Consider the following 123,157-nt stretch of genomic DNA (forward strand, 5'->3'; position numbering starts at 1 on the left):
AGAAGAACTTTGTTTGACCCTAATTTAAGAAAAAATATTCCTGTATAAATAGCTTCGTTGGTCAATAGTTTCGTAATTCATTTTAGTTATGTTCAAAATGCGTTGCACAGTGCCTTCAGGCACGGGCAAACCCTAGTATATTACATTATACAATGGTTTTGCAAAATGTTCCTCTCACAACTGTCCTCTGTGGCAGGTTGAAGGGTAGTGATTGAATTGTGTTATAATCTTTCATTCAATCCTAGGTCCCGGATTCTCCCCTAAAGAGTTTTGGTAATGGGAGTCATTTGTGGCACTCTTTTTGGGCTAGATTGAGTGTTGCTAATTTCCAATGGTGAAGATTGATTCTCTCAGATGAAATTAATGATGGATTGAATAATATCAGTTTTGGTTTCCCAATTTGAGATTATCTCTCCCTCTCTCTTTTAGCATTTTCAAATTCAAATGAGGTTCCACCACTATTATTGATTGGGTTAGCCCACAAAGGACTATCTCTCTCTCTCTGGATGGAAGGAAGGAAGGAAGGAAATGAAGTGCAGAAACTCCTCCATCTCCGACGGCTATTCAGTGAGATGCTTCCTCTTCATTTTTTTTTTCATATGCAGTAGATGTTTACATCGGTGGGGTTTGATTTCGAGGGTTTGTATAATGTTATTTTTGATTATCTAAATTTTAATTTTCGTTTAAGCTTTTTTCATTAACCTTCTATAAGATGATAACTCTATGGCTTATGAACGGACTAGCGAATGCCCGTGCCTGAAGGCACGGCGCAACACATTTTGAAGACAACTAAAGCTACAGGTCGAACAATGAGCAAATGGTGGACAAAAAATGGGTAGGAACAAAGTAAAATATATGCTGTATATGTGTATGTCAAATTGGGGTGCAAAAAATATTCAAGGAAGTTAAAAATATCCCAAATCCATAAATCACCCAACACGCGTAATAAAACCGAATATATATTTGTAAAACTCAACCTAACAAATAAAAATTCCTCATCAAATTCCCAATCTATTAACAAAGCTCTTATCAGACGATCTCATTGTTCATTTGCCAGTCCTCGATATTCCTACATAAATAAGATAAAAAATTGTTAAATTCATCACAGAATATGGACTGGTTTATGTATAATCTAAGTATGACAATGAAGAAAAAAGGACAACTTATGCCCCCTACAATCTTTGTAATCGTTTATTACCTTTGGAAAGGTGCCAACACTCTTATGACCAATCAACTTTCAAAACGAAAGTCACCACAAAGGCACCATGGTCAAGACTCCCAGTTGTTGGAGCTGGAATAATTAACACATATGAGCTCCCATAATATTTAGAAATATAGTCTTTGAGCATTTGCACCCCCATTATCCTGGCAAAACAATAATCAAATAAAGGTACTGCAATATTATTTTAATTTTATACAGTGTAAGAATAAGCAATAAAGGTAGTGCATGTTCGGGCCTGAAGGCACGGTTCGAACGATCAACACACATAAATAAGTTTTGGACTCGCGATTTTATTTTTTCCTCAAATTTAGATCGTTGCACAAATCATGGAGTGAAAACTTTCAATGAATCATCACAATTTCCGTAATGTAGTTTCTCAATACAGTATTGAAAATTCAAATGAGATTTGGAGGGTTTTGATATTGCCCGTGCCTGAAGGTACGACGAAACATGTGTTGAAACAAAAAGTGAATTGCCTTTTTTACCAATGAACACAAAATCTCCCATAAGACATGTTTCGTCGCGCTTTCAGGTTGTGTCTCAAATAAACTTCAAACAGGGTCCATTTATTTGAATTATGTACATAAAGGACTACTCTTGCCTTTCCACAAAAAAAAAAAGGACTACTCTTCTCTACTAATAACCACGTTCTTCATTTAACCTGACTTCTCATCAAAAAACACAACTTGAATCGCAGCCAAATAAGCAGCAATGCTATAGCTGGAGTAGAGTGAATCTAATATTCAAAGTTGACAAATATCCAGACATGTAAATGTAGAAAACAACAAATAATGCTACCTGAAGTTTATGTTTGAATGGTTCTTCGAAACTGGCCATTATAGGGGAACAAAAATATCACTGTCGGCTAAAAAGTCCTCCGTTAAAAAAACCCCCTTTATATTACCAAGTCTTACTGCCTGCCAATCACCACCACGAACACCAACATGTCTTTTTACCAAGTCTCAAATACTGCAAGAATTGGAAAGAAAAAAGAAGTTTGGTATCAATCGACACTTATCAATGTCAAAATATAGGATTAAGTAGCTTAAAAACTTAATCTAAGTGAAGCCATCTAAAAAAGGAAACTGACAACACACATTAGTACATTCTCGATACCGAGATTATCTCTATAATTATGTTAGAATCCATTATCTTCTTCGGTTTACCCTTCCAAAAAAATAGAGAAAGGACGATTATATTCAAAAAATGACAGTGGGATATTGTCTTGTTTCTTAGGCCAAGCTTTCCTTAAACAAATAAACCTCCATGATAAAAGAACGCCACCTTTTTTCTCATTGCCATTAACTACTGGAAAAGAAATAGTGCTTTATGTAATTCTCCAGGGTTTTCCCATAGCAAAGTGAATGAACATACTTACAACAAAGAAATAAAGCTCTCATTCTGCATTCAACTATCTGATCCAACGTTTGGGCAATACGTCTTTTAGAAAGCATGTTGAGAAACCACTTTACTGAGGCTAGTGATTCATTGCAAGTTTTTCCATTTCCTCTTTCGTTATAAAGTTTTACTATTTCAACAATTTTGTTCCTAGGATCATGATAGACACCTTGAACATGGTAATAGCACCGTAAAAGCTAATACACATAAGTTGTTCTTCGAACTACTCAGTTGTCTTTTGGCAAGAATTAATGATTTGTATGCTAATTAGTGATCGCCTAAGCTGGTTTACTTAATGACAAATAAAAAAGAGGCTTACTTTCACAAAACAAAGGCTTCGACCTACCTCGTGAACATGGATAGCATGGTGAACATCAATTGAGAAAGAATTATAAAAAAAAAATGGTTAGAAGATATAGATAGTCGAACACATGAATTAATAGCACGCGCGTGAGAGTCGAGCCCCAAAACAAAGGCTTCCTGAGTTCCATGGCGGTCTCGTGACTACAGTTGCACCATAACTGAGAGTTGCCAAAGTGCACTATGTCTTGTCATAAAGGAAACCAAACCCATCCAGTAGTGCATTCTTAATTGGTCTACTAAGAAACATATATACATTTGCAGATTTGAACGATCATTCATTGCACAGGTTATCATGCTACCAGTTGAAACAAATGCAAGAAATACATAAATTGCATTACGGGTAATAATTAGGTTTGCAAGAAACTCCACAATTATATGGAGACCTACCTCGGGAACATGTATGGCATGGTGGTCTCGCCCATCGGCTCTAATATTCCCGTCTCGGAGAGGTTGAATCTTTACGTACAAAGTCAACAATTGAGAAAGAATTACATTAAAAAAAACATGGGTAGAAAATGTAGATAATCAAACATGATTTTGATTAATAAGAGTCTTACACTTGTATTTATCGGCGAGTGTTGTTCCGATCACCTTTCAGTGGTTTGCTTAAAAATACGTTCTAACCCGTAACAATTCGTTTCCAAATGGGTAGCTGCATGTGTTTCCGTTTCCAAATTGACTTTTGCAATTCGTTTCCAAATAGCATTACAGGGCACGAAAACAATGTTGGGTCGTTGGGGATTGGCCAACCTGCGTGATGGGAGGAGGCGGAGGAAGGCCGTATTCGGAGAGAGAGGGTCTGAAAATCAAATCGTATTATCGTATTCGCGGAGAGAGAGAGAGAGAGAGAGAGAGAGGGAGAGGGGTCTGGAAATGGAAATCGGATTCCCAAAATAGAAGGGGAATGTGTGATTAGAAAATGGTCAAAAAAAAGTTATGAATTTACGGACATGCCATTTTGTAGAATGGAGGGTAGAGATTTATGCAGGAAGAAGAGATAAATCTGGAGCGTTGGTTGTCTTTTGGATTCAAACACAGCTCTGTTTTATTATATAGATTACCGGACCATAACTTCATATTAGCCCATTGTTGAACCCCTCACCCACCGCCGGAGCTCGATCTCTCGCGTTTCAGTGACATCAAAACTGCAAACGACAATGATTTGGCACTAAGCAAGTAATATATTTGTAAGCAGGTCAAATTCCTCCTCCATGATTTTTATCTCTCTCTTTTGCTTCATGGAAAAACCTCCTATACACACCCTTTTTGGTGTGTAATTTTAACAAAGTGGTCTAGCAAACTAAAGACTGATGAATATACTTGAGCTATTCTTTTTGCGTAGTTGAAATGTTGCGAATGGGCCCTTGATCTTCAAGAGGTTAAAGGGACAAAATTGGATAATTTGTTGACTATCGATTTTGAGCCGTGCCTTCAGGCACGGACATGCACTAGTATAACTCCATTGATATTGCCTTCTGTTTCCAGGTGAACGAATAGAGCAGGTGATTGTTAAAGTTTACATTAAAAATTTGACGAGTTTCAAAATATGATTGAAATTAGCTTATTAAAATATAAATCGATCTCATATAAGGTTTAGTGAAGCGGAAAACGAGTCAATCTTGACTTGCTTGGATTTTTAAACGTACCGAGTAATAATTTATTCGAGCTAGTTACTTTTGAAAGCGTACCACACCTTTATAAAATGTTCAATTTTTTTTTATTTGCGTAAAAACCTGATTTAATTTGAATGAGTTTTTAACAAATGAACAAAAACTAAAACTTGAGTAGCTTTGTTCGTAACTAACCTAATTCCAAATATCCTTTCAATTTTAAAGTAACCAAAATGCGATAACCATGCTTAAGGGTGTTTTTCATCCAAAACTACGTCATTCATTTCATTGCCGCCCAAATCTCTTATCTCTTAGATAAAAAAGAGCAATGTTGTATATGTGTGAGTGGATAAATTAATTTAGGCATAACATTTTGTGTATCATATGATGTGTTACAATTATATTTGAATAACTTGTTCTACTCCATAACAGATGAGACCAATTCCACTAATACTTTGGTGAAGTTCCGCTAAGGGTTTTTTGAGATTTTTAAGTTTTTTTTATTTTATTCTTATTCAATTTTGACTGCTTTTTAGTCTTTATCTTGAATATTTAAAAAAAATTAGGTAAAAGTCATACTCCTTTATTGATTTGATTTGTATTGATGAGACGAATTAATAATGCCCAAAAACTAAGTGTAAAACTAACAAACATGAAAAATTGAAATAAGGACAAACTAAGAAAAATTTAAAAAAAATCTAGCAAAACTTAACCGTTGTGACATGTCATATGGTATTTAAAATGTGGAACCAATGTAATTGTAAAGGAATTTGCTATAGAGCCAACCACAGCTGATCATTTCTCAGCTGCTACTAACTCCACGTCAGTCGTATTACATCAGTTACCTGATGGTTAGTTAGAGTTAAGTAATGGTTAGTGAAGGTTGTTAGAGCAAGTTTACCGGCGCTGCTAAACAAGAGAAAAAACTACTTTAGCTAATCAAGGAGAGAAATTTGCCCCTGCAGCAGAAGAGGTAAACTACAGACTAGAATTCCTCACGCTACAGTCGTTAACTACTTTTACCTCACAACTATTCACACTCAATCAATACTTTATCAATTTTTTTTCTTCTCCCGCTCAACCGTTTGGCTACAGCTTGTTGGTAGAAAATGATAAAAATAAAAGGATAAAGGAAAAGATTGAAAAAAATGTATATTTTAATTGATGTTAAGTAAAATAGATAGTGTTGGTGTAGTTGTAAAAGACAAAGTTGATAGCTAAACTAGATTTGTGAACTATTTACAATGTAATTTACCCAAATACTGTTGTACTTGCTCTTAGAGTGGGTGGAGAGTTGATGGTGTTTAAAGAGGACTTTTTGAGTAGTAAACAGTAAAGCAAGAATGAAATGAGATTTGAACACTCTCTCTCTCTCTCTCCATTTCTTGATGTATTCTTGAATCAATTTTACACAAATCACAAAATTCTTCATGTTATCAGAGCAGAGCAGTAAGACGAAAGTCTGATCATCGATCCTTGGTTTTCTCTATTTTGATCTTCAATCAAAATGTCTACACCAACAACTTCAAGCTCAACTGACAATGGCGTCGTCATGCCAGCAGCGTTAGCGTTTTTGGTCTCGAACTTTCACTCGCTTGTGACGATTAAGTTGAATGCTGAGAAATGATCAGCTGTGGTTGGCTCTATAGCAAACTCCTGTACAGTAATCGTCAAAGTATGTGTAATCGTGTTGTACTTTCTTTTGTCACTTCGTAATACGTTTATAGAGCGCATCACGTGTACAAATCCAGTACCACAGAACTTTTTGGACGTTTATAAATTAGCATTGAAAGAAAGAAAATGAAAAAAAAAGAAAAAAAAAATCAAACCAGAAAGAAAAGAAAAAAAGAAAGAAAGAAAGAAGAAAATGGAAAGAAAGAAAAGAAGGGGGGGGGGGGGGTAATTTCGGGTAAGGGAGGCGGGGCGGGGGGGTGTTTTCTTTCTTTCTTTTCAGTTTCTTTCTTTTCCCCCGCCACACCCACCCGCCCCACCTCCCTTTTCCGAAATTACCCTCCCTCTCTCTCTCTCTCTTCCTTTTCTTTCTTTCTTTCCAGTTTCTTCTTTCTTTTTTTTTTTTCCTTTTCTTTCCAGTTTGATTTTTTTTTTCATTTTATTTCTTTCTAGTTTGAATTTTTTTTCTCTTTAATAATAGATTCAAGTCTAATTCTAGGCTTTATAAAGTAATTGAGAAAAAAAAGTGTTTCAATTGATCATATTTATACGACTGTTTTATTTTTATTTTTTTGTCCTTTATAGATTAAAAAATATAGTTACTAAAATAAGTATTTCAATTTTCAATCCGTTTGAACCGGTGCAAAATTGTTATTTTTCTGATCATTTCATCCTAAATGGTCGTAATAAATTTTTGGCTCCAAGGCCTTTTAATGAACACTCTAATCCTAAGAGAGTCCTGAAACTAAATAATGAGTCTTAGGGTACTCGTTGAAAGACCATAAAGCAAAAAATTCATTAAGATTACAATTAGTGTTCGGGAACTAATTACGAAATGTATTTTGCAAACGACATACTAATCCAAAATACAAATGTTATATTTAGGATTACTTTTTTTTAACTATAGTATAATTTAATAAATTTGTTAACCATTATTTAGCATAAATCCTCTTAACTGATTCAGTAATATGTTTCTTCAAATCACGTCTCTATTCCATAGGATTGCAAATGGCTGGTTTCTATTTTTTTATAAGTAAAACGGAAACGTTTTAGGGGCTTCGTAGGGGCTACTGTGTCAATGAGGATAGCAGAGCCCCCGGGTCCCCCTACTTTTTAATTTATTTTTTTATTTACTTATACCTTATTTATTTAATTTCTATAAATACACCATTTGTATATTTAAAAATATAATTGAAGAATTAAGTACTTTAATTTTCAATTCAGTTAAATCAGAGCAAAGATCGGTTTTTTTTTATTATTTTATTTTAAATGGTCATAACGAATTTTTTTGTTTAAAGCCTTTCAGCAAATACCCTGAAACTCATTATTTAGTTTCAAAACTCTCTTAGGGTGTCCATTGAAAAGCTTTAGAGCAAAAAATTTATTAGGACCATTTAGGATGAAATGATCAGAAAAATAACGACTTTGCACCGGTTCAAACGGATTGAAAATTGAAATACTTATTTTAGTAACTATATTTTTTAATCTATAAAGGACAAAAAAATAAAAATAAAATAATCGGATAAACATGATCAATTGAAACACTTTTTTTTTCAGTTACTTTACAAAGCTTAGAATTAGACTTAAATCTATTATTAAAGAAAAAAAATTCAAACTAAAAAGAAAAAAAATGAAAAAAAAATTCAAACCGAAAAGAAAAGGAAAAAAAAAGAAAAAAAGAAGAAACTGGAAGGAAGGAAGGAAAGAAAGAAAGAAAGATAAGGAAGAAAGAGAAAGAGAAAGAGGGGGGTAATTTCAGGAAAGAAAGGTGGGGCCGGGGGTGTGTTAGGGGGATTAGCAATTTACTTAGCCAATCCGCACAACTTTTAATGACAGCCAAAAGCAAGTCAAGCAACCCATCCTCTCTCCATCTTCAAGAACACCACAACATTTCGGACGAGAAATGAAGGCGGCGGCGGCGGCCGAACTGATGTTTATCCCTTCCCCGGGGAAGGGCCACCTGGTGTCAACGGTGGAGATGGCCAAGCAACTCATCGGCCGAGACCACCGTCTGTCAATCACAGTCCTCATAATGAAATTCCCATTTGATAAATCCAAGGTCAGCTCCTCCACCCAATCGCCACTCCCACTACTCACGGCGGCCGAGGATCGGTTAAAGTTCGTACACCTCCCCCAAGAAGAGGCCGCGTCGGCGGAGCTCCGGCCCAAGAACCCCATCGACGTCATGCTGGAGTTCGTCAACATGAACAAGCAGCACGTGAGAGATCACGTAACAAAGATTATCTCGACCGACTCGAGTCGACTCGCCGGGTTCGTCGTCGACATGTTCTGCACCCAGATGATGGACGTGGCGGCCGAGTTCGGGCTTCCCACCTACGTTTTCTACACCTCCAGCTGTGCCTTTCTCGGCTTCATGTTGCACCTCGATACCCTATGCCGCGACCAGGATATTACTGAGTTGAAGGACTCGGACGCTGAGTTGGAAGTGCCGGCTTTTGTGAACCCAATCCCAGCAAAGGTGTTGCCTTCTGTGGTGCTGGACAAGGAAGGGGGGTCCACATTTTTCGTGGGCGTTGCCAGGAGGCTGAGAGAAACAAAGGGCATTATGGTCAATACGTTTGAAGAGCTGGAATCCTATGCGGTCAAGCGTCTCGCGGGTGATGATAAGGTCCCGCCGATCTATCCGGTGGGACCCGTTCTTCACATGGACGAAAAGGAGGGGGATGAGGAGGTGATCCAGATCATGAGGTGGCTGGATAATCAGCCCCCATCATCAGTGGTGTTCTTGTGCTTCGGGAGCATGGGAACCTTCGACGGCGACCAGGTGAGTCAAAGCAAAACTTTAACATTTTATAATAGACGCTTGTAGGGTCCATCACGAAAACAAAATGCATAACCCTCACACGAATGTATGATTTTAAAATCATTCGGGCATCACGTGGAGGTATTACTAAATAGTTGCTCTTTTGTAAAAGCAAGGGTTTAAAATAGACACTCTAGCTAGGGAAACAACAAAAGAGCTCCATCTCTTCAAAATAGAAAACAAAATAATTCCAATTGCGGATCAAAAAATAATAATAATAATTCCAATCAAGTGTTTATATATCAAATACAGTACTGTGATAATTTGTTGGAAATTTTCAAAACTTGATGGCGATATGTCGTATTTTCAAGCTAGACTATTGGAACCCACAAATTTCTATGAAATGTCTATCTTAAATTTCCACCCTACGCTTCACTTTTCCAACTACAAATATGGGACAAAAAGAATTTCGGTTTAATAATTAACCCGAAGAGAAACACTTTTTCTGCCATTACAGGTGAGGGAGATAGCACAGGCCCTAGAGCAAAGCGGGCACCGATTCTTGTGGTCTGTCCGACAACCTCCGCCAAAGGGAAAAATAGAGATGCCGAGCGAGTACCAAGACTTGAACCAAGTGCTACCAGAAGGATTCCTGAAACGTACAACAGAGATTGGAAAAGTGATCGGTTGGGCCCCACAGGTGGCGGTGCTGTCCCACAAGGCGGTAGGAGGGTTCGTGTCACATTGCGGGTGGAACTCTACATTGGAGAGCTTGTGGTGTGGGGTGCCGGTAGCCACTTGGCCGATGTATGCCGAACAACAAATGAATGCATTTGAGTTGGTAAGGGAATTGGGTTTGGCCGTTGAGATAAAGTTGGACTACCGGAGGGATATGCTGTATGATAATATTAAGGCTAAGTTAGTGACGGCAGATGAGATAGAGAATGGGATAAGGAAACTGATGGAGAACGGAGATAAAAGTAGTACCAAAGGAATCAAGCAAAAGGTGAAGGAAATGAGCGAAAAGAGCAAGATTGTCATAAAGGAAGGAAGATCGTCGTATAATTCTATTGGACGCTTTATCGAGGACGTCATTATTAACATGCCCTCCCCATAGTTGATATAACACGCACCCATATCAGCTAAGGACAGAGTTAAGGCGTGTAATTGAGATGGTTTGTACTTTGTATGTCAGAAGTAGATTTTTGTTTTATGGTTGCCATATACGAAAAGTGCTGTAGTTGGAAATTTAAGAGAGGGAGAGAGAGTGTAATTTGGTTGAGAGGGTGAAGTAAATTCAGAATCAATGAGTAGTTGGCCTTTATGAAGGCTGTTTCCTGGGCATATCATTTATGCATGCATGGCCTTGCATTTTGTTCACCGTAAGACAGAAACGAAATAGGACTAGAGCTAACATTTGAGAGTCTTCAGATGAACAATTTTGCTGCAGAATTTCTTGCCTTTTTCGTGCCATTTAACTCGTGGTCTATAGCCAAATTGTTAGATGAATGGTGATATTTTGTCTTAACGGCTCATAATTTTCGAATGTTGTTCATGTCCTTGGGACCTAGATATTTTTGCAGTCACAATTTCGATTGAGGTAATTAACCCGGTGATATACGATATGCTTCCCGTTTCTGGAATCATTTCTTTACTTGTGCTTCGTACTCCTTTTGAAGACCTCGTGATATTTGTTCAATTCTACCAAATTTTGTTGAACGTGGAATATATGTTAGGAGATTGATTTCCACACTCCCATAATTGATGCAAATACTCCTCTCTTTTTGTCTTTTAAAATGTGAATTTATGAAACAATCCCCGTATGCATGCACTTTTTATAAATTTCAGAGATTGTTTCGTAAATTTACACACTAAAAGACAAAAAAGAAAAAAGAAAAGGAGTGTTTGTATCAAATTGAGGAGTGTAGATATCAATCTCCTAACATATGGTATCCAAAATAATATTATTGGCTAAAGTCATGACATGGAAGTGTTTAATACGAAGAGGTGTGGTCTTTTTTTTTCTCAGCAAATTTTTTTTATTAATCTTTATAAAAGATTACGAAGATTTAATAGATCAAATGCACACCGGCACGAAGTCACCCAAGCTTGAAAGGAAGGCAAGACTCCAACCGAAACACCAAAACCCCAAATAGACAGCACAAACAAAACGCCTAACAAGACCCAAAAAGATCACAAAACCCAAAGCACGTACCAAACTAACCCAAAAACCAAAAAGCCAACCCCAGCAGCAACACCAAAAACCAAAACACCAAAAAGTAAAACTGAACAAATCGGAAAACCAAACACCAAACCACAAAAAACGGACAATGGATCCCTCCGAGATTCCATATACTACAAGAAATTTGGGATCTCCCAACGGTTTTTTTAGAAACGGTTGAAAAAACCGTTGGTATAGATGGTGTTTAGCAACGGTTTGCAAAACGTTAATAGAAACAGGACTATAGCAACGGTTTTCATGCAACCGTTACTAGATTACAAGACTATAACAACGGTTTTCCATAACTGTTACTAAAAACCGGACTATAGCAACGGTTTTCCATAACCGTTACTAAAAACCGGACTATAAAGACGAAAAAAATGGCTTATTTTTTGTCTTTATTCCAAAAAAATTAAGTTTTGATCGAAATTTTTTACTTTTTAGATTCCTCTCGTCATGATGAAGCAATAATCCCAAAAAAATTGACGAGAAACTAACAAATGCAAAAAAAAAAATTGAATAAGGACAAAAAATAAGCCACTTTGGCTTATTTGTCCGAACAAGCCTAGCTATCTTTACTATGTAAAAAATAGACGGTTCCAATCGGAAAAAAAAAGTAGGTGTTTCTATAGTATAAACGGAATTTAAAAACTTGGATTAAGAATAAATCGATAAAACTCTAATGACATAAGGTAGCCCAACCAGTTTGTATAGTATAAATATTAAAAGGCCCTCAATATTACACAAGTGTTGGGCTAGCCTGGCTGGTTTGCACACGCGCGCGCATACGCGAGGTCCTGGGTTCGAATCCCAGGAGGAGCAAAATTATTGTGTTGCCTTCCATGCGCCACGTAGGCGCCACGAGGCGACAGGTGGGGGCCACGTTCATATTTTACCCCAGATTTAAAAAAACAAAAAAACTTGCCTTTAGCAAAAAGAACCGTTACTAAAAAAAATCTGTACCAACGCTCGTCAAAACCGTTGCTATACCTCTACACCAACGGATATCTCGCAACGGTTGGTGAATCGTTGATATTGCTTTTAGCAACGTTTTTTGTGTTTTTTAGTAACGTTTTTGACCGTTGTTAGATCCCGATTTTCTTGTAGTTTATATAAAGTACAAAGAATTGAAGAAAAATTATAAAAAATTTCATTAATATGTCACATCTATTCTCCAATTTTCATTAATATGTCACATCTATTCTCCAATTTGAAGTTATAAATAAAGGTTGGTTGGAGTTGCTTTTAGCCAAGTTAAATCCCTGATATTTCCTCAAAATTAAAATGACATCCACAGAGAGTGAATGGTGTGAATGGTCACTGCGTAGTGATGACTTTTGAACGAGACATCACAGCATATGATAGAGAGAGTGTGGAAATTTAGGACTCAAAAAATAGATACGAATATCCTCATAAAAAAAAAATCTAGAATAATTTTATTGAAAAACTGTCATAATTTATTATATATAAGATTAATATTACAAAATCGAGTGGGGACATGCCCCGACTGAACCCAGTGTATGTCCCTGGTATCTATATATACTAGTAGGGGTGTAAATTAGGCCCGACCCGGCACTTAACTAAGTGAGCTTTAGGCCACCGGGTCAAATTTGCACCCCTATATACAGGTATTTGTGATTCACGACAAGAAACTTTCCTTGTCGTTTGTAAATGGCCTTGCTAGAAAAGATTAAAGGAAGAGAGTGTGGAGAAACCTCATCAAATAAGCTTTTAGAGATTGACCTTGACGTTCCTAATATTGGAGTATATATATAATTGCATTTGAGTTAGTAACGATCAGATTAATAACACATGCTATGATATTTTATATTAGAAGCATATTTAATCTGACTGGTAAAAATTTAAATTTAACACCGAATATTAATTTTATTTACCTTGAATATAGCCTTTTGTTTCCAAACGAACGAACAGAGTAAGTTGTTGTTCAAGCTTCCATTAAAAAACTTGACGAGATTCATCATATGTTTGAACTTAACTTGTTAATAAACAAATTGATCTCAAATAGTAAGTTTTAGTTAGCCGAAAACGAGCCAATGTTGTGTAGCTTGGATTTTTATAGATCATAAGTAAAACGAGCCAATGTCGAGTCACTTAGTTAGAAAGCTTTAGTGCGCTTTTATAAAATGTTCAAATTTTTTTGTTCATGTAGCAACCCGGTCTTTAACGACCTTTTAACAAAAGTACAAAAACTCGAACTTGAATAGCTTTGTTCATCTAGCCGACCAAATTCCAAATATCTTCCGAGTTTTAAAATAACCAAAACGCGGTAATTAAACAAGCTTAAGGGCTGACTGAGGTGATAAAAAAAAACAAAGAAGACATCGTGTTGAACGTAAGACAATATTACTGCCAAACAAAAGGTCGGAGACTGGAGAAAAGTATAGCGAACCCAAAAAGAAAAATTAAGGGTCCAGATTCACTCAAAATATGATCTGAACCGTAGATTTTCTTTTTCGGAGTACTTTTTGGGTAAATTTTTTGGGCACTTAGCGTTAATGAGTAAAATATAACCAATGCTAGGTACCCAACAAATTACCCAGAAAATACCCCGAAAAGAAAAATCAATGGTCCAAATTCACTCAAAAAATGATCTGTACCCTAGATTTTCCTTTTCGAAGTGCTTTCTGGGAAAAATTTTTAGGTACTTAGTATTTTAATTAATAAAAAAATATAGATCATTTCATTGATCTTGTTACACGGGAAAAAATAATAGTATTCCAATAGACTATTTGTACATGTCGTTTGGGAGTAACTACTATTGTTCTCGCTACGCCTAAATACGTTGAAGCAGAAGTTAAGATCTCACTATATGTTACAGGCATGAAAGAATTATACTTAACCCCCATCAAGCAACTATGAGAAAATGAACCCTAATTAAGCATTGAACGAGAAATTTCACAATTTTTGTAACAGCAAAGAAAGTAATACTATTTCATTAACAATAGCAAAATATTACTACAAAAGAAAGAAAATAGATAAAACATCCCAAAAAAATAAAACTCAAACTGTATTTGACAAGGTACCGAACTATAGAAATTTGCTCCCTCAACATTTCTACACCCCGAATCTATCACTATACCCCAAAGAGAAATATCCAATTTTCCATCAAAATATTTACCCGTTCAACCAAACACTAGGTCTCAGAAATTTGCTAAGAGTAAACGATAATAGATAAAATAAAAATAAAAATGTATCGAAGTAGTTTACAGAATTACTATTCGCATATAATCCTCCGCTTTCCTGGAGGGGATTGGAAAGATCGAAGAACATTCTTTTATGGTGCCAGCAAAGCAATGACATCACTCCGAAGAAAATTATACTACTACTCCGTCTTATTGCTTTCGTGGTCAAGTCCATTACCATTAGCAAGACCAACGTTTCTGATCGATCTACCGACTTTTTAATTGGACGTTTATAAATTAGCCGGCCACTCCAAAACTTGATCTGAACATGGTAGGAAATACTAGCACCTAGAACAACCTATTGGTAGGAAATGGAGGCGGCGGCGGCGGAACTGGTGTTTATCCCTTCCCCCGGGATGGGCCACCTGGTGGCAACGGTGGAGATGGCAAAGCAACTCATCGGCCGAGACCAACGGCTGTCAATCACAGTCCTCATAATGAAAATTCCATTTGATAAGTCCCAGGTCAGCTCCTCCACCCAATCGCTACTACTCACGGCGGCAGGGGATCGGTTAAAGTTCTTCTACCTCCCTCAAGACGAGGCCGCGCTGGCGGAGCTCCGGTCCGAGAAACCCGGCTCCTTCATGTCGGAGTTTGTCAACATGAACAAGCAGCACGTGAGAGATCACGTAACAAAGATGATCTCGACCGGGTCGAGCCGGGTCGTTGGGTTCGTCGTCGACATGTTCTGCACCCCGATGATGGACACGGCAGCCGAGTTCGGGATCCCCACGTACGTGTTCTTCACTTCCAGCTGTGCTTTTCTCGGCCTCATGTTCCACCTCGATACCCTAAGCCGCGGCCAGGATGTTACTGAGTTGAAGGACTCGGACCCTGAGTTGGAAGTGCCGGTTTTTGTGAACCCAGTCCCAGTTAAGGTGTTGCCTTCTGTGGTGCTGGACAAGGAAGGGGGGTCCACGTATTTCTTGAGTCTTGCCAAGAAGTTGAAAGAAACAAAGGGCATTATGGTCAATACGTTTGAAGAGCTGGAATCCTATGCGGTCAAGCACCTCGCCGAGGATGATAAGGTCCCGCCGATCTACCCGGTGGGACCCGTACTTCACCTCCTGAAGGACGAAAAGGAAGAGGAAGAGGAGGTGATCCAGATCGTGAGGTGGTTGGATGATCAGCCCCCATCGTCGGTGGTGTTCCTGTGCTTCGGGAGCATGGGAGGCTTCGAAGGTGTCCAAGTGAGTAGAGTCCAAGTTTTTTATTGGCAAAAGTGTGTAGTATTAGAATAATTAAATTAGTAGTATATTGGAAGATGGGTTAAACTCTTGACCTCTTTTTTCTACACACCTAAGTGCACCCTTTGATGTTATTGAACAGGGTCACCCCTAAGTTGAGGCGCACATGGCGGCCTACGACCTTAGGCCCCCAAATTTAGTTGAATGAGAGTATTTTAGCTCAAAATTACGGCCCCATATACGTTGACCAAGTGTATAATGTAATTTTACAAACAAGCTACTTCCCACGGACAAAACAAAAAAGACAACCTAGCTAGTTAGCTAGCCCATTGAAAATGCTTAATCTTACTATTCAATAAGTACATAGTTCAAATTTTAGAGACCCTCTTTCCTTCAATTGGTACATAGTTCAGAGGGAAAATGCCGGCCCAGGAAATGTTTTGATAATTAATACCCGTCAAGTTGAAAATGTTCTTGATAGGTATTAACTATCAAAACACGTCTTTGGCCGTCATTTTCCTTAGTTCCAAATCTTAGGGACCCTCTTTCCTTTTCTATGAGAATATTTTTTCCCTCACAAACTCACAGTCGTACTTTTAGAAAAAAAAAGTGTTCACAGTGGCGTAACCAAATTTAACAATTTCTTAGTAATTCATCAAATTTTGGTCATTAGATAATCAAAACTAACAACCATATGCCAATAACCAAAACCTTCTTGCCTTCTTTTGTTAACACCACTCCTCTACAAGTGTATTTTTGGCAAAATCAGTTACTGTTTTTTTAAAACTATCTTTTTTCATTCAAAAAAGCTACTGATTTTACCACTCCCTTTTTTGTTAACACCACTCCCCTACAAGTGTATTTTGCATGTGTATTTTTAGTGCAAAAATACACTTGTAGGAGAGTGACGTTAACAAAAAAATGAGTGACAAAATCATTTCCCTTCAAAAATTGTTATTTAAAAAAAACTGTCTTTTTTTCAAAAACTGTTTTTTAAAACTTTTCGGAAAAGTGTTTTTTCAAAATAAAAGTTTTTAAAAAAATATTTTTTATTTCTAATAACCTATTTTTATTAGTTTGAAAACTATTTTTAAAAAAATATTTTATATGGTGACAATTTTTAGATTTTTACAGGTTGAAAAGTAATGTGACAAGTTTTGATTATTCAATATTGATTATGTCATTGTGAACATCTACATTGCTAATCTTAGCAACCCTTTAAATGGATAATCAAAAAGTGATGTGGCAACTTTTGATTATCCAATTTTGATTGGTCCACTGTGGATGCTCTAATACCATCAAATAAAATACTAGAATTGGAGCATCACATCCTAAATATAACATAAACTCTAATTTCACTCTAATCCTCGTTCTGCTTTGCACTCTTAGTTCTCACCCTCGCTTATTTTAATAGTTTGGGATATTTATGAGAGATGCTTTCAGATTTTTGCTCTTGTACGCGCATTTTCTTTTGACATATAAATACAAAGAATGGGTTCAAAATAGACGCTTCATAGAAACTCCAATCAAGTTTATATTTGTTTCCAAAACAAATATCTCATTTTAAGTGATTATCTATGACATTTGTATGACATATTCAGTTGAACGCTTCGACAATTTTTTATAAATTTTTAAACCTAATGGCGATAACAATGAGGGATTAGCTCAAGGAGTACTAAAAAATGTGCTAACGGCAGTGGGACTCCTTCAGGTAATGAGAAGCTTAAAAAATGAAGCCCATTTCTTTGAAATCCCACTAGAGTAATGCCCAATAGAAAGAGAAAATGAGAGACCAAAGGAAAATGACTTTAGCACTCTAAAAATTGATGGAGGCACTCCAAAATCAAAGTAACTTCAAAGCTACTTTCCTTTATTTTTTGGAGTGCCTCTATCAATTTTTAGAGTGCCAAAATCAGTTTTCGAAAACAAATACCCTTTTCTTTTATTTTTTGCTCAGCAAAGCGAAGCTTTTTGTAAAACTTGAAAGGGATACATTGAGGGAAAAACGCAGATGAGCCTTATGTCCAGGATTGGACTCATTCGAGACCTCCATTCCACAATCTTTTTATATTTCCACCTAGACTTCACTTTTCCTACTACAAATCTTGGGTGAATTTCCGTATTAATAATTAACCTCACGAAAAAACTTTGGTTCTGCCATTACAGGTGAGGGAGATAGCACAGGCCCTGGAGCAAAGCGGGAACCGGTTCTTGTGGTCTGTCCGACAGCCTCCACCAAAGGGCGAAATGGAACGAAAGATGCCGAGTGAGTACAATGACTTGAACCAAGCGCTACCGGAAGGGTTCTTGGAACGTACAGCAGAGACTGGAAAAGTGATCGGGTGGGCCCCACAGGTGGCGGTGTTGTCCCATAAGGCGGTGGGAGGGTTCGTGTCACACTGCGGGTGGAACTCGACATTGGAAAGCTTGTGGTGCGGAGTGCCGGTGGCCACATGGCCGTTGTACGCCGAACAACAAATAAATGCATTTCAGTTGGTGAGGGAACTAGAGTTGGCTGTCGAGATAAAGTTGGACTACAAGAACGATTTGAGGTTTGCTAGTATTAATGTTAAGTTAGTGACAGCGGATGAGATTGAGAATGCGATATCGAAATTGATGGAGAAAGAGGATCAAAGTAGCGAAGGAATCAAGCAGAAGGCAAAGGAAATGGGTGAAAAGTGCAAGATTGCTGTTAAGGAAGAAGGGTCATCGTATAATTCAGTTGGACGCTTTATTGAGGATGTCATGAATAACATACACTCCCCATAGTTAAGTGGTGAAATGTTTGTACTGGGATTCATACTATAGAAGAGATCGACAAGGGACTTGCTTTTGATCTCATTTAAATTTCTTTCTTTTTTTCTCAATTTAGTTCACACGTACTGATTCTCATTTCGGGCCCAACTTTTTTCCCATGTTGTTCTGTACAGTGGTATCCTCTATTTTATTAATCACAACTAATAGGCCGTGTTGGATTTGCTTCTTCCATATTTGTACACCACCTTCGGCTTAGCTCCCTCTCACAAGATGCAATAATTGAGAATCTTTCTCATTATTGAATTAAAGAAAATTGAGAGTTTTTCTCATTATTGTTTGTCGACTGTGTGGGTCTTCGGATCCCACTCAGTTTTTGGGGTTTCTCTTTTTGTTACATTTGATTATCTGGTATTATTCTCTGTTTTCTGCTGGTTGTTGGTTTTTGGTGGTTGTCTCCATGGAATATTTTCGAGTGTCAAAGGAATTTCTGAGTAGGTGATACTAATTCAAAGGGGGGTTGGATTCCTGTGATGCGTCACAAACGTAAATGGGATCCTAAAGCTGGAAATGTGAATCCCACCAGTGGTGATAAAGGGGATGTCCAACGGGTTACTTTGTTTATTGATAACTTACCGGAAGATACAAGCCATGCGTGGCTGAAAAAGTTCTTTACAAAATTCGGGATTGTTAGGGATGTTTTCATTCTATTGAAGAGAAGTGAGGCGTGCGGCAGGGAGGAGATTTGGTTTCGTTAGATATGATTTGGGCAGTTTCTGCTGATGTTGCTATATCAAAAGCTAACGCGCTTTGGATGGAAGACGGGAAACTCTTTGTTAAAATTGCAAGCTTCGATCAGAATGACAAGGAAAGGAGTGTGAGATTGAACATAGGGCCTTCCAAGGTTGTGACTGTACAGGATAGCTACAGCTACGATGGTGACAAGGAGGATGTGATCAAAAGGATTGCTCAGATGGAGGAAATAGACGAGAAGCGTTATTGTTGGCTTTGGAGTAATTTTTTTTTGCTTTGAGGGGTTAGTTCAGGGAGATGTCTCTTGGTGTGTTGTTTGGAACCTTAGGTGTCTCTTGGGTGTTGGGAGTGGCATTGTTTTGTCATTGTTGGCCTCTTGCCAATCTTAGATTGTTATCCTCTCCCTCTGGGTCCTTGCGGCATATAATTGTTGGAGTTTGTTGTTGCCTCGTCGTGGGTTTAATCTTCTCCGGCTTGATGCCTTACGCTTTGAGACCTTTTAATCTTTGTAATTTGTTTTCAAAGGTTAATAAATTTTTTTGCCTTTAAAAAAAAAAAAAAGATGGTATGAGTGAAAAGTCTTGCGATTTCCTTAAATGCTTCCACTCCTGCACAATCACGAATTCGCTTGCTTAATATCACTCATGCATAGAACTGGACACTATCAAGGTTGTTTAAAACTTGTATATTTTGTTGAACTAGCATCAAGATCCAGTAACTCTTTTAAGACACCTCGCCCTTGCAGGAGACAAACAAAATACGATTTCCTCAATATGTGTGTTATCCATTTTATTTCCATGCCAAAACTTTCTGAAAGCAGACACTTTGTGCATATATTGCTAAAACTTAGGTCTATCTTCTAGTTACCAAAAAAAAAAAGAGTTAGGTCTGCCTCCTGTCCCCCCTGCCCATTTAACCATCAATTTGTTGGGTGGAGGAGTATTGATCACACACTTATAATGTATGAAACTCACAAGAGAATTGCACAAATACACTCATAATATATTGAATTCACTCAATCTGAAAATAACATACAAGGAGGAGGAATTTCTCTCTCTCTGTAACTCTCTTATTCTCTTACTCCACTCATATCTTTTACATAATCAGAATACATTCTTTTATAGGCAAATCAAGCAGACAAGTAGATAATTTTGCAATAAATGCAAAGATCACAAATTGAACTACGGAAGCTTAAATTCAATACCCACGTTTTTGTTATTGTTCTTTTTGCAGGCTTATCTGACTTTCATTCTTCACCAACTTACCCTTCCACTTGCAAGCATTCATAGCCTCCAAAACAATAGTTCCACACGTTCCAAATCAAACTTACTGGTTTTTCAACATCCCCCCTTAAGCTTGATTCTTAGAGATTCTTCATTCCAAGTATTGCCTTCATTTTTACGAAAGCTTCATGTTTGAGGGGCTTCGTAAAGATATTAGCTGCTTGATCATATGTCCTGCAAGAAACTAACTCCACTTCCTTTGCTTTTACATGCTCTCTGATGAAGTGGTAGCGGGTATCGATGTGCATGCTTCTTTCGTGATGAGTCGGGTTCTTTGCAAGCGCAACTGCAGAGCGGTTGTCGACATAGATTTCTATGGACAATTTTTGCAGAAAGCCCAAATGCTTCAGCACATTCCTTAACCATATAGCATGACAAATAGCTGAGTTGGCGGCAACATACTCAGCTTCACAAGATGACAACGTCACGATCGCTTGCTTCTTGGATGTCCAAGTGAAGGCAGTATCTCCAATGAAGAAAATGAACCCTGTTGTGCTCTTCCTTTCATCCAAGTCTCTTCCCTAATTGCTATCTAAATAGCCGGAAAGATTCAGGTCACCGCCTGACTGATAGAACAGTTCATCACTATGAGTCCCTTTGATGTAGCGGAGAATCCGCTTTGCTGCGAACAAGTGTGACTGATCTGGCGTCTCCATGTATCGACTGACTAGCCCAACACCATAGAGTATGTCTGGCCTAGTACAGGTCAGATATCGCAGACTTCCAACCAAGCTTTTGAAATAGGTTAGATCAACATTGCCAGTATCACTTTTCTTCAGTTCCAGTCCACTATCGACTGGAGTCATCACTGGATTGCATGTCTCCACCTCATACTTCTTCAGTATCTCCGTGGCATACCTGCTTTGGGAGATAAAAATTCCTTCTTCACTTTGCGTCACTTCAATGCCTAAGAAGTGAGCCATAAGTCCGATGTCCGTCATTTCGAACTCTTGAAATATCGTCTTCTTGAATGCTTCGAACATGGCTGGATTGTTGCCTGTAAAAATCGAGTCATCAACATAGAGGCATACATACAGCTGGCTTCCATCAATCTCCTTCTTCGTATAGAGTGCATGTTCGTAGGGGCACTTCTCGAATCCATTCTCCTGAAAGTACTTGTCAATTCTGGTATTCCATGCACGAGGCGCTTGCTTCAGCCCGTATAGCGCCTTCGTCAATTTGTACACTTTGTCTTCATGACCTTTCTTCACATATCCAGGTGGCTGCTCAATATAGATTTCTTCTTCAAGAAATCCATTCAGGAATGCTGTCTTGACATCCAACTGATAGATCTTCCATCTCTTCTGAACAGCTAATGCGATCATTAGCCTAATCGTATCCATTCTGGCAACAGGGGCAAACACTTCACCATAGTCTATGCCTTCTCTCTGTTTGTAGCCTTTCGCTACAAGTCTTGCCTTGTATCTCTGAACCTCTCCTTGAGCATTCTTCTTAGCTTTGTAGATCCACTTTACTCCAATTGCCTTGTGACCTTTTGGGAGGCTGGTTAGCTCCCAAGTCTTGTTCTTCTCTATGGACTGAATCTCTTCATCCATAGCCTTCCTCCATTTTCCTTCTTGGGTAGCTTTCTCGAAACTAACTGGATCATAACTAATTTGCAAACAGAACATGGTAAAATCTGCATCCATCTGATCTGTATTCTGATACAGATCATTCAAGTTTCGAATTCCTCTAGGCCTCATGTCTGAAATTTCTCGTTCAATTGGTGAGGATGGTTCACCTTGTTGTGGTGAAGAGAAACCACGGGAAGATGCTGGCTGATCTTCTAGTCTCCCAGGTACATCTCTGGTTTGCACCTGTTCTTCATCTTCAAGTGTTAGCTCCATATTCCTGGTAGCTTCTATTTGACCCCAGCTCCAGGATTCATTTTCCTCGAAAATCACATATTTGCTGAAAATCACCTTCTAAGTGATGGGATTATACAACCTGTATCCCATCGTTCTGTCACCATATCCAACAAAGATACACTTAACTCCTTTGTCTTCATGTTTGGTTCTGTTTGCCTCCAGAACTTTAGCATAGGCAATACAACCAAACACTCTGAGATGACCCACACCTGGCTTGTGAGTGGACCATGCTTCTTGTGGTGTCTTCGACTGTACATTCTTAGTAGGACACCTGTTCAGTAGATAGACTGCACACTGAACTGCTTCGGCCCAAAATCTCTTAGGCATGTCTTTATCTTTCAACATGCTTCTGGCCATGTTGAGAATGGTGCGATTCTTCCTCTCAGCTACACCATTTAGCTGAGGAGTATAGGCAGGTGTGCACTGGTGTCTGATTCCTTGTTGCCTAAGGAATCCCTCAAATTGATCTCCAGTGTACTCTCCTCCTTGGTCTGATTGCAACGTCTTGATGTGGTAGCCGCTTCCTTTCTCAACAAGAGCTTTGAACTCTTTGAACTTTTCAAATACTTCTGACTTCAATTTCAAAAAGTATACCCACGTCTTTCTGCTATAGTCGTCGATGAACGTGAGGAAGTATCTATTCTAACCGTTTGAGATTGGCTTCAATGGACCACAGACATCTGTGTGTACTAGCTCGAACGGCATAGATGCTTTCCCATCAACTTGCTTTCCAAAGTTATTGCGGTGTTGTTTGCCAAGAATGCAGCTTTCGCATATCTCATTTGGACGTTGAATATGAGGTAAGCCCTTGACCATCTTCTTATTTGCCAACAGCTTCAAGCTTTCAAAGTTAAGGTGTCCATATCTGAGATGCCATATCCAATCTTTGTCATTGATAATGGCATTGAGGCACTTTGGCGTGTCATGAAGAACAATTAGCGGAAACATCCTATTCTTCACCATCATTACTCGAGTAATTAGCTTCGCTCAAGCATCTGCAATCGTCAGTTGCATATCCTTTAGGCTAATTTGATAGCCTTTTTCCAGCAGCTGGCCAAGACTAAGAATATTAGTCTTCATATCTGGAACATAGTAGACATTGGAGATGAATGCATGATCTCCATTCTTCCTTTTGATTATAATATCACCTCTCCCTCGAACTGGTACTTTAGAGAGATCACCAAAAGAAATATCTCCCTGAACCTTTTCATCAAGTTCAGTAAAAAGCTGCCTTGAGCCGGTCATATGATTATGGGCTCCAGAATCAAGAAACCATGTACCTTGATCCTGCTCGGTAGGACTGTGCGCCATGAGACTCATTGAATCTCCTCATGTTGGCTCCTTGTCTGCAAAATTGGCTGTTTCGCCAACTTGATCTGATGTTGGTCTTCCCCGGCACTCGTTGCTATAGTGACCATACTTTTCGCAATTGTAACACTTAACGTTACTTTTGTCAACGTTCAAACGGTTGTTGTAACCACCTCTTCTGCCTTGTCCTCTTCCTCTTGGATTATGACTTTGCTGTCCTCGTCTACCTCCTCTTGGAGCATAGTTTTGTTGTCCTCGATCACCTCCTCTTGGAGCATGATTTTGATTCCTTCCTCTGGAGAATCCTCTGCCACCTCTGCCTCTGGAATTTGAATTTCCAGAGCCTTTTCCATGGGACCCATAGCCTCATCCCCTCTGAGATGTCCCCCCTTGCTCGTACCTTCCTTCATTGAGGGATAACTTCATTTGTAGAGCTTGTTCCGAGGCTCTATCATCGTCTCTGTGCAACTTCTGTTCGTGGGCTTGCAGCGAACCCACGAGCTCTTCAATAGACATGGTTGAAATGTCTTTAAGTTCTTCTAACGTAACAACGATGAAGTCGAATCTGCGATCCAAAGATCGCAAGATCTTTTCTATAACTCTCGTGTCGGTGAGAGCTTCACCATTTCTCCTCATTTGATTTGAAACCACCATAATTCGAGCATAATACTCAGAAATAGATTCTGAGGATTTCATTCGTAAAGACTCGAATTCACCTCGTAGAGTTTGAAGGTGAATCCTCTTTACTTTGTCAGCACCTCTGTAGGTCTTCTGCAGCATCTCCCAAATTTCTTTGGAAGTTTTGGCGGAAGCGATGATCTCGAACGTGGCTTCGTCAAGTCCTTGATAGATGATGGACTTGGCTTTGTAATCCTTCTTTCGCTCGGTACGGAGCGTCGTCTTTTGTTCTTCCTTTAAAGCTGTTTCAGCTTCTTTTGAGGTGGGTTCATCATAACCTTCTTCTACCACCTCCATAACATCATGAGCACCAAGCAGTGCCCTCATTTGGATAGATCAATTATCATAATTGTCCTTGGTGAGCTTTGGAATGACGACTTGGGATGTTCCGTTAATCATCGAACCTGAAAAACAAAAGAAATACGTCTGGCGAGGATTGAACTACAATCTTTCAAACTCCAGGGACCTAAAGTTTAATTAGGCCTGTTGAATCTGTGTTCCAGATGCACTGGATTACTCCTCCTTCTTCAACGTTACCAGAATTTAATGCTTGGTAACTACCAGACTTCAATGCTCTGCTTGAAATATCTTCTTTCACTTTGATAATAACGAAATCAGGAGGTGGGTCTGAATTAATTCACACCGAAAAAAAACTTTTGCTTGCTGAACTGTGAACTGTGATCTCCGGGTTGCATCACCGTCGGTCGGAATAAATTGATTCCAGTGGCGTTGGTATCGTCTTGGCGAGGAGATCTTGATTCGATGCTCAAAATTTGGTTTTGACCGAATCGATTTCTGGGCTGCAAAAAACAGTCTGTCTGTTTTTCTTTTTGCCAGAAAGCTGTCGCCAGAAATGCAGGGCGGCGTTTGGGTGATCGGGCTTTGTACTCAAAAAATTTAATTTTGAGGGAGCTAATTTCTAGTTGAAAATAGCATAACGTTGAAGGTATGTTTTTTTTCGTGAGAGATTTTTTCGGATGAGCCTAAGGCTCTGATACCAATTTGTTGGGTGGAGGAGTATTGATCACACACTTATAATGTATGAAACTCACAAGAGAATTGCACAAATACACTCACAATATATTGAATTCACTCAATCTGAAAATAACATATAAGGAGGAGGAATTTCTCTCTCTCTGTAACTCTCTTATTCTCTTACTCCACACATATCTTTTACATAATCAGAATACATTCTTTTATAGGCAAATCAAGCAGACAAGTAGATAATTTTGCAATAAATGCAAAGATCACAAATTGAAATACGGAAGCTTAAATTCAATACCCACGTTTTTGTTATTGTTCTTCTTGCAAGCTTATCTGACTTTCATTCTTCACCAACTTACCCTTCCACTTGCAGGCATTCATAGCCTCTAAAACAATAGTTCCACACGTTCCAAATCAAGCTTACTGGTTTTTCAACACAATTGGGGACTACGAGTGTTCTCCCTTTTATATACAAAGTAAAATTTCACAAATGTTCAATCGAATTTCTATTCAACCCTATTGAAGTAATATGAACCTGCAAACAAAAGCAAGGAATGGTAGAGCAGTATCATGTAAGTAGCTTTTTCATGAGTTGAGTCAGTTTTTAAGGAGTTCAGTTGCATTGAAGATGAACTTTGTTTCCCACAAAATTAATTGTTGATTTTTAATTTTTAACCCTTGTTGACATCCCATTTTTATATGGGCGCAACCAGTTCTTTATAAGGCCCGTGGTCCATGACCTTAATGTGCAACCCGCATCGCACTTCGCACTTCATCACAGAATATTACTGATGCATGAGTTTTGTTTCTTTTAAGTGTATCAGCGCACGAACATTGAGTCACGCAATCGCAAACAGAACATGGACTTATGAATATTTTACTTAATTAAATGGTGAGAACTGCAGATTGCTAAACAAGTAAAAATTATAAAAAGAGATGCCATTATTGTTTCCCATCAGTAGGTCCGCGAAAAAAATTTCGAGATATATTTCTTTAGATTTAAAGTTTTTTTTTTTGGGTAAATTAACCACTTTATAGAACAAACAAACAGAATATGCAGAGTATTCGAATACAAACTCTGAAATGGCTACCAACAAGGAGCCTTAACAAAAAAAGAAAATAGAGCCAAAGCCTAAACACCGGCTAAAAGAAGACAACAGAATTCGACAAAAAAACAACTAGCTAGGAACTAAAAATCCTAGAATTTAAACCCCAGATATCAGCCAACAAACGGTTCCCATCAGTCCGCTTGAGGCCTCTCTAAGAGCATAGGCATGCCCGAACTTCATTAATAATGTGAGAGCCCAAAAGAGGAGCAAGAAGAGCTTTACCTTGGAATATTTTGGCATTCCTTTCACGCCAAATCCAGTAGATAGAAGCTGCCAACGAGAGTTTGTAGATTCTGCTAGGGATAGAGGCACCAATCATCCGAGAACATACCCAGTCAATTTCCTCAGCCAGCCCCAAAACAGGTCTTGCAATTTGATTCTTGGTTAGTACCATTTTCCAAACCTCCTTAGAGAATGGACACTCAAAAAATAGGTGTTCATGGGACTCAATGGCACCAAGGCAGAGGACACAGTTAGCATCAATCCCCATCCCCCAGCTAAGCAATCTGTCCTTTGTAGAAAGACGACCCATAAAAACAATCCACTCTATAAAGGCCCAACGACGAACATGGTGGGGAAACCAAACACTTTTCGCCCATGGAACCTTAGGAAGAGCAGCCCTCAAAGCCAGCCAAGCAGAATTGGCAGAAAACTTGCCATCCTTAGATGAGGTCCACCTAACCGAATCAGGAATATCAATGTTTGGAATCAAAGTAGGGGGGGTACATGCAACAATTTCCCTTGTGGCCATGCTCCGAGGTCTAGGCCATTTCCAAGTACCTTGATGTATAATGGTAGAAACTTTGGTAAGCAAAGATCTTCCTCTATCAACTGTTACAGCATCACCAAATTTCTGGTATAAAGGGCCTAAAGTATGCCAGTTATCAATCCAAAGAAAAGTAGAGGATCCATCACCAATCACGTATTTAATCCAAGGTTGAGCTAGATCTCTAAGATTAAAAATCTTCCTAATGGTCCAAGAAGCCTCATTAGGAATTTTAACTCTCCACAAGCTTTGATCTTTAATAATGTAGGTGTGAATCCATTTTATCCATAACGTATCAGACTTTAAACACAAGGCCCATAAGTGTCTTAACATGGAAGCCCTATTCCAGTCTTTCAGAAGTCTAAAACCTAAACCTCCCTCCTCCTTGGGGGCGCACACAAACTGCCATGCCACCTTGGCACCAAACGTTTTGAGTTCAAGACCAGACCAAAGAAAGGATCTCAACATTCTCTCAATGTCACTCAGCACTTTTTGAGGAAGGATAAAAATTGAAGACCAATAGACTTGGATGCTGAAAAGAACATACTGTACCAATTGGGCCCTACCTCCATAAGACAAGGTTTTATTCGACCAAGATTGGATTCTGCTAAGGATCTTCTCTTTCAACTGAGCACAATCAGCAGCTTTGAGACTAGTAGAAATAAGAGGGATCCCCAAGTACTTCACAGGTAAAGTTCCCACAGGGATAGCTAATATAGTACTAAGATAAGCTTTGGTTACCTCATCGACTCCTGAGAAAAAAATGGTGCTTTTCTGCAAGTTAGGGCCAAGACCAGAGAATAAATGGAAATCGGTCAACATATCTGCCACCAATTGAAATGTTTTAGCTTGTGCCCCACAAAGAACAAAGAGATCATCAGCAAAAATCAGGTGGTTGATGTTTAAAGCTCTGCATCTTGGATGAAACACAAAATCAAGGCAATGACCAATCTTATACTGAAAGAGGGCAGTGAATCCTTCCATAACGAGCAGGAAAAGATAGGGAGACAGTGGATCACCTTGCCATAATCCTCTCTTTCCAGGAAAAAACCCCTCCAGTTCCTCATTTATCACAACTGAAAACATGGGAGAGGTAATGCAAACTTGTACCCAACTTATGAACTGGCTAGGAAACTCCATAGTCCTCATGATATTCAGTAGAAAATCCCAATCTACTGAGTCATAGGCCTTCATTAAGTCCATTTTAATAGCACATCTAGGGCTGCCACCTTCTCTATGATAATTCTTGACAATCTCCTGCATAAGTAAAATATTGTCCACGATTGATCTTCCTTTTACAAAAGCAGATTGATTGAGGCTAATAATAGCATGGAGTAGAGGCTGCATCCTGTTAGTAAGGATTTTAGTCACACATTTATAGACCACATTGCAACAAGCAATGGGCCTATAATCTTTGATAGAACTAGGGGATTGAATCTTAGGAACTAGAGTCAGAGCAGTACAATTCCATTGTCTTGGCATTATCCCACTTTGAAAAAACAATTGGATGGCTCGAATCACATCTTCACCCACGATGTCCCAATTCTTGTGAAAGAAATCAGAGTTGAAACCATCTGGACCAGGGGCTTTATCCCCTTTGATGGACCAAATAGCGTCTTTGATTTCCATGCGAGAAACAGGCTTGGAGAGACTCTCTTTTAACCCCCTGGGAAGTCTCTGAGTGACAGCAAGACTGACCACATGGGAGGCGTCAACCTTCTGAGCAAAAGGTGTTCCTAGTAAACCCATGTAATAACCAAGAATCTCCCCCTTGATAGCTTCAGGATCTGTCAATCTTGTACCCGAACAATCAGTCAAACTTAAAATTTTGCTTCTTGAACATTGAGACTTTAGTTTTTGGTGAAAAAACCTGGTGTTTTGGTCCCCTAAGGCAAGCCATTGAACCCTTGATTTCTGTTTTTTGAATGATTCCTCAACTAAACTTAGCTCTACAAACTTAGTATGCAGCACTGTTTCCTCTTCCATAAGGGTAGCATTATGAGGGTTTTGAAGACATTGCTCTTGAACCAAAGCTAACTCTTGTCTAGCTTGATGAACTCTGTCCCCAATTTGTGAGTAAAACTTTTTATTAAAAGCCCTCAGAACTGGTTTTAATCTCGCCAGTTTTCCATACAAACGAGAATGACATGAACCATTTAGAGGCGCGCCCCAAGACTTTTGGACCTCAGCCTTAAATTGATCATGTCTCATCCAAAAACTGAAAAATTTGAAAGGAATCTTCCTGGGGATCTCTGGCAAGACATCCACCAAAATGAAGCAGTGGTCAGAAATACCTGGAGGTAAAAAGGTTGTTTCTGATTCTGGGAATTTGTCCAGCCAGATAGGATTAATAAGGACCCTATCCAACTTACTCTTTATATCTCCAAGGCCCCCCCTCTTATTAGACCAAGTAAACCACATACCTTTAAAAGCCATATCATCCATTTCAATGCTATCAAGACAATCATTAAACTCATTAGCAGCACTTCTATCAAAGCCCACTAATCTTTCAGACAGCCTACGAACAACATTGAAGTCACCTAATTGAATCCAAGGTACATCTCCAATAGCAGAATAAAGAAACCTCATCTCCGTCCAAAGCTCTCTCCGAGTAACCAAAGCGTTGTGGCCATATACAACAGAAACATAGAAACAACGATGATCACCAGTAAGTACCTTAGCCACCAAAAGTTGGGAAGAAGAATGTACCACATCCACGGTGAGGAGTTGAGAATCCCACCCCAAAACAATTCTTGCTACCAAACCGTGAGAAGCATTATGAACAGACAACCAGTGAGCAGGAAAACAACGCTTAACTGTGCTATCAACATTTTCTAGCCTAACTTTGGCCTCAATAACACCCACCATACCCAATTTATGAAGTTTAATCATGGAGTAAACTTCTTTCTGCTTAAGGGGATTATTTAAGCCCCTAACATTCCAGGCCCCCAAGCTTATTTTGTCTTTGAAAGTTACTTCTTGGTACCACCCCCAACCCCCTTCTTAGTATTAGGGGGACCTCCTATCCCTTTACTCTTACCACGGCCTCTCTTAGTAGTAGGAAAAATGCCAATATCTGGTTGATCAGTATGAACAGATTCAAGGGAAATAATCTCCTCTTCTGTTAAGACAGCTCCAGTCTCATCAATTTCCACCTCTCCAGCTTTATCCTCAAGCAAAGCAAGAGCTGAAAAGGAATTGTCACTACGCACAGTAGGACTTTGGCCCAGGACCTTACTAGCAATCTTGACAGGAGTAGAGTAGTGCACAGCCTCTATACCAGCCTGACACACCTCACCTTGCTTCCTTTTAGACTTCTCAGTAGTAACCATAGTCTCAAGCACTTCAGAAGGCCCTTGAGGACCTAGAGTCTCTTCCGTAGGTAAAGAACACACTTCGGGAGCAGCCACAGGTTCTTTCCTCACCCATTCAGTTTTGGGCTTTGACATCTTAGCTTTAACACCGCACTGTTCTTCAGAATGACCAAAAACATGGCACTCCAAACACTTAACTGGTGTCTAGGGATATTTAACTCCTATAGTAGCAGCAAGACCATTGGAGCACTCCACGTCAATAGTGTCAGGTAGGATAGAGCCAACCTCAACCTCCACACATAGTCTAGCATAGCTTAGCCTCTTATAACTCTCTGTTAGTTTATCAGCATATAAAGGTACCCCAATAGCACTAGCTATAAAGCTCAAGCCATCCTCATGCCATAGCTGCAAAGGAACATTATAGAGTTGAGCCCAGATAGGGACTTTGGTAAACTGCTCTTTCCTAAGCTCCAACTGAGGGGACCATTGCTTGAGAATGAGAAGTTTTTCCCCAAAATGCCAAGGCCCAGCTGCAACAACCTTCTCATGACCATCCGCTTGGGAGAACTTAAAGAAGAAAAAACCCTGGTCGTTAGACATAACCTTCTGAATACCAAATCTCTTCCAAATCTGAAAAGCGATACTCTCAACAGCACTAAAAGGCAGTTTCTTATCCAAAAAATACCTAACCACGCAGTCTTTCCACCGAGAAACCCCTGCGTCAACAACCTCAGGAGGAGGACACACTACTACTCTAGCCTCCTTAATCTGTGGGGGGTGGTAGGATAGCTTCATACGAGGACCATCTGGTTTCGGCACAACAATCTCGGTCCAACAAGGTGTAGGGTTAGAGATACCCTCCAAAACACCAGTTGAAGTCACAGCATCCATTTGTTGTTTTGGTTCTACTTCCTTACGCAGGAGTTGGACCTCAGGCTGAACCAGCGATGTGGCAACATGTTCACTTACCACGGAAGCACCCTCCACACAATCGAGAATATTGCCACTAACAGCCGAACTAGAGCCCTTATTATGTAAAACATTAATAGCAGATCGCACTCCTTTCATAGAACTAGGGTTACGATCGAAAAGAGAAGAACGAAGAACAGGAAAATTCGTTGAGAGATTCATTAGGAAAAGTAAAGAATCGTACCAGAGCAAAGGAAAGAAAAGAGGAATCAGACAAAGAACCTAGCAGAGATGGAGCCCCGCTCAAGTCTCACCAGAATCGCCCAAATCGCCCATCTGTTTGGTTACAACAAATAGAGGCTCTCGTCGTTTCAGTAAAAGTGAGCTATGTTGCTCCCTTTGCCTTAGCAAGTAAATATGCACACGCACACAAATACACATTAAACAACTGATTCACAATAGAAAGTAGGGGAAACCCCAAATTAGTTGGAGCTAGAAAAACCACTTGACCGTCAGATTGGTGAAAACCGAGATAACATGTAATAAAGTTTTTTCTTGATTTGATTCCATTTTCTCCACTTTGACAAATTTTAAATTTCCCTAAAAAGTACTAGTAACTAGAATCACTGAAAACTGTAAAGACAAGCATCTTGGGGGAAGATGGAATATGCAACAATATTATGGCATTGCAGAAGAACTAGAAGGAAAATAAAATGTGACCTTACTTGGGGCCCGTTTCGGTTTCTAAAAAAAGGAAGGTAATTTCAAGCTCAAAAATCATGTGTTTAAGCAAATAATTTTTCTAACAATATATATCTTGTTTGATAGATCTCATTGAGATATTTTTAAACAGTGTAAAAAAATTAAAAAATTATTTTTCATTTTCATTTTCATTATATTTGAGTTTGAAATTACATTCTTTTTGAAAAAAAAAGTTTAAAAAGAAAGCAGAACGGCACCTTACACTAGTTCAAACTATAGGGCTTTGACAGCTTTTCTTACACTGATTCACATTTTGAGGGATCAAATTAACACCAAAAGACTGGCTCTTTTTTTTTTTTCTTTTTTACAAACGTCTTCATAACTGCAGTACTACTCCAGCTTCACAAATTCTTACACGTAAAGAAACTGTACATTCCACTCTTGCCTAATCCTCAACCAGTAAACAGAAATTTTTGTCACAGACCAAGAGCTGAGGCAAGCTCTTACATCCCTCAAAATGTTATGCAGCACCGGTACCATCGGACTCCCTTGTTTTGATCACATCACTTAACAGCTCGTCTCCAGCTAGTTGCCTCAATCTATAGATCATTTGGGCTCATGAGATTTTTTTTTATCTGTGTGCACAGCACAAGCAAATTCTTATGATCTCTCTTTTCGGTTACATATGTAACATAAATGAAAAACAAAAGAAAGCCGACTTAGACAGGCAAAGTTGCTCATCCTACAATTTCCATATAGGGTGAACAAGTAATAAACAAAATAAGAGAAAGAAAAGAAAAGATGAACTTACACGGAACTCGCTTTGATATTTATGGAGAATCGCCATCTTTGAAGATGGTAAGACATTCACCAGCTTGGAAATTAGAACAGAAAATCCTACACATTGTGTAGTGGGCTTGTATACAGGAGTTCGATCCCTTCCGAAACCTTGTCAAATAACATAAAAATCCAAATGAATGAAGCTTGAAAACACACAATGGGAAATCCCAAACGAATTTACTTATTTTTTATCAACAAAACAAATCTACGTAACAATGATATATATAATGAAAAGGAAACACTAATTGGCCCTTTACCTCGAACATTGAGCGCCTTGAAACTGACTACGAAACTGGAAAAAATTTGGTTTCAAAAGATCATCGACTCCGGAATCAAATTCTTCTGAACTTGGTTTGAATTGTTTCGAACCAGGCCGAACTACTTCCGCCCCAGTATCACATTACACAGCAATAGATGCCGGAGCCCATAGTCATCGTCAATTGATGTCAATAACCTGCACAATATTCAGAAAGAAAACAATCAAGCCGTGGAAAAGAAAATAATCAAGCCGTGGGGAATAAATTATGCCCAAGTGGGAAAAAAAAAGAGAAAATTGATAATTACATTTGATTTACATTTCACTCCCGGTGTTAGACATTTCACAAAAAAGTTGAATTTTTGTGACCAAAGCAGCAAAGCTAACAAAAAGGCGATTACATACACACACAAAAATTGAACTACTTTTTTCCGACTGTCAGTTAGTATTTTTGCTGATCTCTATATATTCTGACAAGAAAAATGTTCAATTAAAAAAAATCAAACAAGCCCTGGGAGGGGGGGAAAAGAAAAATTAAAGAAGAGTTAAAAGTTGATTTTGTCCAAATACAATAACTAGAGTTGTCAACTGAAAATGAAAAACAGTGGTTGTTCATGCTTACCCATCCATTACGAACTCCAGGGGATACAAATGTACCCCAAAACCATCTTCGCCGTTGTCTGATTGTCTACATCCTTTGAATCCATGGGATATGATTCGACAGATTTTGTCCCTTAATCCCCCATGCTAGGCATGCTTTACGTTACCATTCCCTCCACATTTCTTCACCATCTTAGCCGAGGAAATGCAGAAAGCTTCCAACCACCCGTTGAGACTAGACCATGGGATTTTATGGACAGCGGCGAAATTTGTGTCATTTATCATACCCTTAACAACGCAACCAATGATGATTTGGTAACATTTGCTTCCTTCATGTATTCGAGTCAATCCATTTCTTTTGAAAATTCCAAATTCCTCGAAAACTGAAGAAGAAAATGAATCATCTTCAGAATTTAGAACTAGAATTTCATTTTGGTCGATGCTGATGGATACTTGCTCCTCTAGATCACCAAAATGCTCCATCTATTCATCAGCCAAACAATTCAACTGAGTTAGAATCATGCAAAACCATTTGAAGATGAAAAGGTTGAAATGAGAAGTATATATACAAAAGACAGAAAAGCAAAAAAGATGAAACAGAGAGAAAGGACTTACCTCTGAAATTCTTTGTTTCTTCCCGGCAAATTTTGTCCCCACCACCACCGTGCTTTTTCCCCGCCGCATGCCGCCGTGTATTTCCATGTTTTTCAACAAGAAAAGGTCATTGAATAGGAAATTGAACTTTGTTTCTCATCTATTTGGGGTACGCTACTTGAATCTATTTTCAAACTCTTTGTCCTAATTATTTTATGCAGCTTTCTAGTTTTTACGGTGACAACACAAGTAATAGCTCTGCGGTATCACAAACAAATATGCAAGAAAAAGAAGAGAAAACAATTGATGATAATGCTTTGATCGTCTTTTACGACCTAACATTCTCTCTTCACTCGACGTGAAAATTCCAAGAATGCGAAAGAAAACGGGCTATTTATACTCTTGCGGCAAGAGGATCCAAACTAGTATTTTGGTAATTTTTAGTGCAATGCGACATGTAGGGCCCATCATATACATCCTACGATAGAGAAATCGTCACAATTATTTTTCATAAGGGCTTCTAGAAAAATCTTCAAATGTTCTTTAAATGTTTCTTCCTTTTTATCACGTATTACAAAAATTGCGCTCAATGTTAGCGTAGAGAGAATTTTTGGAGGTGTATTTAATTTATAAGAACTATTCCTTTTTTGATATCCACACTTCCGCTTTTTTGTTTTCTAGTGTTGAAAGTGTACTTCTTCTTTTTTTTGCTACAAGACAAAAAAAAAAAAGCAGTGTGGATATAACAAAGGGAAATGTGAAAATCATTTCTTAAATGATAATTATAGAATAGAGACAAAATCTACCTATATTTGGAAAGATATTAATTCGTTAATCTCCCTTAAAAATATGTGGAGTTAACTCAAGATAGCAATTTTTTAACGTCCATGTGAGTAAGACTCATGTGTATATAAGAATCCACCTATCATGAGAAATATTTATTCGCAATTGCTAAATTTCCTAAAATGAATTTGGATAGAGCAATTTGAAATTGTATTAATGGCTCTGTAAGATTACACATCATCTTTTTTTACGTGGATAATATTCAATCATTATTTGTTTGGTTCCACCAAATGATAGTGATAACAAACTGATAATGCAACTTGAGAAATTAACTTTTAATGTCCAAAAAAATGTCCAAATCCACCTGTATTTGGAAAGATATTTATTCACATTTGTTAATCTCCTTTAAAAATATGTGGGGCTAACTCGAGGCAGCTATTTCTTAGTGTTCATGCAAGTAAGACTCGAGGATATATATGAATCCACATGTACATCAGAAATATTTAATTTGCAATTGCTAAATTTTTTAAAATGAATTAGGGTTGAGCAATTTAAAATTGTATTAATGGCTCTGTAGGATTACACCATCATCTATACGTGGATAATATTGAATCAATATGTGTTTGGTTCCACCAAATGATAGTGATAATAAACAGATAATGCCAACTCGAGAAATTAACTTTTAATGTCCAAAAAATATCCAAATCCACCTGTATTTGGAAAAAAATTAATCGCATTTGTTAATCTCCCTTAAAAATATGTGGGGCTAACTTGAGACAGCAATTTCTTAACGTCCATGTGAGTAAGACGCAGGGATATATATGAATCTACCTATACATGAGAAATATTTATTTGCATTTGCTAAATTTCCTAAATGAATTCGAGCTGAGCAATTTGAAATTGTATTAATGGCTCTGTAGGATTACACAATCTCTTGGTAGCTTTCCCCAAACGAGAATTGTAATAAACAGAAGCAAATAGATATGACACACTTCACACATTAATTAATTTGGTCTAGTTCAGTTAATCAGGACTTTTGCATCTCACTAGGAGGTCAGGAGTTTGAGTCTTGTATGCATGTGGGTGTGTTCTTGTAACAACTCGTATTTTTTTTATTTAAAAATATTATTAATAGTATTAATAATAATAATAGCATTCATTTATTTAATTTTATTTTTTCATAATACACACATGCATGCATGTAGCATGCATGCACCTCACTCCCACACCTCACTCTCTCCAGCAACTCTCTCTCTCTCTCTCTCTCTTCCCTGCCTCTCCCTTCCTCCCACAGCTCCCTCTCTCTCCAGCGAAAAAATTACTTACCTTCTGTCATGGTGTTTAAGTCTTAAGAAACTCGGAAATCGTTTCGATCTTGAACCAATATGTTCCACCAATACAAACTCTCACTAATTGTTTTGGAGAGCAATGGGTAGGACTTTCAATCTAATCTATATAAATGGTTTTTACACCTATAACTTGAATCACAGGCCTTTATATAGATAGATCGAGACCATTTTCCAATGGACACAACCCTTCATACTTCCTTCCATCAAAGAAATAATAAGGCACCTATTCATTAATAGTTGCAACCTTACAAATGAATGGTCACTAAACTCATTCATGGATAGTCACCATATCTATTCATGAATAGCCACCAACCTTTTCATAAATAGTCACCAATTATTTATGCAATATTTCATTTAAATTTAATACCCATATTTCAGTTACAAACATAAATACTATAAAATATAAATAGAATTAATGTGGCATGTGAGCCACATAAATAAATTCCAACACTTCATTGTTTTTGTGCAATTTTGCGAGGCACATTATCTGTAACTGGGCATGGGTACCGGTGGGTTACTTCACTACCCAAACTCCGGTTTGAGTTATTAAGGAATGCCATGGGTACATCGCCCTGCAAGCTAGGCTCATCTGGACCGTCGCAAGATGCATCCAAACCGTCCAAAAATGTTTTCAACGGTCTGGATAATAAACGAACTCTTCAAGGGAAAAGTTAACTCCACAACTCAAAAGTCAAAACACCTAAATAACTTAATGTGCAACCCGAACCGCACGCTTTGCAATTCATCACAGATTACTGATACATGAGTTTTGTTTCTTCTTAGAGTATCGGCGCACGAACATTGAGTCTAACGCAACTGCAGGACATGGACTTTACATATTTTGCTTGATTAAATGGTGAGAACTGCATATTGCTAACCAAGTAAAAATCATGAAAAGAGATGCCATTGTTTCCCATCAATAGGTCCGCAAAAAGTTTTTTGCGATATATTTCTTCAGGCTTGATTTGATAGCATTTTCTCCACTTTGACCAATTTAAAATTTCCGTAAAAAGTAGTTACTAGAATCACTAAAAAATCGCATTGATGAGTGGATTAATATTACAGTTCGAGGTGGAAATTACAGTGTCAGGGTATGGGAAGAGGATTGTGATGATCCTTTCAATGAAAGACACATCCGAGATTGGATCAAAGATCACGTCCCCACTACGGAGGAAAACCCTAAGGCCACGGAAGTAATGATGACATGGCAAAGAATGGTGCTCAGGACCAATCAAAAGTGGCTGAGTTGGAGGCGAATTCAGTAGACAATCAAGTAATGAAAGGGGACTTGGCAACCACCTTACCGTTAAAAGATAATCAAGTAATGAAGGGGGGACTTGCCAACCACCTTACTGTTAAAAGATGGAGCTCAAGAGTCGTGCATGTTCCTAAGGAGGCTGTCATTAATTCGAACCCACTAACTAAAGAAGCCGAAGAGTCTAGCTATGGTGGGAGAAACTCGGGATAACAATGAGCAACCAGTTGGAATTGAGGAACAACATTTGAATTTGGATGAGCATCTGGTGGAACAAAATATTGTGACCAACCATGAGGGTCAGACGTCAATCCCTGAGGTTCAAAATATACCGGCCGGTACTGATACCAACGAGTTTTAACTGGAATTTGGAAACAACGAGCTAGTTAACGAGAAGCCAAAGGTAATTAGAGCAAGAAAGAGAAGACAACTTCTTGATCTTCTTGAAGTTAGGGGTGTGGTCAACAAGTTGGATGAAGGCAAAGAGAATGAGGTTTTAATCCAGGGCCCTTTGAACCAAAGTGAACACTCAGGATCTGTTAACTCAGAGGATATTCTACACAGGAGCCAAGAAATTATCCAGAATTTTAGGGATGCAATAATGACAAGCAAAAAAATTGGGAGTTATTCGCCATGAAAGTGATGAACAATTGGTGAACAGATTGGTTTCAAATCCACATTGAAGAACAAAAGAACAGATTCCAGGCTCTAAGAAGGAAGTGAAGGGGAGTGAGAAGAACTAAAATGAAGGTGGTTTCGTGGAACATTTGGGGTTTGAATAGTGATTGAAAAAAGAGGAGCATCAGAAAAATGGGGTAGGGGCAGAGTGGTCATCTGGAGGCTTAATTTCAGTTGGATCAGAAACTCCTACAAGGTGGAGGAGGTCATTACAAACAAGTACTTTATCTACATTAGAGGTACTATTTTTGGTAACTTCCCTTGTGTTATCATGAATATTTATGCTCCTAATAACTACGTGACAGAAGAGCTGTCTGGAATTAATGAAATTAGTAATGTAAGATCAGGTTCATTCTCCCTTGGTGTTTGGGAAGTGATTGAAATAAAATCTGTTGGGGAATGACTATGTTGCAAAAGAATTGACAGAGGAATATTGAGAGACTTTCAGGAGTTTTCATTAATTGAATGGAGGTCAAAGATTTGCCATTGGTTGGGAGGAAATTTACAGTGTCTAATTTTCAAGTAGTGAAAATTCAATCAATTTCTTATGACACCAAAGACTGGGACCAAAACCATTTAAATTTTGAGTGATTCTGTGGGTGTTTTGGACTGTGGTTCAGTGTTATGGATGTATGGTGGTTTGGTGGTCTGGTGCTCTTAGGTATGGGTTTATGTGGTCTATGATTTTGTTATTGTTGTGGTAAGAGGTTGAGCCTAGGTTGGCGGATGTGATTTTGGGGCTTATATACCTTAAGCTGGGTTGTCAGTTGTGGGAACGGAACTGGGTCAGGTGGTTCAATTCGATCGGAGGGCTGTGATTATGAGATCTTCTATTATGTTATTGTCACTCCCACCTTCATGCACAGTCAGAAGATGATGGGGTTTCTTGTTCCTTGATACTGTTTTTTGCTCACTGATTTTTCTAGCTTGAGGAGCAGTAGAAGTTGGGATCGACTTTTGTTCTTTGATCGATACTGCTTCTCCCCTACTTGTCCAATCGTGGCAGTGTGCAGTAGTAGATAGATTGGAAATCTTGTTCTATGGTACTTCGCGCCCCATCTCTCCATTACTCAAGTCAGAGGTGATCAGTAGTAGATTGGGACCTTTGTTCTATATATGATTTTATTAACTTGATTGGAGATTGCTTCACGTTTCTCTAAGCTCTCCCAAATACTTAATTATATATATATAGCACTCTTCTGGTATGGGAGGATGCTCTGAATTGCCGAATCCTGGATTTGTAAAGTTTGAGGTTCAGAGGATAGTCACTACTACAATATTGTTAAAAGATGACGCTTGAAAAAGTGAAAAGATGTCAGTTTTTAAAAAAACCATAATTAAAAAGATTGCAATAGATAAATAATGTCAGTCATCTAAAAAACTGTAATATAATATATTTATGATGTCACTTTCTAAAATAGTGACATAACTATTCTTACTTTTTAATGTCAGTTTCTCATAAACTGTGATCTAATATATTTATGATGTCACTTTCTAAAATAGTGACATAACTATTCTTTTTTTTTTAATGTCAGTTTCTTTTAAACTGTGATCTAATATATTTATGATGTCACTTTGTCAAATAGTGACATAACTATTCTTTCTTTTTAATGTCAGTTTTCACCTAAACTCACTACAAGAAATCGTGTTGTTTGCGACCAACAAGAAGGTTGCAAAAAGTCATCATTTTGGTCGCAAATTGATACAGCGACCAAAAAGTGTGGTCACCAAGTTAGTCGCAACAAGCCAGTCGTATTTGGTATTTCTTGACCAAACTACGATGTGGTCGCAATATGCTCCACCTTAAGCGACTATATGTATCCGGTCACAATAAGGTTTTGATTTTGTGACCAACCGCTGGTCGCCAAAAGAAGTAAAATCTGGTCGCAAAATACAAGCCCTGGTCGCAAAAAGGGTCCATTAAATATCTGAAAAACCTATTTTGGTGACTCAATAGCTGGTCGCGGAATATATTTTCTTTTGTCGCAAAAAAGATCCTTGGACTTCACATCTACTATTGGTTTGATAACTAGAGAGTTTGGTCGCAAAAACACTTTTTTTAAACGATGGATTGCATTGGTCACAAAATTAATTCTGCTGCACTTTTTTTTTTACGATGGATTGCATTGGTCACAAAATTAATTCTGCTATAAATATCTTTTGTAACTAAATCACAAGATACATCATTAACAATAAAATCATTGACAACATTAATAACCACATAATATATATATATATATATATATATATATATATATATATATATATATATATATAGAGTTAGGTTCTGGTGAGGGATCCCTCATTTTAATAAAATGAGGGACTCTCCTTCCCGATTGAATTTCGATGATCCGAGCCGCTCAAAGTGATCAGAACGTGATTTTAAGGGTCCCCGTGAGAAATCAGCAAAAAAAATGACCGGGAAGGGCTTCATCCGAGCAGTTTTCATTGAACGGTTCAAAAAAAACTGCTCGGGTGACGCCCTTCCCGGTCTTTTTTTTTGCTGATTTCTCGCAGGGACCCTTAAAATTACGTTCTGCACACATTGAACGGTTCGGATTTTCAAAATTTGATCGGGAAATGAAAGTCCCTCATTTTAACAAAATGAGGGATCCCTCACTTGAAAATTCCTCTATATATATATATATATATATATATATATATGTTTCTCAAAAGCAACAAACAGTAATCAACCATTCCCAAAAACAACAAATCCCACGACTTACTTGTTTTCCAATGTGTTCAGTTACACCACATCCAAAACTATAGATACTAGGTAAAGTCCATTATAAAGTAGCAAAAAGTGGACTTCATTAAGCTCTAACCAAGTCCAAACTACTTATGAACATCTGCAAAAAGTGACTCCATACTCCATTCTGCCAAAAAGTGACTCCATCTGCAAAAGTTCAAAACGTGGTTCAAATACAAGATGGCTTGCAAGGTAATAAAAGTAGTGAGCCACTTTTGAAGAAACTCAAATTCAGCAATAGTCCAATGTCATATTACTCCGTATTACCTAAGAAATGCCATAATTTCAATAGCAGTTGGGGCACACGCAATGCGTAAAATATGAACAATAGCTTCCACCACTTAATTTTGACAAAACGTGTGTATTTTGTCAAAAAGTGTACCTAGTCCACTCATGGTAGAACTAATGAGTTGTTTTTTTTTTTAGAATGGGTAGAACTATTAATGGCTAGTAAGATGAGAAAGAGGGAGAGGGGTATACCTGGAACTTTCATTTTGAATCCATATTTCTTCATTCTTCTTCAATCTGTCATTCCACATCTCCTGCAATTAATACACAAATACTTATATGCATGAACTTTATATCTGACCTTGAATGGAAATAGGAAGTGAAGAATATGATGGCTTCAATTCAGTACAGGAGCAATCAATTGTTTCTACGGGGTTTTGTCGTTGATCAACAAACGTAGAACAATAGAAGAAATTAAACATGGCTGTTCTAAATAAAGAAGATATTAAACATGATGAGTACGCAGTTGCAAAGTTGCAATTGGAGTCTAATACATGGGGATTTTCAATTTCATACTTGTAGTTGTCAGTTTTGCCCTTACAGTTAACCTGGGTTTAGAGACCTTCAATAGTAAATAAGGCAGAGTTTTAGGGTTGGGAGAACGGCACCGGGTAAAAAATACTTACAGTCCTAATTAATCCTTTAAGCTATGCTAAGTCCTTTATCCCAAGTGCCTTTAATACTGCCAAGTTTTTTGCAATTTGCTCATCTCTTTGCCTTTCATATTCAGCCATTTGCTGGATTTCGCAGCTGCCCTTTACAAACTTGCTCAATCCTATGGAACTTCAACAAATATCGTTAAATAGCATAAACTGCTTTACCCATTTATGTATTGGCGCCGTGTCCACGTATTGGACACGGGGACACGCCCAAATACGTATTAGACACACTAGCAACTAATTTTCAGTTTCCAACAATATGAACTCGAATCCCAATTCTTACAGCCATATATATTCTAGGCAAATAAGATCCATTTTCAGCCGTTAGAGTTCAATTTCAGCACCTACAAAGATGATTTATGCCTCTAAACAACATTTTCAGCAATTGGGTTCATATTTTCAGCATATACAGTCAATTTCAGCAGATAATGGGTTATCCAATGCACTTAAAGCACACTTACAGCAAATAATGGGTAATTAACCAATCAGATAGCCTCAAGCCGATGATCTTTGATGTCATTTTTAGCAAAAGATACAACTGTAGACGTCCAAGGGCGCTATGATTTCAATTCCTATATAGTGTAAGAATGTACCTCGATCAGAATATTCGATGTCATGACTTGCGTGAGATGATCCTTGTTGTGCTTGTGGAGAAGTTTGATCTAGGGGGCCATTGCAACTGTCTCAAACCTAAGATATGCAATGGAAAATTTGCATAAACATCTAAACAATACAACTATACACTATCTAAAGTGGTAACAAATTACAGATTTCATTAAGTGAAACAAATGTAATAACCTTTAATCCAGCATGCCTCATCACGATAGCCACTTGTTCTTTTAAAGTGCTTATTTCATGGAAGAGAGAAGCTTCAACACAGTCAAGTGAGGTTATGCCTAGAAGAGAGAAGCATCGACGCTATCGAGTTCCCATTGATTTGAGGTTATGCCTAGAAGAGATATACATGTTTCCTCTTATGGCCTAGGTAATCACACAGTAGCATAGGATTGTTACTCCCATATGCATACCAAAAGACTAAGCAATAGTTACTGACCTCACACCAATTATTGCAATTGCAGCCACGACACTTGACTTGACCAATCCTAGCAACTTCGAGGGATTGTAACTGAACAACCCTACAAGAAAAAGTTCATAGTCAGCAATTGCTAGTTATGGAGTAACAAATAGTCTAAGAAGTTCTGTAAAATTTCACCTCAAAATCATGGTCATATCTTCCGAATAAAGGAGAAACCAGTATGAATGTACAAATCTTGCGGCTATTTACTTGCATTCAGAAGTAGTGATATGGAGAACAAAGTGCATAACATTCAAAAGGACTTTGTAACAAGAAAACATAGCTTGAAAAAAAGAAAAAAAGAAAAAGAAAACATAGCTTGAAAAAAAAAAAAAAAAGAGAACATAAGCAAGATAGCCCTATTTTCGGAGCTACTTCTCGAATTACAAAATGTAGAAACAGGGTTAAGGAAGGGGTTTGCCACCCTAAAAAAATAGCTGCTCACCTCTAATCAATTAAGCAGTTCCTCACCTAGCATGGTAGAAGAGTTCCATGTAAGCTCCTGTGGAAGGAAGACAAAAATTTCAAAAATTACCTACCTAGCCTAGCTACCTACTCATAAGAAGTCAACTGCACAACAAGCATGGAATTTACAAGGCTTAAGAAACTGATAACAATGGAGTGTATCGGTAGGAAAGACAGTGGTAAAGAACCAAAATGTAGAGCGTCATTTAAACGAAGTCATTCAAGGGGAGAAACAATCAGGCAGTGAATGGGCCACTGGTTTTAGATTAATTACCATGAACTTCCAAAATGCATATTCAAACTCTATTTCAAAACTTTTCTTTTTGTTATTACTATACTTTCATTAAAGCACAAACACACATAGAACTTATACTTAGAGGCATAGCTTTGGCTATACAACAAGGATCTCCACAGAGATCAATCCCTAACTACCTCCATTATCGTGTAAAGAGCTCACAGATTTCACATTCCATATTTTAGTGCATGTGTCAAGATCATCCCACACATTAAGTTCATCTCCCTTCCTGAGTTATAATACAAAAGAACTATCATCTGTCTTGCCACTTATTAAAAACACGTCAAGCTTGGGTTAACAACTAAATATATGGACAATCACCCTCCAAATAAAGCATAGTTTTCATTTCCATCCACCTTTGAACATAAAATATTTCCAGCAGCACATACATTACATGTCGTTGGAGAGTCACTGGAGATAGAATCATGTGGTGATTTAAAAACTTCAACAGACCTCGTGCTTGCATGTCCTTTTGTTGTGCATGTTAGTAAGGAGCATGACTACAATAAATGGCATCTTATATCTGATAAGATAGCAAAAATGAGTGATTTATTGAGTATGATTGCAACCACTAGGATGAGCTCAAAGGGGTACAATTATTGTGCAGTATTGGAAAGTAATTGCATTTTCATACAGAAGAGAGCAGAGGCATAGTGACATAGTCTAAGGACAGAAAAACAAAAAAAAAGACTTGTATAGCATCTATGGACACGCTTTTTAGAATTGGGAATATTTTGTCTCTGTTCCATGATTTACAAGCCAAAGCAAAACCAATAGAAGATCATTACCTGAATGATGATTCCAGAATCTGTTTTTTGAATATATGCAATCCAACGATTGTGTCATCCTCATGTTGTAAATCAGTATGGCAAGAGTTGGTAATGGAAACTCGAAGATCCCCAGTGAGAGGACTAAGAACCTCAACTGTCCACAGAATCAAGCAAATGAAGTTTAAAAGAGGTACAGCTAAAAGTAAATCTCAATCAAGATGCAGTCTAAAGTTATATCAAAGTCCATGGGAAGTACTCACCACACCACTTTTCCTTGCAACAGCCAACAGCTGCAAGAAACAAAAAACATGTTTAAATTTGCATATAACCAAGCTACGAAGCAAATATTTTACCAACAAATACGTGTGGTATGTATGTATCAACATTCAACAGTTATTTGGAACGTAAATACGTCAAGAGGATCAATCATCCCAGAAAATTGTTGGGTTCCCTCCTTTAGTGGAAGCCCAATATTTTTGTTAGCCCAATAATAATTTGTTTGGCCCAAAAGAGTATTAATTTATGTGGGCTAATTTTTGGTGGAACATTCTACACTTTGAAGCACATGACTTGCACATGCTTTGTTAGAGATTACTTAGCTTCCTTTGGAAGCTTATTGGCGTGGTCATCTAAAAAAGAAAAGGCAATGGGTTTGGTTCCTCTCTGGAAGAAGAAAAAACGTAGTGTGCATGTGTGTATTCGGTGGAGGAAGAAAAAGCTCTTGTGCATCCACTTTGTTCTCCTACTCTACGGCAGATTATTCGGATCTTTGGGACAGTTTACTTCCAGTTGGTAGCTCTCCATTTCAGCTCTGTTTTGGAGGATTTTGTTCATCTAATTTGGTGAGGTCTTCTCCTCTTGGTTGTTGTATTTGTTGGATACACCTTAGGGTGTGTGAGATCTTGTATCTCTTGTAAACCCATTTGTAAGAACCTTCGTTGATAGTGGAATTGAACTCCGGTCCCGTGGACGTACCTCACACTTTGGGGGAACCACGTAAAAATTCCTTGTGTTCGTTTGGTTTGTGGTTTGTGCATTTTGATTACGTTCGCTGCATTAATTACATTGTTTCCTTTCGTGATTTACTTGTGGGAAATTCCGCATATTTTTCCCAACAACAAAAATTGCTCTAAAATGATCTTTTTTAAGGCAGAATTATCTCTTGTAGGCAGGAAAGTGAAATAATAAGACCTTTTTTTCTTTCATAAATGGAAGTTCAACAGCATGACAGGTTTAACACACAATCTTATGAGAAAACTCAATGAATAACAATCGAACAAGTAAATGGGTGTTCCCTCAAGCAAATTGTAACAACCCGATATTTTTATTAATAATAATATCATATAATTAGTATTATTGATAATAAAGATTAATTATTCTTTAATAGGATATATTTATATCAAACATAATTATCCTATTCTAATTATCCTATCTTATTTTTTTTTATTTGCATGCATGCATATTACGAAAATTCCTTCCACCTCTCCCTCTCCTACTCAGACTCTACTCCCTCTCCCTGATCACATCCCCACTCCTTTTTCGTCCATCTCAAGCCTAGTATTAGAATCCTTTTTAAACTCAATTTTCTTCAACTTTTATAAAAATTCCCTTATATATATATCCTATAACCCCGACCCTAGGGCACACCACGCCACTCCCCATATTTCACCAGTCCACAGAGAGAGAGAAATTTGAGAAATATCGAACTCCAATCAATGGAGTTCTAGAGAGAGAAAAAGAGAGAGAGAAAAGTGGGTTTCCTTTCCGAAGCCAATCAAAACCCGAATTGACCATTCCAATCTGTTTCTACCACTCCTAGCATCGCTAAACGTCAATCAATTCGAGCCCAAGGTCTCCCGATCGCCAAAACCGAAGTTGTCTTCTCCAAAGTTTCAAAATTCGTTTTAAAATCAATTCGGCCCGAACCAAGGTAGTATAATCCCTTCCAAACACTCCTCTAAGTATATTTATTGTTTTTATGCGTAACCCAATAGCCCGAACGAGCCCATGCATCAAAACCGTGACGAAAAACCAAGAAAACCGAACCTGGACGCGACCTTGCGGCCGCAACCTTCGGGCCGCAAGAACCAGGCTTGAGGTTGCGGTTCGCTGCCCAGCCGCAAGGTTGACTCGGTCAAACCTTGCGGCAGTTTCTATTTCGTTTCGAATTGACTTTTCGACCCTCCGAACATCATTTTCGACCCCCGAACTATTTTTCCTAGACTTTTCATACTTCAAAGATCATAACTTGTTAAGATCATATTTTTTTTATTTAATTATCTATTTATTAAATTATTTGTTCGTTATCTATTAAAGTTTACACACGAAAAATATTTGCGACCTTCCAAACAACGTTTTAACACCCAAACTAATTTTTCCTAGACTTTTTGCATCTCAAAGATAATATCTTGTTAAGATAATATTTTTTTTATTTTAATTTACTATTTATTGTTATTTCTATAGCGTTTTCAATCAAAAATTCTTTACGGCCTTATAACCTTATTATAAATGCCCGAATAATTTTATTTAGACTCTCTATATTCTGAGGATGAAATCTTGTTAACAGTAGAATATTTTAAATTTGAAAATTATTTATTATCTATTTAATTCACTTTCGGCCACTTTATTGAAACGTCTTTATTTAAATTAATCCCGTGACCTTCCAAACCCAACTTTTAACACTCCACTGGTTGCATAGGACCTTTAGGACTTTTATTAAAGTCATGATAAATATTTTAATATTTTTATCCAATTAATGTATTTAATTAGTTTTTAATTAATCTATTATCTTAGAATTAATTAATAAAAGCTTGGAAAATTTTCCTTTTAAATTCCTTTTAAAACTCTTACTTTATTGTTGACATTGTGACTATACAAGATTAAGGGCAACGGCCCGTTCATAATAAGTTGCGTGATTACGTTGTTTATTAATTGTTTTAATTATTATTGATTCGTTGTATATTGCATCGATTTGAGTGATAGAATGGACCCTAGAGACATGGGGTGGTATGCGAATAGAGTTCACATAGACGATACTAGATAATGGATGAATTGGAAAGTTTTATTTCTAGATTGCCTGCAGGCGTGATGTTGAGATTTGTGATGAGATTGAAACTGGCGGGTGTCCAGTGATAAATTGATAGACTGGCGGGTGTCCAGTGATGAATTGATATACTGGCGGGTGTCCAGTGGTGATTGTGATGTGGTTTGTGAAGTGGTACATAAGATAAGCGAACCCTAGTCGTGATTCAGGCATGATAAGCTTTCCCCTTGTTGTAGTTATTGGGATGCATACTCGGTACATAACTTAGATGCATCTGCGACAGCAAAGGGAAGTGATCTCATGGGACCGAGCATGGCTAGTGGTTGGGGAGGAAAGATCCCGCGGAGGAGATCTTAGATTACACGACAAGTTAATGGATAGTAATAAACTGATTATATGGAACAAACTCTGTGTTACTTTTTCGCACTATTATTATCCTGTTGCATGCTAACTGTAAAGTAAGAAGGGTAGTTGGGTTGGATTATACTTCGGGGTGAACTCGTTCACTCAGGTACGGATTGCCTGGCTTCCGTGCCAGATTTTGCAGATAATCAAGAAGAAACACCAAATCCCGAAGGTGAACAGTTTTATGCTGAAGAGAACCCAGAGGTGGGAGCTGAGCCTGAATATGCTTGGGATCCGTATCGAACTTAGAGGATGGCTCTGTGATTTTGTTTAGTTTATTACCACAAAGACTATTTTCAGTATTTCTGCGATAATTTGTAATAGACGAAACTTTAGGGTGAATTATCCGGTTTGGATTTCGAATTTTAATTTAATAAATTTTTAGAAATTAATATTTAAACCTCCGATTTTATTTTCAAAAATCGGGGCGTTACACAAATTGTTCGATAGAACTTAGAAGTAAGGTTTTTAGGGAAATTAGATCAATCCTTAACTACCTCCATTACAAACACAAAGCTATGAAAAAATAAAAAAAGAGAGACCAATTCACAAGTACAAAAACAAACAAAACAGACAAGGAAAACAAACACCACACACCATCTCCTAGGTTGCAAGATTTCTCAGGTATTAGCTCCTTAATGTCACGATGTATAGTCTTAGCATTATATCAACTGAAACCCCATTTCAATACTACATAACACATAAATAAACCCTCAAGGGGGAAGGGAGAAAATGGCGTTTTCCTTCACCTATCTACGACAATCACAGCAATAGGAAGAGCAGAATCTTTTATAAAACCGTTGGGCTGGCGAGATTCACAGAGGTAGGATCTTCGACTCGGGATTTGGAGGTTTGGTTCGATTGCGAAGGTGGGGTCAAATGGGATTTGGACGAGGGACAAGGGAAAACTGCTATAGATGAGTGAGAGAGAGAGAGAGAGAGAGAGAGAGAGAGATCCGTACCTGTGAGAGAATACCAGAGAGCGTTTCATGCTCAACTTCGTTGGGAACGGACGAGCACGGACCGGTGGGGATGGACTATGGAGGCCGTTGAGGGAGACGGAAGAAGGAGGAACTGCAGGCAGCCGCAGAAGAGAGCGAGAGAGAGAGAGAAGCAAGCCATTTGTTTCCAGAGAGGCACGAACAGATTTGGGGATTTAGGGATTTGAGATTTCTCTTCAGCGCGCCCTTTCGAGAGAAAGCGCGAATAGATTTTAGGGACAGCAACGCTACAGCCTACAGCCAGCACCAAAATGCGGTGGCTGGCCATCACACACTGTGTGAAGTCTACTTCGGACCTCGTACGGATGATCCGAATTGTTCAATAATTTTTTAAAAAAAATTGAGTGGAAAATATAAAAAATTAGCTCGGTCCGATCTGTAGATGCTCAGATCAAGCTTCTCATCTTTCTGTACACTAGAAAATCAATCTTTCCATTTTTTCGATTTTCCAAAGATGAGAAGCTTAATTTGGGTACCTATACGTATCGGATAGAGCTGATTTTTTGCATCACCCATTTGGTTTTTTTTCTAAAATTTATTGAACGTCTCGGATCATCCGTGCGGAGACCAAAGTGAGCCCCACACGGCGTGCAGTAGCCGGCCACTGCATTTTGGTGTGGTGGCTGTACAAACTCTACGGACTTTTTCAAGTATTTTTGGAGAATTATGGCAAAATAATTAAGCGCCCTCGTATCGAGCAATACAAACAAATTCCAAACTTAATGAGCCAACTATATTTTAATAGCGGTCGATCTGAGCCATTAGAATTTCACTTCTTACTGATTTCATCATTGTCACCAAAATTGAAAATCATCAGATATCGGTGACCGCTTGATCGGACAACATTTGATACATCCCAAGGCATAAAAGTATTACATTGCAATACCAGCCCCCACTTGAGTCTTTTTTTTCGATCGGAACCGTCCATCTTTTACATATCATGGAGTACATCACTCTTTGAAAAAACGAAGTCAATCGAGTATCGCTACACATTTGATCAGCCCATACAAACTCATTTTGTTAACAAAATTGTGTCTCGATAAAGAAGCTATTTAAACCCGATCGAGTCAAATTTTTACGAGAACACTATAATCAACAAGGAAAATTAAAGCAACGGTCTGGATCGTCGTAACTGTGTCGCAGTCGAATGGCTACCGTACATTCAAGTACAACACAAGATTTAATTCGTTAACAATTACATTGAACATATATAATTTAAAGGGCAATTACCAACTTAGTTTTTACCATGGTCGATCTGAACCGTTAAGATTTCATGTCTCACGAATTTCATCGTTGTCACCCAAAACGAAGATCATCGGATATCGACGACCACTTGATCTGACAACATTTGATGCATTCTGAGGCATTAAAGTATTAGATTGTAAGACCCGACCTCACCAAAGTCTTTATATTTTGATCTGAACCATCTATCTTTTGCATATATTTGAATTTATCATTCATACCAAGAATTAAGTTGATCGGGTATCTTTACACATTTAATCGGACGATAACTATCATCAAAAAAATAAATTGCGTCCCAATCAAGGAGCTTTCTAAACCCGATCAAACCAAGTTTTTATGATAATGATTTAATCAATAAGCACAACGATGATCAACGGCCTCGACTATTAAAATAGTTTTGTTTTATTGAGATCTGCTAAATCATCGTATCGAATGATATTAAAAATGTATAACATGTAGGAATATTATTTTTATTTTTTGATCCGGTGTAGTAGTATCATTAGATATAGTTTTGTTTGTTTATAGGGTCTATCCCAGCGCTTCTTTTGGGCTGTTAGGAAAGGGGGTGTTTATTTCAGCGCTTTTAGTCGGCTAGTAAATGGGGGGTCTATTCCAGCGCTTTTGCTTGGACGCTAGGAATTGGTCGACCTATTCCAGTGCTTTTGCTTTGGGCGTTGGGAAAGCCTCATTCTAACAGCGGCTAGAAAAAGCGCTTGCGTAGACCTCCTATTGTAGCGCTTTTAGCAAGCGCTGGTAGAAAAAGTGCTGGCAAATCCCGAATTTCTTGTAGTGCCAATAAGCCAATTTTTTCGTCTTCATTCAAAAAAAATTGAATTTCGATCATAATTTTTTACTTTTTAGATTCCTTTTGTCATGACGATGCAATAATCTCCAAAAAAATTGACGAAAAACTAACAAATACAAAAAAATAAGCCACTCGACTTATTTAGCCGAACGAGCCCTAAGTATAACATATGGATTGGAGACAAAAAAATTTGCAAGAAAATGGATTATCTTCATCGCCATAGTGCAAACAGACCATTTTGTTTAAGTCTTTGGGCTCCTTATCTAATGTGATTATCGAAACTGTTCATTTGTACAACTCTTTTCTACCTTCAACCATGCTGAAAATCATGTTTTGAGACCAAAGGCCCGGTTTCAGAATACCTTTTTAAAAAAAATATTTATTTCATATTTTCAAACTTAAAATAATATAAATGAAAATTTATTTTTTTATTTTTTTTGCACCGCTCAAAAGATCTCAATGAGATCTATCAAACAAAATCCACATTGCTAGAAAAATTATTTACATAAACACATTATTTTTGAGTTCAAAATTATCTTTTTAAAAAATAAGTGCTTAAAATGGGTTCTGGATCACACTTTAAGTCACAAAACAAAAATAATAATTAAGCCTCAAAAAGTTCTGCTATAGCATTTAATGACTCACAATTGGTCACTAAATAGGAGATATTTTGCGACAAGAGCACCCTAGTCGCTCAAACATTTAATACAGAGATATAATGTAACCAATTTCTTCTTGGTCGCAAAATAGTCATACGCTGGTCGCAATACTTATTCATTCAATTCTTTTACGTGACAAAATACATTCTAGTCGTTAAATGAATAAGAGTTCGGTCGCTAAAAGTTTTCCCGCCAGCGGTAAAGTTTGGCGCGAAAGAATAGGTGACTCGTATTTACCGACCAACACATTGGGTTGCTCATGAGAACAACTTTCTTCTTTTCGCGACCAAGGAAGCTCTTAGTCGCAAGTACCATAGCAAACGAGACCCAGATTTTGTTAGTCGCAAAAAGTTGGTCGCAAAGAACACAATTTGTTGTAGTGACTGTGATCTAATATATTTATGATGTCACTTTCTAAAATAGTGACATAACTATTCTTTCTTTTTAATGTCAGTTTTTCCTTATAAGTGACATTGAAGAAAAAAAAATTGTTTTTGGAGAAAACGGCGTCATCTATGAGCGTTGTTACTTTGAAATCTCAAATCGGGAGCGGGACGTTACATATGGTATTAGAGCCTGTATCAACCGGAAATGTGAGACAGAATCTCGACATCATACGAGGACGTGTATTCCTAAGTGGGGGAGATTGTGACGCCGGCCCCAGGGGAGTTCCAGGTAGTGGTCAACCGGCTTGAGCACAGTTGGGACCCGTGCGAGGGGCTATCGGATCGGTGACCAGAAGAGTCAACTGACGGTAGTCCCACATCGCTTGGTGAAGTGTAAGTTGTGTGCTATAAATAATATATCGTCATCCTATCTTGTTCAATGACTTTTAAAGCTATGAGGGTGCCAAAGCCAATTGAAACTTCATAGTTAAGTGTGCTCGCACTGGAGTAATTTTGGGATGGGTGACCTCACTGGGAGGTTTGATGGGGTTTGGTGTTCAAAGCGGACACAATAATATACAGGGCGGGAGCGGATCGTTACAAAAGATGACGGCTTTAAAGCACTTTAATGACATTTCACAACTGTCATCTTTTACTTTCAATTACGTTTATAAACCGTCATCTTTATAGATATTAATGACAATCTCAAGTACTTTAATGACATTTCACAAATGTCATCTTTTATTTTCAATTACGTTTATAAAGCGTCATCTTTATAGATATTAATGACAGTTTCAAACCGTCATTTTAAGATTCAGACTTTTAATGACAGCTCCATAAATGACAGTTTCAAAACTGTCATCTTTCGCATTTAATGACACTTTTAAACTGTCATCTTTTACGATTATTGTAGTAGTGAGTGCTGCTGTTGGTTTAGTATACGTGCATGTGGCTCATGACGATCATAACCGAAATGCTCTTCTTCATCAGTTCCAAATGTGTTTAATTTGTCGTTAATTGATTTGAGTTATCAGTTTTCATGCTACTCGATCCCCATCTGTTTTGGGGTTGTATGCGGATTCGTTATCTTAGTTTGTCAGGACCTAGTTTTTTGGTTGGTTCTCACCAACTTAACCTCCTCCTCCTTTGGTAGCAAGTGACATGTGATTGTCCCCGGCCTAAGTGCCAGCATAGTTGGGATGTAGGTTGTAGTTGTGATGCTTTATTTTTCCCGTTTTCTTCTTTTTAACTTCGTTTCTTGGATTAATAAAAAAATTTTGCTAATCAAAAAAAAAAAGGCAAAAGTGTCGAGTAACAATTTTTTAGCTTGAAAACTTAACAAACTTTTATAAAAAGTTCAAGTTTGGTTATTTATGTACCAATCGATTTTGAGCAAGCTTTTGGCAAAATATTACGATCTCGAGTACTAGTAGCATGCTTCAATTAGCCGATCTATTTTCAAATATCTTTCGGGTTTTAAAATAACCAAAACGTGGTAAGCAAGCTTAAGGGCTGACTTTGGTGGCAAAAGAGACATTTTGTGGAACTCAAGGCAATATAATATGGTAGTGTGGTACTCTTAACTTGAGTTATTTATTTACTAATTTAATTAGTTATTTTTATTTTTTTCATGGCAGAAGGATAACTTTGTTGATCTTTAAAGTTGTTAGAAATGTATTACAAGAACCTTACCGAAAAAGAATGCATGATCAAGATTCTCAAACTATATATGTTGGCATTCAAACCACATGAGTTTTCAAGATCCCATGGTAACCCGAGAGGTCCAAAGAGATGCCATTTGAAACAAACATTTTCGTATGACAAATTATACTACGGAGTAGTATCTTCTTTCTTTCGTGGTCTACAAGTCCAATACCAAGCTCAAGGTTCTGATCTACAATTTTTTGGACGTTTATTAGCCCAATCCACTCAAACCGTCCAATCCATCTGAAGTAAACAATAAAATAAAAATGTGAGAAAGAGTTAAGCCCTTCACAATAAACTATTAGCCCCATCAAAATAGTACTGGTAAATTCGACAATACTGCATATACCATGCTGCTTGTTATTGACATAAAAATTTCGACGTTATGTCAATACTAAAAATTATTGGCTAATCTTAGGGCAATACGGAATGGTATGATGTTTTATTGTACTATTATAGTTTTTAAATTTTTGGTATTTATAAACAATAAATTACAGGCTTAAAATCCGCCCAAACCACATCCAAATCGATCCGATCGAACAACGCTCACAGACTGGTGGTGGATGAGGTAAGTATGAATGTGTGTGTTTCGTTCTCTGATTTTTGGGTTTCAAAGAGTTTTTTAGTAGTGCAGGTATGAACATGTTTTATTTTAATGTAACATTTTTACAGATGCAAAGTTTTGAAAGCTTGTTAGATTTTTTCGAAGTACTTAGGCTGTTTCAAATCTACCTAAACCAACCAAGCCAAACCACCTAAACCACAAACCAAACCGACCGAACTATGAAACACTCACAGACAGTTGCGGATGGAGAAAACAACAATTTGGTGGATGCAAATCCGCCTAGGAACCAAATCAATCCGCCCAAAACTGAACCGCGCCAATACTATAATTTGGGTTCAATTATTTTTATTTTTTACAAAATTAAAATATTTTGTCAAATGAGTAAAATGGTAAAATTGACAAAAAGTCAATGTAATTATGATGTTCCTTAAATTTTGGAAAAGTCAATATTGGAACAACAAATTGGGATGGAATGAGTATAATACAATATTTTTAAAATCGCATAAAATATTATTAAATGACAAAACATGATCAATTGAAAAGTGATACGAACTCTCAAAACAAATTGTTAAATTGGGATGGAGGGAGTATTTATCCCCGTTCAACCAAACACTTGTCATATGCGTCATTCATTTCATTGCCTCCCAAATCTAAAGAAAATAAGCAATACTATGGTAATCATATTTTAAGTACTATGTAATTTGTCACTATTGCATTAGTAGAATTTGCTTCACTACTCCATATCATATGGGACACATTCTACCAATACTTTCTTGATACATCACAAAATATTCAAAGTGTGGTACCCAAATATAATCACTAAGAGTAAGACGTGGAAAAGAAGACTCATTAGACTGTAGATGTGGAAAAGTTACTGGATTATAGATCCATCCAGTTTGCTGGCAAGTGGCAACAAATCCCAGCCCACTCCAAGGTAGAGCCAGCTTAGTTGGGAAGCCGTTGCTTTCGGCCCTTAACTTTTTGACCCGAAGAGGACCCCAAAATATATAGCTTATAGTTTTAAATAATTAATAAGGAGTTCCAATTACTTTTAAGTATAACATCGTCTTGATCTGTGGCAGCTTAAGTTCATGCTTTAAGAGTTGTGTTCAAATCTCTACCCCTTAAGTTTTTCTCAACTTTTTACGAAATTTCGTTTAAAGATATGTGTGCGAAGATAGGCCACATATTAAGACTTCCATTTTGACCAGAAATATCTTTGAGCCGGCTCTGCTCCAGGGGCTTTCCTCTTTCCAGGCTCCATCCACGTACGTAGAGATTAACAGATCTTTCGGGCCTTGGCGGTTACATGACAGCATGTCAGGATATTGCTCGAGTACGAAAGTGGGAAACTTTCTCCCGTGGTAACCCGAGAGGACCAAGCAGATCCCTTTTTATACCCGGCACTGAAAATATTTCCCACCAGATATATAGGCCTTATTGGTTTTGTAATTTTAGGTATTTTAGTTGTGATGGTGGGTGGAGAAATAAATAAAATAATGATTAGAGAAAAAAGAATGAGTGAAGAGAGATAATGAGAGAAATAAAATTAATAATTAAAAAAATAAAATAATGATTGAAAAAAATATAAAATAATAATTAAAAAACAAAATTAAAACAAAATAAAATTTGAAAAAACAAGGCCATAGTCTTTAGCCACTGCTAGGGGAATGTCAAAAAATAAAAATAAAAATAAATGTTCGGGAAGGTCCAAATTCAAGATTGGGTTCCAGTGTTCCACACATTATGATCTCTCACCATAGAGAGGTCAGTATCCTGCTTTTCTTATCATAGCCCGTGCCCTGTTGTACTTGCTTTTGTCAGTTATGGAGTATGTAACTTGTCGAGAGCATCACATTTTCTAAGAGCATTTCCAATCTATACAAAATAGAGGATGGATGTAACACATTGAGGGGAGATTTTGTAATTTATTCCACTTTTTCTTCACTTTTTCTACTTTTTGGGAGAATCTTTGAGGGACCCACCGTCCTTTTTAGAGTTTGGTCCTCCAAAAGTAAATTTGATCCTCTAAAAATGGAGGACCAAAAGTAAATTTGGAGTACAAATTTCCTCCAAACTCTAAAAAGGACGGTGGGTCCCTCAAAAATTCTCCCAAAAAAGTACAAAAAGTGAAGAAAAAGTAGAATAAATTACAAAATCTCCCCTCAATGTGTTACATCCATCCTCTATTTTGTATGGATTGGAGATGCTCTAAGCGGTACATGCTAACCTTTGATTTATAAGAGCATCTCCAATCCATACAAAATAGAGGATGGATGTAACACATTGAGGGGAGATTTTGTAATTTATTCCACTTTTCTTCACTTTTTCTACTTTTTGGGAGAATTTTTGAGGGACCCACCGTCCTTTTTAGAGTTTGGTCCTCCAAAAGTAAATTTGGTCCTCTAAAAATGGAGGACCAAAAGTAAATTTGGAGTACAAATTTCCTCCAAACTCTAAAAAGGACGGTGGGTCCCTCAAAAATTCTCCCAAAAAAGTACAAAAAGTGAAGAAAAAGTGGAATAAATTACAAAATCTCCCCTCAATGTGTTACATCCATCCTCTATTTTGTATGGATTGGAGATGCTCTAAAGGGGCAAACTTAATGCAAGATGCTCCCATTATTACGGAATCTGAGAAAGGGTTAATATACGCAGCTTTATTTCTGGCTTGTAAGCACAGAGACTGTTTTTACGACTTGAACCCATAACTGTCATATCACAATAGAACAACTTTATCGTTGCGTCAAGCCCGCTATTCACAGGCTAACCTTTGGTGTATGCAAGGGCGGAACCACACCTTGGCTAAGTTGGGCTATAACCCAGGTCATTTTATAGAAAACATACAGTCCGGATCCCATAAGGGATCCTGCACGGCCTTACGGTGCGGAACTCCCCTTTCCCGATCGAATTGCGACGATCCGAGCTGTTCAAAATGTGCAGAACGTGATTTTAAGGGTATCCTCGTGAAATCACTCAAAAAAATGATCGGGAATGGCTTGATCTGAGCAGTTTTTTTACTGAACCGTTCAATAAAAAGCTATTTGGATCAAGCCCTTCCCAATCATTTTTTTTGCTGATTTTTCGCTGATACCCTTAAGATCACGTTCTGATCACCTTGAGCGGTTCGGATCATCGCAATTCGATTGGGAAAAGGAAGTTACCGTGCGGGATCTTTCATTGGATCCGAACTCTGTGTGTGTGTGTGTATATATATATGACATGTAAAAGTTTAGCTCAAGTAATTTTAGCCTAATCCACCCATTTTGATCTCTCAACCTCTCTTTTGCTCTTTCTCTCTCTCCTATGTTTTTTCTTTTCTTTGCTCTCTCTTGTTCTCTCTCTCTCTACTACCTTCAAGGGCTAGGTTTTTGTTGGTATGTTTTGCACTAGTTGGTGTTTTTAGATTTGCTATTATGTTGTTAAATGCATAGGACTGCTTGGTGTGCTCAAGACTGGCCCAGGGTGTTTGGGTGCCCAAGACTTGTTCTAAGAACAATTCCCTAAACGCTTGATAATTTTTACGAAAAAAAAATAAACAGTTAGAGAAAGCCAAAACTATAGTATTAGATCCCGTTCAAAATAATTTTAATTTTAATTCTGATACTTGCTGCCACGTGTTGCTTTCACGTGCAACCACTCTGTGAACAAGTGGAACAGGTGGAGTAGAGGGCTTTATAGATGAGCATTTTACCAATTGAGCCTTTGCCCTATCGATGTGGGACAAACAAGTTTCAAAACAAAACCTCTCACCTATAGTCTTACATTGCTAGTTGAAGGAAACAATAAAGGTAAAGAATCTTTTATAAGTTGAAAGTTCTACAGCCTCGGTACCAATACTCAAGAGATTGGGTCTTACTTCTGAAATTTGAACTGGACCTTTCCTAAAAAGAGTCATACCCAACCCAAATACTAAAAAAAATTAAGGTGTCCCAAAAATTGGACATCTTGAGGATGTCCAAGACCTAGGCCTTGTGGGCCTTTTGCTTAGGCCGGCTCTGGGTTTGCTTAGTTTTTTTTTTTTTTTTACTGATTTAATTGATGTAGAACACTGGCTGGTGTCCTTAAATTTTTTAAATATTAATTCTTACAATCTTACTTTTTTAGGTTTAAATTATAATGGAATAGGGAAAAAATGGAGTGTTTTTTGAGATTTGTTGATATCCAAGGATATACTGGAGCATTTTTTTATATTGTGTTTGTTAAAAACACCACTGCATTAACTCTTAAGAAATAGATAGCAGACATCATCACTTGTTACAATCTGGACATTCATTCACAATATTCGAGGTCAAGAGTAAGATAATGCTAGCAATATTATGTGCGGTGCATAAACTACAAGCCTTATTTCTTAAAAATTACTCATATGAATATTATATACACAGTTTTGCCAACCCAAATATTTTTTGATTTAGCCCAGCTCATAATCTTTTTCTGATTCCGCCCTTGGCCGTATGACAAATATTTTATGTATAGTGCCAGCAAAGCCATGACATCAATTGCCACAAAATTTAGTATCTTATTTCCTTCGTGGTCTACAAGCCCAATACCTCTACCACATCAATTGCCAGAAAATTATAGTATCTTATTTCTTTCGTGGCCAACAAGCCCAATACCCAAGACCGAGGTTCTGATCTACAATTTTTTGGACGTTTATAAATTATTAATCACTCTCAATACAAGCCACAACCAAGTTAAGCAGCCCCACCCTCTCTCCATCTTCAAGAACATATCATATCCGGCCTAGCTACCGAGAAATGAAGGCGGAACTGGTGTTTATCCCTTCCCCGGGGAAGGGCCACCTCGTATCCGCGGTGGAGATGGCCAAGCAACTCATCGGCCGAGACCACCGTCTTTCAATAACGGTCCTAATAATGAAAACCCCATTTGATAGTAAATCCAAGGTCTCCCAGTCGCTGCTACTCGCGGCTGCCGAGGACCGGTTAAAGTTCGTCTACCTCCCGCAAGAAGACGAGGCGGCGTTGGCTAAGCTCCTGTCCAAGAACCCCGGAAGCTTAATGTCGGAGTTTGTCAACATGAACAAGCAACACGTGAGAGATCACGTAAAAAAGATGATGATATCGACCGAGTCGACTCGACTCGCCGGGTTCGTGGTTGACATGTTCTGCACCCCGATGATGGACGTGGCGGCCGAGTTCGGGCTCCCCTCCTACGCTTTCTTCACCTCCAGCTGTGCTTTTCTCGGCCTCATGTTCCAACTCGAAACCCTAAACCGGGACCACAACCAGGATGTTACTGAGTTGAAGGACTCGGACGCTGAGTTGGAAGTCCCGGTTTTTGTGAACCCAGTTCCAGCTAAGGTTTTGCCTTCTATGGTCCTGTCCAAGGAAGGAGGGTCCACATTTTTCATGGAAATTTCCAAGAGGTTGAGAGAAACAAAGGGCATTATGGTCAATACATTTGAAGAGCTGGAATCCTATGCGGTCAAGTGCCTCGCCGAGGACGATAAGGTCCCGCCAATCTACCCCGTGGGACCCGTACTCCACCTCGTGAAGGACGAAAACAAGGAGGAGGAAGGGGTGATCCAGATCATGAGGTGGTTGGATGATCAGCCGCCGTCGTCGGTGGTGTTCTTGTGCTTCGGGAGCATGGGAACCTTTGAAGCGGACCAGGTGAGTGGATATATCTTTTTTTAGAGTCCATTTGTTTGTTTTTTTTATCAGCAAAAAATTTTAATAATCCCATAATTCGAAAATTAAAAAGATTAATAGGATAATGGGCAAATAAAAATTAAAATTACTTAATCTTCATAATTACCTGAGACCGAATCATTGGTTAAAGACCAACAAAACCCTAAAAAAACACCCCATAGCCACATGCATCCAAAAAAATCCTTCATCTGATCGAATCTGAAATGCCGCCGCCTCTGCGAGGAGGATTGCCGTATCCGTTTATTGATGAGATATGAACATCCGATTAAGACTATTCAATTGTAGCTATATTTTTGCCCAGTTGTACTAGTAGCAAAATGTTTAAGTTTTGTGAATCTTCCTTCCAACTAATTTTGTGAAATAAAATATTACTCTCCCCTTCTCATTTTTATTATTTATTTTTAAATTGAGTGTCATTTTTTAATTGTTTATATATCTTTCAATCTATAAATGCTTTTCATAATTTTGAAAACTTTGTATTATAAAATTAATCGAGATCTATTAAACAAAATCCATATTATATATTTTTCAAGATCCACATTAAAATATATAAACAAAAAATATAAAAGAGAAACAGAATGATGAACAATAGAAATGGAACGGAAGGAATAGAATTGGAGAATCACAACCTAGAGTAACATTTTACATTAACTTTAACAATCATTCGATCTACAACCACAACCATAAACACTTACACAAATTCATTTACATTGGGGTCCACATAAACTACACCTCTAGTGTGTGTGGAACCTACCAAAAAATGTGAATGTGTGTGTAAAATGTTTGTGTGAATGTGTGTGATTTTATAATTATTGTAACTTTAATTACACGTCGATCTCTATTTTCATATCTATTAGTGCATCATTTCCCTATTTTCCTCCAATATTTGTTCACTCTCAATCAGAATCCACTAGCACAACTATTCCATGTTCTACTAGAAAAGTGAGTTTAGTCATGTAAATATATCCTTCACTATTCTTTCACTCTTGTTCTTAATCATTGCTCTGCATCCACGCTATCAATTCAAATTTCAGTAATTTGGGATACTTTTGAAAGATTTTTTAAGGCTCGCGCTTTTTGCTCACGCACGCATACTACGTGACTCGTAAAGCGGGAAATAAGTACTTAAAAAATAAAAACCTTAACAAAACGGGGCCTTAATTTTATACTAGTTCCAAGTTCAAACATCAATATGGAGAATCAGATAGAAAAGGATATTAAAAATAAGTTTTTTTTTTTTCCCTCTGGATATAAAAAGTAAGCTGGACCACAATTTTCTTTTCGATATATATATAGAAATAAAAAGAATGGGTTCAAAATAGACGCTCTAGACTAGAGAAACTCCAAACGAGCTCTATCTCTCTCTTTAAAAATTCCAATCAAGTTATGCTGGTTATCTAAACCAGATATCTCATGATTTCAAGTGTTTATATATCGAACACTTGTTTAGTTGTTAATTTGTTGATAAATTTTAAAACCTGATGGCGATCAGGGGCGGCCCCGGATAAGCCCCCAACCCCGGGCCGGCCCGGGCTAGGGCAACCCAAAAAAAAAAAAAAATTTCTGTGAATGTAACTTTATATAAATAATTTGACGCAAACATAGCTCAGAGGATGTTGCTGGTTCGTTGGCCACTAGCGTGTAGTTAAATTTCCGCGCGAATATGCACTTGGTTTCGATTCTAGTGTCCTGCATTTTGAAGCTTCTTTTTTTTTTCTCATGCCGAAAACTTGCTGCTTCGAAAAATAGTGCCGGAGAGAGATAATCTTCCTTTTTGCCCCCCCCCTCCCTCCCTCTCTCTCTCTCTCTCTCTCTCCCCTCTTCGTTGACTGCACGTGCACCCACTTCTCTCTCTCCTTTTTTTCTACTTAGCGCATAGAGTGGAGGGATATTTGTCTGTGTATGCAAATATAAAACAAATACCTTCATATATACATATGCACAAGCATCACTTTAAAAAACTTCAATGAAAAAATTAATCAATTTTTAAGACAGGCTTGTATTTTTGCAAGTTCATCCGTAACGTTTCTCTTTTCATTTTAGGAAAAGTCTTTAATATACATCTCTTAAAAGGGTGTACCATGTGCACCTATTTTATGATTCATTCATAACATTTTAGCATATTTCGTAACTTTTGTCCTAGAATTCATAACTTTTCAGCAGTATGATTCGTAACACTTTCATTATGATTCGTAACATTTTGGTGTATCTCGTAACCTTTATACGATTCGTAACTTTTTAGCAATACGATTCATAACATTTTTTCTATAATTCATAACATTTTGAGGGGTGCATATAATACACACCCAAATCACTGGTGTGTATTGTAGTATTTTCTTTCATTTTATCATTAAACATTGAACAGTGATCAAAATAAGAAAAATAACTAAATGAAAGCTAACAGTAAATAGAAACGCATCATAATTTGTTTTAATCAGATCATGCAAAATCATAAAGCACTATAACCAAAGTTTTTTTTTTTTTTTTTTGATATTATTCAAACTAAAAGCACAATAATGTAATCTTGATTTTATTTTTTTGACTATTTTTTAATTGACTTAATAAGTGGGCAACCAAATTTGAGATGGGCTTAGGCAACCCAAACGTCAAGCCCGGCCCTAATGGCGATCTGTCATATTTTCTTTTGAAACCCCCAAAATTCTATGGAAAGTAATAGCATGTCAAAGTATGGTACTCCCTCTGTCCCTATGTTAGAGTTCAGTATTCCATTTTAAGTTGTTCCTTAATAAGTGTCCATTTTGTAAACTTTGTGGGTAAAAGTTGATGTATTTTTCATTTTACCCAAAAAGTAAGGGAAACTTAATTAGCCATCCTTTTTTACCCTATTTATTTAGGTGTTCATCCTAATGTGTTTAAATACTTATCTTTCCATCCTCAAATTCAAAAAAATCCTAAACTACCCTTTCTTTCTCCTAATTTTTCAAATCTCTCTCTTTTTTATATCTTTTCTAATTATCTCAATTCTCTCTCCTCTTTCAAACATTTCTCTCACCAAATCTGTTGAATTTTTTCTCTTTCCTAATCTTCTCTCTCATATTTTCATTCTTCTAAAATCTAAAAAGAAAACACGACTCTTACAAAAATGAATGTGTAAGCCTGAAAACATGACTAAACATGATCAATTCACAAAACATGGCAAAACCTGATCGAGGTAGATGAACAAAACAAGATTAATTAAAAAACATGACAAAATCGAAAAACATGGCAACTTTCGAAAAGTGTAGATTTCGATCGAGGTAGATGAACAAAACATGATCAAATAAAAAATATGACAAAAATCAGTAAACATGACAAATTTTGAGAAGTGTAGATTTCAATCGAGGTAGATGAACAAAACATCATCAATTCACAAACATGACAAAAATCGAAAAACATAGTATCTAAAACTGATATTCCAGCAATGGAATCCAGTAACGGCGGCGATTGAGAGGATAGAAGCAATGTGACTCAACCTTAGAACTTCGACCATTCATGATTGTTTTGATGTCGTCTACCCTCGTTTCTAAATATCAAATAAAATCATCAATTCACAAATATGATAAAAATCGAAAAACATAATACCTAAAACTGATATCCCGGTAACGACTGCAGTGGTTAAGAGGTCGGAGGCGACGGTGACAAAAATACTACATATGGCTATATAGATTTTTTTTCCCCCATGATGAGCAGCAGAGAAAAAGATACAAAAAACTACAGATTGATGCATTATACCCGAACATCAAAAGAAGAAAAGTCTGATTCTATTCACAACCTTAGAATCATGACAGAATGTATCTCTAATTTTTTATTTCTGCCTCCTTTCTTCTTTGTACTCTTTTTGGACTTGTCATTTTTGATCTTCACATTTCACGATCCATCAAAGAGAAGGTGGGTGGCGTTGCCGGCGAGGGCCGCAAATTCGAAGGGAAGAGAGGGGTAGGGGGGTGGGGGTCGAGGAGAGAGAGAGTGGTATTAGGGTTTTGAGACCCCTAAAAATCCAATCAAGTGCAGCAAAAACCAATTAAATGGTTTTAGGGCCGAGAGGGTTTTAGGGCTTTCAGCGTAGGAACACTTGAGGGGAAGGAGGGTAGAAAGAGCTTTGGCTTAGAAGCAATGGAGCAGAATTTGGGTGCTAGAATTGATGGACATCGTTGATGGTAGGGAAGAGATAAACATTGATTCTCTCTCCTCTTTCTCTTTGTTTTGTGGTATTATCCAGATTATGGGATAATCAACATATTAAATTAAATACACAATATCTTTATTAATACATATAACTAGGAGTATAATTGGCAACAAAGCATTTTGGGGATGACAACATAAGTATTCAAAATAACTAGGATATCCACCTAAATAAGTCTTATAAATAGGATGTCTATTTAATTTCTTCAAAAGTAAATTCGATTTTGAAAAATTAGTTAGTAAAAATGTAATGATAATGTCTCCATAAATGATAAGTATTGAAAATTGAGGTAAAATGTGATGTGAAAGTTACAATGATGATGTCTTCTAAATAAGGAGTATTGATTTTAAACAATCACAAATCCACTTTTTCCTTTTTTTTCTTAAAAACAAAAAACCATTAAAGTCCAGAATCGAATTCATTTGAGACCTACATTCCACTATCTTAAATTCCAACCGGCCGTACACTTCACTTTGGTTGGGTACCAAGAATTTTCAGTGTGTTAATAATGGGTAAATTTCACTGTCCTCTCCTATGCTTTTTGTCGGCTAACGTCCGTTAACGGAAAACGTGGCTTTACGTTTCTGCCCATGTAAGTAATGAATAAAAAAAACGAGTAAAAGGGGAAAAGCTACAGGACTGAGGAAGAGTGTGTAAGGTTGCAAAAAGCACACGTGTATTGCTGTGATGCATCTCACCGATCTAGAGTTTGTACTTGTACCGGGTTTTTTCGGCTAAATAAGCCACTTGGCTTATATTTTTGCCCTTATTCAAAAAAAATTCACATTTGTTAGTTTTTTTTCGTTTTTTTTGGGATTATTGCTTCTTCATGACAAAAGGAATCTAAAAAGTAAAAAATTACGATCGAAATCTAATTTTTTTTGAATAAATACGAAAAAATTGGCTTATTGGCTTATTTTTTGTCATTATTCAAAAAAATTAGGTTTCGATTGTAATTTTTTACCTTTTAGATTCCTCTCGTTATGACGAAGCAATAATCCCCCCAAAATTGACGAAAAACTAACAAATGCAAAGTTTTTTTGAATAAAGACAAAAAAATAAGCCAAGTAGCTTATTTAGCTGAACAACCAATACGCGGGAAGAGAAAAGAGAGGCTGCTTTGCTCAAGCAAAATTTGTGAAGGTAAGCTGCTTTGCTCGAGCAAAACTTAAAGGTAAGTTGTTTTGCTCGAGCAAAATTTGTCCATTTCGCATATGTATGCCCGAGTTCGGTTCTTTGCATTTTGACTTGGTTTAATTAGTAGTTGGCTTGGGCTAGGTTTGGATTAAAAGTCGAAAGTGAATTTTTTTGTTTTTATTTAATTTTTTTGCATTTGTTAGCTTTGTGTCAAATTTTTGTAACTTATTGATTTGTCTTGATGAGAAATAAAAAAAGTAAAAAAAAATGATCGAAACTCATAATTTTCTTTTGAAAAGACAAAAATAAGTATAAAGATAGTTTTTTTTTACACGAATCAATAAGTCAAAAAAAATTGACACAAAACTAATAAATAAGAAAAAAAATGTGAATAAAGACAAAAAAAATAAAATATCACATGTGAAGAGAGAATGGAGGGCTTCTTATCTCTTAAAATATAAATGAGAGTTCTTGGCGGGAGATGGGTACCCATCTGGATTTGGTGAAAAGGGAAAATGGGGGGAAAGGTTAGACCTATGGGTCCCATGGTTAAAATTGGCATTTACAAATTGTTCCATGCTGACCTCATCACCGTTAGTTGCTTTCCGTAACATCAACCAAACGGCTGGGGTAAAGTGCAACAGACAATTGAAGTAGAGGGGAGAACAGTGCAATTTCAAAAACATGGATGGAGGTTTCTGTCTTTGTGAGAAACCTCAGGGGAGGTCAGTGAAATTTACCCGTTAATAATTAACCTTGAGAAAAACTTTGGTTCTTCCATTACAGGTGAGGGAGATAGCACAAGCCTTGGAGCAAAGCGGGCACCGTTTCTTGTGGTCTGTCCGACAACCTCCGCCAAAGGGCAAAATAGCGATGCCAGATGAGTACCAAGACCTAAGCGAAGTGCTACCAGAAGGGTTCCTGGAACGTACAATAGAGATTGGGAAAGTGATCGGGTGGGCCCCACAGGTCGCTGTGCTGTCCCACAAAGCGGTTGGTGGATTCGTGTCACACTGCGGGTGGAACTCGACGTTGGAGAGCTTGTGTTGCGGGGTGCCGATGGCCACGTGGCCGATATATGCTGAACAACAAATGAATGCGTTTCAATTGGTAAGAGAATTGAGGTTGGCCGTCGAGATAAAGTTGGACTACAGAAAGGATTTTGGGACTACTAATAAGGTTAATTTAGTGACAGCGAATGAGATAGAGAATGGAATAAGAAAATTGATGGAGAATGAGGACAAAAGCAAGGAAGGAATCAAGCAGAAGGTGAAGGAATTGAGCGAAAAGAGCAAGACTGCCGTTGAGGAAGGAGGGTCGTCGTATAATTACATTGAACGCTTTATTGAGGTTGTCATGACTAACGTACACTCGCCATAGTTAACTGGTGAATTGTTTGTAATTCTAAACTGTAAGGACCTACTAGGGACTTGCTTTTGATCTCATTTGAATTTCTCCCTTTCTTTTCTCGATTTAATTCACACATTCTGATTCTCATTTTGTTGTCACATGTTAAACTTTGGGCCCAACTTTTTTCCTAAATTGTCCCACATAATGAGTTGCATGATCTAAAGGTCACTTCATCATAAATCCCTTTCTATTTCTCACACTCGTATTCTATTCTTCGCTCTCAATAATCTTTTATTTCATTGATGCAAATACAGTAGAGGATGTAGTATGTATATGTAATCTAGCGCATATATAACAAACGAGCTATCTAGTCCAACGGAAAAGATCAATTAATTTTACTACTCCTTCCGTCCCGATTTGTTTGTTCATTTTCACTATTTGGGACCTCCTACAAAATTTTCTATATGTTTCAATTTATAAAGTTTTTTATAAGCAATATGAATCTTATTTGATAGATCACAATTAGGTCTAAAATATGATGTTCTCAAATTTATGTAAAACATTATAAATTGTGAGATATAAATAATTTTTTGAAATGCACGTATATCCAAAATGGATAAACAAACTGGGAAGAAGGGAGTATCCAATAGGTACATGGTTCAAATCCTAAGTGTCCTCGTTTCGTCTCTATAAGAATTTTTTTTTTCTCTCACAAACTCACTATTCCAAAAATATATTTCTTTGATTGTTGCAAAAAATTATATGCGAGAAAACTATTTCTAATCCAAACAATGAAATGAATCATGAAAAAAACATAATACAGGACTGGGTAACTATTATCTTGAGATTAGCTTTTTTTTATTTAAGATAAGAAATCCAAAGGCCCTAGTTATACAAGTTCGTCATAGGCTCTAAGAATTTAAGGCCAACCCTGTCGTTGGATCAAAGGCCTCTTGTCTTATTCGATGTGGTGGTAAACAATGATGAGTTGCTGAGCCAAGTTCAAGCAAGGAAAATGGAACTGCAAAAATGGGACTTCTTGTTCAGAAGAGATCTTTATGATTGGGAAAAGGTGAAATTGGATGAATTGAATGATCTTTTGGACCAATCCGGGGTTGCTGTACCAAGAGATGTTCCCGATCAACTTCTATGGCAGGCCACTAGCTCTGGTAAATTCTCTGTTAAATCCATCTACAATTTAGCATTTTCATCTCATTCAAACCATGATGAAACTTTTAAGCTCATCTGGAAGAATGTGGCTCCACCTTGAGTGAAATGTTTTGGTTGGCTAGCATACTTGGGAAGAATCAAAACTGCTGAATTTTTGTTGAGGATTGGGATTATTCAGAGTGATGAGGATGCCTTGTGCAAATTCTGTAATGAAAATCCAGAATCCTGTTGATCACCTCCTCTATTTTTGTAAATCTGTATGGGATACCTGGACAAATATTGTATCATGGTGGGGTATACAATGGGTACCCCCATCAACTTTTGCAGGCTTGCTCCACTGGTGGAAGGCTGGGATTGTCAAGTCAAAACACAAAATTATTTGGGAATTCATTCCATTTGCAGTGATTTGGACAGTGTGGAATACTAGAAATCATTGGGTTTTCGAAAACAAGATGGTAGATTGGATGGAAACTACTGACCTTATTAAAGCAAGGGTGGTCTTCTGGGTGACATCAAACAAGGAAGGGTCTGTATACACGATGGATGATATCTTGTTCAGGCTTCACTTTATTGTGAAATCTGGATAACTCTATTGGGTGTGTGTGTGTGACTCCTGTGTGTGTGAAATTTGGGTGTGTGTGTAATAATCTTGGGTTGCGGTTGGCATATGATGGGGCTCACTTGCCTTTGATGCTTGGTGACTTTTGGTGATCTATCTGTAATTTCATGGCGTGAACTATTTCTCTGATTACTATGGTCTGTGCTATCTTTTCCTTATCTCTGTATGAGGATATAATGCTGAAGTCTCTTCATGGTGTAAATCATCTATTATGTTGGTCGTGCTTTGCTCTTTGCCGTTCTCTGGTATATTCTTGAGTGTTTGTTGGGAGTATGACAGTGTCATTATTCTGTTGAAATCGATCAAGCGCTGCTATCCCAAGTTTCGGAGGCTGTTTTGCTACTACACTTCAATACGGGCTAATTTGCTCACATGTTTGTACCTTGACAATGTTAACATTTACTGGAGCATGTTTGGAGCTTGACAGTGCTACTACTTGCTGGAATCAAGGGCTGCTCTTCAAGATTGGAGAATTCATTACTGGGATTGACAAAATGTTTCGACAGCCTTTATTTTGTCAGTTAGGTTTTATTGGGTTTGATATGTGTTGATCCTGATTTGTTTTGTGGGCTACTGCTCCCATTTTCTTTGGATCTTTCAAGTTGATCCCTTATCAACTTGCGGGCTGAGATGCAGATGATTGTCGCGGGGCAAGGTGCCAACATAATTGGAATGTTGTCTTTACGTTGTGATGTTTTCTCTTACCATTTTATCTGTTCTATCATTTCCTCTTCTTTTAATAAAATTCTTCTTCGCTGTTCAAAAAAAAAACTTTTAAAGTCCTTTTATTTGATTTTGATGGGATTCAAACAATTAATTGGATTTTTTATATATATATATAAGGTGTCGACATATCCGGCATTAATTAAATTAAATTTCTTTGGCCCAACTGTACACATATTGCATTAATTAAATTAAATTTGTTGTAGCGTGAGTGCACGTGAACCTAAGCTATAAATGATGTTATGTTTGAATTGTTGTGTATCTGCCCACAATATTTCTCTACTACATATGACAAATATTTTTGTATATATAGTGCCACCAAAGCCATGACATCAATTGCCACAAAATTATATACTGTATATAGTATCTTATTTCTTTCGTCAGTTCGTGGTCTGCACGTCCAATACCAAGACCAAGTTTTTTGGACGCTTATAATTAAGAACAGCATCATATTCGGCCTAGCTGGTTGTACTATAAATAAACCGAGAAATGAAGGCGGCGGCGGAACTGGTGTTTATCCCTCTCCCGGGGATTGGCCACCTGGTGCCAACGGTGGAGATGGCCAAGCAACTCGTCGGCCGAGACCACCATCTTTCAATCACAGTCCTCATAATGAAAATCCCATTAGATAAATCCAAGGTCAGCTCCTCCACCCAATCGCTTCTACTCACGGCGGCCGAGGATCGGTTAAAGTTCGTCTACCTCCCTCAAGAAGAGGCCGCGTAGGCGGAGCTTTTGTCCAAGAACCCCAGAAACTGCCTGTCGGAGTTTGTCAAAGTGAACAAGCAACACATGAGAGCAGTGACGGACCCAAGATTTCATCGCACTGGGGTCAAGCCGTCGAGTATCTACAACATATAATTTTGCACTTGTATGTATAAAATGACAAAATAACAAAAATAATAGAACAATAACCAAAACGAGAAATCTGTTTATAAAATGTTGATTTTCTTTCCCTTAGGCCTCATGGCCCTCGTCCATGTTCCAGAAACAATGAGTTCTAAAAAACAGCCAAAAACACTGATTTCCATTCCCATATTTATTATCCATGTAGAGAGAAAAAAGTATTTAGAGAAATAAAGTATTTGTGGCTAAAATCCACTCTGTAAAAAAAGAAAAATGGGATCTAAACTACTTGCCTGTAAAACGGGACTGTTCCTGGTCCAATTCCAACTGAGCTTGTCGGCGGTGGTGATTGATATTCGAGGGTTTCTAGATTTTTCCTTCACATGATGAGTTATCCTCCATTCTTCAATTTTTTTCCCAGAGAGAGTGAGAGAGAGGAAGGTGGAAAAATAACTGGAAAGTGGAAAGGGCAACATTGTAGTTTGGTTGCAGTATAGGAGTAAAATGTTTGGGGGAAATATTCTATGGGGCAAATTCACAAAAATACCCCCAAAACTATATTTACTACTTTCTACATAAATTTTGCACTGAGTGGGGTCAGTAAACCCCCCTTGCCTCAATGTCAGTCCGCCCCCGCGTGAGAGATCACGTGAAAAAGATGATGATCTTGACCGAGTTGACCGACTCGAGTCGACTCGCCGGGTTCGTCGTCGACATGTTCTGCACCCCGATGATGGAGTTGGCGTCCGAGTTCGGGCTCTCCTCCTACGCTTTCGTCACCTCCGGCTGTGCTTTTCTCGGCCTCATGTTCCACCTCGAAACCCTAAACCGTGACCACAACCAGGATGTTACTGAGTTGAAGGACTCGGACGCTGAGTGGGACGTTCCGGTTTTTGTGAACCCAGTTCCAGCTAAGGTGTTGCCTTCTATGGTCCTGCCCGAGGAAGAAGGTTCCACACAAAACTTGGAAATTTCCAAGAGGTTGAGAGAAACAAAGGGCATTATGGTCAATACATTTGAAAAGCTGGAATCCTATGCGGTCAAGTGCCTCGCCGAGGACGATAAGGTCCCGCCAATCTACCCTGTGGGACCCATGCTCCACCTCGTGAAGGACGAAAACAAGGAGGAGGAGGAGGAGGAGATGATCCAGATCATGAGGTGGTTGGATGATCAGCCTCTGTCATCGGTGGTGTTCTTGTGCTTCGGGAGCTTAGGAACCTTCGAAGGGGACCAGGTGATTTTTTACGAGAGCTGATCAAGCCCTTACCGATATCGGAATGAGTATATTTGTCGTGGGAACTTTTAGAAACATATTTTAAACAAATTGAATGGCTCCGATCATTTGTGTGAAACTCCAATAATATAGGCTTAAGTTTTGTGCATCTTCCTTCCAACTAATCTCGTCAAATAAAATACTCCATCTGTCCTAGTTCTTAAGTCCCAATTAACACTTTTTTCATCCCAAAAAGATTGTCCAAAACTAAGGGTAATAGATAAAGAATTTTCTCTTTTACCCTTTCATTTTTAAATTAATAGTACTAAAAAAATAAGAAAGTGTAATGATTGAAGGGTAAAATGAGAAAAATAAGTTTTTAAAAGTGCAATGATTGTGCTCACTTAATTAGTTGAAATTTTCAAAAGAGACTAAAAAACGAGGACGGAAGGAATATTAGAGTTGGAGCATGACATGACAACCTAAAGTAACATTTTACATAAACTCTAATTACAAATTTTGAGAACCAAAAATTTTCGGTGTTAATAATTAACCATGAGAAAAACTCCGGTTCCACCATTATAGGTGAGGGAGATAGCACAGGCCTTGGAGCAAAGCGGGCACCGGTTCTTGTGGTCCCTCCGACAACCTCCGCCTAAAGGAAAATTTGCAATCCCAGGTGAGTATCAAGACTTAAGCCAAGTGCTACCAGTAGGGTTTCTGGAACGTACAACGGAGATTGGGAAAGTGATCGGGTGGGCCCCACAGGTCGCGGTGCTATCCCACAAGTCAGTGGGTTGTTTCGTGTCACACTGCGGGTGGAACTCGACTTTGGAGAGCTTGTGGTGCAGAGTGTTGATGGCCACGTGGCCAATATATGCCGAACAACAAATGAATGCTTTTCAATTGATGAGAGAATCGGGGTTGGCCGTTGAGATAAAGTTGGACTACAGGAAGGATGTTGAGACTGCTAAGGTTAATTTAGTGACGGCGAATGAGATAGAGAATGGGATAAGAAAATTGATGAAGAATGAGGACAAAAGCCGTGAAGGAATCAAGCAGAAGGTGAAGGAAATGAGCGAAAAGAGCAAGACAGTCGTTGAGGAAGGAGGGTCGTCATATAATTACATTGGATACTTTATCGAGGTTGTCATGACTAACGTACACTCACCATAGTTAACTGGTGAATTGTTTGTAATCCTAAACTGTAAGGATCTACTAGGGACTTGCTATTGATCTCATTTGAATTTCTCCCTTTTTTTCTCAATTTAATTCACACATTCTGATTCTCATTTTGTTGTCACATGGAGTATTAAACTTTGGGCCCAACTTTTTAGCATAAATCCCTTTCTATTTCTCACACTTGTATTCCATTTTCCCTCTCTTTTAGTTGATTGATGCAAATACAGTAGAGTCGGTGGTGATGGGTGAGGATTATGGCCAGTTAATGGTGGAAACGGTGGTTGAGACCACGTTTGTAGTGATGCACCCTCCAGGAATGATGGGTGACAATGGCTCGACAAAAAGGAAATAACTCGACAAAAAGGAAATAGTTTAGTGAGTTTACTGTAATTTACCCTTACAATGCTTGGTTGGCCCATGTTACCCAATTTTTTTTAGATCAATCCATGGTTTTTTTTTTTTTTTTAATAGGCAACACAAGTTTTATCAAGAAACTAGTGCATGCCCGTGCTTGAAGGCACGGGTCGACCGATCGACACACGCAAATAAGCACTAAACTCACGTACAATATATCATCCACTACCCAACGAATTCAATTATGCAAAAAATAATAATCCAGACATATTCGAGTGACCTTAGTTATGTGTGAACAAACTGCTCGTGCCCAAAGGCACATACCAACATAATTTTATCACCACAAAGAATAAACCAATTACTCGTGCCGACAACACTATCTACAAATTTAGAGTGTATTTACTATTTAAGATAGGAATGTATTACAATCAGATTGGATTTCTACATGAATTCATATATATTGTGCATTCAATCAGTTTCTCTTCCATTTTGATTGAAGCCAACCACCAAAGCAATACAACACACAACACATGACCATAAGAGGAAATGATCGACCAAAACAAAAATATAAAAGACAGGAAGATCTTGCATTCTTCGATCAGATTGCTATGAAGCTAGCTAGTTTTCTTTGATGAGATTCACCTCTTTCAGCCCCCTATTTTTACTTGAGTCGGTTCTTGTCCCTAAATGTATCCAAGTCTTGGGCTAACCCCCCGAAGTTCAGCCTCCATGCTCGCGCAATCTTGCAACCGTCATCCCTATGTACTCCACCAAAGCAAGCAATTAATTTCGAAGTAGTCAATTTCATGTTAAACCGCATTATGCAAGAAAATTGCCAGTCACTCAATGGCAAGTATATAGACCAAAGACACCAAGTTTGAGAACATAACAGGCTAACGGCTTAACTGAAAGTTATTCCTATGCAAACCTTAAAGAAGTAAATAAACCTAAGACCATTATTTCCATGAAATTATATCCAGACACATCTCCATCAATATCTCAGTCCCTGGACAATACAACCAATATACAAATTGGTCATAAAGACAACAAAAAATTGAAACTCAAATTTAGTGTGCAAACAAAACCTCAATCAGAGAAGCGACACCCGATGAAACATACTCCGAAGTCCAAATTATTAATTTTTCAGGAAAGTGTCCAGAATGTTATGTCGGCCTCATTTCATCTACGAAAAAGTGTCATTTTCAGTTTTCACTGAACGCAGAAATAATCGTAACAATCAGCGTAATGTTATCGACGCGATATTGTGGACCTTTTTCTGTCAAAAACAAAGAATGTTGGGTCTGAAGGAAGTTTTAGAAACAAACCATCCATGGTTTGTATAAGTGAAGATCATGAAGCACAAACTTCTTTACCTCTTTTTTATCAGTGACCACAAATAGATATAGACGTACGCAGATTCATTCCTGCAAACTATAGTCACATAGGGTCATAAATGAACTGTAAGATAAACAAACCCGTATTATGCCAAAAAATAATTTCAAAGAAATTACCTCAAGTAATTTCATATCACAGCTCAGTCATAGCTTCATTCCTGGAAAGAAAAAATAAAAAAGGGAAAAAATATAACAAAAAGAAACCTCTGAGGCAAAAAAAAAAAAAAAAGACAATGAAAAACACATTAAATTAAACCCAATCACCTCGTTAGAATTTGAAAGTAAGTAACTGATGCACCCACATAAACCCACTTCAGATTTTGCACAAATACACCGACGACAAATATAAATCTCACAATTGAATAAAGGGTCAGAGGAAAAAAGGCCAAGAAACTAAAAGTAAGGGGAAGAATTTTTGTACCTTTGAAGGAAGAACAATCAAGGGCACAGTCACTTTTAGCCTCTACTCATTTCTGCGAATCCTCCTTCTATGTTATTTAAAAAAAATAGTTTCAAAATATTTTCTCTTATAGGTCTGAAAAGAACAGTATAGTCCAGGAAAAATCTACTCCATAATAGCTTATACTCCATATTTTTCTAACCGTTTGACACAGTATTATTCTAACCGTTCGGCACAGTATTCAAAAAATCATGAACGGAAATCGCCACAAAGAAAACGAACGGTATAGGCTAGAAAAGAGAGAAAAAAAAATATGTCCGTTCAAAGCACGGTATTGTAAAGAAAAGAATGGTATAGTACAGAAAAAATCTACTCCATAATAATATACATCATCCATATTTTTCTAACCGTTCGGCACAGTATTTTTTGATTTACTTAATCAAACTATCAAAAACCCAAATGCCCATTTTTGGGAGATCCATTGACCATTTGAACTTTCTGTAAAACACATTCAGAAAGCCATGAACAGAAATTAAGACAAAAAAAAAAAAAGAACGGTATAGGCTAGAAAAGGGAGAAAAAATATTTTCGTTCAAAGCACGGTATTGTAAAGAAAAATAAACTCACCTCAAACTTTAGTTTCAGAGCAAAGGTAGGAAACGTAATGTGAATAACGTAGAATTTTAGAGGTAGAGAACATAGGATTTTTTGCTACTTCAAAAAAACTTAGCTATCGAATAACGTGTCCTGAAGAGAGAAATAGGGGCAGATTATGGCATTAGGAGGAGGGGGTGTGGTGTGGTGGGGGTGTTGTGCTGATTATGGCATTAGGTTTATAGATTACCATAATAGTTCTAAATTTTCCATGACTACTATGATTGATTAGGATAACTCCTAATAAGATTCAAATTCCCGGAATATTAGTCACAAATTACCATGATTGATTAGGATAATTCCTAATAGGATTCAAATTTCGGTAATATTAGATTACAATTCAAATGAGCTTCTTTTGGTGGAAGACCGCTCTGTTTTATAATTTAGATTTTTATTTCAAATTTTGGCTGATTATAACATAAGGATTAGTTACTAATTTCCGGAATATTATTAGTCAATAAAAGAAAGAGTGAGATTGGGATTAAGATTAGTCAATAAAAGAAAGACATGATTGATTTAATTTCCGGAATATAGCATTAGGATTATGATTATACAATTTTGGTTGATTAAACAATCATGCCTTTCCTGAAAATTGGCTGATTATACAATTAGCATTAGGATTATACAAACATGCCTTTCCTGAATATCATTAGTTATAGATTACCATAATTAGTCACTAATTTTATATTAGGAAATATGCATTCGATCCGACGGCTACAAAGTTAATAGGAAGTATAATCGAACGGTTGTAAATGGTACTCTGTTTGTATGAATGGACATTTTATATTCATTCGATCTGATGGCTACAAAATTAATAGCTGGATATAGGAAGTATGATCTGACGGCTGGAAGGGTGCTCATGTTTGTATGAATAGACAAAAAATCGCTCTATTTTATAATATAGATTTAATTAGCTACCTCATGTATTAGAGTTTCTCTTATTATTAGATAGATAAGTAAAAAAAGGGGTGTGACATGCTAGTCGAAAGCAATTTTTCAATCAAAACTCGCACTTTTCAACCAAAACATAAATCTTGTCCCCTCTAACGATATGTCCCAAAAATACAATACTTCTTAATTCATAGGGCACGCTCATTGAAGATCCTCTAATGTTTGGATAGTCCTTTCGGACGGTCGATCTGTTTGTAGGTAAAAAGCCGTGGCAAGGCAAAATTCCGTCCCTAACACCTTCCAGAAACTTTTCCAAAACCTAGACGTAACTTTGGATATCGGTCCGATGTGGTAATGATACCGGCAACCCATACTATCTCCTTCACGTACAGATTGGCTAGGTGATTACATTTTAAAAATAAATTGCCAAAATTCTCAGTATGTGTTACTGCCAGAATTCTTAGTATGGGTTGCCTAATCGATATATGTGGCCACTTCTAAAGTGAAAAATAATGTGTCTATCACCACGACCTGCAATGTAACGAACCTCTCTATTGCATTTTTTTTTTCAACCAGATGTCTGAGCCAACTTACACATACATCGACTAATCTTGAGAGACCAATCTCGCACCGTCCATTAGTGGGGGACCTCTCAAGGACGGACTTACAATCCAAGTACTTTTGCCTTATAACTGGGATAACTAGTTCCTATCCACTTGAAACAAATGACAACGAAGGCCAAATCCTAGCAAGTCAACAACCTCATACAATTCTTATTTGGTAATAACATTATTTGTTCACAACAGCATCTGCGCATCACTAATCCCAGATGACTCTAAAAAGAAACCTGATTCAACTGATCCTAATTAGGCCGAACCTATATATCACAAATACATAGATTACAGAAAACTTTACAAGAAAATCACAACTTAAATTTGTCTGCTCTTTAATATTGATGAAGATAAAACATAAGTATTAGCTGTCATTCTTCCATCACAGTGCAAGGTTCGTATTCCTCGGAGAGCTCTCAACACTTGCCATCATCATCTGCAAATTAAATAGACTTCAGTTGGGATTTGGGGTGAGTGTTGTGCAGTGTGTACTGTGCAGAACCTATACCCATTTTGTACGAGAGTAAGAAATACAAGAAGGTTATGCAGAAGCAGACACGGCACAGGTGCACATGTAGAAAATGGTAATTTTCAAGAACACGAGATGTGACGGGATAGTGGCAACGAAGAGGATGGTCAAGGCCGTTTTGATGGTGTGGTGATTCTAATGATCCACAGTAAAAACTTTGACACCAGCACCAAGTCAAGGTAACTCTAAGTGTGAATTGGATTCAACTATGCGAAGGATGCCCTGAGGCCATATCAGCATAATGGATATACAGGAAGCTACTGTTTCAAGAGGCTATATGATGTTACGGACATTGATAGGAATGACGATTAATGTTCTTGCTCTTGCTAGAAATGAAGAACAAAATCATTTGACTGTAACAAAACTTAATTGTTACGTTCGCCCTCACCAAAAATTTAACCCAGAGAGACTTGCCCAGCAAAGCTAGTGAGAGTAAGCCCCCATCCACTAGGTTATCACCTTGGATGGTTCCATTTCCATTCCAGGCTCCAGCATAGATTTCATTTTAACCTATTTAATACCAGCACACCACATGGACGGTGTGCCTAAGTGAAATGTGAACTACCTCATTGTCAAAGATGCTCCTCATGCACGTCTTGATGCATCGTCATGCAACTGTGCAGGTCTAAGATTGGGATCTTCCTGCCATAAGGAATAACAGCCAATTATTAATGTGTGGCTAGAAAAAATGTAACTGTCACTGTGGCAGAATAAACAATATGGAAAACTTACCCGAATGCCATAGGTGAAACCTGCTTGTGTTCGGAAAAAATCCATTTGACCCTACAAGCAGAATGGCAGTGTAATAAAGTACATGAAATATGTATATACATGAACATGTATCACCCCCAAAAAACAGACACCATATCCCATAGAAACGTACCAGCCCGTGCAAGGTAGGTTGAGGATTATAATAGCCATCGTGATTAGGAGCTATTGAGTTTAGTTGTCCCTATAAAATAATCGAGTCAAGAATCAATAATCACATTTTCTTCACCGCACGAGCATAATGATCTTTCTTATTGTTAAAATCATAATCAAGATATATTATACCAGCCCCTGAATAGTCTGTTGAGTCCCATAATAGTTGTCACGCGTAGGTGCCATTAGATTCAACTGGACCTGCAAAAGGCATTACGCAGCAAAATCAAATACATGCATTTCCCGATGAGTATGAGAAGACATAATAGAACAAATCATACCATTCCTTGCATACTCTGTTGTGGACTAAAATAGCCATCAAGCGTGACAGGCCGTGCAGTTAATTTTTCCTACAGAAATTCCAATCATAATTAGTTCTACTATATGATTGTAAGGGATTGAGCATTTAAAAAAAATCAAATAGTGTAGTTTGATCCACAAATGTAGTAGATATTTTATTGTTTCCTTTTTCATGCTCCAATTGCTATGATCTGGATCATACATATACACAGTTAGTACCCTAACTAAGCTTAGGATAAGACAAACCATTTGTTGCAAGCTGTCTTCTGTCCCAACAGTCATAACATCTTGTTCTGAGTTCACCTGCAATCAACAAAGTAGCTGGCTTTAGTGATATGAATAAAAGTTTAAAACAGAACGTGATTTGGAGAACATCAACAGGTACTTGTATTGACCTTTCTTTTCTTGGTTGGGTTCTTCTTTCTATTTGTCTTGCTCATACTCCTACTCTGGTCTTCTTCAATGCAGAGAAGACCTGCAGTCACTGATGTGCCAGTCTCTCCAAGATTCTTGTTTGAGTTATTAACACTCACACAATTCCCATAAGTATCTTCCAGCCCACGAAGTGCAAAATTGTAGCTATCTTGGGATAAGGAACCCTCTTCCCCCAAATTCATTGCCCGTTGACATAAATCATTGTATCTTTGCACCCTAGATTGCACATGTTCAGATGATTCTCCAGTTAAACACCTACTCTTGGCATCTTTAGTCCACCGTTTCAAAATGTACTGACATGGGATAGTGGAAAGGCCACAGATTTGGAGTACAATCAATGCATGTCTACAGAGGAAGCCTTTAAATTCAAACAAACGGCAGACACAAGAAACTTCAGACTTTTCATTCCAAGTGACAGTGAAGTCCTGATTCTTTTCAAAATCCTGAACTCTAAAAGTGGTAGTTGTCCCTTCTTGTCTCTCTCTTTTAGGATGACAAGCAACTGCACCTAGAACCTCAGTTTGGAACTTCTTAAATACTGCATGTGTATACAATCCTGAAACGTGCTTTTCAAAAGGAGATGGAGACTTCAATACAGGTTGTCTGTTCCATGTATCTGAATCAGCTTTTGCTTCCTCTTCATACCTGTCCTGCAAAATTGCTTCATACTGTTTCAAAAACTCTTGCACAGTAGTTTTCTTGTGCATGTATTTGTCAAAGAAACAGTTCACACTCTCAGATCGCTGAGCCAAACACATTCCAGCTAAAAAGATATCCCTCATATAGGTCGGTGCCCAATGTGTGCGATCTTCATACAATGATTGGATCCATTCATTCTCTTTGAGTTCAAACCGATCGACCAATTTGTGCCACCTCTTTTCAAATTCCTCATGGGTCCAAGACCTATAAATGCATTTTTCTAACTTTGCCATGAAACTTTCATGTTGTTTCACTAAATGACTAAGAGTTTCAGAAACCTTTCCCAGTATATGCCACAAACAAAAGCAATGATAAGCTAATGGAAAGACCTCTGAAACAACTGTTTTCATGGCTCTGTCTTGGTCAGTGATTATAACTTTTGGAGCTTGTCCGCCCATCGCTTTTAGCCATGTCTGCAGTACCCAAGAAAATGTTGCTACACTTTCATCAGCCACCAGAGCACATCCTAGCAGCATGAATTGATAATGTTGATTTGCCCCAATAAAAAGAATAAGAGGCATCTTATACTTGTTTCTAACATAAGTAGTATCAAAAGAAACGACGTCACTGAAGTTGATGTAATCATGCCTACTTTTGGCATCAACCCAGAACAAAGACTTCAGCCGTTGATCCTCACTTATATCTATAGCATAAAAAAAGTTTGAATTTGCAATCTGCATCTGTGTGAAAAATTCAAGCAAAACCTTTCCTTCTCCTGCTTCTAACGTGAGATTCCGACCTTTATCATAGGGATGTTTGGAGTCATTCTTGAGACCTACAACATTCTTGTACTCAGCAAATTGTCTTGCCATGGCAGCATACATTTTTCTTGTTTGTTCACTGACAGCTTGAGCCGGTAAAAGCTCATGATTATGCTCCTTCTCAAACCTATGAATAATCCACTTACCGTCCGGTCTTCTCTTCACATGCATGCACGCTTTGCAATCTGTCTTCGTACATGATCGTCGGCCGGTTGAATTCTCTGCTTCTTGCTTATTCCCTTGTCTGCTGCGTTGTCGATTCTGTGACTTTTCATACTCGCGTTTGGTGCCATATCTTGAACATGCAAATTTTGCATCTATGAACTCTCTCGACGTCTTTGAACGACGGCTATTTTGGATTGCTGTATTGAACCCCATGGATCTAGCATATTCTTGATAAAAGGAATATGCATCTCCATGTGATTCAAACTCCATATCAGAAAGCGGTTCAAGATTTGTATCCTCTTTGAACACCATATCTGCGGCAGGAGAATTCATGTCCCTTCCATCTCCAATGTTTAACTCGTCTCCAAAATCCACCATACTTCCATTTCCTTCGTCTCCATTGCGCAGTTTGTCATTAGCATCCAACATATTGACAATTCCATTTGGTTCTTCCTCTTCCTTATCATGTTCCCCAGAAGGTAATCTAAGATCTATATCCATGGCAAGAACCTATTTACCAACATCATACGTCATTTTTATTTTCTAACTGAAAAGTAGCAGGAATTTCAGAAAATACGAACGATTCCGAAAGAAATTCCTATGGAGTTGGTAATGATAAATGAGCAATATTAAGATCTTCCATTAGTTCTATTCCACATCCCATAAGACAAGTTCCAATTCATCAATTTAATACAACATGAAATTTATACATGGAAGCATGGGGTTTCAACTACATCAGCAAATGCTCATCATGCTCAAAAACCAATTGACAGACCCGCACCTCCTTAGAAACAAGCACCAAGTCTTCGGGCTCTATTCATTTTCTTCCGATCAAAATTTAATATGAAAAGATAAGAGGTTCTATGTCCAATAAGTGCATTGTCAAGGCTTGTTAGGATTGGGATGGGAGGATGTAGGGCGTTCGTGGATCTTTTATTAGTTTAAGGGAAGATTTACTGTGAAATCCATCTACTCCCTTCTTGGTGGTGCAAACGGTACCAGGTTTCATTGGAAACAGTTGTGAAAGTCTAGAGCCCCTATAAACATATCTGTTTTATAAGTTAGCAGTTCTTTTATAAGTTAGGTGTTTGAACTAGCTTACGTGCACATCAACTAACCCTGGGGACCAATCCCACCGTCCACAAGATAGCAGTTCTTGATGCCACACTTACCAGATAACTTAGCCCGAAAAGGTCATCTAATGACTTACAGGTATTGCATGTGTAAGAAGGCGGAGGAAATGGTATACCACCTGTTGCTTCATTGTAAGGCGGCACAGGATTTATGGAGTACAAATTTCTGTTTTTGGTCAGAGTTGGGAGTTGCCAGATACGAGTATCCAGTTGCATGATTGTTGAGTCTTTGCATGCCACTATAACGGCCAAGAAAACTTCGAGAGTTGCCCGCTACTTTTAATATAGAGGATGAACAGATGGGCATTGCTAACTCAAACTTTTATCCCGATTTCGCATTAAAAGTATCCATATCGCGTCAAATCGTGCTTCTTAGACATCATTTCCACCACATACCGGCACCCATACCTCTGCAGTTGCCCCCTATGTAATCACCATATGTGCCCAAAAAGATAAAGGTCTCTACTTTGCTCGCATATTCAAACCACCAGACAAATCCAAATAGACAGGGACCGTTTTACCTTTCGATGTTCAATCACTGTATCCCAAGACATGACTCGTCAAACTAAACACATCTGTACTTCTTGCAACTTCAGATATCAATTCATACGCCATTTTGAAATGAACATACCCAGAGTGAGGAGATTGCCTCTTTAAAATCACTTTCCAATGTGCAGTCTCTTTTCTTTTCTGTTTTTTGGTGAAATGGGTAGTCTATTTTTGCTACTAGTGAGTAGTCACCCAAACAAATGCAATTCGTACCTATTCATGTTATATGGCACCAAAGTCCTACTTTCCAGTCTCAGCTCCGCGCACTACTTTCAGACATCACATTCTCCTCGGAATGAGATATCTGATCTAAGGTTCATGTTACCAAAGTAAAACCTTAACAAATTAAATCTTGGGTTTCTTTATCTTTCTTTTTTCATATAAACTGAAGTATCAACAGCAACGTTGGAAATGGAGGTGATAAACATATATACCCAGGTTCTTCAACCTCTGAATTGAGGTTTGGGGAAAACTAAAAGAAATAGAAAACCACCCTAAAATGAAAAAATATATATAATGCAACGGTTATTTGTTACGCCCTCTCACATGAAGTGGACACGAAGTGGGCCCGTGTGTGCTTCCCACCCCCATGTGAGTCGTTACAAATAATCATTGAATTGGAAAATTCCTCAAATGAAATGAGAAGTATGACAATAAATTTACTACTCCTAATTGACACAGGATAATTTCCGTAGAGTCAAATCGATCACTAGGGTTTTGTTACTTTTGTACGAGTGAAGACACGGAAACAACTGAAGCTGAAACAAATCAAAAAAAGTTTTCAACAACCAGAGAGAGAGAGAGAGAGAAATTTTAGAGAGGGAGGGGGAGAGGGAGGTGGGGGAGAGGGGGAGGTTAATTAAGGGGGGGTTTGGTTACCTTTGTGGTGTAATTTCTGTTGTAGGAGTGTTGTTAATCTTCTGGATCCTCCGCCGCTGCAAATCCACGCGAGGGGGTTCGGCGAGTAGCTCCAAAAATTGGGTGTGATTTTTAGGGTTTCCGTTTGCAATTCTCTCTCTCTCTCTCTGGGTGTCGCTCTTTCTCACGCTCCCGATCTTCTCTCTCTCTCACTCGCCCTGCAGCCAGGTCGCGCGTTACCTGTGATAATAAAAGACTCCTCCGACTTTCTCTCTCATAGTCAATTTGGAGCAAATTCTTTTCTTTTTTTTCCAATAACCGGGACGTTGTTCGGTTAATTGTTCTGAATTTTGAATTCTAATTAATATCTTATTTTTCTCTTCGCTCATTACGCATATTTTTAATTTTATTTTTATTTTTCTCTCTCTCCTCAATTAAACCCTATTTTTAATCATTATTTTATTTTTTTCTATACTCATTACCTACAAATCCAAATCTAAAATTTCAAAACGAATAGGGTCTGGGGTGTCTGCTCTGCGACTTAACAATCGGACAAACCCTCCGACTGCCCCAAGTTTGATGGAGTATTAACTTCTTCTTGTTTTTGGTTAGTTTTTTATACTGAAATGTTTTAAAATTATTCAGAAATTTAAAACGAAAAAAATATTATTGAAAGCGTAGAAAATGATTATAGGTGAATATAATTCGAAACAAAATAGATTTTCTGAATTGATTTAAGTTTGATTTCTATTTTTTAAAGGAGGAAATACTTACTAATACAATAAAAAAAAATTGAACTTTGACTTTGGAACTCCATTCAATTGTTTTGCCTATGCTTAGTTTCATCATGAATCATGTTGGATAGAAGCAATTAAGTAAGAAGAATAAAAGAATTACGAGTCTGTGATAATGATTGGCCTGTCGAAAAGCAATTAATTTGTCTTTAGTTTTTAATTCTTATTTTAACCAAATAGTTCAAAAAATTTATTATATGGTTACCAAATGTTCAAAAAACAAAAAAGTCAAAAATTAGACTAGTCTTAGCCAATATTATTGTTATTATGCTACTGATTTATACTTTTATGGTACTTACACTTGGTCTCAAACTCAGGTAAGAGTGTGTAAGGAAAACTTTGCATTCCTGGGGGGAAAGAAAATGGGTAAATTACAATAAATTACCCTCAACTATGATTGTTTTTCTTTCTTTTTGATTTGGGCCGGCGTTCTTTTTCCATTTGCAGCTCCCCCCTCTATTTCTTGTGCATTCCAATAGCAAGTTTCACACTTGCAAATGTCTCACCAGATGTGGCCATCTTCTTATACTCCCTGACGGAAGGGCGTTTTGGTGGTAAGCAATAATAGGGAACTTTGAATCAGGAGCAGACCTACGACTCTTGGTAGGCGGCATGATACTAGGTATTGCGCTTTAGTTTCGATCACCATTCTTGCAAAACTTAATTGTAAAGGGTTGTGACAACCGGGCAAGCTTTCTTTTTGATATAAAAACTCATCAAACCTATCTAGGCAAGGGTCTGACGCAAGTACGGTCTCTTATTTGGTCGGTCGAGTAGCTCTAATTGCGAAGTGAGTTCTCTTTTAGTCACACATGGAGGAAGAGAACGGTGTAATTGCCCCAGACTTACTCTCAACTATGATTGCTTTTCACTTAATCTTTCTAATGTTTAAAACTCAACACTTAGCGCCCTTAAAGTATGTATTGGATGACAATAAACTCCTTCCTTCAGCAAAACATTGGATTTTGGAGGAAACTTGTGATGTGAGTAAAACATGACACGACAAATAAAATTTTATGACAAAATTACCCTTTCCTCTTCATTTAAGGGTGCTTTTCCAAAACCAGAATAGATTAAGGAGGGAACAAAAGAACCTAAAATGTTGGAGTTGATTAGTATCGCAGGATAGGAGGTGATTGGGCTTAGAATAGCTTCCGTTAGAGTGTGATCACTTGAATTGGTTTTCAATGTAATGGTTTTAGGGAGGTTATGGGCGGATGTCAAGGTGAAAAAATATATGGTGGGTTGATGATTGGTGGAGAAGAGTGTAAATTGTGATATTTTGTTGACGTCATCTTTGACATATAGGATTTGTATACTTTTAAGGTGATTAAAGTGTTTAGTTTTAAACTTTAAGAAGATTAAGTGAAAATAGATGTTGAGGGGGATTTAATTTAATTTACCCATAGAAATTTTTATACTGCTGGCCAGCTCTCGTGTTTCGCTCATGGGCGTGTTCGTGATAGTTATTGATACAAATTTTAGACTTTAGCTTTAGATTCTGTTACAAAATCAAAAGCTAAAATCTAAAATTTGGATCCACAGCTATCGCTGACATGCTCTAAAATTCTGTGAAAATAATTTTTTCCAAACACCCACCATCACCAGGTGTATTGAAAAAAACAAATCCCTATAATCAATAAAAGCCTTTCAATTGTTACCGGCTGCAAATGAATCGAGCTCCTCGTGGCTCGAATCATTTAATATTCAAGTCAAACTTGAACTCGAGGTTTAGGCTTACATGGTAAACGAGTCGAGCTTAACTCTCAAAAGCTAAACTCTCTTTTATAGGTTCAATTTGTTTAAAGAATCTCGTTAATTAAGTAAATAAGCCAGATTCGGCTAATTGAGAGCTTGTCTAAACGAGTTGATCAGCTCGAACTAGTTTGCCCCACTGTATCCATACAGAATTTGCCAGCATCTATGACAACGGGTAAAATCTTCAAAAAGATTCTAGTACAAAAAATTTCAACTATCAAGGATTGTTGTAATCTTTATCCCTAGTTCCCAACGCTACGCCGCCAAGCAAAAATTATACTATGCCCTTGGGGCATGACCATGTGGTGCCCCATGGGCTCTCTGTACCACACAAATATGTGCGGGGAATAATCTCTCACTGCCAAGGGTTCATGCAGAGTCACGGACACTAGTAGAGAGAGAGCCACACGCGGCCCACGGGGCATGTAAAAAGGGACAAAATCAATGAGAATTGGACAAGTTTTGGAATTATTAAAATAGAGATGTGCTATAATACGCAATCTTACTTGGATGTGGATCCCTCTCGTTCATTGAATCGTTTTTAATACAATTATAAGTGTCGCTAAGCGTTTATCAATACAATCTTTTTATTTTAAAAAAAAAAGAATCGCTTTTAATTAAAACCAATAAAGCCTTTAATATCACTGCCCAAAATACTCATGTGGGTTGGATCGGAATAGAGGACCAACGCTGTAATTTCAAAGTGGACACGGGCAATCTGAGAGTAATTTTGTTCATCCTTACTTCATTAATTGATCGGCTAGAGAGACTCAAAACGAGCGCGGGCAGGCAAGAGTGAATAAAAGGAGGGTGAAAGATGGTGTTTTTATGCGATGTTTTATTTTTTTATGTAACAAGATGTTTGGGTTGACTTTTATGCAATTCGATTAATTTTGGAGCCTTTAACTTAAAAACCCAAAAAAATTCTCCAGTGCTCCTAAAATTTAAAACGTTTGGCCTCCGTAAACTTCGAATGTGTAAATTCATGAAGAACAACAAACGCTTATTTTTTTCTCGTGCTCATTTGACCAAACTGCCCGGGATTGTTTTTTGGGATAATGTTCCTGGCGTACGTGTAACGCATTACGCATGGCACTGTTTTCAGCTAAAAAGCCTCCCCCAGACACCCCAGTTATTCCCATCTCTACGCCCATTTGGAGGTAGCTTCCCATGCGATTTGGAAAAACACATTGAAATTGAATGGGAAGGAGCCTTCTTCTTCTTTTTTCCTGCTTATCAAAAAAAAAAAAAAAGGGAAAATGACGGTCAATGAAGTGTTTTGATAATTAATATCCGTTAAAAATATTTTCAGCATTAATAAATATTCTTAGCATGTCCTTGACGGGTATTAATTATCAAAATACGTCCTGAACCGTCATTTTTCCAAAAAAAAAAGTCACTAGTTTTGGACCGTACGGATTTTGACAATCATAAATTCAACTATTGCTATATTTTTATGCAATAAGTTGATTTTCATTCATTTTGCAAGTGATTTGACAACAGTTTCAAGTAAAATGAATGATCCTATTTTAAAAGAAAAATAATTCTCATATTCTCCTTTTTACTATCCACACTCTTTTCTTGTTTTTATCCATATGAATTTACAGTATTGTCCTTAAATGTGTGAAAAAATATATTGAATAAAAGACAAAATAGTAAATTTAAGTGGCTAAAGACAAAAAAAATATTATGAAATACTAAAAAAGGAGTATAAGAATCAATTTCTTTTCAAAATCATACTACTATTTATTGTACATTGTTTTCGAGGTAATGCGATGTGATAGGAGTAATATTATGTAGAATAATATCTAAATATTATTCCTATTGAATATTAATAAAGAGTAGTAATATCTAAGGCTCCGTTCTGGTTTCTTTAAAAAAGAACTTTTAGAAAAGAAAGATAATTTCAAGCTTAAAAATCATGTGTTTACGCAAATAATTTTTCTATCAATATAAATCTTATTTGATAGATTTCATTGAAAATTTTTAAATAGTGCAAAAAAAATAAAAAATTATTTTTTATTTTTATTATATTTGAATTTAAAATTACTTTTCTTTTTAAAAAAATAAAAGTTTGAAAAGAAACCGGAATGGCATCTAAAGGTCATTCCAATTCAATAATTCACTCCAAAGAGATTTCCTAACTCACGAGGATTGAGGATAAAAACGTGACATTGAATGAGTTGAGTTTTCGAGACAAACGTTACCAACTTGGTTTGCAAAACTTCCATAAAAGAATTATTATATTATTGTTCAGTGATCGATCTAAAACTATGACCACGTAACGCCTTAGAATTATTAATTTCTCACACGTGTAAAGTTCAAGAAAACACTCACGGCCACGTAAATGCGCGAGGGCATAAAACCGCCGCTAAAAAAACTCCCCAAACAATTAAAATACGCGAGTAAGAGAAATGAGAACCGGAGCGTAAAGCGAAAAATTGAGAACAAAAGCGGATGCCTTTATGAAAAATCAACTTTGTTAGAGGTACATATAAATAGGTACATACATCGCGTACATACGAGCTTTTGACTGATCTTGGGTCTCAAAAAATCGATCCGAGCCACCCGTTTTGTCCAAAATGGATTGTTTAGGGCCGCCACTAAAAATAAACTCTATTTGAAATCGGCAAAGACATGTATGAAACATCCAACTTTTCTTCATAAGTTAGGCTTGGATTACGAAGAAGAGTCAGATGTTTTGTAAGCATTTTTACTAATATTGGAGTAAGTTTATTTTTTACAGGAACCTTAAACAAACTATTTTAAATAAAATAAATAATTCGGATCATTTTTTTAATGAGTGCAAAATGCGTATGTACGCGATATATGTACCGATGTGTATGTATTCAGAGACTTTTCGATGGAAAATTATGTGACTATGTCATCAATGGAGGGAGGGGATTGCGTAAAACGCCACGCGTTGAAACGGGGGCGGGGCGTGATGCCACCACGGTCATGCCCACTTCTTGTTGTCCGAAAAAAAAGGAAGGAAAAACCAAAACGCTCTCCTCTTTTTAAGGTCATCCAGTTCTCTATCTCTCATCACTCACTGAGAGAGCCATACCATTTTCCACAGTTACTACTACTGCCCAACAACAACAGGAAGAAGAAGAAGAAGAAGAAAGATGGTCGTCAATCATCTCCTCCGATCCTCTCTCAGAAGAACCGCCGCTGCCTCTCAGGTTTCAATTTTTCCTGGTGCCTAATCGATTGTATTTACTTTCACACACGCGTAGACTTTTATGTCATGAGAGATGATACTGGTTTCTATATCGGCCGTAATCGGATCCGAATCTGATTTTCCGAGTTGAAGAAGACGATCGTATTCTCTAGATTTATGAAAACATGGAGGAACTTTGACCATGTTACTAAATGGACTACTTGTTTCTTGATTTTTTTTTCGGGTGGCCGTATCTGTAGATTAATTCTTGACGCTTATTTCAGTTTCATTTCATCTGGCTCGTAAACTTTTCAATCTTTTCTCTCATTCCCGAAAATTAAAGGGGCGATTTAAAAGTTCGTCTCTCTTGCGGTTATATCTGCAATTATTTATCCGAGGCTGACATTTTATGGGTGAGGAAGAATGGTAGCCGTAGGTGGGCCCCACCGGAGCCAAACAATTGGGCGCCCAAACATTGTGTACTGTAAACTATAGTTAGATTATTTAAGACTTTTTTTTTTTGCAATCAGTAAAAAAACAAATGATCCTCATTTTCCCATGTCCAGATTTTTCCACCATGACATGATTACAAATTTCTGATCATCTAGTGTTCAATAGAGTTTGGGCAGAAAATTGGCCATTTTCAGTTAATCAACTGAACCAGTGAACCTTGATGCATAATAAACGAAAGCTAATTGCCAAAGATGTGTCTATGTAAAACGTGATGCAAATTTTAAAAGGCAAGTTTATGTAAGGATAAGGGCAATATTAAAACAGATATATTGTCGAGGCAAAATTATTGTAATGCGGGGATAAAGACATACCCCCAGAAGCCATATCATTTATGCTTTATGGGTTGCTATGAAATGTTGTTTTAGCTGCTCCTCAGTTCTTGGACGTATAGGGGCCCACTATTTTAGTGGTATTCTGAGATCAACCACTTTGTGCATATATAACCAATGGTTAGGTCTGTCTCCAATCCTCCCCTGCCCATACTCCCAATGATTGAGGACTACACAAATGAAGCGTGTATATCAGTTTCCAAATACACAAGGGATCGGTGCTTTATAGTACTGTTTGATTTCTGGTACTTCTGATGTACTGTAAATATACATGCTTCTTAAGAAGCTGAGGGGGTCGATAATCCCCTTGGACCCATAAACTAGGTCCGCGAATGGGTAGGGCGCTGAGGGGTTCCATAATCCCCTTGGCGTTGTATATGCTCTTTTATATGGTCTTTGATCAGTATCAATTGTTTTATTTCACTTAGAAGTATGATTAAATAATTGAATACTTGAACCTTAAGGGAAACCATATGACAAGTGATAGTATGGAATCCATTTCTGTTACATAAACTCGAGCCACAATTTAATTATCGTTTAATCTGATTTGGCAGCTCGTGACTATAATTTTTCATTCTAATTGTCAAATTGTACTTAATAGAGTCACACGTCACATTGAAGAGTCTATTGTGATGGACATCAGATTGTTCTCTTAAGTACTTTGAAACCATGCATGCCCCTCTCAGGCACTTGTACAAAAATCATTACAGGCCAGATGGAATAGTACAGTAGCATCTTTGCAAAAGGATGTTTCAGCTACTGAGTTAAAGGATGAGAAAGGGTATGCATCTCTCTCTCTCTCTCTCTCTCTCTCTCTCTCTCTCTCTCTCTGTTTGTGCGAAGTGAGAAGTCAATATAATCCTTAGTAAAAGCTTTTGAGGGTACATTTACCCATCTCACTAACTATTATCTTCCATTCTCAGGTTTAAGGGGCATAGTATGCTGGCACCTTTTACTGCCGGGTGGCAGACAACCGACTTGCATCCTTTAGTAATAGACAAGTCTGAGGTATACATTTTAACCTGGGTCTCTTCCCTCTCTTTCTCTTTTGATATCAGAGTTTCATGTGAGAGGGAATTGAACCCAAGTCCATTACTATGGAGTGCAGCCCAATAGGCGGGGGAGTTCCCGTGGGGGTCCCTTTTTTTCCTCCATTTGAAGGCAAGTGAACATAATCTTTGGCCAAAAGTAGTGGCTTTGTTTGGTTGGGAGTTTAATTTAGTTTAGTTTTGGTAGTGGGTGGAAAGAGAAATAGAGTAATGATTGAAGATAGGGGTAATGATTGGAGAGAGATAGAGATAGAGATAGAGAGATGAGAAAATAATAATTGGAAAAATAGGGTAATGATTAGAGAAAGAAATAGGGTAATGATTGAAAACTAAACTAAAACTAAAACGTTAACCGAACAAAGTCAATATTTTGACCCTCTTCTTCTTCTTCTTTTCCTTTGAAGGCCAAAGGAAATTGAATCCACATGAATTACAGTTTGACTCCCCATTCTAACAACAGGACCAATACCTATTGCCTTACCAATTGGCCATGCCCCATCTCAATTTGAGCATCGTACTCTCTTGTATTACTTTTCCTGTAAGCTTTTATCTTTGGCCAGGTGTAGCACACTTAGCTATTTGTCTTTACTGTTTGTAGGGTTCCTATGTCTATGACATAAACGGGAAGAAGTATCTTGATTCTCTTGCTGGTCTATGGTGCAACCCTTTAGGTAACTATTCTCCATCCCAGCCTCATCAAGTCTCCAAAATTACTGCTTTAATACAGAAGAGCAACCTTTGGATTTACGAGGGTGATGCTTAAACAGAGGAAAATAAAAAACATGGTCACTTAGGGACTAAATGATACTTTAGCTCTTAATGGAGCGAATGAAGCAGTGGTGGAGGGAGGCTAGGCCTAGTGGGGGCCCAGGTGCCCACTCAATCTTTTTTTCTTATTTTGCATTTTTCTAACACATTGCCTTCCATGTATTATTCTATTTTTAATCACTCTCATATATTTTGTATATTAATATATTAATTCATTCTCAACTTTTTATTTCAAAAGTAGGACAAATGAGATGTCTAATGCAAAAAAAGCCACCACTTGTGATTTGAAACTCTCGAATGCATAATGTCCAAAATTTAAAAGTGGCTAAACCATGGGCTATAAGCATTATAGTTTAGCAATTATTTAAAAAATTTACTTTAGCCATGTTTCTTTCTCTTTATCGATAGAAACTAAAACGCAATTCGAATTGGAGATTTGGAAAGATATTCTTTCTAGTTGGAGCAAGATTGCTAATGTTGCAGTTTATTTCTTGTGTATTGAATTGCTCTTCGACTTGATCTGCTAAGACAATTCAAACAATTGGTTCGTATTCTAAAAGTAACTTTCTTAGTAAATAAGTTTTTTCTTAAAAATATTTGCAGCACATAAATTTTTATATTATTCTAGCATTGCTTCTCACAAATTTTTTGGTTAAAGTGTTTCTAAAAGGTGCTCCCACTAGCCCTGATTGTTGGCTCTGCTCCGCCACTGTAATGGAGGACATAATTTGTTCCTTAAATCTCTGGGAGGTTGGACAATCCAATGTAAATTTTACATAATACAAAAAGAGGGATCTGGCACTCAGAAGATATACATAGGCTTGCATTTTGTTAAGTGCCTTGCCTATGAGACTTTGGGATCACATCAATGTTTTCGGTATTATTATACACAAATTCCTGTGTACTTCATAGGGAGTTCTTGATTTTCACGTCTATCTTTGATCTAAACATGTCTATGTGTGCTTCTTATTTCTTTTGGGAATTTTTCTGGATCTCCTGTTTCTTTGTTTGTTTTGATTTACAAGTGTTAATTGGGTATTGAATCACATTCTAGTAGTGCTAGGCTAGCATAGGTTGGTAATTTCATACAAGTATATGCAACCTTAGGTAGAACCTAAGCCACTACTAAAAAGGAGTACATTGGACCTACCCATGAAGGGACCTAAAAGTGCTATTGGACTATGGGAACAGCTCCGCTGGCATGAGGAAGGATGGAAAAATCTTAGAGATGCTGAGTGATCTTTATTGGCATGGAAATGCTACGAGAGAGCTTCAATGGCACGAAGAGAGTAAGGATGAAGGAAGGGCCAAGAACAAATGAAAAGTCTTGTGTCAGCTTGATCGACTACGGCACAGGTCAAGTTCTGTTTGGGAAACAAATTTAGTGATCACTGAGCCTTCAGCTATGGTCGACAATATCCAAGTCGGGGGACTGGACACTGCCAGTCTCATAGGATGGTTAAACCATTCTCGAGTTATGGTTGACCAAGCTGAAGTCCAAAGATATCCAAAGAAGACTAGGTTGCAGCTTCGTTGACTCGTAGTTTTGTGGTCCATGGTCCTGGGAGAAAATTTAAAAGACTAGCCATTAACTAATAGTAGGATAATTGGCTGTCCATCCGATATGAATTAAGAAAGAAGGCTAGGTTGTTGTCTCTAGCCAGGTGGTCAACTGGTAGTGAGGTTTACGACATCCAGAGCTGCAGAGATCATGTGGCCGTGCTCTGTAGATACGACTATATGAGGCGGTATACGTCACACCAGGGCGGACGGGAAGGGCTGGGTTCTTGAAAAGAGTTAATTCCTGTGTCTTTTATTGTGTAAAAACTTTTTGAACTTCGGATAACTGATTGCCATTTATAGGAAAAGAGTTTCTGCGACTCTGCAAACTGTGCTTCCCATTTGGCAAAAGGCTAACACCCTTGGCTATCTCCCTTATTCTGAAGCTCTAAGGATGTTGAATCTTCCAAAATTATCCAACGAAAAAAGACAGTTTTGTTGGATAAATAACGATTTTCCTTCATTATGTACAAGTGTAATCAACAGTCACCTGATAAGTTGGAAATTTGAACCTTAAAGATTAAAATTTTGAAGTTACCACTTTTCGTGAGGAGAAGATTTGGGTTAGTAGTAGTTAACGAAAAGGTAGTGGTTGATCGCACAAAAAAGGTGATCATTAATTGATGCTGCATGCGTGAAATGAATAGAGAGTTCTTGTTTGGGTTTTTTTTTTTCCCTCTTATAACTAGTATTTCTTTTGATTGCTTTATTTATATCTGCAGTTTCCATTTCTTATGTACTTCTAAAAACTTGCAGGGGGAAATGAACCTCGTCTTGTTGCTGCTGCAACTGCGCAGCTAAATAAGTTGCCGTTTTATCACTCGTTCTGGAATCGGACTACAAAACCTACTTTGGTATAGTTAATGAAATTTAGTTGATATTGTACTACATGGATCTATGTTCCATCCTCACCTCATTAGTTTGTTCCCAAACTGCACAGGATCTTGCGAAGGAAGTTCAAGATATGTTTACTGCAACCGAAATTGAAAAAGTCTTCTTCACGAATAGTGGATCAGAAGCCAATGACACACAGGTCATCAGGATGTGCTTGTTTTGATTTTGTTTTGTTTTATTTGTTTGTGGAGCTGCTAAATCCACGAATAATGTGATGGATCCATAGACCTTTCTCTCTCATACTTGGCCCCACATGTGGGAGGCATGGGAGAGGGGAGGCTTGTAAATCCATCTGAAAGGGGCTGACATTTGCACACACTCCACTTTTAGCACATTCTCTTTATGAGAAGCTAAAAGACACCAAATGGAGTGCAAAGACTAGAAGTACATTTGAGTATCATTTCTTTGGGATATAAACATTAGATAATAGTAATCAGATCGAAAGCCACAGTTAGATAACAACATGAGGTCCAAACTTTATAAGAGACCGACCAGCCTGAAGATTATTCGAGATGACTTTAATCAAGTAGCATCCATGTGCAGAACTTCATCTTTTCTTTTTGCTTGTAGGTGAAGCTTGTTTGGTATTATAACAATGCACTCGGAAGGCCAAATAAGAAGAAGTTTATTGCACGAGCAAAATCGTAATTCACTTGTTTAATATCGGTATTTTGTCCATTCTATTGTGGCATAATGCCAACCTAAGTTAATGTTGTTTTGGGGTTTCAACAGATACCATGGGTCAACACTTATATCAGCCAGTCTTTCTGGGTATGATACTTGTTGCAAGCAGCATTATAATCGATCACTCAAAATTCTTTTCTATGGAACTGCCCCTTTTTTTTTCTTCAAGTTCATGAAACTCCTTGATTCGATAGAGAGAGTTATTTTTACAGCCTTCCACCTCTCCATCAGCAATTTGATCTGCCAGCTCCATTTGTGCTGCATACCGACTGCCCTCACTACTGGCGCTACCACCTTCCAGGTAACCTTCTAACTTCTGAGGGTACTTGTCATGTTTTGTGACTAGAGAAGAATAATTGGGTAAAGAATGCATGTATCAGGTGAGACGGAGGAGGAATTCTCGACAAGGTTAGCTAATAATTTGGAGAATCTCATTCTCAAAGAAGGACCAGAGACGGTAATCAAAGCTGATTTTGCCTTTTATGTTGCAAAATATTTCACAAAGAGAAAATATAATTTGTGTTTGGTGACATTGTGTGGTGGCTACTTTCAGGTTGCTGCATTCATTGCAGAGCCAGTAATGGGGGCAGGAGGTGTGATACCTCCCCCTGCAACTTATTTCGAGAAGGTCAATTTATATGCTTATTTCCACTTCGTACTCATTTAAAAAATGCCCACTTCTGTATTCTCTTCTTTGGTACTGGGGAAAATATGATATCTGCTTCTGTACTGTGGAGAAGAACGCATATGTGCGGTTACATGAAGTTGTCGGGAAAAAAAAGAACATTAAATTCCCAGGTTTCTTGCCTAATGGCTGTCCACAATAATATGTACAAGGTTTCTGGCACATAAAGTTGTCTACAAAGACGAGGTTCTTTTATTATTCAACAATGCTGATTTGTGTGAACATCAGAGTTGTCCAAAAAGACGATACCCTTTTCTTTTGTGCGCATGAGTGTTAATAGACTATTCGAATCAAACAGGGAGATGCCTGTAGATTCAAATTGCTAGATGAGAGTACCTGTCCATGGGTAAAATATGCTCGCAACCGAATAGTCTCAAACAGTAGTTTTTACCTTGTTTTGCTGACCTCTATATACGTACCTACTTAATTTGACATTGTGATATTTGAGTTGACAACTTAATTTTACACCTGGGTCTCACCTTGATTTTGATCTGTCCCTTGTCCAATTGAAAGTTTTGAGCTTCATGATTGCTTGTATTCCATTCTGCATGAAAAAGTATAAAAAAGTTTCATCTGGCTTTGACGCAGAGATCTTCAAGTAGAAGAACGGAGGTGGTGCTGCGGAGTTTTTTCTTGATTTATTCAACTCACTGGTTTTAGTTTTTTTTTTTTTTTCACTGGTTTTAGTTTGTCACCCATTGTATCATCCTTTTCATTTCTGTGAACTTTTTCCAATTTATCTATGTATTTTTTTTTACCATCCCCATGTATCTATGTAGAACCTTGTGATTTCCTCTCAGCCATTTTTTTAATGGATGTCATTTTCTGGATATGTGATGCAGATTCAAGCTGTAGTGAGAAAATATGACATTCTATTTATTGCCGATGAGGTACTCAGGAAATCTTCCATGTTTTGAATTGTTATATTTCTTTTTCATTTTTTTTAACCCTAATGTGAGAGCTTTCTCTTGCATTCTTCACATTTTTTTACTGTAGGTGATCTGCGCATTTGGAAGGCTTGGGACAATGTTTGGCTGTGATAAATATAACATCAAACCGGACCTTGTGTCGGTTGCAAAGGTAGAGTAGGACTATAGTCTGATACAGGAATACCTTGCTTGCTGCAGAATATATATTTTTAGTCTTTCATCCTCAGGCACTTTCTTCTGGCTATATGCCTATTGGAGCTGTCCTTGTGAGCCCTGAAGTTTCAGATGTCATACATTCCCAAAGTAACAAACTTGGTAATTTCGTGAGCCTTTTTTCTTTGATAGATCTAGATTCACCTTTAATTCTGTTGGCTTTTTGTAACCTTTTTAATTAAAATCGTTTTATAATTCCTTTTTTTTTAATAGGGAACTTTTCTCATGGATTTACTTATTCTGGGCATCCAGTGTCGTGTGCTGTTGCATTGGAAGCACTCAAGATCTACAAGTATGTTCCTTGCATATCAGTTTCATCATCGGATTATGTCAATTTGAAATCAGAGGGTGATGTTTCATTTTTAACCCACCACATTGGTTTTCACATGGGCATGATTCTGGACTTTTGGTTTCGCTATATTTTGTGTTTGTAACTCTCTCTCTCTCTCTCTCTCTCTCTCTCTCTCTCTCTCTCTCTCTCTCTCTCTCTCTCTCTCCACGCCTTAACATTAAGCTGCTTGGTGAAATCCCTGAACAAATAGGTTGCTTGGCCTAGTACATGCTATAACAAAACAGCTTGCTACCTATATGACATTTACTTGGCGCAGAGCATTAGCAGTGACCAAAAAGTAACAAAAGTACTTAACGTTACGATTTTATTCAGGGAAAGAAATATTCTTGAGCAAGTGAACAGCATTTCACCAAGATTTCAAGATGGTTTAAAGGCCTTTTCCAGCAGTCCCATTATTGGGGAGGTATATTTGGAACGTTTAGATTTCATTCCTCGGTAAGGAGAAAGAGTGAATATGGTCACCCATTAGTACTTTTGTTTTTCCTTCACCTTTTTGTAGATACGTGGAACTGGCTTGATTCTGGGCACGGAGTTCACAGATAATAAGTCACCAAACGATCCATTTCCTTCTGAATGGGGTGAGTGCAATTAATGGTTTTCTTTTTCGTCTATTTTTTTTTCTTTATCTTCAGTGTTTCCATGTTTGAATAGTTGAGGACCGAGGTAGAGAATCATGTTTCTGGCATCTGAAATTTGTGATTTTTTTCTTCTTTTGACAAAAAAAAATGATTTTGCATGAACCAGGGATAGGGGCATATTTCGGGGCTCAGTGTGAGAAGAATGGGATGTTAGTACGTGTTGCTGGTGATAATATCTTGATGTCTCCTCCATTTATAATCTCACCAGATGAAGTTGATGAGGTAGGTTACTCTCCATTTAGACCAAAGTAAAATATCCCATGTTTTGATAGATGCTTGAGTAATTCAATTTCAATCCCAATAGATGCTTGATCTGATCCTTAGAGTTGGATGTTTGCAGTTGGTTTGTTGTTTTGGAAGAATTGCCTACAATTTCAATCCCAATAGATGCTTGATCTTTTAACCTTCGGGTGCTTTATGTGGAGGCTGTGCTTCTGCCAGAACTTCTCTTTTGTCATTTCATTAATCGTTTTGATCACCTTTGAAACACAAACTTGCTTCACTTGCCCTTCAAAATTTGCTTTCCCTTGGATCGGACTAAGGAGTACTTTTTTTGGGTCAGGGAGTCGGAAGTGAGTTCAAATTATTTTTCACAAAAGAAAGAGTGTATCTTGAGGATCTTTGTTTCGTGACTTTTCTAAATATTTGAATTACTCGTGTCGGATGCCCGACACTTAGAGATAAGGGCATGGGATCTGCATTCCAATATATGAAGTTGGACACCTGGCAAGCATATTTTCTATTCAATTTTACCACGAATTTCGCATAAAACATTTATGGTATGTAGCAAATGCCATAGGACACCTTGTAAGTTCAATTTTATCGTGAAGATGAAAGAAGTATACTTAACAATTTACCTATTTTAACTGTTCCTTGAGATGAAAATTGGATAAATCTGGCCCTTAGACAAGTACCCGCACACTATGTCTTGCTTTGAGTCCATGTAACATTGCCAAGGACCTTTCGGTCTCGGTTTTCGTTTATAAACCCTGGTACTAATTAGCTAAAGCTTTTGAAATCACTTGTGTTTTTCAGTTGATAAGCAAATATGGAAAATCACTCGCGGCAACTGAAGAAAGAGTGCAAGAACTCAAGTCTCAGCAGAAGTAGCTGCTGATAGCAGTGGATGATGGTAATGATGATGTTGGCGAAAATATGTTTGCTACAATGTGTAAAAAGGATGCTCTGTTTTTAGGTTTTCCAGTCGTGACGGACGCATGAAGTTAATTAATAAAGCAATCTTGTTGTCTTGTACTGTTACTCTGGGGTGTGCATGCTCTTACTTGCAGTGAAAAATTCTAGTGCTACACAATTTCAAGTGTTGCCAATGTGTATAATTTTCTTATTTCTCGTCGAGCCTAATTCGAAATCACATATTGTGATCAAAAGTAAAACAAAAAATCACCAACAATGAAAATAATCCAACTAAACAAAAAATCACCAACAATGAAAATAATCCAACTAAAAAGGAAAAAAAGATAAGTATGTCCGAACTCCCCCTCGACCCCTCGCGTGTTCTTTTCAATGTTCTCAATGGGCTTTTAGTGGTGTTTTGTACAATGTTTTGTTTATGTTATGAGAACTAGGGTTAAGCATGACAGGATTGGTTCGGTTTCATAGTAAACGACTAAAGCTAATTCTAGGGATTTCGGTTTCATAGTAAACGACTAAAGCTAATTCTAGGGATGAAAGGCAACAATGAAAAGTCCCATCAAACAGTGTTCACGCGGAGCACTTGGTGGCTTTTTTATGCATCCGATACGTATCCAGGTATCCTATTGTATCTTGTGACAAATTTCGGATGTGATTCAAAAACCAAGTTGGAAACATGGTCCTTGAACCACGTCCGAAAATTTGCCGAGATACAGAGACTATACATTCAAAATCAGAAAGGTGTAGCTTTCTGCTTTTCTGAATGATATAAAGAAATACCAATTGTTCAACACTTGAACACCATATCAGAACCAAAGAAAGAAGCCCAGCTAACCTTCAGAACCTACGCATTAGTCGCGATCGGATCCTCTCTCATCCTTGGAAGGCGGCCCGTAAGCCGAGCAACAGATAAAGAAAATAAACAAAGTTAACCACACCCAAGAACATGATCAGCCAGTAATAGAAATCTACGTGACCTTCGTTAAGGTTCCTCGACAACCAGCTTATTCTACCTCCTCTACTAGTAACACGATCCACTATATCAACCAGAAGGCTCCCGACCAAGCTCGAACCGCCATCCCTAGAGTGTATAGAGCCACTGCGATGCTAGCCATGGATTTCGAAAACTGAGTGCATATCAACCAGAAGGCTCCAAGCAAAGCAAACTGTGGAACTAACCACATAGCGGACATTTGGAACCCCGCGTTGGGATTGTTATCCGGATTGAATTCGATGGAATTCACTTGTCTTATGTGTTCGGGAGTTGCTGAAGTTGCCATTCCGATGCATGAGATTAGCAATCCAATCCCCATCCGGGTTTTGGGACTAAGGCCGCGTTGTTTCCCTGTGTATCTTGCTATTAAGGGAACCATTATGCATTCGTAGATCCCGTACAACATCATTAGCATCAAAACCATGAACACGGAGATGGATCCGGCTGGGATTTGGAAATCCGAGGCGATGTGTCTGTCCATGGTCTTGGCTTGCAGCGTGGCGAACGAGTTTTGGGTTACGCTCACTTGGACCATGATGCCGGTGGACCACACGGGTTTGACTCTGAGAAAGGCCTTGAGCGATTCAACTTGTTCCACCGTGCACAGGTTTCCACGGATCCGATGTTGCTCTGTCTGGGTTTAAATCACTCTCTCAATCCGTAATAACACAAGCTTTGTTCAAACATCTACACGGAGTCAAGAATGCGTATTAGAAATCAACAGCCAATCTTCTCTTCAGTCAGAAAATCGTAAGGAAGTTAAGTGCTAGGAATCATCAAAGAACAAACATGTAGCGGGACGAAATGTCTGATGTTATGGAGCATCAAGGATTGTAGTTGTGACAAAATTCATTAGCAAAAGATCAATGTGGCAAAGGTGAGAATCACAATGATACCTTAAGTTTCCGGTAGGTGCAAGGAGCTTTGCTTCATCGGCCTGCGGTAGCGATCATCACAAAGACTGGGAGGGAGACTGACGTTCTGGTGTTTGAATGCAACTACTAGAACCTGAACAAATCCAACCAACAAACTCTTGCCAGCTTTAACTTTGATATACGAAAAAGAGCCCGTAAAGAACACTAGAGCTGAGAAAACCATGAGGAAAGCAGGGACCGCAAAACCAACTTGCCAGCCCAAATGGTCTTGAATGTACACAATAGCAGTCATGGCAACAACGGCTGTGAACGTAGTTGAAGCGTTGTACCAGTTGATGTAGCTTTCCAGAACCCTTTGGTTGTTGGGGTTTTCTTTGTTGTCCAACTGGTCCAAACCTAATGCCATAGAGCAAGGTCTTATACATCCCTCTCCAATGGCAATGAGACCGAAAGAGGCAAACAACACAGTATACTGGGTGAACGATGGGGAGTCACATTGAACAAAGGTGATCTCGTCACAAGTTGCTGGTTTCATCTGTGGAATTATAGCTGTTAACCAAAGCATCGTCGTTCCCTAAGAGACAACAAACAAAACAATCAAACAAGCTCAGACTGAGGGAACCAGAATTTGGGGGTCAAAGATAACTTAGTATGTTACATGGACTCGGGTACAGGTTGCTTGCGGAATACGCGTGTCTAAGTTTTATGTGCAAGTTGATTGTAGACTTGGATTTCTATACACTTTGTTACATCAACCATTTGCCTGAAGTAAAGTTAAAAAAACACACACTTGGTTGGAGATTAGTAGATAGAATCAATTCGATGAATTATATTTGTGAGGCCCGTGATTTGTCGACCTGCAATCCTCCTTCGTTGGTTCGTGGGTTTTCTAGTCTTCTCCCCTAATCCTGCACAGTGAACGCACGACTAAGATCTGGCCGGGGTTGCCCGGCAAGGTCCTTCGGCGAGAGGATGAGAATATGCAGAGAATCAAGTGAGAAATTAGGGTTTTGAGATAGCGTAATGTGTACCTCTCAAAGTAATCATCCTTTAGTATTTATAGAGTCTCCCCGACTTGCTCTCCAAGTATCATCGTGTGCCTTGCACGAGCCAGATGGCGTCATTGTGACCTCACAGAATAGATCCGATAACCGTTTTGGCGTGAGCTGGCACCTTCCATGTGCGCTCATCATTATCTTCTAGCATAATCGTTTCTGTCACGTGAAGGGCCACGTGACCTAGCGGGTGGCCGAGCTCCGTACCTGATCGAGCCCCGTTCTTGGCCGAACCCGGTACACGGCCGAGCCTGACGGGTGACATGTGTGAGGAACATGCTGACAGTGTTCTCCACTGACGGTGGCCGAGCCTGAACCACATGTGTTGCTAGAGCTCTAAATAAGAATTTTCCCCATGGATGAGTCTTGGCCAGTAGCCGAGCCCCAGTTCAGACACGGTAGTGGCGACCGGTTACAGGCGGTTGCGTTCGGTCCGCTACAATAGCCCCTCAATCTCCGCCGTCGCCGAGCGCGTGGTGGAGAATGATGTTTGAGCTTTGGCCGAACCTGCCTTTTGCTGAATGGAGTCAACAGCAGAGTGGGGTTTTGGCCGAGCTTCGTTTGTTTTTCATCAACCGCCACAGATAAGCCTCAACGGGAGTGCGCCAGGTGTCCCCCTCTGGTTGGGTACGGCTGATGGGAGGACGAATGGCACGTGTGAAGCTCTGCAAGGCTGTCCCATTATTGCCACGTGTCTAGAATTGATTGGCCCTTGGTTCGGCGGTGTAGAGATGGGCGGGAATTTCGAATCCCCAAACCCTACGCCTATATAAAGGATGAAGAGAGGAGAGAGAAAGGTTACGAACTCTCTCTCTCTCTCTCTAGAACTCCATAGCCAAAGCTCCCGTTTCCTTGCCTTCACCTTTCAGCCTCGATTCTTCATTGATCCATTGCTGAATCTGCAAAAAATCCCCAGGTATGCATTCGATCCTGGCTTCTCTTCATTTCTTGTAATTTTATGCTTTATTTCTCTTTGTTCTTTGGCTTTCTTTGAGGCCTTTTGCTCTGTGTGAACAGTACGTTGCTGGGGATTAACCGTCTGTTCATCTTCAGCTTCAACCTGTTCTTCCGAGCCCCAGTTTCAATGCTGGGGGGCTTGGCCGACGATGGTGTCTGCCGAGCCCGATGGATTTGTTTACTTATGTTTTCCCGAGCTTGAGTCTTGGTGGGATATGGGGTGGGCCTAGTAGGTTAGCCGAGAGAAGTGAGATCCTTGCCATCTGGCCGACGATGAGGTTCTTCATCATTCTTTCCTTTGTTTTGTTAGGTCTGGCTCACCCAATCATTGTCATCTCTTCCAACTCTGAAAGCTCGGGAAACGGCTCCGGACACTTAGTCATCCGAGAGTATTTGGATAGGCGCAGGAGCCGACGCCAAATCTCTTCAATTGCCTCGAACATGTCATCTGACACTGGTGACTCAAACGCCGAACGCGTCTATGAGTACGATGGTGATGGGTTCAACACCGACCCAGAAATTTCGTTTACATCGTCAACGCATTCTGAAGCCGAGCCCCGGCCAGGGGCTGAGGCCAAGTCGAGATTTAATTCCCAAGCCGAAGCCACTTCCTCAATTAGATCTGGTGAAGGCGAAGTGCCTTCAGAGGATAGAGAGGTCACCGACCAGTACGAGAGGGGTCAGGTTTGTCCCCATGCCGATTTCTTCAGCGGAGAACCCGATGAGTATGAGAGATTCTGCCGAGACTATAATATCCCTGACGACGTTGTCATCAGCCAGGTTGCCAGCAACCGTATTCGGGATAAGAGGGAACACCATCCCGAGCATATTACGGTCCCTCTGATGGCAATCTGTGAGGCTGGACTTCGGTTTCCACTCCATCCATTTCTGAGGGAGCTTTTGGCTCGGTTCAGCCTAGTCCCCCACTATTTTGCGATCAATAGCTATAGGATCGTAATGACGGTGATTGCACTGAAAGAGCTCCATAACCTTGAGTTTACCGTGGCCGACCTCTTTCATACGTACATAATGTCTAGGCATGGCCAAACCGAGCGTCGATACTTATCTACTTGTTGGGGCAAGACGCCCCTTGTGGATGGTCTGCCCGATACTGATAAATGGGCAAATTTTTATGTTGAAGTAAACGGCAATTATGAGTTTGGCGACCAATCTAACCGTCGACACGCTGTGCCGAAGATAAAAGATTCCCGAGGTAGAGCTCCTTCTATTCGATTCTCTGCCGAACCTTTTTGCTCTTGTATCCTCCCCTTTTTAAATAACATTGGTTACCTTTGTTTTATTGTAGATCACCGGTCTATAACAAAAACTCAGCAGTCTTTGGCTATTGAAAAGCACATAGAGGTTTTGCTTTCTCAAGCTGTCAGAGATGCGCCGACGCTGCTTGGTTACGACCCATCTTACAGAGGTAAACTCAAAAGGAGGGAGGAGGTTGGTGGGCCGAGCAAAAGGGGAGGAATTTCCAAGAAGGGTGGATCTTCAACGACAGAGGGACATCAGAGGAAGGGAGCGGACAAGAAGCAGAAGGAACCGAGAGTGAAATTTCCTACGTTTAGGAAGCCAGCAGAATTTTGGCTCCAGGAAAGTCAGCAGTCCGAGCATTCAAGCGTTAACATTCCCCTTCAAACACTCGTACCCGAGTTTGCTAGTCAAATGGGAAGAAGGAACGTCGTTCGTGTCAACATCAGAGACGGCGCTGCGGTTCGGCAGAAAGAGTCAGATGTGGTTGAGCCCGCTGAGAAAAGACAAAAAATCACTCATGATTTTTTCCCATCTAAGCCGTCGACTCTGTATCTGAGTGATAAAGATAAGACCAAATCTTCGGCCGCAGGCGGTTCGAGGGCGGTCGAGAAGTCAGTGGGTTCGGCTGGGCTAGTCGCTATTCCGGAGTTTGCTCCCTCTTACGCTCTGGCCGAAGGCAGGGTCGTTAACGTAGAAGACTCGGTGAAAATGGAGCCGGGATTGGCCGTGGCAATGCTCCAAGGACTGGCTCTTCCGCGTGACATGCAGAAGGTTCCTGAGGATCTTCAGCGGAGCTTGGTACATACAAGCGCTTACCTCGTTCAGGTTTGTCCGAACATGATTATTTCCCTTTTTTACCGTACTTGTTTAAGCTCACTCTCGAATCTGTTTGTTGGTTTCGACCTTCTTATGTATATCACGTTTTGATTCTCAGGCTGGGCAAGCTTTACTCAGGGCTTCGAATAAGGCCGAGCTGGTTTCTGCAGAGAGGTCCCGTTATCATGACGACCTCAAGACCGAGCGAGATAAAGTGAAGTCTTTGAAGTCAAGCTTGAAGGTAGCTAAAGCTCGTGCGGCCGAGCTTGAAAAGGAAAAGGTGGAGTTTGAGGAGAGAGTAAAGAAGGCCGAGCGTGAGCTTGGGAAAGTACTGAGGAGGGACAAGAGGAAGATGAAAGAAGTTGATGAGAAGGCTTATCAGGCCGGTTTTGACCGAGCCGATGCCGAATATATTAGTGATGCTTGTAAGATGGTGAACGAGGAGGTTGGGAAGCGGGTGCCCGTTGCATATAGGAAAGGGTATAAGGATGGCGTAGCTGCGGCTGCCAGTGTTCTACAGTTGGAGTCCAGCTCGAATTTGTACAAGACTATTCCTCCAGCTGTTGTTCCCGAGCTTGTCTTGTCGTACACAGATGAGGAGTGCGCACCCCTCTCTCCTGAAGAATTTCCCGAGAGTGATGATGATATTGAGGATGTTTCTGGTGATGAGGGTGAGGATGGGGCCACTAGACAGGCTGCAGGTGAAGTTGGGGACGAAATGGTTGATGAAGGTACTGAGAAGGTGATTGGAGGTGGTGATCAGGAGCCTCTGAATGTTGACAAAAATGCCGAGGTTGGAGCTGATGCTACAAGAACTGAAGCTGCTGAGGATGTTGCTCAAGTTTAAGGGGCTGATTTACACTCTGCTTTTGTTTTTTGTTTTTGAACTTTGGACTTGTAATTTTTGCTTGGCTGGTTGATGCCAAATGATGTATTTGGCAGTATCTTTCAGTTCTCAAGAATGTTTTTCTTTTGAATGAATGACTTTGACTTCTTATGTTTGTAATGTGTTAGTTTTGCCGAATTTCGAATGATTTTTCGCATGCCTTTTAATTTTTAAAAAGGCTTGCTTTGTTTGGATGGTAGATAGAATAGCCCCCACTTTGGTCTAGGTTCGGCAAAATATTTGAAATATAGGCCAATGTTGGAATTGGTTTTTTTTATAGTGGAGAAATTGCTGAGCCTGGACCAAAGTATGGAGTTGGAAATAGACTTGGTGGAAAGCCGATGGATCACCTTTAAGTTAAATAGGAGCCCTTTACGTGAAATTAGGGCTCGGCCAATGTTGTCAACCCCTTGTCAATGTATAAGGTTCTTGAAATGTTGCATTTTTGTGGGTGGTTGCTCACCGAGCCTGTGAGTGTAACCGTGCATTGGCCGACCTTGTTGTCTTGCCAAGCTGAACCGAAGCCCAATTTACATAGGTGATGTGAGTCTTAGGCTTGGTAGACCATATGTCCTGATTTTTGCTTCTTTGGGCGGTTATGGTGGCTGAAGTAGGGGCGTAATAGCCATTTGTGGGTGTGACCGAAGTCAACGTTTGGGATTGGTAGAGTGATGCCGAGTATGGTTTTATAGTGAGGAAGACAAGTAAAAATTTGAAGAAGACATCGATTGTCAAACAAGATACTTCTTTTACTTGAGAAACGTGAAATACAAGTTGAATGAAAAAGATGTTGGCCGAAGCCAATAATAAAGAAATTGACATTGCTGTGGCCGAAGCCAATTCTGAAATAAAAAAGCTTAAGATAAAAAGCAGGATAGTTAGTGGCCGAACATGAGGCGCACTGTTGGAATTTTTCATTACATGTATGCCTTCTTTAAATTCTGTGCATTCCAGGGGTTGGTAAGGACTTTTCCAGTCATGTCTTCTAGTATGTAAGTGCCTTCACCAGCGATCTTGACAACACGAAAGGGGCCCTCCCAGTTGGGTTTGAATTTCTGCTTCTTGCTAGCTTGTACCACCTTTCGCCAAACCAAGTCGTCTAGTTTGAAGGTCTTGGTTCGAACACTTCGGTTGTAGCCTCTTGCCACTTGTTGTTGGTACTCGGCGAGCTTTAGCTGAGCGTCGTCACGCTTTTCTTCTGCCAAGATCAATTCCTGTTCTACGGCTTCTTCATTAGTCTTTGGATCAAAGTTCTTTGTTCTCAGAGTGGGGAACTTAGATTCTAGTGGGATTACCGCCTCCATGCCGAATGCCATTGACAAAGGCGTTTGGCCTGTTGAGCGCCGGGGGGTAGAACGGTAAGCCCAAAGAATACGTGGTAATTCCTCAGCCCATTTTCCTCTCTTGGAGTTTAACCGACGCTTGATCCCGGCGCAGACGGTCTTGTTTGTTGCCTCGGCTTGTCCATTCCCTTGGGGGTATGCTGGAGTAAAGTTGAAGAAGCGTATCCCAAATTCAGCACAGAGGCTGGTGAGGTCTTTATCGACGAATTGGCTTCCGTTGTCTGATACGATGGCGTAAGGGACTCCAAACCTTGTAAAGATGTTTCGCCAGACAAATCTGCGAACGTCAGCCTCTGTGATTGTCACAAGAGACTCGGCCTCTACCCATTTTGAGAAGTAGTCTGTTGCGGTGATCAGGAACTTGAATCCTCCTGGAGCTATTGGCAGTTTTCCGACAATATTGAGCCCCCATTGTGCAAAGGGCCAAGGACTGGTGATAGGGAGAGGTTCTGGGCGGGTTGCTTTGGTATGGGAGAAAAAAGTTGGCATGGTCGACATTTGCGAACTGTGTCTTCACTGTCTTTCTTCATGTTTTTCCAGAAGTATCCCTGACTCAATGCGCGTTGGCAAAGTGATCGGCCGCCAGAGTGGCAGTCACAACTCCCTGAGTGAAGTTCCGCGAGAATCTCTTGAACTTGGGTTGGGTGGACTACGAGGAGATATGGGCCGGAGATAGATTTCTTGTAGAGTTGGCCGCTTTCAGAGAGCCAGTAGTAAGCGGCTTTGTTCTTGATGCGATAAGCTTCCTTATTGTCTGCCGGTAGAGTATCATGTTTGAGAAACACAATGATCTCGTCCATCCAGCTTGGGCCGAGTTCAACGTTGAGAACCTTTGGAGTGGCATCAAAGCTTGGGTGGTCGATGTTGCCGAAGCTGATTGTCCGGAATTCGAAGGCTTTAGAAGCTGAGGCAAGGCCAACGAGTGCGTCGGCGTGCGCGTTGTGTTCGCAGTTGATCTGTTCGATTTTGAAATTATGGAAATGGGTGATTAGTTCGGCTACGGCTGCCTGGTATTTTGACATCTACGGATCCCGAGCCTCATAGTCCCCCAGTACTTGGTTAACTATGAGTTGGAAGTCACAGTAAACGATAAGGTTAGAGATCTCCATCGCAACTGCAAAGCGTAAGCCAGCTAGGAGCGCTTCATATTCAGCTTCGCTATTGGTGGCGGGAAAGTCGATGCTGATAGCACTTTCGTGTAGTGTTCCACAGGGAGAGACTAGGACGACCCCTGCCCCTGCTCCGTTGCTATTGGATGCTCCGTCAACATGTAGACGCCAGATGTCACCTTGGAAAAGGTGCCTCGGTTTCGGCGACAATTGATGCTCGGCAATGGTTTGTGTTGGGATTGGTGTGTTGAGAAGTTCAGTATCTTCCGGAGTAAGCTCAGCAATAAAGTCAGCAAGAACCTGCCCTTTGATTGCCGTTCGTGGTTCGAAATGGATATCAAAGTTTGCTAGCTCTACTGCCCACTTGGAGACCCTGTTAGATAGATCAGCTTTTCGAATGAGGCTCTTGAGGGGATGTTCTGTTAAGACGACGATGGGGTGCGATTGGAAGTAGGGCAGGAGTTTCCTAGCCGGTGAAACGAGAGCCAGGGCTAACTTTTCAAGTGGTAGGTAACGAGTTTGAGCTGGAAGGAGTGTCTTGCTTGTGAAGTAGATTGGCATGTCGTCGGTGCCTTCCCACCATATAAGTGCAGAACTGGTTGCGTGGGCGGACACAGCGAGATAGAGATATAAAGTTTCGAACTCTTTGGGTTTCACCAACAGTGGGGCCGAATTTAAGTATTCTTTTAGTTCGGCCAAAGCGGAGTCACAATCCGAAGTCCACTCAAAGCTGCGTCGGCTTTTTCCCTTCAAAGCATGGAAAAATGCGTGGCACTTGTCTGAGGATTTGCTGATGAATTGGTTTGGAGCCGCTGCCATCCCAGTGAGCCTCTATACTTCCTTGATTGTCCTTGGTGGGCGTAAATCTTTAACGACCTTTATTTGGTTAGGGTCGGCTTCAATACCTCTTCGGGTGACTAGGTGTCCGAGGAATTTCCCAGCGCTCACCCCGAACGCGCATTTTTCGGGATTCAGTCGTAACTTGTGTAGTTTGAGGATTTCAAAGACTTCCGCCAAGTCTTGCAGGTGGTTGGATTCCTTCTTGCTTTTGATGACTAGGTCATCAATGTAAGCTTCCACGGTGTGGCCGATTTGTTCTTGCAACATCTTGAATATTGCTCTGTTGAATGTTGCGCCTGAATTCTTGAGCCCAAAGGGCATGACGCGGTAGCAGAAGATGCCATATGGTGTGATAAAAGCAGTTTTCTCCATGTCGTCGGGGTCCATGGCAATTTGGTGGTAGCCACGGTAGGCATCCAGAAAGCTTAGCCGAGCATGGCCTGCCGTTGCGTCCACAAGTTGATCAATTTTCGGGAGTGGGAACCAATCCTTTGGACAAGCGTCGTTGAGATTGGTATAATCCATGCAAACTCGCCATTTACCATTTTTCTTTTTAACGACCACCGTGTTAGACAACCATGTTGGGTATTGCACTTCTTGGATGACATTGGCTTCTAGCAGACGCTTGACCTCTTCGACGACGGCGTCGGTGTGTTCGGCTGCAGAACGCCGTGCCTTCTGGATGACAGGTTTAGCTTTTTTCTTGATGTTGAGAGAGTGACTGATGAAATTGGGATCGACCCCCGGCATTTCGTTGGGGGTCCAGGCAAAAACTTCTATATTGTTCTTGAGGTATTGGAACATTCCTTCGCGGTCGGCCTCGCTAATGGAAGAGCTGATTAAGAAGAATCGGGAGCCATCCTCATTGATTGGCATTTGAACGAGGTCCTCTTCTGCTTTGTCTTCGGCTTGCTGGCCGACGTCGTCGATCATGGTGATGTCTGGAATCTCGACCCATTGCACTTGCTTGGCTTTGGTGGAATTATGGACGGCTGAGAAGTAGCACTTTTTGGAGGCTATTTGGTCACCTCGTAGATCTTCCTGTCTCCCATTGATCCCGATGAAGCGAACGACCTGGTGGTAAGTTGAGGCGATTGCTTGCATGTCGTGTAGCCAGGTTCGGCCGAGGATTGCGTTGTATGGGCTAGGTACGCTGACGATGATGAACTTGACGCTCATCGTTTTCGAGCCAACGACGACTGGTAGGAAGATTCGACCAAGTGGCCAAACGGGTGCGCCGTTGAATCCGATGAGGGGTACTTCGGCGGGTTGCAAAGCTGTTTCTGGGAGATCAAGCTTTTTGAATAAGTCATAGTACATGACTTCCGCCGAGCTTCCCTGATCGATTAGAACGCGCTTGACGTCGTGTACTCCGATCTGGATAGTTACGACGAGGGCGTCGGAGTGTGGTGTTTGCACACGTTCAAGATCGCGCTCGGTAAAGGTAATTGTCCATTTGGGTAACTCTTCTGGTCGTGGACATTTGGATCCAGGTCCTACCGCGAGTACCTGCTTGGAAGTTGATGCGCGACTGAGGTCGGCCTGAAGATTTGATTCAAATTCCTTTGTTACGGGGTCGTGGATAACGTGTATCGTTGGCCACAGTTCATTTGGGTTGGGATTGCCAGCAGGTGGACGGGTGGGTGTCTTGGTTTGATCGATGTACTGATCGAGATGGCCTTGTGCTGCCAGACGCTCCAATAGTGCTTTGTAAGGTGGGCATGCGGTTGTGTAATGACCGAGCTCGTTATGGTACGAGCACTTTTTTCGTGGGTTCTGATCTGCTTGACCAGTGTCTGTGCCCAGCTTTCCCGTTGGCCATTCGAACCAAGGTTGCCTCATGATCTCCTTCAAAAAAGACCAGATGGGTTTTTTGAAGTATGTGGTCTCGGCCACATAGTCGTGTGCTTTCGACTGGCGCTTTTTTCCTTCCTTGATGTTGTGGACAAGTTTCTTTGGCTGAGGCTGCTGCGTTGTGACTGGTGCTGGCAGCTGAGTTGTGACCATTGGGAAGTTTGTAGTTGAGTTCGTTAGCCCTTGAGCCGCATGGTCCGCGTAAAATTCTTCAAGAGTGCAGAAACGTTCCACGATGCGCATCAACTCACCCATCCCATGAGGTGGTCGAATACCAAGTTCATCCAGAATTTTACTGTTGATTTTCAAGCCATTTTTGAAGGTTCTTACGACCCAGTACTCATCGATTCCAGAAATTTTGTTGAACAGTTGCCAGTATCGTTCGGCGTACTGACGGAGAGTTTCGGATGGGAGTTTCTGCATTTGGGACAATGACTCAGGCTCCTTGGCCGTCCTGTTGCTTGTGATGAAACGGGTGTTGAAAGCGCGTTCAAGGTCGGCTAGGTTTCGTATGGATCCGGTGGATAATTTGTTGAACCACTGGATTCCAAGGGAGCCGAGGCTGGATGGGAATGCTTTGCATTTGACTTCGTCCTTTGTGGTGCATAGCTCAATGGTTTGACGGAAGTGAATTAGGTGGGTGTAGGCTTCGCATGTGGTAAGATCGAACTTTGTAAACTTTGGTAGGTGAAAGTTGGGTTCGACCGTCGTGTTGATTATGTGGGGTGTGAAGGGAGAAACGCCGAGATCCTTCAGCTGCCGCTCAAAACCATGGCGCGGTGGCTTGCCGTGCTCATCCATTTTTGTTCTCTTGGAGTCTCTGTCCGGAGACTTTTCACGGTTTCGATGCCGGAGTTTGTCTCATAAATCTACTGTCACCCGGTGATGTCCGTCAATCGTCTTTCCTCCATCTTTACAGTATTTGGTTTCGTTGTTTGGCTCTTCAATACGCACGCCTTTTCCGTTCCGTCGAGCCTGGTTGCTATTGTCGAAATTTTTTGCCGGGATTTCCCGAGTCATTCAGATACATGGCGTCTGGTCTCCACGGAATCTCGGCTACGGTGGGAAACCGTTGTGGGAGAGAATTCTGCGCGACCAGTCGAGTATGTGCTTGTAAACGACTCGGTATCCCTAGTGTTGGTTCGATCGTGGTGGCTCTTTGAGCGGTGTGTTCCAGATGTCGTGTGCCGCTTGTAAAGTATGATCTCCCTCGCATCACCTGGATCTGGTGGGATGCCAAGGCGGTCCTTGACGGAGCCGCGGTGGCCGGTTTCGTGAGGACGTTCTTGTTACGGTGGTGGGGGTGGTGTTTGCTTTCGTCGCTTCCCGCTTCTGCCTCCCGTCGATCTAGATGTAGCGGGAGCGGCGTCTCGCTGCATCTGTTGTTTCATTTGGGCAACTTCCGCTCTCAGAGCTGTCAGCTCGTTGTCCCTATCTTCGTCGCGACGTTGTAAAAAGCGGATGTAGGCCGTTGTTACGTCATCCGCCACTGGGGAGAGGCCTGAACTAGGGGGAAATGAAATGGACATGTGCCTCTCTGAAAATGGTGTAAGGATTGTGTTTCCATTGGCGTCTTTGGCCCCTGAGACGATGACGTCTGCCAGATCTCCACCCATGGTAATCGAAGCTGTAGTAGTTGTTTAAAGGAGGAGGGTGGGCTGAAGGAGGTTTGAGCCGTTTGGATCAGAAGTTTAGATTCACGTCGGGTTCACCAATTGTGAGGCCCGTGATTTGTCGACCTGCAATCCTCCTCCGTTGGCTCGTGAGTTTTCTAGTCTTCTCCCCTAATCCTGCACAGTGAACGCACGACTAAGACCTGGCCGGGGTTGCCCGATAAGGCCCTCCGACGAGAGGATGAGAATATGCAGAGAATCAAGTGAGAAATTAGAGTTTTGAGATAGTGTAATGTGTACCTCTCAAAGTAATCATCCTTTAGTATTTATAGAGTCTCCCCGACTTGCTCTCCAAGTATCGTCGTGTGCCTTGCATGAGCCAGATGGCGTCATTGTGACCTCACAGAATAGATCCGATAACCGTTTTGGCGTGAGCTGGCACCTTCCATGTGCGCTCATCATTATCTTCTAGCATAACCGTTTCTGTCACATGAAGGGCCACGTGACCCAACGGGTGGCCGAGCTCCATACCTGACCGAGCCCCGTTCTTGGCCGAACTCGGTACACGGCCGAGCCCGATGGGTGACATGTGTGAGGAACATGCTGACAAGTATTCTCCACTGACGGTGGCCGAGCCTGAACCACATGTGTCGCTAGAGCTCTGAATAAGAATTTTCCGCATGGATGAGTCTCGGCCAGTAGCCGAGCCCCAGTTCAGACACGGTAGTGGCGACCGGTTGCGGGCGGTTGCGTTCGGTCCGCTACAATATTCTTCCGATAGCGTCGTCAACGTTTTAGTTAATGACACGGGTTTGACACATTCCCATTCCCTTACCCAAGCATCGAAGTGTCCAAACTGCAAAGGATGGAAAAGAATCCAGATTTGAGGCTTTACAATAACATCTCTATTTCATCCTAAAACATGAAATTTTCCCAAGATTCTGATATAGAGTTGAAAGTTTTTATTTATAACTCTATCAGGATAGTTTGTTTACGCACACCTCGACTAGTCTCTAGGGGACCAATCTCACCATCTACTAGCGAGGGACCCATTAAAAGTTTAGGCAAATTCCTGTATGGACTGGCCTGTCCATACCTGCAAGAGTTGGTAGGACCTATGAGGTTTCGAACCTTAAACCTAAGACAGAGCACCTCATGCCTTGACCAGGCCAACCAAGTGGAACCTAAGGATGATATCCTACCAAGCATATGCTGCCAAACCAAATAGAGCTATCTACCAATTTTAGGCTAACTAATCGAATTTAGAACAAAAGCAAAGGCTGAAGATAGATCCGAGAGCAATGACTGGGAAGCGACCCAAGTAAAGAATCTGCAAGAAAAGCTCAAAAAATGGCCAACCCATTAGAAAATGCTGACCGTAGGGACAGTAATATTGAGGCATTTGCCATTCCCATGTGATATTCATTCATCAAGTAGAATACCATAGGGTATTTGGGGTCGGCCCAATGCTACCCAGCCTCTCAATTGATTCATTCACTGTAAATAGAGTATATTTCTATTAACTAACTCAACGGTGATACGTCCACTGCACACGTTCATCGCACCTCCAATCTCACCATTCGTTTCGGCAATCAATGGTTAAGATTATTTTTAAATTTTGACCGTTAATAAATAACTCTTACCGTTAATAATTTATTTTCAATCCGAACTGTTCAAAACACTTTTGGACGGTGAGATTAGTGCGGTGGGTTGTGCGGTGACCGCTATGCGGTCGGCGTATCATTTTAGTGACCAATTAAGGCAAGCAAAGTAGACGCATTGGAGTATTGATTTGTCACCTACGATGAAGGGTATGGTTCTGCAGCCACCCTTTTAGGGGTTTGGAGGGTGGTTGTTATGGTGTAGCAGTAGTAAGTACTCCCTCCGTTTAAAAAATAATGACAATTTTTGAAACTCGTGTCATTTTTCATCCCTTATATCTTTCAATCAATAATATTTTTCATGAGTTTGAAAACTTTGTATAATAGAACTAATCAAGAACTATCAAACAAAATTCATATTGCATATTTTTTTAGATCAATATTGAAATATATAAGGAACTAAAATTGGCATGAATATCAAAAATTGACATCCAATTTGGGACGGAGAGAGTACTTTTCATCTGAAGACGAATCCATCTCTCTCTCTACATACACACCTGCTCCACCCTCCCTGAAACAGAGTAATAGTGACGGACGTGAGATTGAATAGAAGATGTGATAGGACTGTGGACAAGTTCAATATTCTACCAGCAACGCTACGTGTTGATATTCAACGGGATATCTACACGTAGCGTTGCTCGGTTGCATTCCGGATTCCGATATCTGTGTCTTGTGTCCAGACGTATTTGTCCTTATCAATTTTCTTTTCAACCTCTATAATCAGCATAACAGAATTTGAGGGAGCTGCTATCTGTACACACACCTTTTATTTTTTACTCTCTTCATAACTCAAGGTGTTCGGACAAATTTTTACGTACTAGGGAGACCTTAGTCACATAATCCTTTAAAATGATCTTCACTCCGTTCTCAATTCTCGCTCTGCACTCGAGCGCCCTAAATTCCCGCTCTGCACTCGCGCCCTAAATTCCCGCCCTCTCTAATTTCAGTTGTTTGAGAGGTTCTTTAAAGACGTTTCACTCTCGCGCTCTTGCACTTGCATCCACCCGTACATAATGTGACCTAAGAATACTCATCCCAACATTCACTTGTGGGGGGTCCAAATTATAGCTGAAGTAAACCTCTATATGAACTGATCTCAAATAAATTAATAGTACTTGAGCTTGAGATTACTAGCCAACCCCTTTGGTTACACAACTTTTATTTCACTGCACATACTTTCCTAGTTCGCTCCTTTGAAGTATTAGGGTGTGTTTTCGAGATTCCAACTTATAAGGGGAATATCATTATTGCACTTGTCAATTTTTTTTTTTTTTTACCCTTCAAAACATTATCACTTAATTTCAAAAAGTAAGGATAAAATAATAAATTCATCACTTTTTGCCTATTACTTTTGAACGGAGACAATCTTTTCTGTACAGTAAAAAAATGCTTAACTTAGGATAAAAAATTCAGGATGGAGGTAGTAGTACTTATTTCCCTCCCTTGTTTGAAACCTATAGAAAGAGAGAAGAAAGTTTAATGAGATAACTACAAATTGTGAAATTATACAATAGTCGGAGAGTACCACCGCATGGTACTCTGGACTATTTTACAATCACACATTTTTGTGGGGTTAGTCTATAAATCCCATAGAAATGTGCGATTGTAAAGTGGTCCAGGATTACTGCCAAATTTCTCTACAATTTTTATACACTGTCTTTCTTAATTAGCCCTTTCTTTAATTTCCTAACACACCTAGGACTGTGTGTGGGCTGTGTTTGAAACTCGAGAAAATAGTAATATTCCTTCCTCCACCTGTTTCTCGATTGTAAAGAAACGGAGATTAAGAAAAACAAAAACTATTTGAATTGGCCAAGTACTCTTAGGGTCACCCCACGCGTATGCGTATAAAATGATTGCAGAAGGGACTATAAGAATTGACCAAGTGCACATGGCGAGGATGGGATGCGAGGTCTCTACGGCGGCGGCTCTTCAATCATTTTTGGGACCGGCGACATACGAGGGTTCACAAACGTCTTGCTATGCGGCGGCAGTGGCTTGGCGTTTCGGATTCCAGTTTGGTGGCATGCTTTTAGGGTTTGGGTGTATCTAGGCTTTATTGTTAGGCTAATACCCTTGTATTTGGGCTTTAAGGCTTTTTTTGGTGTTTGAGTTGCAACCCTTATGCGCTTTATTGTCCTATTGGGTTTTGTGGCCTTTTAGGTAATGGGCTTTGGCCCTTGGATTTGGTTGGTATCTTGCCAATCAAAGATTTGGAATTCGGATAGACATTTGTTGCCTTTCTCCTTGATCTTTTTAGTCTCTATTATCACTTTCAAAGATTAATAATAATAAAAAAATCGCCATTCAAAAAAAGGAATTGGCTCAATACACACTGCATTATCAAACAAAATCTCTTAAACAAGGTACAACCATCGAAATTTTTCTTTATTTTCCCGGCCGGATGCGCTGCACATGTGTATAATGTATTGTTAATCTTACTACACAGACAATGACAACAACCAAACAAGGGTAAAATATTTTTCGAAAAAATATTTTACTTCCACAAACAGAGCCTAAGTGGAACTCATAGGAGCCGTGGATGTACCCAATTACCATGTCAGAAATCTTTACAACATACATGTAAAAAAGATAAAACCGGTGAATTGGGTCAACTTAAATATTTTGTTAGGATAATATGGTAATTTTAGCGTACGTGGGTATTTTAGTCATTTAGATGTAAATGGGTAATATGGTCATTTAAGTGTACATGGGTATTTTATTCAATTAAAATATTTATGTAATTGGCTTAATGTGCGGGTCGGGTTTCATTTTAAATAAATGGGTCGGGTTGGGTATGAATAATTAAGCTCATGACTAATGGGTTCTAAATGGGTCAATGACCCATTAAAGACTCAACTCACTTATAACTTACCCAATTTGACCCAAACCCGCCCATTTGTCACTTCTAATATATTGACAAACAGTTATTCTACAACTACAAAAATTTATAAACATACTCACTACACATTCAGTGCATTGGATCCACAAAAGATGTGCGTGTGTGTGATTGTAAAATAATTGTATTGAACAAATCACAATAGGATGGAAGGATGGGATATCGTTGAACAGAGAAACTTCAGAAAGCAAAAGATTAAAATGTAATGGATCCTATCCCTAAAGATCGAAAAGGCTCATTAAATAATGCATCGATCAACTGTGACCTTGTCTGTAGTTACGTTTGCACCTACTTCTCCTGACACGCGACTCGCATGGCACCTTCTTTTTCTTCGTGCAAAAACCGGGAGTGCAGGAAAAACAATCGGCCCGGGATTATTGTTTCGTCACACCACACCGCTGGTAGGGAATTCCAATATCGTAGCTACATTGGGATCGAACTAGAGTCTTGTAGATGATGTTAGGAGTATGTTACCTCAATAAGATATTGCATACGAAAAACGAAAACTCAAACTTGAGTTTTGTCCGACCGAGTTCGAATTTCCACGGTTGAACCAACACTTCACTGGGGACTACTCGCATGGCAACCTTCACCTTTGCTTCCATTGCACCAACAGTGTTCTAGTTTTTCAGGTTTTTTCAAAAACTTCTGTCGATATTCAGATGACCGAGTTTAAATTCTTTCCACCACCACCAGTTATGGGTTCCATCGGGCATTTGTTGTTATAATCTGAACCGTTTATCTTGTAAAACCCGCAGAGTAATATATTAACGCAAATAATCAGCTTGATCAGACATCAGTAGGTTTTATCAAACATTGTACTTTGGTTTATAAAATGGATGGTCATAGATAGTACTCTAACATCAAAATCTGTAACCGTCCATTCTGCAAACCAAAATTCAATTGTTGATATACCTATCGATTTTTAATCAAACTAAATATGTACATGGATATACCACTCTACAGACCTTACAAAATAAACGATTCACATTACAACAAAAAAAAAGAAAGAAGAAAGAAGTAGTTTAATGGAACCCACAGGTTGTAATGGAAACCGCTGGCGGATAGAATTTAATCCCTTGATTGACATCCGGAGAACTTCTTTTGTATAGGAACTTTGGCACAATAATTCTGACTAGGTCCCTGCCTCAGTTTTGGGGAAATAAATTGTATAGTCCCATATATTTGTATTCGTTTACGTACTAAAATTGGTTTCTGCCTTTCACATTCCTTGTTCCCCACTTAAAGATGCTACCCCTTCCAAATCAAGCTCAACTGGATTTGAGAAAAGCCAGTTCAGATCGAGGGGGCAGAATTATTTTATTCATATAGTATTGGTCATGATGACTCACATTCTACTATCACTTAGTATATCAATTACTTAATATAATACATTCGTCGTAAATTATTTATATAATAAAATACTATATATCTGAAACTTTAGCTTCGAAGGGACATCTAGTCTAGGTTACTAGTAAAATATTGCCCATGCGAAACAGGCTTAGATTGTTCTATGTTTAATTAATAACATGGACGCATTTTACGTGCGCAGCCGTTGCACCAACCGCTATTTGTGCAATGAATTCTACAATGTTTAACTAATTAATAGTACTAGTAGATGTGGCTCTTTGTTTTTATATGGGCAATAAAATTTTATTAGAGCTCGACAAAGGATACATCGAAAAGAGACCAATTACAAACCGTAAGAGGCCAAAGGGAAAAGAAAAAAGAAAAAGAAAATTACAATATTCAATGCAAATTGAATTATGAGCCGAAAACCATGACAATCGAATAAACCATAAATCGGTGATCACTTAATAACATTTAGGACTGTCCTATTCATTACCAATTAGTCTAAAGTTGGATGCTTTAACAAGAGCCACATCTACTATTGGCCTACGACCAAATGAACTCTTGCTGACGATTGTCATATTGGATTTGGATAACAACCGGAAATGCCTAAACACGTCTCATGAACTTCGAAAGCGCAACTCGTAAATTCTTCCAGAGATCGTTGGCTGTCATACAAACTTCATTGCCCATCTGCAGGAAATCAATTAAGGAGACATATCAAATTAATTAATGTATGGGTTGGAGTTAAAATGTGTGATAGGAAAAAAAATTTCATTTAATTTGCATGCATAACAGTTAGATTTAACATTTTTCCGTAATGGAGTATATCTCACGGCAACTTGTCTGCACCCTAGCTCGGAAATCGGAACAGTCCTAGAGTCCCTCCTACTACTGTATCACACGCTTATATTTTGCACGAGCTCATATTTTTTCATTATGTTTTACCAAAGAAAGTACAGACGTATCTTATTTTTGTGTGTCTTTTAAGATAACAAACTTGTGAATTTACGAATAATGAATTAGGGCAAACAAGAACAAGATTAATCACCTGAGCTGAAACGGAAATGACCAAAAGTTGGTCTCCAAAGGGCAGGGCACTGATACTGGAAACGCTTAGATGAAGCTTCTCTATCTCGCTCATTATTCTGGCAATTTGACCTTTTTGTTTCTCACAAATGATTCTGATGAGCACATTCTGTTGATCTTGACCATCTGTTTTCACGTCAATTTCGAGTAGCCCATCTTCTTCTTCTTCTTCGGAATAGGATCCATGATTAGGTCTTGTCATGAGTTCCTCCTCAAGCTCTTTCACTCGTTCTTCAAGTTGTTCCATGTACTTGATAGCATCTTCAAGTACGGAACGTCTAGCCTCCTTGTCCATTAACATGACCTCCTATATATACATACAGGTAATTAAAATTAATAGTAATATATATACATGCATCCATTCACTAAATTTCAAATATACTAGTCTCTTGCTATTTTCAGATGTTCAGTGCGACAAAAATAGATCGAAGTCCACAGGAAATTTTGTTCGTAGTCGATATGAAAAATGAGATATCTTACCGAATCAAGTTATCTAGCTAGGAAGAATATATAAATTTGTATGAAACAAACAGGGCGTAATTAAACGTAGAATATGAATATGCTGAGTAGTCGTACCTTGTTCGAGGCTTCAGGATTAACAATGGTTGAGAGTTCTCTGAACTGTCGAATAAGCTCTTTTGATCTCCTCTTTCTCGAATGTTTTCTAGTTATGGCAGTACTAGAAGTGCTCTCAGAAGAGGAGGAAGAGTCGTACTGAGGATCATCCGCCGGGGTAGGTTTACAAGTTCCACTTTTTTGTGGATTAGTACTGGTGGACTCACCAACATGTTCGTCAAATTCAAGAGATTTCTTCATTTTCTGTCAATAGATAGTCTCTCCTTCAATTTTACAGTGGGATCGAGGTAAATTATGAAGAAATATATAAAGTAAAAAGGAGAGAAGAACTAATAATCAATCGAAACATTTAAGATATATATAAACCAGGATGCTACGTATAGATATGCTACAATATTACACGACGTCGTACAATATATACATAAATAATTTTCATGAATCAATATATGTTGGTCTTTCGAATTTACGTTTAAAATGAATGCTGATAAAAAAAATAAAAATAAAAATAAAAACTATCACCATGTAATCCCCAATCAATACCACACACAAAAAAAAAAAAACTCAAGACACATAACTTTTGATCATATGTGCGGGGGGAGAGTGAGAGAAGGCTACCTTCTTGTACGGCGTGCAATTCTCCGCGCAGTTGAGACTTCCTGTGCTTCTCCCTCCTCGATCCTCCTCCCTATATATTAATATAGATGCATGTATGTGTGTTGAAACTCTCTCTCTCTCTCTCTCTCTCTCTCTCTCTCTCTCTCTCTCTCTCTCTCTCATATTTAGGAATTAGGTCTGGGTAGACTCGTGGAAATCATGGCGAGTAAACTATTAGTACTGGACCCCAAGTTGATACTGAGTACAGTAGTATAGTAGTTTTGCAGTTTTTTTTTTTTAATAGACAAAAAAAAAATTATTAATCAAAGAACTGAAGTTACAAAGATTAACTGAATACGGAAAAACGGCATCACAATCCACAACCTACATTCCAACTATGGTGACAACTAGGCCGAAGGCAATCATATGCCACCCGTCACCAAAAGATAGAAAGAAGTTGGCAAGATGCCAATAAAAAAGAGAGAATCAAAATCGACCCAAGATTCGCTAATACATCCAGAAAAGAACCAGGGAAAACAGCTTAACTAACTAAGACATTGCCAATTAAATTCTCTTCTCTTGGGTTCACTGTATCTTACGATGGCAAATGAACATGATTCTATGATGATTATGGCCTCCCGGGGCATATATATGATTATGAGGGGATTAAGGTGATAAGATATGAGCTCGTTTGGACGTGGGATAAGGATATGCGGTATTATTTATGAAAAGAGGATAAAATAGAAGAGGTATTAGTTAATGATGCAGATTAGATTTTAGAAAAATAGTAATTTCTTAGTATTTTATTTTACAGTTTTAGTTTTACTATTTTGTTAGGAATCTTATAATTTAGGATTGTTAACATAGAATTATTTAGTTTCTTAATTTAGGTTGAGTCAGTTTCCTATTTTATATTTTCTTGTTTTACAAGAATTAGGGTTGTTTCCTAATATTTTTATTCCTTTTTAATTCTACGGTAGCTACTACTATATAATAAGATTGTAGCCATTAGGGCTAGGGAGTAGTTGTTTATTGAATTAATGAAAATTGAGATTATTTCTCATTATTGTGTGTTCGTAGAGGGAGCACTGAAAATTGAGATTATTTCTCATTATTGTGTGTTCGTAGAGGGAGCACCTCTAGTTCATATTTATTCGTGATTGTTCTTGTTGCACGTTCTTTTATTTCAACACGTCTCCCTGCATCAGTTGGTATCAAAGCCTGCGTTCGATTCCAGATCATGGCGCAACAAAGAGTTCGTTATGGTCGTAATGCTGTTGCCAAAGATGTGTATGATCAAAGTAAAGCTGCACAAGAAGCACGAATGGAGGCGCGGTTCCAACAACTTGAGCAGCGTGTGATGGATGCGATTGGCGTCCTAACCAATCAGGTGGCTGCCATGGCTATTGGGGGGAATTCACCTCGCCGTTGTCCAGTTCAACCTCGGTTTTCGAAAGAGGAGGAGGTATCGGATAATGTTTCTATCACCAAACCTTTGGCTGGTAACCGTCAATCAACGGGGAGAACAAGGGCGGTCAAGGTTGTTAAGCATGATTCGCGACTCTGGGAATCTAGTTTGAAGATCAACTTTCCTGAGTTTCAGAGAGGTATGACACCAGAAAAAATCTTGGAAGGTTAGTGTTGGAGAAAAACAAGTCATAGAAGAAATTCTAGTTGAGGGAGACGTAGGAGACTTTCTCGATGATGTGTTAGAGAAAGAGTCCGATAAAATAGTTTTGGACAATAATCCATCATTGTTTCAGTCAAAATTTGATTGGGAGTCACCTCCAAAATTTGATGAGTCTGCATATATTGAGTTTGAAATTTGTCAAGCTAACGTTACTGAGGATGTTGATGTTGCAATTCAAGAAGGTGAAACAGTTGGTAAGATCTTTGATGGTAGTGATGAAATAGATTCTCTTGATTCAAGTTCGTCAATTAGTAAGAATTTTGCAATATTGAAAATTTCTGGTTGGGTTGATAAGGTTAAAAATCCCATATCACATGAAGTTGAAATTGCTTGGGATAATCAATTTGTGGATTCTTTTTGGAAATATATTGAAGCTGTTGTGAAGAAGAATATTTGGATTGCGTACGTCAAGAAAATTGGGAAGAAAATTTTTACTTTTATTTTTCAAGACTCTTCTTTATAGTTTGGGTTCGGAAAAATTAATCTGAAGTACAAGATTGATGCGGACATGATTTGGCGAATTTGACTATATAAACTCGAGAACAAGTTTTTTCAAGCCGGGGAAAATGATGCAGATTAGATTTTAGAAAAATAGTAATTTCTTAGTATTTTATTTTACAGTTTTAGTTTTAGTATTTTTTTAGGAATCTTATAATTTAGGATTGTTAACATAGAATTATTTAGTTTCTTAATTTAGGTTGAGTCAGTTTCCTATTTTATATTTTCTTGTTTTACAAGAATTAGGGTTGTTTCCTAATATTTTTATTCCTTTTTAATTCTACGGTAGCTACTACTATATAATAAGATTGTAGCCATTAAAGCTAGGGAGTAGTTGTTTATTGAATTAATGAAAATTGAGATTATTTCTCATTATTGTGTATTCGTAGAGAGAACACCTCTAGTTCATACTTATTCGTGATTATTCTTGATGCGC

At 38.8% G+C, this 123,157-nt stretch overlaps 9 protein-coding genes and 2 pseudogenes across 13 annotated transcripts; 5 read left to right on the forward strand and 6 right to left on the reverse strand.

Annotated features, from left to right (window-relative positions):
- The first annotated feature begins 6,354 nt into the window (after nucleotides 1-6,354).
- Nucleotides 6,355-18,627, forward strand: LOC131324375 (anthocyanidin 3-O-glucosyltransferase 2-like). Of its 2 annotated transcripts, XM_058356319.1 has the most exons (3): nucleotides 6,355-6,376; nucleotides 14,697-15,642; nucleotides 17,806-18,627. In XM_058356319.1, the coding sequence occupies exons 2-3, from the start codon at nucleotides 14,764-14,766 to the stop codon at nucleotides 18,406-18,408; spliced, it is 1,482 nt and encodes a 493-aa protein (XP_058212302.1). In that variant the 5' UTR covers nucleotides 6,355-6,376; nucleotides 14,697-14,763; the 3' UTR covers nucleotides 18,409-18,627. The 2 variants fall into 2 exon arrangements, with proteins under 2 accessions (XP_058212302.1, XP_058212301.1); XM_058356318.1 differs by lacking the exon at nucleotides 6,355-6,376 and having other exon boundaries at nucleotides 14,540-15,642.
- LOC131324373 (anthocyanidin 3-O-glucosyltransferase 2-like) lies at nucleotides 8,077-10,372 on the forward strand. The gene is made up of 2 exons (XM_058356316.1): nucleotides 8,077-9,049; nucleotides 9,546-10,372. The coding sequence occupies exons 1-2, from the start codon at nucleotides 8,168-8,170 to the stop codon at nucleotides 10,143-10,145; spliced, it is 1,482 nt and encodes a 493-aa protein (XP_058212299.1). The 5' UTR covers nucleotides 8,077-8,167; the 3' UTR covers nucleotides 10,146-10,372.
- Nucleotides 18,628-23,971: 5,344 nt separating the features above from the next.
- Nucleotides 23,972-24,610, reverse strand: LOC131323692 (uncharacterized). Its single transcript, XM_058355540.1, has one exon. The coding sequence runs from the start codon at nucleotides 24,608-24,610 to the stop codon at nucleotides 23,972-23,974; it is 639 nt and encodes a 212-aa protein (XP_058211523.1).
- Nucleotides 24,611-30,660: 6,050 nt separating this feature from the next.
- LOC131324378 (uncharacterized) lies at nucleotides 30,661-31,697 on the reverse strand. The gene has a single exon (XM_058356322.1). It carries the CDS (start codon nucleotides 31,585-31,587, stop codon nucleotides 30,661-30,663), a length of 927 nt encoding a protein of 308 aa, XP_058212305.1. The 5' UTR covers nucleotides 31,588-31,697.
- A 794-nt stretch (nucleotides 31,698-32,491) lies between these two features.
- Nucleotides 32,492-34,465, reverse strand: LOC131323693 (probable inactive poly [ADP-ribose] polymerase SRO2; annotated as a pseudogene).
- Nucleotides 34,466-59,101: 24,636 nt separating this feature from the next.
- Nucleotides 59,102-67,021, forward strand: LOC131324377 (anthocyanidin 3-O-glucosyltransferase 2-like). Its single transcript, XM_058356321.1, has 2 exons — nucleotides 59,102-60,165; nucleotides 66,311-67,021. The coding sequence occupies exons 1-2, from the start codon at nucleotides 59,290-59,292 to the stop codon at nucleotides 66,902-66,904; spliced, it is 1,470 nt and encodes a 489-aa protein (XP_058212304.1). The 5' UTR covers nucleotides 59,102-59,289; the 3' UTR covers nucleotides 66,905-67,021.
- Nucleotides 67,022-69,841: 2,820 nt separating this feature from the next.
- On the forward strand, nucleotides 69,842-72,737 carry LOC131323694 (anthocyanidin 3-O-glucosyltransferase 2-like). The gene is made up of 4 exons (XM_058355541.1): nucleotides 69,842-70,108; nucleotides 70,654-70,709; nucleotides 70,859-71,466; nucleotides 72,031-72,737. Exons 1-4 carry the CDS (start codon nucleotides 69,876-69,878, stop codon nucleotides 72,619-72,621), a joined length of 1,488 nt encoding a protein of 495 aa, XP_058211524.1. The 5' UTR covers nucleotides 69,842-69,875; the 3' UTR covers nucleotides 72,622-72,737.
- Nucleotides 72,738-77,345: 4,608 nt separating this feature from the next.
- LOC131324383 (protein FAR-RED ELONGATED HYPOCOTYL 3-like) lies at nucleotides 77,346-83,551 on the reverse strand. 2 transcript variants are annotated; one of them, XM_058356325.1, is made up of 9 exons: nucleotides 81,994-82,870; nucleotides 79,077-81,251; nucleotides 78,928-78,984; nucleotides 78,663-78,731; nucleotides 78,514-78,582; nucleotides 78,344-78,412; nucleotides 78,193-78,243; nucleotides 78,026-78,102; nucleotides 77,346-77,367 (listed from the first exon to the last, which is right to left on the reverse strand). In XM_058356325.1, exons 1-8 carry the CDS (start codon nucleotides 82,003-82,005, stop codon nucleotides 78,046-78,048), a joined length of 2,559 nt encoding a protein of 852 aa, XP_058212308.1. In that variant the 5' UTR covers nucleotides 82,006-82,870; the 3' UTR covers nucleotides 77,346-77,367; nucleotides 78,026-78,045. The 2 variants fall into 2 exon arrangements, with proteins under 2 accessions (XP_058212308.1, XP_058212309.1); XM_058356326.1 differs by lacking the exons at nucleotides 77,346-77,367; nucleotides 81,994-82,870 and adding an exon at nucleotides 83,303-83,551 and having other exon boundaries at nucleotides 78,023-78,102; nucleotides 79,077-81,288.
- Nucleotides 83,552-88,708: 5,157 nt separating this feature from the next.
- LOC131324384 (gamma aminobutyrate transaminase 3, chloroplastic) lies at nucleotides 88,709-98,922 on the forward strand. 3 transcript variants are annotated; one of them, XM_058356329.1, is made up of 19 exons: nucleotides 88,780-89,018; nucleotides 90,549-90,619; nucleotides 90,762-90,846; nucleotides 91,486-91,558; nucleotides 93,972-94,069; nucleotides 94,156-94,248; nucleotides 94,680-94,753; nucleotides 94,842-94,880; nucleotides 95,006-95,094; nucleotides 95,174-95,250; nucleotides 95,347-95,421; nucleotides 96,321-96,368; nucleotides 96,475-96,558; nucleotides 96,635-96,722; nucleotides 96,834-96,912; nucleotides 97,285-97,375; nucleotides 97,472-97,550; nucleotides 97,717-97,832; nucleotides 98,646-98,922. In XM_058356329.1, the coding sequence occupies exons 1-19, from the start codon at nucleotides 88,962-88,964 to the stop codon at nucleotides 98,718-98,720; spliced, it is 1,491 nt and encodes a 496-aa protein (XP_058212312.1). In that variant the 5' UTR covers nucleotides 88,780-88,961; the 3' UTR covers nucleotides 98,721-98,922. The 3 variants fall into 3 exon arrangements, with proteins under 3 accessions (XP_058212310.1, XP_058212312.1, XP_058212311.1); XM_058356328.1 differs by having other exon boundaries at nucleotides 88,813-89,018; nucleotides 90,525-90,619; XM_058356327.1 differs by having other exon boundaries at nucleotides 88,709-89,020; nucleotides 90,525-90,619; nucleotides 97,717-98,922.
- A 366-nt stretch (nucleotides 98,923-99,288) lies between these two features.
- On the reverse strand, nucleotides 99,289-101,324 carry LOC131324385 (protein NRT1/ PTR FAMILY 1.1-like; annotated as a pseudogene).
- A 17,369-nt stretch (nucleotides 101,325-118,693) lies between these two features.
- On the reverse strand, nucleotides 118,694-120,764 carry LOC131324386 (transcription factor bHLH25-like). The gene is made up of 4 exons (XM_058356330.1): nucleotides 120,555-120,764; nucleotides 119,940-120,182; nucleotides 119,326-119,670; nucleotides 118,694-118,967 (listed from the first exon to the last, which is right to left on the reverse strand). Exons 1-4 carry the CDS (start codon nucleotides 120,714-120,716, stop codon nucleotides 118,884-118,886), a joined length of 834 nt encoding a protein of 277 aa, XP_058212313.1. The 5' UTR covers nucleotides 120,717-120,764; the 3' UTR covers nucleotides 118,694-118,883.
- Between the last annotated feature and the right edge of the window lie 2,393 nt (nucleotides 120,765-123,157).

This window comes from Rhododendron vialii, chromosome 4a (genome assembly GCF_030253575.1).
Source record: "Rhododendron vialii isolate Sample 1 chromosome 4a, ASM3025357v1".
NCBI lineage: Eukaryota > Viridiplantae > Streptophyta > Magnoliopsida > Ericales > Ericaceae > Rhododendron > Rhododendron vialii.

Excerpts from the sequence above, each read along its gene's own strand:
- LOC131324373 (XM_058356316.1), top strand. The coding sequence starts at position 8,168 with ATGAAGGCGGCGGCGGCGGCCGAACTGATGTTTATCCCTTCCCCGGGG. Across the intron at positions 9,050-9,545 it reads GAACCTTCGACGGCGACCAG|GTGAGGGAGATAGCACAGGC; the intron begins GTGAGTCAAAGC and ends CTGCCATTACAG.
- LOC131324375 (XM_058356319.1), top strand. The coding sequence starts at position 14,764 with ATGGAGGCGGCGGCGGCGGAACTGGTGTTTATCCCTTCCCCCGGGATG. Across the intron at positions 15,643-17,805 it reads GAGGCTTCGAAGGTGTCCAA|GTGAGGGAGATAGCACAGGC; the intron begins GTGAGTAGAGTC and ends CTGCCATTACAG.
- LOC131323692 (XM_058355540.1), bottom strand. The coding sequence starts at position 24,610 with ATGAGGGCACTGCTTGGTGCTCATGATGTTATGGAGGTGGTAGAAGAA.
- LOC131324378 (XM_058356322.1), bottom strand. The coding sequence starts at position 31,587 with ATGAATCTCTCAACGAATTTTCCTGTTCTTCGTTCTTCTCTTTTCGAT.
- LOC131324377 (XM_058356321.1), top strand. The coding sequence starts at position 59,290 with ATGAAGGCGGAACTGGTGTTTATCCCTTCCCCGGGGAAGGGCCACCTC. Across the intron at positions 60,166-66,310 it reads GAACCTTTGAAGCGGACCAG|GTGAGGGAGATAGCACAAGC; the intron begins GTGAGTGGATAT and ends CTTCCATTACAG.
- LOC131323694 (XM_058355541.1), top strand. The coding sequence starts at position 69,876 with ATGAAGGCGGCGGCGGAACTGGTGTTTATCCCTCTCCCGGGGATTGGC. Across the intron at positions 70,109-70,653 it reads CTCCCTCAAGAAGAGGCCGC|AGAGAGTGAGAGAGAGGAAG; the intron begins GTAGGCGGAGCT and ends TTTTTTTCCCAG. Across the intron at positions 71,467-72,030 it reads GAACCTTCGAAGGGGACCAG|GTGAGGGAGATAGCACAGGC; the intron begins GTGATTTTTTAC and ends CCACCATTATAG.
- LOC131324383 (XM_058356325.1), bottom strand. Across the intron at positions 78,583-78,662 it reads AACAGAGTATGCAAGGAATG|GTCCAGTTGAATCTAATGGC; the intron begins GTATGATTTGTT and ends TGCCTTTTGCAG. Across the intron at positions 78,244-78,343 it reads AACCTACCTTGCACGGGCTG|GGTCAAATGGATTTTTTCCG; the intron begins GTACGTTTCTAT and ends TTCTGCTTGTAG.
- LOC131324384 (XM_058356327.1), top strand. The coding sequence starts at position 88,715 with ATGTCATCAATGGAGGGAGGGGATTGCGTAAAACGCCACGCGTTGAAA. Across the intron at positions 89,021-90,524 it reads ACCGCCGCTGCCTCTCAGGT|GCACTTGTACAAAAATCATT; the intron begins TTCAATTTTTCC and ends TGCCCCTCTCAG. Across the intron at positions 94,881-95,005 it reads ATATCAGCCAGTCTTTCTGG|CCTTCCACCTCTCCATCAGC; the intron begins GTATGATACTTG and ends TTATTTTTACAG.
- LOC131324386 (XM_058356330.1), bottom strand. The coding sequence starts at position 120,716 with ATGAGAGAGAGAGAGAGAGAGAGAGAGAGAGAGAGAGAGAGAGAGAGA. Across the intron at positions 120,183-120,554 it reads ATTGCACGCCGTACAAGAAG|AAAATGAAGAAATCTCTTGA; the intron begins GTAGCCTTCTCT and ends ATCTATTGACAG. Across the intron at positions 118,968-119,325 it reads TCATTTCCGTTTCAGCTCAG|ATGGGCAATGAAGTTTGTAT; the intron begins GTGATTAATCTT and ends GATTTCCTGCAG.